Below are 138,824 nucleotides of genomic sequence, written 5' to 3'. Positions count from 1 at the left end.
CGGCGATATGGTGCATATTTTGTCCAGAAGTCCTCCATTTCTTTCCGAAATGTAAGCGGCGATAAAATGGGGGGAGGGTTGTAAAACGGGAATGTAATGAATTAAACCTCGTGAGTTACAGGAATCCAACTCAAATAGCAAGAACAGAGGAAGGACGATCCGATCACTCATAATAGATAGCCCACTGCATGTTCTCAATGTATATTTCTGATAAAATAATACGACTTTTATATTGTTATTATTGTTGCAGAAATAAGTGGATAACGATGAAAACAATGTTGGCCCATATCAACACCTAATTTTATTAATGGTGATTGTCGGGTTATTCATTATTCAAGCATTTGTAGGCATATCTGTTCAGGATAATAGTTAGTAAAAAACAATGGGGTAAGTGCCTGCTGTATGTTTTCTAATTATTCAGCAATCAGAATTTGTGCTTTCTCTAGAATGCAGCACCCTGACCTGAAAATGTTAAATAAAATTATTTAATCGGATAAAAGTACACTGTACTATTGTCAAAATTATAACGTAGAATTCAATGTATTGTGTATGAAAATTGACAGTTGGCAACTTCTGAAATTTAAGGATATTTTAGCTGGAAGAAACTACAGATGAGCCTTGGACCTAGTCACATGGGAAATAAGGTGGTAAGAGGTGACCTGTGTAACCCCCTAATTTAAGCCCACCACATCCTCATTCAGATATGAGAGATGTATTAGGATGAAGTATTTTATAAGTTTAAACATTTCCACATTTCCCAGACTTAAAATTCATCATCTTGTGCTTGATATCATTGTAGTATTTAATTTAAAACATACATTATTTAGCTCCTAAGCAGTCAGTGCCACATCTTAAAACTGTCAGCTCTATAAGACATTTGTTCAGCTGTAGTGTTTTAGTGTGGAGTTTGAATTTAGGTACCTTACTTGTGGTAAGAGCAGGAGTGTCAAGCATGGATTATTCAAACCCACCATCCACAGATCCATGTTCCATTGTTCCAAACGTTATGCCTCACTGTTGTCCCTGTTTGCCCCATGCTTAAATCAGTGCAAATACCTAAAAAAAACATGCAACATAATTGAGCATTTTTTTTTTTTTTGCATTTACAAAGATCAAGTGAGATAATTCCCTCATGTTGTTATGCACATCTCTGTGTGTAACCAGTCCCAAATATGACCACCAGGAGAATCAGAGTCCAGAGAGTGTTTAACCTTCTCCTTCTTCACAATCTTTACTTTAGTGCCATCTGTGCGTGTTGACAAAGATAAGCCAAACCTCTTTAGTTATGCACAGAGTACAGTGATAAGGAAGTTGTCTCACAACTGCACCGACGCCCCAGTGTGTCCTTGGGTTCCTGGGAAAGCTTTCTCAACAGGCTAAGGTGTGCTGTTTTGGGCTGTATGATAAGTCCCCCAAGTGTTTTTGATTAATGGTCCCTGGAACAGAATTTCCCTTTGTTAAGTATGATTTGTGAAAAAGTTAGTCAGCCCCTAAAAGTAGTCACCATTATACCAAATGTGATGCAGCGAATACCAAAGTGATTGGCAAATAGTAGTAGGACCGCAGTCGGTACTCTGATGTTAGGTTGAGCGTCTTTGATGAGAATCACGGTTTTGAAGTGATGTAGGCCTACTGTATATGATAGGCATTTACCTGCTATACTGTAATTGTGTAAGACCAAGTGATCAAATGAGATGCATTGAAGCATAATGCTACACTGTTAAACCATATAGATAATTGACAAATAACGCTAAGTTATGGTGCACATCAACAAAGTAGATCTGTATGCACCCATAGTTGTTTTACTGGCAATGGGTAAAGTCTTTAAGAGAGGTCATTTTAAGTAAAAGAGGATAACAGCCATAGCATTCATTGCATACATGAGCAGCTGCTATGAAATATACAGTGTGTGTATAGATACTGTGATATTGAGTGAAAAGGCATTAGTATTGAATGAGTCAGAGAGGAACTAACCCATTTGCTAAATGCTGGTATCGCCTCACATTATGGTATTTTCCCAGAGACAGAAGTTCAAAGATTGATTTACAGCCAGCTTCACAACTTTGAATGTTTATTTGAACCTATTATTAGCTTTTAGTCACTCTTACTTGACAAATATATTTAAAGATATATTAAAGATATATTTATAATTATGTTTCAAGTAAAGAGGTTCAGTCCGAATATGAAAGGCCACCTGCTCCACCAATGTCTGATCTCAGAATGAAAAAAGTTAATGTTTAGAATACATGTATTTGCAACATCTAAATGCTAATCTAAAATATTTCTTATATTTTCAAGCAGTCAGAAAATAGTATGCATTCCATCCTGACTGTTATCATTTTCTCTACACAACATTTTCCACATACAACAATTAAATAGGGGTATTCTTTGCAGTGACAGGTAATAATCACTTGGGGGCAGATTTGCTCCTTACCTCCACTGTAGTGCCAATGGTGCATTGGTGAGGTAGACTGGCCAAAGAAGGCTATTGACCCTTTTTTCCAGTTATGTCATGCAGAGTGACTCATTTCCGGCTTTATCATGAAAGTCCATCCACTCAGAAGCACAAGAAGTGTTGTGACAACGATGCAATTGCATGACACACACAGGCATCATTATTTAATGTTACAGGAGTGAAAAAGTTGCTCTGAGGTCATCCTTTTGTGTTTTGACTTGATGTTAAAAATACAGGCTTTAAAATGTTTGGTAGGTTTCCTTTTCATAGTAAACATACTATAGAAAAAGCACATAATCACTGTTCTCTTCTGCCAGTTTTATGTATTCATTTTTCCAATGTAATTAATTATAAAGTGTGAAGTACAGTAAGGCATTTTTAGCATCTCTTTGGGAGTAATCCAACAAGTGCAAAAACGGGAATGTAATTATTTTTGTTAATTCATCTATTTTAGGTCTTTTAACAGTTGAATGAATTCAGGTATCAACATTATGGTTGTTTTATTAATTACAATTGAGCTGGGCAACACTGAGCAAAGACAGGTTAGCTTTCACAACTGTGCTTCAATGAGGGGGATAAGCAGCACATCCAGGGGGCTGCTGTGCAGTGACAGCTGCTGAAAAGCGGGAGTTTATTGGCCCAGTCCATAAGTGAGTGGCAGCAGGGCCAATGGGAGGTCCCGCAGGCGCTGACCTGTTGTGTCAGTCCCTCCCTCTCATAGCCCTCGTGACACCACTTGTCCCACTGCTGACCTTTCACTTTCTGACATCAGCAGTTGTATTTTGTCACAGCATGTGCTTTCTGTATAGTGGCATACAATTCCCATGAATGGTCTTTGTGGGTTAATGCAAAACCTCTGTGTGTCCTGAGCTTTCGAGTGAGCAAGACTTGACAAAAGATGATGGGAGCTTAGGCCCATAGGTACTGCTCTTCCAGAGCTGGGGCTGTCAAATCACCTTCCCTCAGAGCACTATAAATTGCAAAGCTTCATGTAGACACAAATTTGTCACTGTAACAAAGTAGATAAGAGACAACATTCAAAATCTGGAACTCTATGTCACAAAGTGAGGAGAAAACAAGCAGATTAATAGTGAGTTTTTGAGTATATATGTATTTTTTCTCTGGCAAAAGTTCTGTAAAGAGAGACGGGCCATAGTGGTGAAATTGAGTGAAACACCTGTTAACCGATGGGAAAAAACACCTAGATTCCACAGGAGAACATACTTGATTTAGTTGATTATTGATTAATAGGCTGATTAATAATTTGTATCCCTTTGAGACCAAGACAGAGGGGGCCTCTACTTCCTGACCAGTGGGAGTGCAGTACTGGTGGATTAAATGTTAATGAAACTTATTTCCTGTGGAGGCACTCCCCTTGATATTAAGCTTACTCCTGGTCTCCTGGCACCTCACCCTCCATCAGGGGACACATTCCTTCTCATAAGCGAGGGTCCTGAACCTATCATTCAGTGGAGAATGGCAGTGACCCTTCAAAGTTATCATCTTTCCTATCATAGCTCATTTGAACATGGAGAGCCAAACAAAAGCGAACTAATACATAAACTACTGTACTGATGCTTTTTTTTTTTTTTTTTTTGCAAAAAGCCCAGTGACACTGTGATAATTTGATGAAGACATGGAAACATTCTGAACATTGGATTAATTCAGTTGTCTTCCTTTAGCAGTGATATTGGGCTCAGCTCAAATCTTTTCTGTTTTGAATTCAATGTGTTGTATCCAAATCTAAAAAAATATATTATGCAATCATATTATACCTGACTAATCACATAGCGTACAATTTATAAGAAACTATTGACATTAAATTCAACACCTGTTTTTTAATAAAATGTAAAAATTAGCAATGCTGTTTTTTCATAACTTTTTAACAATCAACAAGATTAACATCCTGTAGCAATGTGACACCCTTCAGTTTCTGTGAACACTCTTATCAGTTTAAAAATGCAAATGATCCTAATGAATAATTCCTTGTGTGCTGTAAAAACGGCTTGTCTACTAGCACTTGTCTTTGAAACCCAAAGCCTCAAGCATTCAGAACACCCAGACTCCTAGTATTTAGCATTCTGTATATCCATCTCCATGTTTTAATGGTCATTTGAAAAGCAGTGCAACAAACAAAATTTTAGGTACTCCTATGAAGTAAATAAGTATGTCCAATTACAGGGCACAAGAGCAGAGTTAGTGCTCCTATCTCTGAAATGGGTCTGCAGAGTTTACTAGAAGGTGAAGCACCACTACTGTGCCCTTGAGAGGGCAGTCTTGCCATGATTATCTCAGCAAAAGAAATACTGCAAATGCCATGTGAATACATGCCTGACATTTTTCGAGACTAAGAAGTAATATCCAGTATTTGGTCATTGCCCTGGGAAATTTTTTTTTGACTTCATACTTTTAAAAAGTGATATGGAACCAGAACTGCATTTCCTTCTGTGAAATGTATGTTTTGGTAACAACTTTCCCCAAAGTTAAAAATTATATTCAGCAAATGAGTAAATATTGCAATGACTTCCTCACAACTGTAAACCCACTGCAGAGATAGATAGCAGAAGTCTTAGCAAATCATAAAGTACAATACCTGAAGGGTGTTGATGTGTAATGAAATATGACTTTTAATGTTGAGTGTCACAGATATAGATTAAGTTATATTACTTTATAGATGGATGCGACACCCATATGCCTAGAGCATTGTTAGGGATAGTAAATTGTTTTTTTCCCCAGATTTTATGGGTTGCTTTTAGCCTTCTGCAGACATGGGCTCCAGAACTTAAAGTTACTGTGGATAAAAGGTACAAATGAATAATGAATGACCTTTCTGTCATGTAAAATGCTAACAGAGTTCCTTGTCTGGCATCCAGTTAATTAGTATGAACATGTTTGTGTACTGATCTGGTCTGATGTCTGTATCAAATCTGTCGAGCACTACTGGTGTTACAAAGTTCTTGGCAGTGTTGAATGATGTGGCATATCTTCAGAACACAAAAAAGACAATCGGGAGTAGAAATTCACACTGCACACAAGACCAGTTTCTCTTTTATTTTTTAAAATAGTTCCAAGGAGTAAATCCCAAACAGGCGGTGAATGATCACAACTATCTGCGCTGTATTTGCCAACCACAGAAACTTTTAGTACAAAGCACCACTCATTATTGCTATGTAAAACTGCCAAGATTAAAATAGTCACAGTAATAAGAATGATAATAAAAAAGTCTGAAACATACACGAGTCCCAACAAGCTCTACACAAAAAGTAAAACAAAATCAATACAGCCGTAGATTATTAGTCTAAATGCCTGTCACATTTTAAAATAATGACCGCAGATTCTGAATGCGTCAGCAAAGCTGGAAAAAAACGTCATTGTATCATGTAATTTATATGACTTCTGAGTCTCGCGTACAAGGGGTAGAGCTGTATCAAAGTTAAGGGGTTACAGGCCAAGATTGGAGTTAGGACTCCAAGGGCTAGATTTAATTGAACGAAAATATGCTTTGTTCTCAGCTTCAAGTAACACATTTAAACAAGTGTTAGTTTTTTTGGCTCCTTTCAGTGATCGCTTAAATTAATGAAAAATGTGCAAGACACACACACGCATATGAAAACATAACACTTGCTTAAAGTCATTACTCAAAGTTAAGGACAAAATGCACTGTGGTTTGACAATCTGGGCTACGCATGACATCAGCGTTAGGCCAAATGCATCTGATCCTCCTGGTGTTAAATCCGCTGTGATCACCACCCAAGACTGCCCTGCCCCGTATTTTTGGCCATCTTTGAATATGCTACCCACATCTTGTGCTGTGTTCCAGGTGGCGAAAAGAAAAACAAGCCTGCAAATGATGAGGCCAGGTAAAGAAGAGAAGCTACTGCTGAAGGAAGAAGGCTTGATAGAAGTAGAAGTATGAACAGTGTATACTGGTTAATCCCACTACCACAGGTCTAAAAAAATTAGCATTTACAAAATACTTGATAAAAAATATCCTTCTTTCCCATTGTACAAGAGGTGCATAAAATCAACTAAAAGTTCATGTAAGATGCTTCACTCATTCTTTCTCCTCAGCTGCTGGCTCAGCTGTCTCAGTTTCCTGTAGGAGAGAGGAGAGAGGGTCGGGGATAAGTAAGTAAAATGCTCTGACCACAGGGCCTTCCCACCACTGCTAACCCTATTGTGGTCCACTGTCTTCAGTAAAGGAAATATTGTTTGTAGGCCTTACTATGTATGGCTTATTACCTGTTTCCATTGCTTGTGCTTCAAGATGTAAGAAACAGAAGACAATTTTGGAACTACACTAGTTAGCACTTTTTGTCCGATTACTCATCACCCCTTGTACCACACCTAGAGACAAACTGACTTTACATGTCAGGCCCTGAATGAAGATCACAAGAAAATAGTTTTTGAAAACCAACAAAAATATGGACGGTCATACAGGTGAATTCTTAGTTAACACCTAGGAATACCTAAATAGATATGGACACAACTATATATTAGCAGTTATGTTTCAGGCTGCCTTCTCCACCAGTCTCCCCTCTTGAAATTGTGTATGTCTGTGTGCCAGACACACAGACACAGTCAACAGTGGAGTCATGTCTGCGTTGGTGGCTTTGTCAGCAGGGATAAAGTCTTAAATGGGTAACTATTTTTATCAATATTTTCTTTACGCTTTTCCTCCTTGACAAGTTTTTTGGAATCCTCAATTGTACATTAGGCTCATCTCACTGCAACATCCCTGCATTGATGCTGGGGAGCAGCAAATGCAATCCTCCATTACACACACGCCAGGAATGACTTTTTTACTCTTCAAGTCCCAAAGTGCAAATTTTGAATGGAGGATAGATAACCCCCCCCCCAACACCATCTGAACACCTTGAAGAGCTGGAGGGTGCAAAGAGTGGTGCAATTAGGGTATTCTAGCTGACAAACCCCTCCCTACCCTGGTGGTATGAGGCCTAGTGTTTACCACTGCAGTGGACTCCCAGTCACTGCCGGCAAATCGCACAGAGGCGAAGCCGGGCTTGGGCTGTAGGGCTAAGCCTATGCATGGAGTTAGCACCTTAGCACCACTCAGTGAGACAATGGCAGCTATCCCTCTGTAGCCCTTTTTCCCTCGTTTCTCATAGCCGAGAACACCGCTGCAACATTTTCCTTTATTTGTGTCCCCCTCCTCTCTCTTGGGCAAATTTCTGAATTATGAAAACTTGATCAAATTAAATAGCCCATTCAACCAATAGGGACTCTAGTTTGGTCCTGAAATCCTGAAATGACTCTGCTTCAACCATGGCAACACTGATATTCTAAATATCATTCAATCACCCTCTCCTTAGGACAACCCAAGGAAAAAAGGCTGGAGTGCCTTGATGTACCTGAAGCCTCGTGCAATAATCAATGTAAACATGAAAAGCTAACATTTTAAAATGAAGTAATGTTCTTTTTGAGAGCCTGACAGTTCAGACTCCACTACAGGGATGATCAATGATCATGTGTGGCCATGGAAACTGTAGAGGTCTTGTAAAAATGATGCAAAGCAGGGCATTATATTTCCCAGCCCTAGCATGTGTATTTTCTATAAATTTGACCCTTTCAAGCCACAGCAGACACAGCACACAGGCAAACTCAACCCCCCTCCCACCCCCACCCCACCGCCCTCACACACCCTCACCTCTGGGAACGTAACGTAACAGACCTTACCTGCTTCTCCTCTTCCAACAAACCACGAGAACACAATTTAACAAAGCACCAACCACCAGAAACTCTCTCTGCATCTAAGCACTGCACACGGAGACACACGCGCATACCCTTTACTCTGACTGTCACAGTCTGCCCTTTTACTGACAGCAAGCTGGGGGCAGTACTTCTAGAGGCAGACACACTAACAGATGAACGAGAAACGCAGATCTGTGGCGCCGGGGGGGTGAAAGAGAGAGAGCGTTAAACACATGCAGGGCAAACAGGTGAAAGCAGCACAGTCCCCTGTGTGGAGAGGATGTTCAATCCATTAGTATGAGAATTAACACAAGTAGGTGGGAGCGAGAGCTGATGAGGGGTGGCTAGCCATACCTCGTCGATCTTGGTTTCTCCGTTCTCAGCTGGCACGTCCTCTGGTTTCTCCTCCTTCTTCCCTTTTCCTCCTTTCTTGCCCTTCACAGCCTTGTCGTCTGCTGGCTTCTGCAAAGCAAGGGGCCCACAGACAGTAAGATCATATCCTCCACTGAGGAATGTACAGAGTCACACCTGTCAGAGCCCATGCTGTGGCAGCACTTCATTTCCTGAGTTATTAATCTCACCACAGTTTGGCAGCAAGCAAAGACTGAGCAGGATCTGGGAGACCCCCCACAGAAAAAAAAACTACAAAATATGGGGAAAAGACACATCTGTGTGTTTGCTAAACATATCTGTAAATGCATGCAGATGCAATGGAATGCACTCATCACTTCTGTGAGAAGGTACAAAAAACTGTGAATAGATGCATTAAGTATGGAGACTGACAGAATGTGACAGAGCACAGGATTAAGGTTTTGGTAAATGAGGAATTAGGGGAGATTTCCTTGCTACAAAATAGCATCTTATGTATGATCTAAGCAGTTCTGGAATGCGAACAGCTCTCCATCTGCTCACTTTTCACAGTAAGTATTATGGTATACGCTGTAAGCACTGGTTACACTTGGTCTACAACAGCAGTCCTGAAATCCATTCCTCGAGCACCACAATCCAGCAGTTCTACAACTCCCTTTAATCTACTATTTCTCTTAAAACTTGGGGAGGGAACCTAAATTCATTCAATTTGGATGATGTCAGTGGAATCAGATGCCAAACTGTATTGAAAGCTTGCAGACACTGGCCTTCAAGTGCCAAGACTGAAGAGCAGATAGTTTGCAACAACCTCATTCTGGAACCATTCAACTACCACTCCCTGATATTTGTTATGTTGAATTACCTGTTGCTCAAAAGGTGGTTCTTGACCAAACAATTAACAAGGGCAAATTAATGTAGAGACTACCTCTTAGCTTGTACTTTAAAATCCTGTGAATGTGAGCTGTGCGGACAACAAAGATTTATCTACGCCTCACAGTTTATGCAAATATCAGACAGGTTTTTGAATACTGGCCCGGCCTAGGTGGACAACAGTCACTTTACCTTTGAGGCTGCCTTCTTGGGCTTAGGCTCAGGTTTGGGCGGAGCTGGTTTCTGCAAGTCAAACCGAAAGTGTTACCAGAGAAATGCGGTCACATTGCTGGTGCTGAGAGTGCACAAAATGGAACCTGTACCTACAGTATGCTGGGCACAGGATGTGGGTACCATTTTCCTGTGTCATCTGAAAATTAGAGCCTACTTTCTACTGTACATGCTTTCTATGGCATTTCATCATGAACCCACATGCAGTGCATAATCTATAGCTAGATAAACCTTATTTTGTTTCAAATGTTCAGGGGGTCAGTTACATGACATTTAAAGCACATTTTAGCTTTTTATCTTTTACATTTTTTTTACTTTTGTGATAACATTTGAGTTTTACATTAAAAATGCATACTGCCTCTCTACAGCCATGAAAACTGCATGATAACCAAGGCGAATTTGTAAAATCAATAAATGCAGTAACATTTTACAACCTTTGGCATTACCTTACCAACTTAAAAATCATGAATCTTTCTAAATCTTCTGCAGACAACAAAAAAACAAGCTTCCAAACTTACAGCTGACAACCTCTGGGATCTTCTTGTTGGCTGAAATAGACAGAGATGTCAATTAGCACTCAGAAGAGCCAGGACATAAACAACATATGCAGTGTGATTGCCAAGCACTTAACAAGTATGTGTGCATTGAGATCTGCTTAATTTTCCCCTCTTTGAAAACAGTCCTTGATTTCTGATCCCGTGTTGCTCTGCTGCATAATTTAGCAGGAATATAGCAAAGGTCTACCAGCATTTGATGCTATACGATTAGGCATTGGCTACCTGAAAGAGGGAGCTGTTTTATCATCAGTGATCAATGGAGAAAAGAGCAGACAAGTGGCACCAGAGGGGATTTTAGATAACAGCGCACTGGCTTTGGACACAGCCCACCAGTCTTGGGTAATACTTCAGCGATGTCTGTAAGAGTATGAATCACCCAGGGCTGGAAAGCTCTGGACACTTTGACATCTCAGAGGGGACAAACCCTGAAGGTGAGGCCCTGCCGTATGACTGTGAAGTGCAGAACTTAAGACCTCCCGGAGACTAGATGGCTGCTGCTATACCACACTGAACCAGGAGGTGAAGGAGACACACTGGACCAGCCGTCTCACAAAGAACGGAGCCCTGCGACGGCTTGCCATGGACTGGAAATCTCGTGAGAAAAGGAGGACAATGCTGCTTCTGGCATTAGAGCCAGCAAACAGCAGGGCATACCAGCAGAGGCCCATCCACAGGCCCACTGCATTCATGGCTGCCTCAGCAGACACGCAGGCCTCAGGGCTCTGGACACTGCCAGCTGCAATGCGCATTTCAGAACTGTGAAAGGGTATCATTTGACACTTTTTTTTTTAAATAGTTTACACTGAGATTATACATTTTTATCTGTGTATATCTGTAGATCTCACCTTCTCTCCCCCTCCCTCTATATTATGTATATGTACACACACACACACATATCTATAAATAAACAACCCATTGCAGACAGCCAGGCTTATATACTGTGAATGGCAATGCCTACAAGTCAAATGTGTTATAATAACAAAACCAACATGTCATCTGAAATACCACTCTGTTTTGCACAGGAAACAAAGGTGTCAGACTACTGTGCAATCTCTACTTGTCATACTTAACTGAGGCTACTGAGCACTGCCCAATCTTCAAAGCATTTAGAACATTTTTGATTCATATTTTAATCTGTTAAAATTCTTCCAATGGGAAAAATGAGCGAAAAAGCCATGTCTACCTATGTAGACAAAGAAGCTGAAGCAGGAGTGATGATAATTAAAACTCCCGAGCTGATGAGATTCTCAGTGGAACACCATATCTGGAGCAGAGAATCACTGCATGTATTAGTTCTGTGGTAATGAATGCAAAACCTCTCCTTTTTGAACACATTATACTTCAGTTCTAACTTAGGGCACTTGAATGAATTCTATCTCAGATCTCCAATTTTATTATTGTGATCTGAGTCCACTATTTCAGTTCTGAAACATTTGAGGATTTGTGGATTTCATGATTAACTGCTGTCTTAACTTTTAACACACTGTACACAGGTCCAGAATATTCCTCCTCTGAGAAAACTGGTATGATCCAATTAGATAAAAACACGACCTCAGAGGAAACGAAGCCTGCTACATTTCCTGTTCATAAGCTATCATACATAGTTCTCATGAATGCAAGTGTTCACTGATGACTGACTTGCTCCTGGTGAATTTACGTTTAAGTAAATTTGCTCAGAGGTCATTTGTAACACCTGTACATGTTTTATTATTACACTGGTATTTCCACTGAAAATACAGACACTGCCATTTAACACCTGGGAGGGTATTTCTGATTTGCTTAATTGTTAGACTTTCAGAAAGGGCAGTCAGGTCAGATGCATTGTCCTTAAGTACTAGATCAGACCCAGAACAAGTGTATTGGGTCATATTTCACAGCCAACACAGAGTGCAGAGTCCTGTAAACTCACCTCCTGCTTTGTGACTTTCGTAGAGTCATCAGCACCCTCTGGAGACTGCAAAGAAAGCAGATGTTTTATTAAAATGTAATGGCCACCTTACAATAATTTTAAACAAATTACTTGCATACAAATAATTTGTCAATGTTCCAGATCTCTAATCTAATCTCATCTAACTGCATTGTGCCTTATTCCTGATGGTGTAACAAGTGTTACATATTTACGTTTATTACAAAATATTTCAAGCTGAGCGGCTACTGAAATTAACGGAACACGTTGCGTAACGAAGAAACGCAAAATAAATTCTTACTTGACTTTGTTCCTCCAGGTTTAGAGTAAATGATTGAATTATCTATATCCAAGCCTTAATTACTATCTAATTAATTTTCCTCACAAGGGAGACTTCACAAATCTAAGATTCATTTACCATCATTTATAAGCAAGACTACCAAGTCTGGGCCTAGTGAGTCAGCTGTGCCAGCAAGCAGACTGCTAGCATTGCAGAAAGGGAGACTAACAAGGTCCATGGCAAAGGAGGAAATGCTGAAAATAGAACATTTGCAACGCTCCAAAAATATGTATAATTTGCTCTGAGAAGAATAGCACCAAAGTGATATTCAGCAGTCTATTCTCTGGCATTACAGGGTCAGAAATTAGAGGTCAGATCAGATTCCTCTGGAACCAGTTGGAAATCTTCAACTGATGTAGAACCCACATTACAGCAGTACAAATACTATTTGTCAATCTCACCAAACAATGGCGGACCATTCAAAAATACCTCGTATGTACAAGAGATGTTGATTAATTACACTATCAACCAATAACCATGTTACAAGAATTATGTCTCTCTGTGTACAATAGTCTGTCAACGTCACAGTAACTCCAAGGTGAGACTGCTTTGTACGTGCAAGCCACAGACCTTGATGTTCAGTACTGTCAGATAGCAGTGATGTCAGCTGACTCTGACAGTGACCCAGGCATAGTAATGTACCTGTACTGCAAAAAAAGAAACATATGCAATCTACCTAATAATAGACTAATTCACACTTCAATTTGGCACAGAAGGAAGCAAAACAGAAAAGCTGTTTACCCACTACACAGCAGGTGTTTTGAGTCCATTACACAAACCTTTGAACCAATTCCTCAGGCATCCACTGTGGCATACACTGGAAATAGATGGGCTAGACAGAGCGACACCCTTCAATAAAAATAGTGTCAATACTTTTTTGTTGCTTACACAATGTTTACTGGACAGCGCATGACTGTTGTGTTATTTTCCTATCTGTCAAAACAACTGGAGTATTAGTCATAGTCAAATCATATTGATTAATTAATCCACTCTTAGGTCAGTACACTGTATGTGTGGTTAACTATGTCCCATGTAAATAATATCCACATGCAGTGCTATCTATCTATCTCATTATTCAAATGCTGCCATTTTTAAATACTGATAATATAAATTTACCACACATCCTGTCAGTTATAGAAATATGATAGCCTACATTGTTATGAAAATGTACTTAGTTCTCAAAGAGAGAATGCTCTATAGCAGCACTGTCAGTCAATTAGTTATTTAATTGTTTGCCATTAATTGATTAATGTACAAATCAATCCGCATCGCTTTTAATACTATAGCAAATTGTTCATAGAAGTTCAGTATTCTTGATGTAATAACACTCTGTGGCATACCAGATGTTTTGTTGGCCAAATATCTCACATACTTTCCTAGGAACAAAACAATTTCATTTTATGCTCCCTAACAAATGTTGAACATGTTTAAAAAGAGAACAACTTCACCTATACACTGCTTTGATAAATACTGAGATCTACAAATACTTATAAATATCTAAATACTGAGAGTTTAATTTTGTAAGTCTATCATATGAGACTATTTTCTGTCTATAAAATACATTCAACTCTTCCAGGTCATCAGAAATTATTCTGTGCACACATGCATAAAAATAACTTACATCACCTTAACAGCACCTTGATAAATACAGTATCACTTTAAAATATGCTAACATACTAGATATGTATAGTATAAAGAAATGGAAGTTCTGAATCTCCTTCAGTTCATACCTTTTATTAAGATATTATTACATTTTATTTTGAATTGGTGTGGGCTAATATGATTCATGACACATTCTCACTGACCCAAAATTTTAATTTCTCTCTTCTCTGTACCTCTGTAGTTTGTCTTTGTGACAAAGATAGGGAGCTTGACATTTATTTACAGATATTAATGCAATCCCCATTTAAAAATGCTTAATTTCGTTCAAGCTTCTGACTGTACCTGCAACTGCTCCTATAACAATGACCTTTGGCCTACGGTGATATCTTTCCTGAATTTCCCCAAGGGGAAGAATAAAGTATCTATCTATTACGAACACTCTTGTCTAGAAATATAATGGCATAGGCGCATCAGTCAGTACTAGCTACTCCTCCAACGTAGACATGATTCAATGAAAAAAGTGTATTTTGTAAAGCTGTTATTGCTCCTTTAAGAATAAATACGTATATAAAATGAATCTGAGCTTGGGTGGTATTATATAACAACTACAACAAAACACTTTATACATTTACCATATGCTACTACCATTCACTCAAAGGCACGTTCACGTGTTATGAGTAAAACTATAAGCATTTTTGGCTCTCCTCTCTTTACGGGAGGCTTTACAGATAGATCTTAACACTCATTTTAACTATTGATAAATATTTACACAATATAATCACTGTTTAGGCATACGTGTAGGCTATTTTAAAATCCGCTCTGACTCAACAGCATATGCCAGTTTCGATACAGAAGTTGACCCGTGTTAGTGTCCACAGTTGTGTCGAGTTTTTGGTTTCGCAAACGTTTCCAAACTTGCAGGTGAAAAGGGCACATCGAGAGCGACCACGGGCGAACACAGAAACAACGGAGACAATGCAGTATTTTTTTCAATCAACGTGCTTTTTGGAGTGAAATGTGAGGGATTTACATCGTGAACATGGCATCATGGCATGCTGAATGGCGCATTCGAAATTTTCTCAGCAACTCAACGCAACTCGCTTGTGAAGGTCGTTAAAAATGTTAGGAAGATAACATCTGCACACGCAGCCCCAACTAACAGGCTAGGGTACACAGAGAATTGTTACTTTCTTTCATTGCAGTTTTATCATTTTCAACGGGTAGGCCCAATTCACCAAAAAAAGAATGGAATTAAAGGTGGAATTAAATACTCGCAGTGCTTCTAGTCTATTAATATGTAAATGACTACACTCATATGCAAATAAATAAAAGGGGCCACCTCACTCTGAGAAAAGAGATATGGTTTGCTTCATCATGGAAATCTTACGCTCACCCCTCCCCCTTCCACTCCCCGTGCTTTCAACGTAATTTTAGTCCTTGCAACGGTAGAGAAAAATGGTTTGTACTGGCCTACAAAGCGTATACCAAACGACACCAGCTCTGATCACGATAACACATTACACCCACTGATCAAAATTATCCACATTGATGTTACAAAGCACTGTAAAAACGCGGCGAGTTCTATATTGTTCAGATTGCGTAGCTACATCGCTCTGTTCGCTGTAGCAATTGTCTATAAACCCTGCCCCCTCCCGTCGCCCTGCAGCCATGGGCTTGTACTGTGGTGATTGACACGCTGGTTGGTTACATACGGGTCTGAAACATGAGGGAAGGAGGAGGAAGAGGGTGTCGGTTTAAATATGGCTTTTTAAAAAAAAGACCGAGAGCCTCCACCGAGCAAGGAAAAAAGTGTAAATTCTCAAAAGCAGAAATAATGGCACTATAACGAGACTTGTCAGCGACCGCGCAACCCGCACGCTGACGCAATTTAACGGCTCGGAGTGGTGAATGCCGAACGCCGGTGTGCATCACTGCTGCTACATGACATTCACCAGCGCAACTGCGCACGGAGCGGTGACAATTCGGTAGGAAAAGACACTGGCTAATAAAACAACCATTTGTGCTACCAACAGTCATGGAGGGTAAGGCAAGTAGCTACGACGAAGAAAATATATCGAGAAAGCCGGAATGCAGCCGGAAAGCTATTTATCTAGTGCATGTAACAGCGTCAAGCCATCACCTTACAAAAATACAAACAACGCGTGAACATTTTCAAACTTTATTGTCGTCTCACCCACTAGACATTTTGACATACTGTTACTGGGAAGCTAAATAGTACCGCTATTTCCCCCCAAAAGCAAAAGTACATTTATATATGAATATAAATTATATGAAATCGTATCTTACCTTCCTTTTCGGCATTTTTTTTTCAGATTTCCCCCTCGTATATGTGTATACAAGAGTACAGTTTAAACTGGGTGTCCAAGACGCGAGTTTGTAACTAACACGAAATACAGGATCAATATCTAAACACCTTCAATAATAACATGTTAATAATATGCAGACCTCAACCTCTACCTCTCCAATGACCATTGGGCAGTTCAGTGAAAAATTGCTCCATGTAGTACAAAGCGATTGGTTTACCTTTCAATATGTAAATGACATGGACACATACATTGGGTTAAGTTTTAGAAACAGACTTCAGAAGATTTATATGATTGGCTACGCGCTTTCTGTACGCAAATCACGGCGCACGCAATTGGTTCAAAAAAATTCTCTGCGAGGAAAAATAAAGATTGAAAAGCTGCGAGCCAATCCTTATTTGACTGCGCTCACATAGCTGTGTGGGTAATGTAGTGCCTTATCGTTGTACGTGACAACGAAGTTCTCATAAAGGGTGTGTTACTGACAGCTGGGTAATTTAAAATAACACATAGAAAGTCATAACCTTATCTCCAAGATGCTTAGCTTGCAAACGTACACAAGCATACCCTTCATGTTATTAAAACAATACCATTTAGATAGCTGTTAGTTGACTCATAAAGTATGTTATTGTAACAGCACTAAATACAAAATACTGTTTTTCACTTAATTGAAAGCACATGAACCTTATAAATCAGGTGTCTATAAGCATTTTTCTGTTCTGCTGTCCACTATGTTCTGTTTCATGTTCATTTCTTGCAAAATTCTTATTTATAAAGGTAGTCAAGGGAGCATTAGAGCCATGATTCTTCATTTAGTATCACTGTGGAGAAACTATGTGATGTTTGTCCTCTTGTTCCAAACTTTATAACACAATAAGACAGATTTTGTCTTCATGCTCATTGGCGACTTGCAGACAATTGAGACAATAGTGAACTGCAGGTTGTAGTAGCAGGAAAAATAACATCTATCATCATTTTAGGCAAATCATCCTTCCAAGGAACATTTGATTTCAAGTAATAATAATAATAATAATAATATTATTTTGCTAATGAAGACAAAACAAAGACACTGATAATTCATCTAATCAAAAATCAAATATTGAGTATTGTTCAAAGCACATGGCATTGATTTTGAAATATGTCATTTTTACAATTATTCAACAATCAAAGTTGCTGATGACAGGTATGTTTTAAAATTCTCTACTTTTCTAGGCAAGTACATACAATGACATCAAATGATTACCACTTCATGAACAGGTTTCCCAATGTTTCTTTTTTTCCCCCTTTTTCAGATAAATTTAACAGCTTTTCAAATGCAGAAAGTGGTAGTGCATCATGCCAGACCGCAGTGCCTTTTGGCATCACAATAGCAATCACATGGTCACAGAGCAATGGAGTGGACACACAATAATTGGATGACTGGACACCAACACCTCAGTGATTCAGGAACCTGCAACAAACATGTAACATGAATAATCCATAGCTTCCTGATTGTCACATGAATTCACCACATCAGCAAAAAGGCTTTATTTGTTTTCTTCCTACAAAAGCAGTGTATTTCTAGAGCCATTTGTTTTTGGAACCTCGGTGAGTAGGTTGTAGTTCTTTCTTTTCATGAATTGGACAATAGTTGAGAGGGCAATGAAAAGTTGGACCACCAGCATTGTTACAGAATATACACGTCAAAAATCATACGTTCATTGAGATAAACAATGGCAAAATTTCTTTTTAACAAGATATGTGCTGAGAGTCAAATTCACATGAACTGCACAATGGTTCAAGCATATTCTTCAGTCACACTTGTTGACTGTCAATTGATTCTGTCTAACTTAATTGTCACTGGAATTGTTACATCCTTTGTTCAGTCGAACAATCACATCATTAAATGTACTTTAGAAAATTTCTGTTTTAAACCCACATTGTATCACTAAACCGTCATAAACACTATCAAACTGATATAACCTGCAGTTGTTCATTTTTGTCCAGGTGTCCATTTTATTATTGTAAAAATGTACCCAGGTTAAAACACAGGCAAGATATTGGTGGCAAAATATGATGTTTTCATCAGTCAGTTTTCCAAGTGTTAAACCTTATTGTGGACTTTTTACCCTTTTGGCCCAAGGGTTTAATTCAAATACCCTGTCATGTCTTCTTTTTTATTATTTCAACATTTACTCAGAATATTTCCTTAACCCTAAATACCTTCAAATTCTTTGAGGTACGCCTGAAATTATCTGTACCTCTGACTGAAAACTTGTGCTCTAACACATCAAAAGTCACTTTCTCACTGAATACAGTATGAGATGAATCATGAAAGGGATGAATCCTGAGCAATCTAGCTGAGATTCTGTCTATTTTCTGTTTCACACTGTTCTTAATCAAAGGTGAATGCTGCAGCTCACTCATCACTCTTATGGGTAATACGCATGCATAAATATGCGGCAACCTGGAAGGCAATAGTGTTAAACCTGCCAATAATTGAAGTGTTTTCATCAGTCTTTGGAATTGCTCCCTGGCTCTGATCTTAATACCGTGAGCAGACTTGTTCCGACATCCTTCTAAAAACGCCCTTTCAAAAGTATCTAGCTGGATAATGGCACTTTCAAAATTGATAAAAAATGACAGAATAAAGTGAAATTTAGTATCAGTTCACAACACTTGATGTGCAGATTCACAACTTGTTCTTTTTCCAATGAATGGGTTATTATGTACCATTCAATCTTGAACTTGTTCACTATTTAACTACCTTCAGTAGTTGATTACTATTTATTTATGTACCATTTTTTCTGTAATATTACTGCATTGTAATATTACCTGCTACCATGTTTGCCTTATAAACAGTGATTTGTCTCATAGGTAATTTGCCATGTAAGCTAACAAGATATTAGTCACTTTCAGCTGTTGGGAAGTATGACGTTTGAAGAAACTTGAAAATTGTATGAATTCAGAAAAACAAAATAAATATTGTAAGATAAATTAAGGTCTCCATACTTCCACATTTTTGCTTTTGATAATTTGATTCTGCTTTGGTAAGTTACTAGTTACAAGCAAGGTACAATTTGTCATGAAAGGACAGCTCAATAGGAGAGTTTGTGGAATATGAAATTATGGTACTTTCATGCTTGACATTATTTAGAACATTCCTCTGCAAACAGAAAGTAATAAAAATATAAGGCAGCCAGCAAAGGAAATCATCAATGGCATGTCCCATCATGCCTTTTGAGAGAACAGTGGGAGATAGAAGAGAGGACTTATTCCCGCCATCTCAAGGCACTGGCAGGGAGTGGCAAGAGCTACATGCTAATTACTCCGTATTCACACGTACACCTGTATGCCGGTTCCCACCAAATTTTTCCACATGAAGCTTGTCGGTATGAACAGGGTATAAAAAGGCCTGTGCGAGTTCACCAGCTATAACCACCTCTCAGTCATGCCTCCAGGGAGCCAGGAAGGAAAATACAAAGATGACCATGTTTTCATTTCCGTTCTCCATTCAGTCAAGTCCAACCACATTCAACCTGCAGAATTACTGCAGAAGTCTACAACTTAAACTGTTGGCGAGATTAAGAGAAAGAGAGACATTGGCCACCCACTACACATATGGGGGATAAATGGCTGGACTTAACTTATAGCCACAAATAAATGTTCTATAAATAAGTGCGTGACTGCACTGTTTGAAATGAGGCTTAGCTAAACTTAAGTTTCTGCCCAGCCTGGATCTCTGGCTCAAACTAAAGTGCTTATGTCACTGTGAAGCCATGATGTAGCAGTGAGCAGTGAAGCATGTAGCAGTCTCTGATATGAGCATTGAGGCTGGGCACAATATATCACACACTACACCAACATCAAATCCTGCATCAATTTGGCACCAGACAGCTCTGAAGCAAATATAACCCAAATCCACAAGTAATCATAAGTCATTTATTCAAATTATCTTTATATATTTTTTCAACATAGATATAAAACACAGTAACATCAACACATACAAAAGAAACTTCTGTCATTTCAACTAAATAAAACAAGTTGGTAGTTCAATATATGCGGTGGGGAGAGAAAGCTGAAAGCTTAGACGTAGACGTAGCACGTAGACATCCTTCAGAGTGATTTGTCAGAAAAAAAAATGTAATCCAAACATTGTTTAAAGGAGTCAAACCTGGGGAGGATACATCAGGAATGATAAAAGACCCCTGATAAAAACACAGTGATCATTGATCCATTTGACAAGTATCAATGTGGCACTGTACTGTTTGAGCATAAGTTTATGAAGCACTTGATTATTTTTCAGATTGTATACAAGGATCACCTGGGTAAAAATGTAACATTTACACTAACACTCAGCTCTAATTAACAAAGCTGTAGGTAGACCACTGTATTGTGTGGGTAGTGCAGAATCAAATAATAAATTTTGTGATGTTTGGCAGAGAATGACAATATTACTGATATCCATTTCCAACCTTATAGTTTCTATTGAACAGCATTTGGCAACAGGAAATCTCACATAGACAACTTGTCTTTCTCCGAGTTATAGTTTTGAGTTTCGACAGTATGTTTTTAAACAAATTACATGAAGAGATGTAACTCCTATATGAATTGTCAAAGAGGACGACAAGGCTTTGGTATTTGCTGAAGGAATGAAAATTTAAAGAATGTGCAATAACAACATAATATGTTAAGGTCTCAAAAAATGATTTTGAGCCTTTATTAGATGTCGGATTAATTTTGACAATTCTTTCAGATATTTGAATTTTAAATTACTTGATATTTTGACACATTTTAACTCACCTAAATATTAAAATACCATTTAGTTTTTTTCACTGATTGTTAAAGAGACAGTAATACAAAACACAAACTAGTGTACGTCTGTGACCACCATCAAATAAAATAAATACAATAAATGTATCACAAGGTCCCTTCTAAAAAGCAGTGCACACTAAAACCTAGCTCCCCTTAAAAGGCATCTTGTGTAGTTTGATGAAAAAGTAAGCCAAGGTAAAGTTTGTGATCAGATGTTCCAACCACCTGTATATTGGCTTTACAAGGACCAATGATTTGGTATATACTTTGTATCTCTTGCTATAAACTTTCTTTAGGGTTGATTTTTTGTTAATAAATTTTCAAATTAATTTCATGATCCAATTAGCTGTCCATGCTAAATTATGAATTTAATCACAAGGTACAGATACTCTACTGAGTAGCCCGCACTGTCATTTAATAAATGACAATATCAATGCTTTCTTTTAATTGTATGACTGCAGTGTTATGCTGAAGTTTGGTAAAAGGCATTTTTGCTGGCTCAATTTTAGTGACAGACAAATGAGTACACATAGACTAGCATTTAACTGTAGTGCCTCGCATTGAAAGAACTCTGAAGTGCTTTCCATAATATCTTCTTCACATGTACAAAAATACAAAGTAGTTTTATGCAGCTAAAAATGAACAGCCATATACAAATTATTCAACTGATTGGAAAAATGAACCATCTCCCAGACCTTTTACATCAATATTCAGTACAATCACAAACATTTCTTTCACAATTTTTAAAACAATTTCTATTCATTATCCAAAACCTGTAAATCTTAAAAAGTCCTGAATTTCAGTTACTTTATATAATATAAAAAGGTCTTTCTGTTCCCCAAATATAAACATTTACTGTGTACTGAATAAAATGACTGATTCATGAATATGCTGAGATGCTGTAGTACCATATTGTGCAACAAACCCTTCATAGGAATTATTAGGCTCAGATATTCCTCTCAATACCCACCTGAGTAAACATTTCATAAATACCCGTCGCATGTGTTTCTAGGCTGTACTGAGTACAGTCACATTTATCTACCTAACATAAGAACCTCCCTGGGGTACTTCTGACATCTGGTTAAGTTAGAGACACACACACACACACACACACACACACACACACACACACACACACACACACTCTCACTCTCACTCTCTCTCTCTCCCACTCATATGCCCAAAGTGAAGGAAGGAAGGTTGCGCAGAAATTGCAAATTGTGAGATCAACTTTTACGATGGCTGCCTAATTTAAATTTTATTCAGGCTAAGTGCTATTAGGAGCACATAAATAGAACCTCATTCATCACTTTTTCTGCATGCAAGGATGGTGAAATTATTTAATTCCTATTGACATGTATATACTTAGTGATTGTTCAGAGATAAGATACATTATGACAGAATATACTTAAAAGCAGAATGCTATTTAAAGGGTGACCTCCTCAATGTCTTCGTCAAAGGAACTAATGGCCCTAACTGTGGGCCTGTTTTCAGCCACCTGCAGAGGACTCTTGTCAGAGCTGGTGGCCTTACTGCCATTAGATGAGAAAAAGCTCTCTTTCTTCTTGCTGGATTCCCAGGGGAAGGGGCTGCCGTTCTGCTGGGAGGGTTTGCGGGTGGGTGGAGGGCTCAGGACCTCCATTTTGCTGGAGGTATCAGCTTTGATGCTGGCTCCAAAGAGCTGCTGCATCAGGTTGGACTTCTTCTCCTTTCTGACACCCACATCCAGGTTGTCCTTGCGTTTCTCCTCAGCCCCATCGACCCTCTGGTTTGCTGCCCCCCCCCTTCTTGATGGCCTGCCGAAGGAGGGTGCATAGCTCCCAAACGAGAGGTCTTCATTGGAGGTCTGTGGCTTGAGGCCTCTCCATCCTGAACCGAGCTTTTTCAGGGAATCTCCACTGCCCTGTGAGGGCAGACCTTTATGGAGGTTTTCCACAGGCTCAGGGAAGTCGAAGGTGGATGAGTGCTGGTTCTTTGTCTCGGAGAGCCATTGGGGAGACTTGGCCGCTCTGGACTCAACATTATCTGAGAGGAGCTCTGTATTCTGGGCCTGCTGGTCGATCTCCCGCATCTTGGCTAGAAGCTGCTCCTTCCTCTGCCTCTCCTCCTCCATCTTCTCTAGATTTAGTTCTTCATCGACTTCCTTTTTCTCCTCCGCTGGTTCCTGGTGCACCCGGAATGGACTCAGGCCCCGCCTCTTCCTGTTTTCTTCCTCCTTCTGGACCACTGTTCGACCATGCCCTTTCCTGTCCTCCTCCCTCTTCCCATCTGTTATAGACAAATAGTGCACATCAGTTTTGTTTAGGTTTTCCAGTTTTGATTTCATTTAGCCTTTAATACAGAAAACAGACCTGTACATACTTAGACACAACAACAACAACAAGCCAACATGACAAAGACATGACAGTGAATGTATCTTATGAAGCTCTGTTGTGAAACAGGGTCAGCAGTCAGCTATTACGAAATCAAGGGGCCAAGCTGGTACTCAATGTCCTGCACAGACAGCTGTGAATGAGCTGTCTCAGAAGTGGAGCTGGTGGAAACACACTCTTATCTTTAGGCCACTGTTGTACCAGACTACACTGCTGAATGCCACCTGACACCTAGGCAAATTATTCACTGACACAACCTTGTCAGTGTACTGGCCCCTCTTCCTAAAGGCAGCATGTGGTGTGTGTGTATATAAGCACATCAATTATTCCCATTGTTGCCAGCAGTAACAAAACCTAAGGGGGAAGAGTAAGTTAACTGTTGGGAATGCCCATGATAATGCTAAGCACACACAACAACAAAAGCACAGCACAAAACAATGTGGGTGAGAGGCTTCAGTAAAGGCTTCAGTAAAGCTGGAAGGCTCAAAGAATGACATTATGAGTTAGGGTAAACAGACAGGTAGCAAAGTGAACCATAAGCCACTACCAATACAATGAATGCAATGGGCCACAGGGGTAATCCTGAGACACAGGACCATTCAGAAATGAAAAAGATAGCAGTGCGAGATAAGCAGCTGCCATGCAGTTTCTGTTAGGAAGTTAATAAGCATATTAGATAATGGAAGTTTAAAGAGGCACCTTAATAGAAATTCCAAACAGCCAGGCAGGTGCTACATATTGGTGGTGGTGGAGTTCCCTCCTTTTACTGTAATACACTTTCAGATCCATAAAACGCACTATGTAAATGCAATCCATTGCCATTATGATTATCACACTGATCCTCTGGTTTGCTTGTGTAATATTACATATGAGGACAGAATGCTTTCTTTGTTAACATTTTTCATCATATTTCTACATAGTCATCTCCCTTTAACTATATAGCTAATAACTTCACATGGCATTTCACTGCACAGTAACCTCTCAATACTTAATCTCTTTCTCACAAAATAAAGATATCATAATGAGAAACTACATTATTATGATGATTACTGTTATTATATCCAATCTTTGCTGAAATGGTCAGGTTACACTGCCTTCATAGCAGTCAGTAACCTTCAAAGTTGCCAGAACAAAGAACCAGAATGATGAGTTACAACACTCAACAAAAACCTTCACCAAACTACTTACCCTCAACCTAACAATAATAATTTCTTATTCCTAACAATAAGCAATCTCTATTTTTAAAAACAAAAAATAGGACCAAAACCTCACATTACAATGCCTGAATATTCATCTAGAGAAAGATTCACTGCAAAATTGTGCGATGGTGAGAACAATTTCAATTAAATATAGGAGAATCTCTCTTCTGTCATGTGGATGGTTCCTTTTCCCTCTTCTAAAAGATTCCACTCTTTGGTCATAAACACCCTGTTTAAGTAACTAACTACCCTGGATTCAGCTCAAATCTAGGCGACCTCTGAATCACCTCAGTGGAGGCCAGGGCATGATGGAGAATAAAGAGTGTGAAAGTGGTTGGGGACGCTTATGGCTTTGCATATAGCAAACTCACATACAAGCTGCACAGGTTTCGGATATGCCGTGAAGAAGAGGGTCCTCTTGACCAGAGGGGGAGAAGAAGAGAGAAATGAAGAGGAGAGAAAAACAGGGCCGAGACATCACCTTGCGGTCTCGCGGCCTTCTTGTCACGTGTGCGTGGTTCCTGCCGCTTCTCCTCGCTTTCGCTCCTCTCCCTCTCCACCTCGTGCCAATCGTCCTCTGCAGCCTTCGGCGTCCTCTCCCTCTCCTGCAGCTCCTGTCCGACAGAGAGAAGCAAGCTGGTCACCTGACAGCCTCCGCCCTCCCGGGTATCACAGCGTCACCTCCCGCAGTCCCTCAGCGCTGCTGCGAGGTCGCATGGTTACAGGGCTAGTCGTGCGTGCGTGTTCGGATACGAGCGCGCAAGCCCTAACCTTGGTGCTCGTGTGCTGTGGGGTCCCGACAGGTATTGAAGAAGAGGGGCTTCTCCTCCCACCCTGAAATATCTGTGAGGTTAATGGACAGGAAACGCAGTGCTCAGCTCTGACCTTGGCCGATACCAGGTACTGTTTCAAGACAGCGGAAACGCTGCCCGGTGCAGGTAAATTACAGCCACTTCATATCATTTGTTTATCATTTGATCAGGACAAATGAGTAACACAACTTCCGCTCATCACATGCTTAGAAAAGAGACAGAGGCTTCGGGTGACATTCTGTGTCAGTGCCACATGGACACACAGTCAATTTTGCCAGGTGCTTTCAAAGTCTGTAGTACATCTCATAAAGTCACTTACCTTCAGTGAAAGATAGTCATCCTCTCTGGCGTACTCAGGCCCATCAGTTACGGCTGGAGGGGGTGTTGGAAATTCCACAGATGGCGTAGTGTCCTCAGTCTGCACTCCTTTACTAGAGGTACTGGAGGGACTCTCATAGGACAGTCCTTCAAAATTAATTACAAACAGGGTGGGGAAAAAACATTAAGCAAAAATATAGACTGTTAGTGAGTAAAACATGAGGGACTATAGACAGCAAGTAAAAATTTCCTCAATGGGGTCCCTTTATATAATGGCTATCAAACATCTAAACAGACAAAAAACATCTAAATCACGTATGCTGACAGTGCCAATAACCTTGGTTCTCCACTAAAACTCTATCAGTGCATATGTGTTTATATCAAAAATGCCTCTGTTGTTGAAAGTACCTTTAAAATGTCGCTTCCTTGACTTACCTTTTGTAAACGTGTTAAACACTGAATTACTGAACAGGCTGAACAGCATATGAAGGGAGTGGAACAAGAAATACTGACCTCCCCTACTCTTCAGTAACAGAGCACAGCTTTACTGGACTGCCTGTGGGACCATTTGATCACAGAGTGTCGGCCTCACCTTTTTTCTTCGTGCTGTTGTCTGTCTCTTTTTTAGGTGGAGCTCTCCCCATTCGGTTAGCATAGATGTTCTTTGTGTCAAGTTCCCTCTCCTTTTCCTGACGCATGACAAAAAAGACAACAATAATGCCTCTCCTGTAAAACCCAGTGTTTGGCAATCCTTGACACAGTTTATTAGACATTCAACACTAGTAGTACCTTGTTCCACACCTTGCTCATGCACCTTAACAACAACCAATAGTCACTTTGTCAATACTCTAAATTAATCTAATTGCAATGTGGAATGAATTCAAGTTCTCTGGAAAAAAAGAAACTCAATAGGTTTTTTTAAAATTAAACTCGGCTGTATTAAGAACACTTCAAATGGATGGCCCTGACATGGCTAACTGATCAATGATTGGTAATGCCAACAACTCACTTTGAAATCAATAGGTTTAATATTTTATATAACTACCCCAGGGGCCCTATAAAATTTTAAGTTCTGACAGAGCTCCCAAAGCAGAGCTTGTCAGTAACAATGAACTCACGATGGCTATGACTGTCACATTGTGTTCTCGTATTGAAAACGTGTGCTGCTTGATTTTGGGGCAGTTGTGTGTACTGGTCTGTAAGACCACTGATGGGTCCCTACCCAGGTAGGGTGTAACCCGGCCAGTGACCCACACAAAAGGGAAATGGTCACGTGTTGACAGTGTGGAGCAGTGTAAGAGACCCCATTGAGCATAACAGAATATGACTGTTTTATGCTTTTAAACCCAGGGGTGGAAGCCACGTCAGATTTCACGAAGGACAATGCTGATATATGTGCGGAAAGGGTGTGGGCGCGGTACCTTGAGTTTTTGGGTCACACGCTCCAGCTCCTCTCTGAGGTTTTTGACTTCTTCCTGCACCTCGTGCGTCTTCTTCCTCTCTGCGGCCAGCTGCCTTTGGAAGCTGCTGCTGCTCAGCTCCATGTTCCGCTCCAGGTCCTGCACATAGAGGACAGACACGCCCACGTCACACCTGAGGGAAAAACAGCACCTGCGACTCCGCCCGCTCAGTGCCCCAGCTTCCACACCTCTAACAAACACTAACCCACTTTTCATTCACACGGACCCGCAACTTTTCTTTCTTTCCCAACTGACAGTTCATTACAGATACTCAATAACAGAGCTCCTTTCCTCTATGGATATTAAACAAAACAGATCTGTTTTTATCTTTGATGCATTAGATATGACATGGCTACATAGCTCATAAGATAACCAGGCTCCATAACTCAGTTGATGCTACCCTTGCATCGACTAAATGGTTAAATTGCATTACACATTAATCCTACATGAGAAGCCCAAGCTAGTCTTAGACGTTGGTATAGGTATTGATTTAGGTCCCTGAGACACTGTTCGCAGCCTCTAAAAACTGGAATCCTGTCACCAGATTTATAAGCATTAAGAGCACGAAAATCAATGTGTCCTTCGTGGGCAGATCAAAGTGAAATACGTAGTCCAGCAATAAAGAATAACTGAAATAAAATTATTATGCACCATCACTTTGACTTAACATCACGCTCAGCACAATTTCAGGTTCAGACATGGTAAGCTATATTTCATTAAATTTATAATGAATACACAGGAAAAGCAAATGACTGTCAAAAGAATACCGATAAAGGCATTATGAGAAGACAAAGTAGGTCACCACAAATAACATGGGTTCAGCGTTCAGCCTCACTGAAAACAAAAAAAAATCTGTTTTCATGCCCCGAATAAGTCATCCAATTACCCAAAGGTTTCGGTGCAATACAGTAAAAAAAAATGAAGAAGAGGAAGCCAGGCGGCTGTTTATCAAAGGGCTTTGTGCAGTCACTGCACTCATGGCAACCTGGAGCCGTATCCAGGAAATGAAAGGCAGCATGTCATCATGCACTTGTTCTCTGGTGGAGGAGCATCCCCCAGACGCGCATGAGTCTGGCATCCGTTGCCTTAACTCCAGGGCAACTGTTAGCACGTCGCCTAGGAGATCTGCACCCCTGGGGTGCTCAAGTAGTGACTGTGAAGCTGAACCACATACAGCCCTGTGTACATGGATTGTACTGTAAAAATGTTTACTCTTTGAAAGTGACTAGACTTACATAAAATGGTGATCAATATTTTAACAATACAGTCACTTCATAATATTATCGAACTGAAAGGCATCTACTGACAGAGAAGGCTTTTACTTCATTCACAAGTATGTACTATACAAAGGGGACCAAGAAGAGAAAGAATCTTCAGAAAACCATTTTCCTCTCAGTAAATAAGGCTTATATTATATGAAAACAGGTGGAGTCCAAATAGCCCATTTCATCAACAAGGTCATCCTATCAAGAAGCCGTTAACTCTAAAATGCAGGTGTGTATGAAGACTGGAGCCACGGCACACCTGCTAAGGCCTGCAGTGCTCTACTCCCTGGTGTTTATTTTCTGTAGCTGTGCAGCTGAATACGGGCTGGTTAGTAACGCCGTGACTAATGCTGCTTACATCATTACATAGAATGGAATATCCAGGAACCTCCCGTTGAACTTCCCACATTCCCTGCTATCAGACTTAAGAGCATTCTTTCCAGACATACATAAGCTCCTCCCCTTCTGGGAAGCAGACCGCCCTCAGCTCCTGTTGGTTACCAGAAGTCAGCCGATCCTGAAGAGTGTTCAGCGCTTTGGCTGAAGTAAATACTATACAATACCATGGGAGGATTTTTGCCAATTTGCCTTTTTTTTTTTTCAATTAGACACATTTGGAATGTTCTTGAACAGCGGCCACCCCAGGGCTGTTTCCCCGTGTTTAAGCCGCTGACAGACACACAGGCGAGCGTACCTTGACCCTGCGCTCGCTGTCCTGCAGGCGCCCCTGGGCCTGCGCCGCCTTGCGGGCCAGCTCCTCCCTCTCGCCCAGCTGCCGGTCTTCGGCCAGCCTGCGCAGCTTCTGCAGCGCCGCCTTGCTGCGGTGCAGCTCCTCCTCGGCGTCCTTCAGCCGCCGGTCGGTGGCGCGCTCGCGCTCCTGGGCCCGCCGCAGCCGCTCCCGCAGCACGTGCACCTCGTTGTTGTGGCGGGAGATGAGCTGGGCGATCTCGTTCTCCGTGTCCTCGAACTTGTTGAGCGCCCTCTCCTGGCGGTGCTGGAGCTGCCGCAGCACCTTGTTCTCCTTCTGCAGCTGGTCCAGGCGCAGCTGCAGCTCCGTCAGCTCGTTGCGCTGCTCGTTGATCTTCAGCAGCCGCGCCGACAGCACGCGCTTGGTCACCAGGTCCAGGTCCTTGGGGGAGGAGTCTTTGTTGAGGCTCTGGGAGTGCACGCCCCACCGCTGCTGTCCTCCCGCCCGCGGTGGCTTGGATCCCCCTCTCTGCAAGGCTATGGAGCGAGGGAGGGAGGGATGGAGGGAAGGACAGACGGACACAGAAGGGAGACAGGCCGGGGTGAGAGAGTTACAGAGACAGGGAGAAACAGAGAGAGAAAGTGACAGATGGTGAGGGAACAGAGAGAGAGAAATTTTGTTCAATTTTTTTACAGTTCAAGGTGCTGTACCTTGCTAAACACCTTTGACTGTTGACTGTTGACAGTTACGACCTTACTTTGCGGAAATAATGCAGAGTAAAAACATCAACGGGCCAAGTGTTTTAATGAACTAGCCAGAGATGGAAATTTCCATTTTTTCTAAAGCAAAAGATAATCAATCACTTGAGGTTTAAGCTGAGCAGTCCTCTCTATCACTATTGTAGTGAGCACTGCCAATTTGGTACTTACAATGCTAAACCGAATGACTTTTTGGATTTCATCAGCTCCTTTTTTTGGAAAGCATGTACTGACAAATGTAGAGCTTTTCAATATCATTCTGGCTACTCTGTGCAATGAATTAATTAAAATGTCACAGAAATTTCTGCCCGTATGTTATCTGGGCCATTCATTGTGGTTTGTGTTGCTTGCAAAAGCATGTTTCATTACATGTGGTACACACCTCTTCATCTCCAGGACCAAAGGTGTTTTTTACACAATTATGTCACAATGGATTACCTATGTAATTTTAACAACCCCATTTTCATGTGCATCATAATTATAATCTGTCTCTTATGGCACTAAATCAAGGTCCATTTAGTGAGCTCTGGAGAGAAAAACATGGCAATGGTGTAGTGTGAAATAGAGAACATATTCAGACATAAGCAATTCAATTTCACCTTAACATATGTGCACTACCACATCTCCAAAAATGTATAATGTCTTCACTACAAGCACTCACTACTCTTATGGTGTCACACTAAGGGGTTTATGTGCTTATTTGTGTCTGATTTATAGCATGCCTTCCTAGGCCTTTGTGCTGTGGCATTAAATCAATAAATAAATGAGAAATCAGTGACAAAGAGAAATCATAAAAGACATACAGAAGTACCGACATGACAGACATATTGAGGTAGTGGTGTTTATGTACTGGAGTCCCATAAAAAACTTCCCTTGGGTTCTGTACGAACATGTACTTGGGGCTAAGGATATTCAAGTTATAAACTCAAGTTCCTAGAGTCATTTGTGGTAGACTGTGAGGAACATAAAACTATGTACCTCCCATTCCTTTCGCTTTATATATCGTTTTCTATGAAATAGCTTAACGGAGAATATCTAATTCTGGTAGCAGGCGATATAATGGTTGATTCGCATGGAATGGCACATGAATAACATCACATTTGGTGATAGAAAAACGTAATCACAGGCAACATGTAGGCAAACGGGGATCAAATGAAGTGGTTTGCCTCAGTAATTACAGGGGATTATTGGTGTGCTGTCACTTATGGATGCAGCAAACAGCAGGCTTGTAGCAGCGCCTGAAAAAAATCAGGACACGAGACCAAATACATCAGCGTGATGCACTTTCATGGAAATGCATGCATTCCATTATCATTACACAGATTTATATTAGGGAAAATGTAGGTCATAAATCTAAAAATAGCCGTGTCTGTCCATTAAAAGGATGCAGCAATTATCTCCACTTTGAAAGAAATATACAGTCTCCATTACTTAGGAAAGGGCTGCCAGCAGATTCACTGGTGCTCTTTGACTTGATTCAATAAAACTCTGATGAAATGATAATCTTTCTAAAACAATAGAGTTCTATGGAGCTATCTAAGAGGACTCTTCAATCCAAGATTTGATACTTAAAATGTTACATCTGTTTTCAAGCAATACAGTCATATCCGTTTCACAGTTATCTCCATGAAAATCAGTGGACCACGTGGCACTGCTGTTGCATTAAACCAACCTTGCTGTGTCCACAGGGGGACATTCAGAGTTTTTTTGGACGCTGGGGGACAGACTGGCATGTGTTGCATGGGACAGCTACAAGCTGCCAGCTTTGGGCAATAATGCCATGCCAGGCCTTGCTCCTGCAGCCTGAGCGGGAGGACGCAAAGGACAAATGGCTCTGGAAAACTCTGCCCTTGCGCATCGTGCGGCCTGGCTCTTACACATGCAGGACCGCGTCCAATTTGTTGCCAGGGAAAAAGGAGCCATTAATTACATCTTGGCAGGGCGGAGCGCACACGCTTTCCCGGTTATTGTATTTAGCAGTGACACTATTCAGTGTCACTCGTTAGTGTGCTTTTCCCGTGGTGGCCTGCCCTCTTCCAGTTCAAGCAGCGACAAAATTCATGAATCCAGGACAGAAAGCCAGGGCCAGAGAACTGAGCCAGAGGACGCCCCTGGAGAGATCCAGGGTTCCTTCCAAGCTGTGTAATCATGAAAAAAATTGTCTGTCAGCTGTGCACAGAATTTCAGTTGTGTTAAGAAATGCAGCGGCCCTTAGCTGCTGTACAAATGACCTCTTAACCCTGGCTGTATGAAACGCTAGATGCTATGCAGTGAGGCAGCAACACGGCGCAGCGCGGTTTGTTTGGCGGAATCTGACACCTGCGCACCTGGCCCTTATAAAGACAAACACGGATCTACGTGTCCAAACTGCTGAGATAAAACAATGGGCCTGACAGGTGAGTGGTGGCCGGCAGAGAAACAATTCATTTTCATTTCTTCCTATTTCAACATACTGACAGAGGTAGAATTTTGCTAGGATTCTGCATCTTGGTCAGTAAATGTGTTGAAATAGGAAGAGTTTCCAAGAAATGAATCCTGTATCTCATCACAATATGTTTAAGAAAAATAAAAAAACAAGCACTTAAACACAGAGGACATTGAATAGAAATGGGGTAACTAGTAACATAACTAGTTCACTGACTACTGCCTTTCCTCAAGACTAATATTACAGTGAAGGTACCAATGACATTACAACCATTATTGGCCATAATCGCACCTGTTATTTAATTTTAATAACATATAATTAACTGCAGTGCCTCCCCAGTCAACATCTCTTACACCTGATTATGTAGTTACAGGAAACCCAACCAATCCCCAGAAATACATGTGAACACTATAGCCCTTTACTCACAATGGATTTCACCTTTGGATGGTTATACTACTAGTCTGTAGGCCTACGTGTTGGTTCACCCACAAATGGCAACTTTTCTAAGGGCCAGGTTAAGACATTACCACACATCCAACTGACGTAGCTATGAGAAATGAATGTTTTCAGTTGTTAGTTTCAATAATCTCAGTCTAGACTATCAGTATCCCAACTCTAGATCTATGTAGACATGTCTCAAGCAAGCATGTTAAAACAAAAACAATTAATATTTCAGTCATGCTTGGTACAAATCATGTTTAACACTGCCATCTACAGGAAGATAAATGACGTACCGCATGCAAAAGTATACTCAGGGTTTCCACTCAAATCAGATTAAATATTATTCACTACTTGTAAAATAAGCATAAAGGAAGGTATTCCCATATACTTTCATATATGAATATCTTCAAGAATTATCTGTATTGCTATATTAGTCCATTTTCTATGAAATCTGTATAATTACTTTTTGTGAAAAATTATTTGCGAAATACTTTTTGTTAACACGGACACACGTTAGTTGGTGTAGTTTGCAGGGAATACCAGTCACCAGGTAGTAGGGGGCTTAAGTTACAGGGCAATGAGCAATCCAATTTGTCAGTAATATCAGCAGCAGACATGGATGAACTTCACTGCACTGTAAACTACCATAATGACTTAAGAGAGGAAGATGGATGGATATTGGTCACTGTAAAAGATCCAGTTGCTTTCCCATGACTTTTCAGTGCTGACCCTGTATACAGTATAGTGCCATGGTAAAATGGGTAGGTTCCCCATCTGAAAAACATCAAAAACTAAAAAGCTGCCATTGGTATAAGCCTACTCAAACAACCGAAGGCTATTATTTGAGTTAAACAAATGTCTGTCTGAGACAGAAAAATATGTCATGTTATCACACTGACTCACTCTCACAGCTCTCTCAGGTCAGAATGTACTCCAGTGGAAACATTTTTGGAAAGAAATTGATGTGGGTAAGGTTACAGACCCTCTCGTGGAGGTTTAAACAATTAAGAGGTGCATTCCTCAAGCTACGGAAAGTACCTTTTCTGTGCAGCGGCCTGCTGGAGATCTGGTTGACCCTGCCCACTTTCCGTGGGCTAGGCGATGGGGAGCGCGAGCAGGGAGATAGAGAGCGAGAGCGGTCAGATGGTGACAGGTTCTCATACTCGTCTGAGTAGTAGTTGTCACTGTTCTTCTCATAGTCCGAGATGCGGTCGTGGTCGGGGTCCCGTGTTCTGGTCCTAGCCCGCTCACTGGTGACACTCTCATTGTAACTCCTGTCCTTGTTCTTGTTCTTGTTCTTGCCTGGCTGGCTTTTGAGGGAAGCATCTGAGTTCTTGCCGATGCTTCTGTGGGACAGCTGGCTCTTTTCAGTCTCTCTGTTATCCTCATAGGAGTGGGGTGTGTTTGGGGAATCCATGGCACCACTGCAGACACGACCTTATGAGGAAGTCTGTTAATGGGAAGCCACGAAATTAAACATGTCACTGCATTTTCAAGGGCTGTCACAGGATATAAAATCTACCATAACACCAAACAGCAGACAAGATAGCAGAAATGTCCATAAACTACTAGCACTATTCTGTGTTGGTCACACAAATAGAACAACTCAAACATTAGTAAAACAGAAACATTTCCTAATTTACAGACATATGAATTCGCCTCCCGAATAAAGCATCCTTCAGAAACAGTCAATAAGATTATAAATCTCCATATAAATTGCAGGCACATTTACAAATCGAAATGAAAAAAACTAGGTCGACTGTAATTTACATAAGAATCAATAAATAACTTGGCCCAAATAAGGTCCCCTCACTTCAAAGCAGAGATATAATAACTAAAATTGCTCTGTATGAATGTCTGGGAAGGTCAGATGATATGGTTGGCAGCTTAAAACATTTTAATAGCTGGATCCATGTGCTTTATTTGTGTGTGTTATTTAAATGTTCACTTCCTCTCAACTCAGATTTTAAACATTTTCAAATTAATGATCCTAGAAGTATTCTTGGCATGAATTAATATGAGCTAATGTGGATTTCATCTAAATTTAGAGAATAACTATCATCCTATATTTAGCATGACTGTTTAAGCCCACTTTGGGAAATTAAATGAAATGATTGGCACCAAATTTATCTTCCGTTATGACTGTATGATGAGTATTGTATGATGTACTGTATGACTGTATGATCGGTATCTGTCAAATGTATATCTACATTCATTAAAAAGCACTAAAAAATGTCATTACCAGTGTAAAAGCACCCCCACACACCTTAAAGATCTACTGATGCATTTTCCCTTATTTCTTTTAAGAACAGCTTGTACATGATATAACAGTGTTTAACAATACCTGTAGGTCAACCAATTGATATTGGTCATAGAGCCCGAAGATCCGATCACTATTGCATACCCACCCTCATTTGGTCTGTGTTAAGGGTGTATTGAATAAGAAATACAATACAGCAGGCAAAACACTGACACGGGCACCATCTTAATAACATACTGCAGATGTCATTCTGTCAGAACTTGTTTGACATTGCTTTATTGAATGCCTGCAAGTCCTTCCTAAACAGGACAATCTTTTGGAGTTTCTCAGTAATTTTCATTATAATGTTAGTAGCCAGTCAAATCTTTATGAAATTGCATTATATTGGAAACTGGCCCTGTGGTCCTATTTAGTTAACTGTGAGCACTGCTTTGTTTCCCTGTGTCAAGAGAAGAATGAAAATCTGATGAATTTTAATTGACTAAGCAGAATGCATCAAAAAATTTCTCTCATTGCAAGGCCTTAGAGAACAGGCCTGGGTGCTACATCACTCACTCCAAGGGATTACAATAGACATCCTTCTGTTCCTGACAGGTTTTGGACAGCAGTGCATAACGGTTAGACCTGATCAAATATAGGTCCACAGCTGTTCAACCCAGTAAAAATAACTCGTATGACGATTATATAAAATGCAGTCTGCTGCTTAACATGACTAACTGATCATACTAAAAGGCATAAAGTATCCAACGGGCGACCAAAATTAGCTTGATCTTTGTTTATACTGTCATTCGTGTGTGGCATTAGCGTTATTTATAAACCGATGTCTATTGTCATTAGCTATATTCCTCGACATAGCTACAGCTGCCTTGTTAAATAACGCTGCCCAGTTATCCGAATGTCTTGCTACATCTAACATTAAAACAACAGAGAAAACGCAAGCTACTTTTCTGCATTATTTGCAAGGCAACTAGATAGCTGCAGTAGGTACTGTAACGTTACTGTAAATCCGTTCGTGCCAGCCATGGCTAGCTGGCCAGTTAGCGAAGCTAGATGCCGTACGAGCTAGACAGCAAATTGGCTAGTCTATACTGAACTTCACAATGTTTCGAATCGTGTCAAACAATAATATTGCATCTTAACCAACCTTTAAAGCTACTTGGACGTTTCCATGTATCCGACTTCACGATATGCTCTGAAGTAGGGAAAATGGCTTCTGCAACAACCCAGCTAATGTTAGCTAACTAGCTTGACTTTTCTCTCCACGGATTAACGTTAGGTTCGCTGAAAGGTTCGCGATTATCCTGGTTTCTTCCTGCTGTTGGTGGTCTTCGGCTTCATGTGGAAACAAACAAGCTGTTTATCTTACGTTAACAAAAGTAGTCTCTCCACGGCTAAAATACAAAGTGAAAAGGGGACATTTAGCGGTTCATATTCCCCCAATCCACGCCTAGTCTTTTGCCACTGTCGATCGACGCCCTGCCATGGCAACCTCAAGTGCTCCCTGTTAACCACTTGTTGCTCGCCACCGTGAACGCGCATTTCAAGGTGTGAGCGCGTTCCGATCCGGCGGTGGGTCATATAGTGGTCTTATGTTCCAACAAAACAATGTTGCTTTGAAACTATATCTATCGTGTTCGTGTTTCAATATGAAATTTGACGCTACATTAGGTTATGGTAGCTGACGTTAGCAAAATATATTTAGACAGATCTAGTAACAAGCTCGCTAACTAGCTAGGTAACTAGGCTACTAACGTATTCAAACTAACATGTAGCTAGCTATCAAACTTGCTAAACATGTATACCGTTACTCTAAATGGGGTAAGTGCCGAAGGACATTCAGCAAACGACGTAAGGAGACTGGTTAACAAGGTGTTACACACTATACGGTTATCTTTCTAGCGGTGTTAGCTAACAGCTGTCCTCCGTATAATCTAACTTAATTAACTTGCAATCGTCACCTAGTTGGCGAATTGCTGTAAAGCTAAGCATCAACGTCATAGCTAGCTGTCATCTAATGAAAGGCTTAATTAACTGAGCGTTTCCGAGCCAGTAATATTTGAAAAGTTCTTAGATGATACCACTATCCTGTGTTCCAAAACTCTGTGATAAAACCTTAAGGGATAAAAAACGTGTGCTAAGATGTATCCAGAAGTACATTGTTAAGCAAGAGTGGTCAGAAGATGGCAGGCATTGTGATTTGGGATTCAGATACAGTAGTTTTGAGGATGTTCAGTAAAACAAAGCTGGATATACATCTGTTAAATGATTTTATAGTTTTAGGAACCAGTCGCCGAACGTCTAGGTTAAAGAGTAGACAGACAGAGCAATGGGGGAGGGTGGTGCTTTCTAACTGTGATGAGACCGTCTTACATCATACGCACATTTGCTACATAACAACTTTAACTGCCCCCGCTTACTTTAAACAGTATCGATTCCTCATGACCCACAACAATGGTTGTTGTATGACCGGAACAAAAACAAAATGCAAGACGAATAAAATCCAATCAGGTGTCCAAAGATCGAAACGCCTCTGCGTCAGGCCGAAGTGCGAGAGCCCATCGCAAAACACTACATTTCCCAGGATTCCTCTCTTCATTCATTGGTCTTTACGAGATCATCGGTGTTACGCCCTGTAGTGCCTGCTGGGGGAGTGAAGACCGCGGGTGGGGAGAGAGCATTATTATAATGATATAAATACGGAGGTCGCGCGTTTACTTAATTTTAATACACCGAGGAGGAAGGAACACTGTGACATTTTCGTTAGAATAAACAAACCCATCGGAACAAGGAACGATTTAAGAAACTCCTTAATCGGACCGCTGCCACTAGGATTAATAGAATGGTAATTAGAGTTTACATCGCCTCTTCCTCTGGTTCTGTTGTGGTAAGTAGAAGGAGATTATGCGTTATTTTGCTCATATCGTAGTGAGTTGCGTCAGTTGAAGGGAACGATGACCATGATATTCACTTGGCAAGCAATAACACCGAAAACAGACGAAGGTATTATTGATGTGGACGGAAGTGCAGTGTTTATATAACTTTGCTGTATAGCTGGGGTTTCTCATTAACGAAGTGTGGCTTCCATGGAGCACATACATGCACCACATATTTTAGAAGTGTTGTCAACTTAGTCGGAATGACAACTTCTGATCTACGATAAACATCCTATAATTTCATGACGACGTGCCTCGGATTACGATCAAGTGAATTTTAATTTTCATTTAATTCCTCAAATTGACCTCTTTGTGCATTACATATATATATATATATATATATATATATATGTGTGTGTGTGTGTGTGTGTGTATGTATATATATATATATATATATATATATATATATATATATATATATATATATATATATATATATATATATATATATATATATATGCTTGTCTGTATTTGCATGCGCCTGTTTCCGCCATCTAATTATCCACTTTTGTCATGTTGATATGCTGATGTATTAAGCTTGCACAGGATTTTGTCACAGAAGGTCTGCCAGTCTTATGATTTACATATTTATTTATTTTACATAAAGAAAACACGACAGCGGGTGAGTTATAAAGGAGCTATTGCTAGCAGAGTCTTGATTAAGAAAATGCATACAATGCAATACATTTATTTACAAGGCTAACATTTCAAGACATTGCTACTTTATAGTTTTATTTTTCCTTGATTACAGCTTTGATCATTAGAAATGTATGCGTCATATAAGCAGTTGCAAAAATACTCTTTCTGCGCTAATATATTATTTCAGATATGCATGTTTATTTGTTTGCAGTAGTGTGACTTTGTGGCTGTGCTAACGAACTGGCACTTTAGTTTTGTAATGTGGACTATGGCACCATTATCAGTAAATTTCCAAGGTTGAGTAACATGCTTGTTTAAAATATCTCTCTGCCATGCATTTCAGAGATAAAAAGCGTAGCTGGGTTTTTGCCAGAAATAAGTTTTATTTGACGGAGTTGCAGAGACCAAAATGGGCATTAGCTGTTTTGTAAGTGGCATTCATTGTACACGCACATGACCCCATTTCAGAATGTAAGTAAAATCATGAATTATGTAAAAGCAGGCTGTTCAGTATACTTCACCACACCTTGTTAAGTTTTTATTGCAGGATTCCATTTGAATCAAATACTTTGTAGATTTATATTTTTAGAAAAGGACTTGATGTGATCAAGATCATTACATTTGAAACGACCAGCTCAGTAAAACGTATTCAAACACAATTACTTATCGAGGAAGGCCAGCAGTAAATATTGTATTTTAGTGTGTGTTTGAATAAATGTTCACTTTTTTAGACATAAACAGTGAATTTTTACATGAAAGTGACGTTTCCCTTACTGCTTGTGTTTTCTTATGTGTTTCCAGTGAGAAAATGAATTGAATTTTGAAAACGTAGCATATGTGATAACATCTAGACCATAATTCTGAGGATTGTGCTTTCCAAGATAAAACAGATATGCTTTGGGTAATAGCAGAAATGAGTAAGGCACTGATTTCCCATACCTGAGGAATCTGCCAAAATTCTGTACATGGAAGAGTTATTTTTAAATGCACGCACACACACACACACACACACACACACACACACACACACACACACTCGTACACCGCTGAATATACTGCAGAACAACCTTGTCAACCCAATAAATTCATTCATTCTGAATGACACTGACTAAAAAATGAAACAATGAAATAAAACGGGAGAGCTCTGTGCTGACAGGCATCCCTCATAATTAATCTCAAGTGAACAGATGTGCGGTGAGCCAGTCATGCGTTTGTGCTTAGTTCTGCTGTGAGAAGAGGTAGAAATGCATATTGGATGAAAAATGAGGACAGTGAGACAGAAATAATCAATCGGGAGAGATTTCTGGGAAGAACAAATCATTCAAATGGACTTTATATGCAGTATGAGATGATAATTATTAACTTTAACAAAGAATATCAGAAAAATAATTATATTGTCTGTACCCAATTGCCTGAAATCAAAACTCTCAACTGTTAAAAACACCTAGTTCTGTAACACATAAACACACATATGCACGTATGCCCATGAGATTAATGTTGGACATTTGGAGCATGAACTGTAAGTTTAAAACATGGTTGTCATATAAATGACACAAATTAGTTAATGTTCTCTTGGTGGCCAAACATATTTTTGTATTTGATAAGAAGTGGTATTATTATCAGTTATTTGCTCATCAGAAAACCTTTTCTGGGGAAACTTAAATTGCTCATATGTGTATCATATTATCAATATTCACTGATCCATGTTAATTACAAGGTGCAACAATTGGGCCCTACTTGCAAAAACACTGCTTCTCACTGGCCAATCCAGTGTTATTTGATATTTTCACTTGCACTTAACCATATTTGCTTATTTGAGGCTAGCATGAGAGGCTCTTGTCCACTGGCGTAAATATCGACAGTGCAGCCGGGCCCAGAAGCTGTCAGGGGCCCATGTATGAAGGCGATTTTTTGGTGCTTTACTATCATAGGTGAGCCCTCTGGCACACTGACTGTTTCACACAGTCTTCAAAGTAACCATGTGTTTGGGGCGGAGTGGGGGCAAGAAAAAATATTTGCACTGGGGCCAATCACAATTATGTTATGCTACAGCTCCTGTCCCTGCCCATGTAGCTCTGATTTGACCTGGTCCTGACTATGTGGGAAACAGTGGGATTAGCAGTCTTATTCTTACCTCAGATAAATCCTCTAGCATCATGTTGCCAGTTAATTGTGAAAGAATAATACAGAGGAGGTTTGTACATGTGCACATAGACTGCTTTTTTGTGATGGACATTGAATTAAGTTTGTTGAAGCGTTTTCTTTTGTGGCTTCTATTTGACGAGTCACATTTGTAACACTTGAACCACTCTCATGGTAAAAAGGAAGAGATCATTTATTATGCGAGTGCCCTATTCAGATTATCATAGTAAGTGTTTCCCCTCATCAAAAATTTATATAATGGGTAACTTGTTAAATATTTATCTTAACTATCTCTCTTTTTTGTTCTAACGAATTAACATTGTTACCAACTTCTATTACTGGCAGTATTAGAAAGAGTAATCGTTGGTAAAAGTTATCCCTGAAGGCCATAAATTGTTTGCAAATAATACATCTGTATCAATTACATTAAATAAATTAACTGGGATCACCTTATTTCCTCTATAGCAGGCCTAATCCCTAAGTGTTTGCTTTAGTTATTGGTCACTGTACCATACTGTATTATACTACAGCAAGTATGTGTTTTGAAGAAGACGCTACAATTATTGTACGCATCCACTAATTTTATAATTGTAGATGTTGGCACAGCTGACAAGTTTAGTATATACTGCTGGCAGCAAGTCATACATGATCTATGAGGAAAATGGTTGTGCATCTTGCAGAAAATTTAAACACTTTGAAAATAACCCAATTAGTTGCTATACTGTACTATTACTGACTAAAGTCAGTCAGATGGCTGATTTGTTATTGAACATCCATTGGTGACAAGAGGAAAATATATCCATAGATGTTTCACTGCAAAACGTAAGCACCAGGTCTTGGATACAAATAATTTTCAAACAAATCTTACCAAAAATTACTTGGTAGTGTGTAGTTTGAAACAATATAGAATTGTAAGCAGCAGCATACAATGAGGTCAGTGATGAAGGAACTAACACAATAAGAGGTGCACAGAGCCAAGCAGAGCAAAGCATGACATCCCATTTGTTTGAACATATTGCCTCACATCTGAAGGAAATAAAGGGATACTGTTTCAGTGTCAGTTATGTATCAGAACATAAATTGCTTGTATGGTTGTCTGTCTATGAGAAAGTGACATGATGAGAGTGATGGTGTATTCTTTTTTTAATTCATTATTTCTGTTCAAGGAGAGAACAGTGGAACCATTGTGCATTAGCCCTAAACAAACCCTCTTCAAGAGCATATTAGTTCATTGATGGGTCTGTGTCCGTTAATTTATGCAAGGCCATTGTGATGTTCTATAGTGCCATTGCGGTGTTGTACACATAAAGACCATGGGTGTTAGGCTCAATGAAACCAGCGACTGTAGCTGTGAGACATCGCAGGGGAGCAAGTTCACCTCAAAAATCGTCAGTCAGTGATTCCATTTCTATGTGAGTGAGCAAAGTGCTGGAAATGAATGTTGGTAAACAATACCAGTGGTAAGTGGCTGCTCTCACACTAGGAGCAGTGAGGCTCTTTTCACTGTTATCCACAGTGAAATGGCACTATCCATTTCTTAAATGTTTGATAATGCTACTTTTCTGTAGCACTACCTGCCTTTCAGCGCAGGCTGTACTGGCCCTGGCTCATCGTAAAAAGTCAAGTTCATATTAATGACTGTGTACTGGCACAGCTAAAGTGCACTGCAGACAGACCCTACAGTACGCAGGAAGTGCACATTGGCAGCACTTAAGACTGCTGAAAAGCTCAGGGGGGGAGGGGCATATTTTTACAATACCAGGGGATTATGGGATTTTTTCTTACCAGAATTTTACACAGGACATCAGTCTCAGAAATGATGTGTCCATATTTTTACTCGCTGTATGAATAAAGAGAAATAATATACTGGAATAGTGATAGTCATCAAAACGCTAAGAAATCAAGTGGAAATACCCACCTTTGGTTGCTTTCAAAAAATATTTTATTTTGTGTCCATATCTGGGTATGTTGGTGACAAATTTTAAAACAATGATTACAGGTGACAGAAGACAGGAAATTTGAGTACTGGTTAAATGTAAATGCAATGTTTCATAAGACCTGGCTCTAATCGAATCAATAAGGATCATAATTTCAGTAAGGAGCATACATTTTTCTGTAATCATGGGATTTTTAAAGCAGGCCAGCAACAGCTTTGATCACGTTTCTGCCTTGGCACATCCTGGTGCAAAACCTACATGACAATGTATTCTGTTTAGACATTTTGGATGTTTCCAATTCATAATATTTATTCCAGAAAGATCACAGGGCATGGCTTGGAGTCGGAAGCAGAATAAATTTCTTTTATTCTGAGCACAGTAGACCAATATATGAATCTTATGGAAGTATACAGGAACTGTTTTCCTCTAGATTTGATTTTCACTGAGTGAGGATGTGTTCATTTTGAGATTATGTACTGTGTGTTCTGAAGAGACTAGATCCTGATATCGACATTTCAGTTGTATACAGTGCAGTGATGTGTTGAAAATGTTTTGGATGTTTTATCCATTTTAAAGCTTGTCTTACACATTTGCAGGAGGGTGCTCTCCACATTTAAAAAAACAATGAAGCAATATCTTTCTCTATGGCATTGTTACCTGGAAAGAGAATAACAGCAGTGAATGATCAATGTAATTTTCCCTGTCTGTGAATATGATTGCAATTAAATTCTCCCAGGCAGTGGGGTAGGATCCAGTTTAAATCATCTTTAATGGCGGAGAGGGAATGGTGTCACTTTACCATTTAATGAGCTGGAAGGGCCTGTTGTCAATAGTGGAGTGGATAATGTGTTTGACCCCACCGTCAAAGTGGCCTTCAGACTGTCTGCACAGCTAAACCACAGAGTGGCCGTTACATGTATGAGATTAACCTGTGTCTACCTCCTGTCTCAGACGCTTGCTGAAGTTGCTGTTGTGTTTTGTTTGGGCTGAAACCTGTCTGCTCTGGACTTTAATGACCATGAAATAATAGAACATTGTCAGACTATCTGTAGGCCCACAAAATAGAGCTTCTGAGTAGTCTTAGCTGTTGCTGTCAGTGTCTCCCTGAACAGCCTGTTCCAACCGTGTGGCATGATTCATACTGCGGAGCAGAGAGTAGGACTTCACACATGGCCAGAGGGTTAGAGGTTTTAATACCAGGTACTACACTTAAATAATTCCTAAAGCAACACAAAGAATGCAGGTCTGGTTTGGGAGGATTCCAAGCAATTTAAGTAAGTACAAGAGCCAAGCAAACCACTGTCCTCTGGATGGAGCACAGTAAACGATTGTGATGATGTCATCTATGGTAAATTGAAGATTTTGCCCGAGGGACGGCTTTAGTTTCTTGCTCACATCAGATGGTGGCTCTCACTCTGGAACCTTTTCAAAGTAAAAGTCAGACTTACTTAATCCAGGGGACTCAAGGTTGTGTCAAAGAAAGTCTGACTGCACCTCCTGTGGGCTCATGTTACGAAATTGTGCTGAGTTTGTGAGTCTCGTGACTTTGCTGGTCTATGGATTTCTGCTGATGAATTTACTGGCACTCCCAAACTGATATAGAGTAAATAGCTTTATCAAGGGTAAAATGACTGGACTGACAAGCCTCTTGGTCCAAATATGAATTCGTGTTTTCTAAGCCCACAGGTAAATCCTTTCGATGTTGTAATTTGCTTCTGACCAACAATATAAGTCTATGAAATTGCTGTGCAACTGTTGAAAATGAAGTAAATTTAAGTCCTAAATTACAAAAATAACTTACCTTGGTTGTTGGCAAAAAGAAGAAATTTTGAAATGTAAGCCATTGGTAACAGAGAGTAGTATTTATTTCTCCATCATATTTTTCAGAAGATTCACTCAGTCACCTCTTTGCTACAGGTCAGGGAATAATTTTCAGTTGTATCTCAGAGAGAGATGCCTGAGATTGAGATGTTTGGTATGGAAATATATTTCAGATGGCAATTTATTTGTGTGAGGAGGTGTTGCCAATCCTTGCTTGCTCAGCTGATCAGAGCCAAAGTGGCAGAATGAATGTCACAGTTGTATATTTCGTCGGATGCTGTGAAGTCAGAGGAATGGAAGCAGCAGTTTGCTTAGAGCAGGTGGTCTTTTCACCAAATCTGTCATACAGCGTACAGAGCAGAGAGGGGTAAAGGCAAAGGAAGGGTCAAAGGCACCGCACATTTGAAAACCCCTTGATGTCATGTAAAATGGGTTGAATCCTTGTCAATCTCCAAAGATTATATTACATTACTTTGTATTAATTTACCAGACATTCTTATTCAGAGTGACTTCCAGCACAAAAGAACAAAAGTGTATCAATTCAAACTGAATGAGCAACAGCGTCACACCAGGCTAATAACACTCCCAAACCAGTGAGTGTGAGCATAACACTATTCAAGCCCTAACCACAAGTTAACTTGTGCAACCTGACTAGATGAAGGAAGCCAAGTGCACTACCATACATCAGTCACTAAGATTATTGTAACAAGTTAAATCCTCCAGCAGCATTGTTAGTGCACTTAACACACTTGATCCAAATGCTTTCTGTCACACCCTAATCCTGCCTGTAAGACGGTGTTTTGCAGGATGAAATGACTGCCGTGGCCCTGGGTCTCTGAGACTGTTTGGCATTCTATGGATTTTAGGGAACATATTCCTCTGAACAAGGTGGCAGGCGGTCCTTTATTTGTCCGAAATCTATTACTACATTGTGGAATTGCTGCATCATAGGAATAAGTCTAATATCTTAAATATATCTGTTTCAAGTATGATAGAGAGAAGCTGGGGTCTATGTCAGTATTGTCTGTGTGAGGGTGGTTATGTGTATTGGTTGAAACGCGGTGCAGTGCGACAGTTTTCTCTGTATGGATCTGTGCAGTTGTGTGTCATCATTCAGGCGTCTCATCAATGCTGTTTTAGTCCCGGCCTGTCAGTGTCACTTGAAGATGGCTGGTTCCACTCTGTCAGCATCAATCAATAATACAGAGCTCCCTCAGCTCTAGGCAGGAAATGTTTTCAAGTGCACGTCTAGACACATTTGTTTCCATTTTTGCGTGGATGTAAAATTATCATGTTATATTGTCCAGATGCCAGAGCGGGTCTTAAAGGATATTCTGTGAAATCTAGTAGACAGTCTGTAAGTTATTAAGAACGTGGTATTAACAATGTTGGATATTTCAAGTGCAGTAAAGCCTCTTCTAGATCTATAATACTGTGGACAGAGTGGTTTTTTTTCGTGTCTATCACCCTTTCACCAGACCCATAGTGTTGTGTAAGACAGTGGTTGTGTGAAAAGGGTGAACTCTTAGCATGTGAATGGAGTCTGTCACCCAAAGGTTGCAAGTCTGATTCCCAAGTAGAGCACTACTCTTGTACCCTTGAACAGGGTGCTTGACCCAAATTGCTTCAGTAAATACACAGCTATGTGAATGGGTTCTTCATTGTGCTCCTGATGATATGTTTCCTGTTCTGTTTAAATGTGTAGCAGCACATCACAGAAGTTAATGCTTAAAGGTGGAAAATTCGTGGATGACTTCAGTTCAACAAACACCTGAGCTCTGCTCCTGTACAGCGCTTTCAGAAGAGCGTTAGTGTGCATGGCTTGTCTTTTTCCATCCCTCCTCAATCCAGATCAAAAAGAGGCAGCAAGCAATTGTAGGATTTCTGGAGGCCAACCGGATTGTGTTTGAAGAGGTGGACATCACTATGCTGGAGGACCAAAGGCTGTGGATGTACCGGAACATTCCTGAGGGCAAGCGGCCAGAGAAGGGGAATCCCCTCCCCCCTCAGATATTTAATGGAGAGCAGTACTGTGGGGTAAGTCCGCACAGACACTCATGAAAAGGTGACCATGTTTAATGTCTTATTACTCATTAACAAGTAATATATTTTACAACGTATCGTGATGATGGTATGGCTATGTTTATGTACTTCAGATTCACCGCATCTCCCTCTCTAGGTTTGTCCATTATTTATTGATGAAATATAATGTTCATCTCTGTGGTATTTATATTATCCTTTGAATTTTGTTTGGTTTTGCATGGTTTTTGCAATTTTTAAAATACCTTTAAAGTGGTGTGGGATAGGGTGGCTCACCTAAATTGTTAAATTATGTTATTATTGATAATTATTATTGCTATTGATGCTGGGGGTTATGTAAGTACATAGATAAAAATATTTGTAGATTACATGGAAATTCTCATTAGTCATTCATTAGATGAAAATGTAGTGGAGGAATTCTGCTCTCTCTCTACAGTGTATCCTCTCACTGGCTGATGACTGACATGTCTTCTGCTCTGGGATCAGATATATGTCAGGACTGAGTTGGCATAGGCCTTAAGCTGAGCCCTTCTGTCTGCCAGTGTAAGGTCCTGGATCAGCTCATTGATTGGTCTCTGATACACTCAATACTTTTCATAAGGGGAAAGGGTTGGTTCTGAGAGTTTTCCAGTTGTTATCCAGTTTCCAGTTGTTATATGTTATCCATATATTCCAGTTGTTTTCCGTTTCTGTTTTTTTATAAAGTTAATACGTTTAACCCACATATCTTACTTTAAAGTGCAGCACAAGTGAGATCAAAAGGATTTTAAATTAACACATATATAATGGTCATGTCAGTTGGACACACTCCTAAAATCAGCATGACAAATTGCACTTCAGAGGGCTGTATATAATTAGAGTATAGTATTTGATATTCTCTGAGAGCCTGACTGATCAGATACAGTGTAGCATATCTTGCAGTACTGTTTTTCATCAGCGTTACACAGATTCTGTGTAAATGTACTATTCTTTAAGTGATATGGATCCTCACTGAGTGCTTGTCTGTGATTCTACTACGTCCCGCATTCTATGAATGTAAAGATCTGAGTGGCGTTGATCAAGAAAAAAAATGCAAAAAAATCCCACAGTAGGTCGATAACATACAGTGGTGTACTAAGTTCCATACATGCACCTCTTTTGTGTGTATTTCTAATCCATTTGTGTCTGAACATTGGAAATGAATGATCACAGAATGTGGTGCAAAGTACTGTTGAGGTGGCAGGTGAATGAGCTTGTGGGTGCTGAGTGGGCTTGTTGTGTTTTAATCCTAATCTCCTCAGTACTGCGACAAAGCATGTGGGAGGCTATGCTGCACATTCTCTCCACAGCCAAGAAGGGGGGTGGGGGTGGAACCTCAAGCCAGTCAGGGTGCATTCTGGGACATGATATCAAGATCACAGAACAATAACACTTAGGCCAAACATTTTAACATTCCATTTTGTTTGTGTGCTTGTGTAGGTATCTGATTAGTTGCAGCCAGCTCTGTGCTGGTCAAGCACAAACAGTTCTGAAGCACTGGATGGTTTGAGATCATGCTTTCTTTACAAGGGTGATAAAGCAGATGTTAGTCAGATGACTTCTTGATGGTGATATTGTGTTTTTGACTACAGTACTGTATGATCTTAATGTTCTGACTAGTGTCTGGCATTTCTGTGAAAGTACCAGCTGACGTTGTGCCACTTGTGTTTCAGGATTATGAGGATTTCTTTCAGGCGAAGGAAAACAACACTGTGTTTTCATTCCTAGGACTAAGCGCCCAGCCTTCAGTCAAGGTATAGATTTCTGAACAAAATTCAGATGTGCTTATTAAAAATGAAATCTGTACACAATCTCATTGAAGCTCTCTCCCTTACTCTCTCTCTGCCACTCTCTCGCACTTACTCTGGTTCAAATTTTTCAGATTAAAAGTAAATGTGTGTGTGTGTGTGTGGGGGGGGGGGGGGGGTGTCAATGCCCCTGTAGAAACTAATGACTTAATGCATATTTTACAAAATTCATAGATGAAAAACAGGATTTGTTGAGGCAAACATGTTTTCTTTGCAAAGCACTGGGAAATAATTTGAAAGCCAAAAAAAATTTGCCTTCAAAGGCTGCCTATACTGAATTATTCAATGCTGTCTCAATTAGTTTAGCTCTTATTTTTGCAGCAGCTCCCCTTCTTTGAGCATACTGTCTGCAAACCTAAATTTAACTTCACAAACTTTGACTTTTTACTTCCATGATGCCTTTTTAATGATTGAAGCACTGCACCATACTTCAAATTAAATTACTCAGCATGGGTCATTCACTCTCATTTTAAGCATTACTATTAAACACGAGGTTTGCTTGTTCATTTATGGCTGAACTGACTTTGTTTTTGAAATTTGATTATTTTGGAGGAAAGCTCCTACCAGTTTAATATTTATGAACAGTACAGTGACTGCTGTTTCGGGTCGTTTTTCTTGTGTATCTCCAATGACAGCTACAAATGATGTACTTGTGCAAATGAGTAACAGCGTGGTGTGGTGATTAGGGACCGGAACCAATGACTAGAAGGTTTCAGGTTTCAATCCTAGTTGGGAAAGGAGCTGAATCTGAACTATTTGGGCAAAAACACAGCTGTATAAATGGATTATATGTAAAGGGTAAATGCTTGTTAAAAAAAGCCAAGTGTTGGAGTCTGGCCCACACACTATTCTGCTAGCATGGAGAGGAGCCATATGTCACTGCTGACTGCACTTTTCAGGCCATGAATGTTTGACAGTGACTGTATCCTGCCTGTCCTTGTTTCCACAGCAATCGGAATCATAGGTGTGTCAAATTCTGAGGTCTTGCACACTCCCCGAAGCACTCGGCATTCCCGCATTACATCACTTCCTCTTCCTGACACGTCACAGAGCCACTGCTGCTTTGCCAAATGTCACTGCATCACTCCCCACCGTTGGAGGCCAAAGGAATGCAGAAGTTTGCCGGCAGCGATGGACTTTTTATAGACAACTTTTGATACTTACATATGTAGCAGGACCACGCTTTCGGCCGATAGTTTGAACCCTTCGATGCTCTTGAACCATGCCTGTTGTAAGATCTTGGGTTGATGAAGGTTGTGCCCGTTTGGAATGGCTGCAGTTTACAATGAGCTGCATTTTGGTAATGTGGGGCTAGTAGCCTACAGGGGGGTAAAGCAGAGATAACCTGCAGAACATTTCCTCACTGTTCCCATGTTATCTGTTTAAACAGATTATCCAAATAAATACACCACGTTAAATTGTGTCCATGCAGTGGTGTAAAATACCTGTTATAATTTTTTTTAGTCACATTAATTTTCACCTTCCTGTTTTGTCTATTTAGTGTCTTGCTTTGATGTTATTCATGTCAACCTCAGGCCAAAACAACCGTCATTGCTGTGGAACAGGGAATTTATGAGAAATCTTCCAGTATTACCCTCCTCTTCTTGCAGTGGATCACTGTGCTGTCAGCTCCCAGATGCCTTCTGAGCAGAGTTTAATGAAAAGGGAATATCTTCAATATCTTATTTCCTATTTTCAGTTATGAGTATGTGCTGTTTGTTTACCCAACTGCAATTCTGGAGCTCAGTCCCTTATGGAAAGGTAAAAATGTCAGCTGTCTGTAGCAAGATGTTTCACAATGCAGTCATCTCTTTTTTTAAATGCAATCCTAAGAAACCTCAACCCTAGCAGGGATAGAAGGGCAATGTTTGATCAGATATAGGTTAAAGTTGATGCAGTGGCCTACAGGATGGTTCTTTCAAGGGGAGATTAATATGTAGCTCTTCCTAAAATCTAACAGGTGAAATGAAACAGAAATATTCTAAATATACATATAAAAGAATACAGTTTTCTTAATAAATAAAGTACTCTGCATACTGTATACAAGTTAAATAACACTGGATAAAGGATGACCCCTAAAAGGTTTCTCATATACTTTATGTGTTAGTTCAAAGGAGTTCTCCAAAGGAGGTATGGTTGCCAAACCATGGTTTTATAAGGTGTTTTTATTCAGCATATACTGTACAATGTGTTGTTGATTGAGGGATTACAAGTTGCTTCATATATTTTCTTCGAAAAGGAGAATCACATGCTGTCTGACAGTGATGTGTATACACATGACAAAGTACGCCATGAATGCCATCAAAACATTAGATTAATTCAACTGACAGACTTCCTTTGTGCTTCCATTTATATTGTCTGTCCCTCTTATTAAACTGTTATGGATGGATGGATGGATAATCTTTTAATGTTCACACATGACAAACGCAGTCCCTCTCCTGCTTACCATTTTAAAACAAGAGGTCACAGTCAGTACATGCACATGGTTGCCTAGTAATTCCACTCACTACACAGAAGATTGACTTCGCTCTTCTCAAGCTCATTTTTTTGTTGAAATTTATCATTGAAAAAGACAATATAAAGCTTTTTACAAAAATATGTGTGGCCTACAAATTGAACTTTCATAAATGCATTTGAGGCAGTTTATCATTTCTGTTTGGATATGCATTTGTTTTTAAGTGTAAATCTGATGTATTCCTTATTCCTCATAATTCTGACCATGTTTTTTCAACCTTTTTATCGTCTGCTGTGACTTCATGCTGTCCTTTTACAAAGGAACACAGCTGTTGCGCATCAAGCTCCTTGCTCATGTCACTGCTGCACAGAGCAAATTTCACATGTGGATGCGTATACCATAGCTTCCTCGGCACTGCACTTGATGACTATCACTAGCCATTGGTACATTTCGGCAACACGTGGTAATGTAGAGTTGAGAAAACAAATCATAGTGTGAGTCAAACATTTGTGTTGATTTTGGATATTTACACATGTACAATATGTAGGTCAGAGTGTTGATGAGTGTACTGTAGATGGGAGAGGACCAAAAAGCCCAATGGCATGCATATGGGTTATGGGTTATGGGCGTTATGGGTGAAAGAGGGGTGAAAAAGTGGGGACCTGTCCTTCGAACCTCAGTGCGCTTTCCCCTTAGCTGTAAGTTATTTTAGCAAGTGTCATTTTGCTTTCAAGCTGTATACAATATCCTGAAAATGGCAATTACTGAAATTAGTAATAAAAATGTAATAAGTAAGCAAACAATATACAAACATGTCTAAATTCCTTAAAAGTTAAAGACAAAGGGGCGTTGCATTTAGACTGAATAGAGCCTCTATGTACAACACAACACAACACAACACAACACAACACAGTATCAGTGTGGGATAGAGTCTTTCACCCAATATAGGTTCTGATACCAGCCATGATGTACAGTGAGACCGACAGCTTGTATTGGTGTATAGACTGTGCTTTGATTGGTTTTGGGATGTTGCAGTAAATGGAGACAATATTACTTACATTTTCGAGTTTGCCATCATCAGTCTTGTGTAGACTATGGCTGTTGAAGCTATGAGTGCCACTGCATGAGAACCATACCGCTCTTAAGGTGGTTAATACAGACGTAATGAACCATGTAGCTGTAAATGGCAGCAGTTATTGCATATCATAACAAGTGATTCGACCAGCAAATCTCTTACTCACAGGCTTTAAAAATGTCAACACTGAACCATCCAATAAAGAAATAAAATCTGTCTCTTCCACAAAACCAAAGACCACAGTTAGCCTGCACAGTGTATTGTCTGTTGTGCTAAGATGCAGTCCTCACTTTCAGATGTCACAGAAATCTGCAAATGCAGGAAGGTCAGTAACACTGAATTATTTTTAAAAGAACTGTCTGATAATTTAATGAAAAATTGTTTACATTTCAGTTCTTTGTGTGTTGAAATGTTCATTTCCATAGATGTAGTAGTAATTAAACAACATATAATCAGTATACATTATTTACTTGTACTAAAATGAATAGGAGATGAATACCAGTATGTCTGTGTTCAAAAAAGAAGTTTATGAAAAAAATTATGGTGGAGGAAAGTGGTGTGCCTTAAACATTACTGTGTTGTTAATGTTGGTGATACAATATTAAAGTAGCTTTGAGCATTCCCAGCATAGTGTTGCATGAGTGATCAGATGACCTCTGTGTGTATGGGAAGGGGCAAGAAATGTAGCGATCATCATGTTAAACATTTGTTTATTACAATTACCTATTTTAGTCACTGTGATGCCCACAGTAGCACTTGAAGTGGAAGGACCATTCAGTTTGAGATGTTGTTAGTGTTTACTTGTTCAGAATGTCTGTGTCTGAAATGCACATATACCTACTAAATAAATGATCTGAAAACTATCCTGCATGGAAAAATACTTTTATTGCTTTGTCGTCTGAATGTATTTTTAGTCTGAATTGTGAAATCTAGGATTGGCTTCTTGTTTGCTGAACCGCAAATCCTCATGAAATTTTAAATCCGTGATCCTCGAAAGCCGCTGGCTAAAGCACATACTCATTGAAATGCTCATTTTGCTCTGATTAAATAGTAACATTCATGAAATAAAAAAGTCAATACCTTCATAGGCTCACCTTTATTAAACAGAAACATTGAGTGTGGCTCTTATTTGAATGGAGTTGTATTTTAACCTGTGTGCTGAAATAGAATAAAGTCACCTTAATTTTGTTTTGAAAGTTAAGACCATACCACTAAGCAGGGGGACTGAAAACAATTCTTTGATTTACTCACAAGCTGCAAATAATAAAGAAAGGGTGAATCAGATGGCTTACTTTTACTGGCACTCAAGCTACAAAGGGTTGTAAAAATGGAAATACTCAACAATTACACCTTGAATAATTAATGAAAAAATAACATTAAGTATTATTGGAAATTCATACAATAAACTGGAAACTTCACATTATATGGTTGAGTAGGTATGAAAATTGACACAGGACCACTTATACGTTTTTTTCTGTTTTTCCATGTACAGGACCACTAGACCAGCCCCAAGAAGTGCTGGGTACCTGTGTGTGGCTTATTTAAGTGATTACTGTTGGGCTTCGCCTGGCCTTGAGGGGCAACATTTAGGAATTGATTGATCTCCCACTGAAAAATGCAAATGTTTGCACTGATGCGTCTTAGGAGAGTGTTTGGTTGGTCGTGTGTTGGGAAAGTATTTGTTTGGATGTGTCTATCTGGACACATTTGCAAAGCATTTATCCCGAGCATTCACGGTATAAATAAGCCTTGTAAGAGCCATTCACATGGTGTGTGCTTTGGAGTAATTCTTTCCCCCCCAAAAAAAACACACATCAGTTTCATGCTACAAATAGGCACTCCAAATAGGTTTAACACTAATTATATGGTATTACAGTACAGCCAGGGGTTCCCTTTAAATACATAGGTCATTAAGTTGGCAACCATTGGCCCATGTTTCACAAGGAAGATCTTTGTCAGCATATCATTAGCTCACAAATGTATTTCATTGTATTACTAAAGGCACTGTTCTTTGAAGATGTTTTCATATATAGTAAAAAAAATCTCTGTACTTTATATATAAGCAGCTTTTTAAACTACATGCTGATTGGTCACACTAATTAAATGGTGGTTAGACTAGATAAATGCTAAACTGTTTTATTGTGAACTCTAGAGTTGAATGAATGTTGTTTGATTGTAGAAAATTAAACTGTTTCAGTAAGGCACTAATGAAAATACGATTTCCTGTAAAACCACAACTCAGTCCTGCCATCTTGTGTTTAATAAACAGTACTGTTTTCTTTGAATGCATATTTTTGGCCATGTTAAAACACTGCAGAACATGGCATGATAGCCCTTATTACAACCCAAAGCATGTCTTTTATTACTTATCATTACCTTTTCATATATTCAGTGTATGACAACATGTAAATATTTCAGATTGCTCAATATTTATTCTTTGTGCATGCAATAAGCATCATGTTAAATAAGGAAGTTCTGTAATTGTTTATTTAGGAAACAGTTGTATCTTGAAGTTATTAAGGCAGTGTAACTCAGGTTTAAGGTCATTTTAAGATGTTAAATCTATTTTATGATCATATTCATTGTATTTTTTCTTAAAAATCATTTAAGCATGACTTGAATGAAATCAGCTTACTTCAAACAAGAAATATAAATCCTCACTTTATTTAGGTGTGCCAAATAAAAACTTATTTTGAATAAATGAATAAACATTATCATTCAGTTGCACATAAGATGCTGTCAAGCAAGTTCAGAAGCTGTACAACAGCTATGAAGAAACTGTACTACAGCTTAAAAAATTCTTCAGCCTTCCCTAGCTCCACTGCTTCAAAGAACTTGTCATAGTCCTAAAAGGAAATAAAATAGCATTTACTTTTGAGTTTCATTTACATTCTGATTAGCAGCAGAATTTATACAATTAGTACAATAAGACTGATTTTTCTGAAATACAGGTTTCTGTTATTTCAGCCCCTCATGTAACATTACACAAAAGAACAATTAAAATGTTCTGTTCATCCATGTACTTGATAACATTTCATACCCAAGTACATTATCTCAGACACAGAGGCCCAAGAGACAAACTCTGTATAACTTCTTAAGGAAAGGTCACTTTCTTTCACTCTCTAAAGCCTTATGAGTTTTGCATTAGGTGAAAGTTTAATGCTGCCCAAATACAATACTCAGAAACTCCTCCACAAAGAAACAACAGCTGAGGCAACAATAATTAAATCTACTCTTTGGGGAAAAAGGGATTATTTAACTCAGTGACACCTGAGGCAGCAGTTACAGGCCTGACATGATTAATGTTTGCAAAGCGGCTGCTGGGAGTGTCGTACAGGGCGTGTTGCCCCTTGTGGAAAAATTCCAGCACTAACTGAGCAAGAACAACTCGTCTTCATTGTTTTGCCTTTGCAAAAAAAAAAAAAAACAAAAAAACATTTGTTTACTTAATGTTTTCTTGTCATTCTAAAGAGTTACAGCTGTGCAATCCATCAGGAGAGAGTAATCGGACTGCTGCAGCACCAGACCCTTTCTCTCACATGTGGCTGTGCAGAGTTTGCAGGTGAAGCAGTGAGGGTAAGCATACTTACGCCACAGTAAACGTCTCCATTGAAGACCTGAGGTGGCATGGCACTGGGATTTCCCGACTTCTTCCTCATCTCCTCCTTCACTTCACTGCCCTGAGTGATGTCGACAGCTTTGTACTGAATCTTGTTAGCATCCAGGTACTGGAAGATCTCAGTCTGGTGCTGTTTAAGCTGAGAATGAGAGATTGTATACCAGTTGGGAAGCCGCAACAGAAGACAAATTAAAAACTCCTGTTTAAAAGGAAATACACATTTGCTTGAAAGCACAAAATCTCATCAGGGAGAGCATACACCTGATCTGACAGCAAATTTACTTATGACACAATGATAGATACCTCTCTGGAGGCACTGGTACTGCTGAAGTAGACAGTGACAGCCATCTCTGCACAACTCTGACACCTGAAAGTGGAAAAATCTGAGGAGATGGTTGTGGAGTTGGAGAGCAGGTTTAGACACAGCTCACCTGCTGACCACACCTCTTTGTGAGCTAGCCACTCCCCTTATGGCTGGGTGCTGCCACCACTGGCAGCCTGGTTGATGGTGATCTGGCATTCCTCTGCTGAATCTTGTAGGTCTCCCTGGTTGCCACACCCCCTCCAGAAACAAGTTCCGGCTTGTGTGTAAGCAAGGTCTGAAGTGCATAGAAGTCGGTATGTTGGCCCTTGTTACCCCATATTATCCTTGAAGATCCCCCTCACAAGTTCTTGTGCATTAATTAAATAATTTGAATTACATTTACATTTATTCATTTTGCAGCCGGATTATGTGAATGAATTAAAACATTCACAATTTTTTTTTTTTTACGCAGAAGGAAAAAACTTTTACACCAGCAAATAATATTTGCGTTCCAGTAATTGCCTTGGTGTTAAAAAGTGACAGACAGTAGAAATGATTCAGAACAAAACAATCCAGAGTTGCTTCTTATGCCAATTCTTAACTATTGCATATGAATTTAATTTTGCAAAACAAAACAAAACAAACACATGCATTGTACCATTTTCATTTCAAAAAGAATGCATGGCCAACAATCTCTCAATCTCAAACAGAGACTGATTATATTCTCCCCATGCTATTGCACCCTTTCTAGTATCTATCTAGACGTAAAATCAGTAAAATGAATACCTAGACTGCTAAAAAAGAACAGCCTATTCCAACATCCTGGGATGGAGTTTGAAACAATATGGGTAAATAAAGGAGGAGCCAGACAATCATGTTGTGACCGCACACGGCGGTGCTGGGTGGGGTAGACTACTACTCATGCAGTAGATATGATCCTCTCAGTCACACCAGGAAAGAATATTCATCTTATGCACAGACACAGTTATCAGTATTGTTAATGGACTCCTTTGAGAAAAAAACACTTCCACTTTGTGATCTTTCTGTTGCTGTCAGTGACACAAAAAGGGGATCATTTGTTGAAAAATTTTGTTAGCTTCCATTTTTTTCACTTAATAAAACTACTGGCAGAATTTAAAAAGTGTCACACTACAATACATCTAGCTTGGGCTAGACCTTTCAAGAGACTGGAGAAAAGCTACAAACATCCCTTACAGTAATACAGTATCCTTTTTCATCTCCCAATTCACAGGTATGAAATATACAATTTCTTGGATCTAGTAAATAGGAGGTCATTAAATATTTGCTATGTCCTAAATTAATACAGGTTTAAACCGAACAAACATATTTTAATGAGACCCACACAATTAGTGGAATGGTTCGCTTTCATTTTAGAACAGACAAAAATTGTATGTGTCTCCCTCTTGCGGTTATTAATAGCTATTACGACTACGACTCTGGTCGCACACTTAGTGTGCTATGTTCCATTTTTCAGTTCATAATAATCATAATAATCGTTATGAGTATGTCTTACAGTGTTGACTATGAAAAACATTTATAGCAAAACTGATACCAAGTTGAAAATTTTAATCAAAATATTATACAGGCAAGTATTTGGACAGCCGTTGCAGCTTCTCTCGGGGGCCTTTTGGCCTTAAAACTATGATGTCGACGATGTGACGTTCTCTTTAACCGCTGTGAGAAGGAGGATTGGGTACGTTCATGTCAGGTTCCTGACAATCCGAAGTAAATCTGCATCATCCACATTTATAACATCCCAAAAGTGACAAATTCAATGTGCACTTCAATAAAACTCTTTGTCCATTTTCATATTGCAGAATTTTAAGTCCAGCATCCATCCATAATCTACAATGGCCGAGGAAGGGTAAGCGTGACAACCGTAAAGCATTGGCTAGCATAGCTAGCTAAGTGTCGTATTTAGTTAAGTAGGTAGTGGGCCAGCTAGCTTTTTCACTCGTAATATGCACATTTCTGGAAATAATCAGCTGAAGTGTTTTATTACACAGTGGAGTGTTGCATGACTGTTAATCTAGGCTAACATGCTAAATAGTACACTCTTTCAGAGGGACTAATTTAGCTACACACGCCACTTCCTGGCTAGCTAGGCAACTGCTTAGTTTCTTGAGCGCTTTTGTATTGTGCATGTAAAGGACCTTTGTAGCAAATGTCACAGTAAAAAGTATGAATTTATTGGGAAGGCTACGGCATTACAATGATGATTATATTCTTTAGTCGGATACCCCTTCACTCTTAATTATGAGTGAGATCCATACTCTGACATGCCGGCGGCCACTCGCATCTGGCCTCCCGATGCAAGTACCTACCCTCTGTTGTTGATATTCTCTTGTCTTTGGTGTTTAAAGCATTGCTGCCGGAGGTGTGATGGATGTCAACACCGCTCTCCCGGAGGTGCTCAAGACCGCACTTATCCACGATGGCTTGGCACGCGGTATCCGCGAAGCTGCTAAGGCGTTGGACAAGTATGTAGCTGTTAATCATTTATGGCAAAGGCATTATTGGGGGTGGTTAGGGTTGTGTCTTAATTACTTTATTTTTTCGGTATGGTACAGAATTGAGATCCAAACACTTCTGTATCTGACATACTACTCTTGGCAGTTGTCAAGTGCATCTATTCCTGTATCTGTGATGATATTTTGGCTCCCTCTACTGAACGCAGTGAGGAGAACCGCCATCGTTACCCAAATATGTCTGAGATGCAGGGATTTTCAACCGGCTTACCTGCCGTGCCTACTGTCTATCAAAACGAGAATCTGACTAAGTGCAAAGAGCCATATTTTCAAACTGGCTGCATTATTCATGAATATGAACCAGTCGAAGCTGAATTCAGGTTTTGGATGATGGTATACGTATGAGAACTGTTCATTCACATCGGTAGGTCTTAAGAAGAGCAGCAGGTATTCATATTAACATACTTTAATGAGCTAGTGAAACTGAGCTCTTGTACCTCATGTATTATGCATTGTAAAAAGCTGGTTTATATGCTGTAAGATTTCTGTTAATAGGAATGCTTTTGCTTTGTAGACGCCAGGCCCACCTCTGCGTCCTTGCGGCTAACTGTGACGAGCCCATGTACGTGAAGCTTGTGGAAGCCCTCTGTGCCGAGCACCAGATCAACCTCATCAAGGTATAGTCTGCGTCGTGCTGGCGTTGGGTGACCTTGGGGCAGGAGCATATTTACTTGAACAGAATTTGTCCATGAATTATTCTGCTGCAGGCACTTAGTACTGCATTCATTCCTGTGATGGAGAAACAAACTGATTCTACTGTTACAGTACACTTGTGCTTTTGAATCTGAATAGGTGGTAGTGTCTTTTAAAAGCATGACTGGCTAACACTGTATCTGTGATGATAACTTGGCTCCCTCTACTGAAAGTTGGTGAGGAGAACCGCCATCGTTACCCAATTCCAACTGAGATACAGCCGCCACTGTGCGGAGTGACCTCATGCCGCAAAGCGTTGTGCTGACCATACAGCCTGCTTCCCTATCCCCCCAGGTCGATGACAACAAGAAGCTTGGCGAGTGGGTCGGTCTGTGCAAGATCGACAGAGAGGGCAAGCCCCGCAAGGTGGTCGGGTGCAGCTGTGTCGTCATCAAGGTGAGACTTGGTTGTTGTCCGGGCGGTTCCCCCGCTGGGGCCAGTCAGTGTTGTGCCAGGCGAATGCAGGTGCTGTGCTGGGTGCCATGCAGCTGTTGTACATTTCCTGGCTATAGTGAATGCCAGGGTACGAGCCTCAAAAATGTTCTGTGGTCTTTGAGGTCCCTAGAATGGCAACAAACCTTGCGGGCTTTCTGGAGTCAGTAGTAGTTCAGTGCATGTGGTATATTTATAGTTTCTCTAACTTTTCCTAATAAAGGAGCTGCCATTTCTAGTTGTGTGCCTCAGAAGATGCATTTTAAAGGAGTTTTAAGTTTTTAAAATTGCCCTTGGAAATTGTAAATGAGTTGAAGGAACACTTGATGGCTAAAGCTGGATGTGATTTAACCAAATATTCCATCAATCCACAGGATTATGGCAAGGAGTCTCAAGCCAAGGATGTCATCGAGGAGTACTTCAAGGCTAAGAAATGAGGCGTGAATAAAAACTTTTGAAATGAAGTTGACATGGGTGGTGGTCTGTGATCTCTTCAGTCTTGATGGTTATCTGCATTGCATGTGGTTTGGACAGTGGGGATATGGTTCTGTTCCCAGAGGAAGCTCCTGTATATTAAATATTGAGGGTAGGTTGACACTCAGTGCTGCTACTCTAGGTATGGCAAAAACTGAATCCTGGGTAACCTGCATTTCATATAAGTGAATTTTCAAAACTTTCATTATTGTTGGGTTCAAGTTAAGGTGGCTGTCCTGGCCCTGTCTCACTTCATGTTTTATAATGCAAGAGAACTGACATGATTACCTGTGAAATTACATCTGCTTAACAGGAGATAAGGATTTGTGCTTTCCTTTATCTTCTGACATTTGGTAAAGTCTCAAAGGGTTGAAGCTCCAATGGACTGTGTAGCGTGAGGCAGACATCTGCCCGGCTTGGAAGGAAGCCCTTGACTTTTACAGGAAACTAGGTTTTAAAGTGAGATTATCAGATACATACACACTTCCAAAACTGATGGAAAAAGATGGGTTTGTTTTTTTACAAGGTGACTTCATATCAGTACCCCAGGTGGTGCTTGGCCAATGTGCCTGTGACTTCAAGGAATTGAGGGCAGGAGAAATTCAGTCTTGGCAGTAATCTTTATATTATAAATGGTTTTGAAACTTGTAAGTTAGTGTGGAGCCAAATATTAAATGCAGTTTGACTTGAGAGTAGATACACCTTTAATTGGGGATCAAGATTTAAAAACTGGGCTTAGGCATGACGTACAAGACAATAGTGAAATTAGTCTAAGTTGTTTGATGGAAATTAATGCAATCTAGTAAGTCCTCTATTGGGTGTTGTCTGTAGAGGTGCTTTTTTCTCCTAAAAGGAGGACAAAATGCAACATCTACCCTGGGTCATGTATAAGAGGATAAAGGGAAAAATGGACTTCTATTTAGATATTTTAATCTGCAATCAAGCAAACGCTGTAACACCTGGGAAAATGGCTATACTTTTGTCAATTACTATAGTGTACACTGATCTAGGCTGTGTTCAACGTGTTGAAGTGTTCATTTCAGTTTGGCACCTTCTGCTGGTTCTATCCACAGAGATACTAACTAGTCAACTAGATGAAATGACAGAGTGCCAGTGTCCACCTTGCTCCCCATGTGTGAATTTTAACACAATGTGACATTTTGTCTTGACAATGATGAGATGGCAGTAACATTGTCACTATAAATCAGGAGCAGCAGAACCAGGGTACACATTTGGACATTTTTCAATAGAAGGATGTAAGAAAAGTACATCACAGATTTGAATGACAACAAGGACATAATAGCATGTAATGACCTTTATTGCCTAACACTAGTTATGGGTCCAATCAGATTGGCCTAATATCTCACAAGTGGGAAATTGGTTTATAGACCAAAGGTGAATTAATTGGATTGTAATAGCTTTTAATTATAGTGTTTCCACCACATATCCATAGCTCATTCACCACATACGTTTCTACTAACTGTTTCCAGGGAGTTTAAAATGCCTTTGCTTTTGAATATGCATATGAATTCATCAGTAAAGTCTCCACTGCAAAAAGGGCTACTGAAAGCTAGCAAGAAGGAGACTAAATTGACTTTTCAGATGCTGTAGGCCCAATTTGTGAAAAGCATCCGTGAAATCTCCGGATGTGACCCAAAAAGCATGTAAACACCACCAAGGAATAAATAGGAAAGCTAGACTATAAATAAGTTTTTACAAAAAAAGTAGTTGTAGAGGCATGGTAGAGTGGCTTTGATTGGTATGAAAAGTGTTTTGTGAACTGAAATGCCTTAAGTGTGTCTACTAATTTAAGCTATAAAAGGGCTTTAGTTTCTGATTCCCTCATCCAGACAACCAATGGAGAAGAGAATGAACACGAACTGCTTTATTTTTGACTTTCTTCAGCTGATGGCCCTGCTGTATCAGGTACTGTAATTTGGATGCTTAGGAAATTTGGTCATGTCAAAAAAAACTTATCACAAAGGGATTTTTTTTTTTTATCTACATACGTTTTTAAAAACAAAATTACAATGTAACACACAAAACACTTTTTTAAGGCACAACAAATCATTATGCACATTCTCCTTGCCAAAACTTACAAAAAAAAGGACAAAATTAAGTTTTCATTCTCAAACACACATCCACTTCCACATTAAACTAGTAACTGTAAAATAATTTACACAAATGATAGTTCTAGACTTGATTGTCATATCGAGAGTGGAGATCTATTGCTAGTTTTGCTGGGGGATTGGGGGTAGGTAAGTAGGTACAGTGAAGGCTTTGTTGAAAATGTCGAGGGTAGCTTCCATCTTGTAGAGATCCTGGGGTTTGAAGCCCAATCTGTGTGTCCCCACGAAGAAGCAAAGGAAACTTCATTTTCATGTACTCAATGATCAGTGTCCTTCACACCTGTCTGCTTCAGAAAATCGCACATATCAACATAAGACCTTGTCAAGATCTAGTAGAGCAGGACCTCATCTGGCAGTCCAAACTCCTGCTTTGTAGTAGAGTCCGTGTCTTCTTAAGACAGTTCATTGTTAAAAGCCAGAGGTTCAAAATCAGACAAAAAAAAAAACAAATTGCAGTGTACTGTTGTTTTAAATAGATATATAAAAAGGGACTTTCAGCTTATGATACAATTACAAGTACTCTAGTTCCAGTGCTTGGTGCAACGCCAGTAGGTCGGAGTGACTTGATATCCTCCAGAAGGGCATGTTGTGCTATGTTGGAGACAAACAGTGGTTAGAGTTCTGTGCAGATATTTTACATGTGGCAAAGCAACCATTTCCAACAGACCCTTGTAAAATTAAATTGCAAAGACCCCACACCACTCAGGACATGCAAGCTAGGTCTTTTGGCTGTCTGCATGTTTGCAAAAGCACCTCAAACAACGGCATGCAAACCTATGCACTAAATTCACCACCACCCTGTAGACATAACAAAAAGGCCCACACCCACAATTAGAACTAGAGCTATCTAAGCAGTCTAAGGAGAATCATCTTTCAAATGACAGGTACTTTTTAACCAGGTAACACATTGTGTTTCATATTGTGTTCGCGCATGCTTTAGTTATATAATATTCTAAAAAAGACTCTAAAAAGATTCTAAAAAAACTCCCTGCTGCATATACTGTAGTCATAATATCCCTACAGCACACACATTGGAAGCACATCACTGTGTAGAAATTCTTACAACAATGATCAAAAAGCACAGTTTGCAACTCTGCAAAGTCAGTTTCGTAATATGTCAAAGACCCAAATGAACACAGGGTGACATAAACACATCTGTCAAGGATGGTGTTACATAAAGGCATTCATATGAATGATCTTATCAGGAAGTGAGGAGAAAAAAGACGGACCAGTGGTTGTAGTAGTTTAAAAAAAGCCTTTCAGTATGCATACATCACCGTGTGTTCCCAATTTCCCATGACAGTGTCAATGACAGATCAAGGAAGAAAGAATCTCAGCAATATTGATGTATCTTTCATGGCAATCATTAAAAGGGACGAGAGAAGGCACACATGACCAGAGCACTAAGCGAGTCTTGCAATAAAGACACTACGGACCAGATTTTAGCAAGGCTCTTTAGTACATTTTGAAGTGGTACCACCTGCAATGATCTTTTTACATGATTTTGGTCCATATATTGCTGTGCAACTTAAAAATAAGGATTATATTGTATCTTGTTTTTCTCACAGAATTTATAAATCTTGTCTTAAGTTGGCATATTCCTCCCCTACGCTGAGTAACGTGGAGAGATTCAAATTGAATTTACTCATTTAATGATATAATTGTTTTGTGACTGGTATCAACTTAATTTTCTGTCAAACTCAATACATTCATAAAGGATCCTAAATCGAATAAAAGCTGATGGACAGACAGTAAAAAATCGATGAGATATATGCAAATTTTCTGTCCAAATCAATTCAGTACAGAACTTCAGCTTTTCAGAATTGGAACAGTACTGCAATAGTGAACATCTTGAGAAAATTACTTAAAACAGGAGTGTAGAGTTTACTTTCTGCAAAATACATATCTGATTCATTATTTGAAAATGCTACCTCAGTCACTACAGGTAATGCAGTATCATGCTTTGTCAGTGGCAGTGTGTTGATATCAGCATATATAGCTGAAGCATACAAAATCCAAGGAGATTCGAAAACTGGGCACAACGAAAAGAAAGCTTTTTTTGAAGAAGCCCGTGGCAAATCTGGCCGTGTGGTCTGTATTGATCGAAACCTATTCGTGAGCAAATAGGAAACTACTGCAAAGAAAGGCAAGCTTGCCGGTCTAAGATGGCACACCAACATTCACCAAAGTCATTACCTTTTTCGCTGCCTGCTCCTCTTCTACACCATCCCCAATTACAACATACACTACTTTTCTGCCAAACCTTTGCATTATGCGTTCAAAGCAACTCTCTTTTCCTGGAAGATAAACAAGGAAGAGTTCAGCTGAGACTTTACCTGGCTGGCAGCATGCTCCTCATCTCGCCCATCGCCAATGACAACATATGTAATGTTAGTGCCGAACCTGGACACTATACGCTCAAAACAGCTTTCTTTTCCTGAAAAAACAACGCACTCTTTAACCTTTCCATTCGCACAGGCTCAGAAATAGGATGAGACAAGTTTTCAGAGACGGGATGGAAAACAGGCAACACAGATAATGAGGTGTACATGATTTTGTTCCATAAACACAAAGGAAAACGTGGATATAGTCTGACATGAATAAGCCAGGGGGGAGCGGGGGACCCACTGAATTGTGCTTGGTCAAAACTAAAATGTCAACATGTCCCTCTGCATTTTCTTGTTAGTACTACAATCCTAATGGATAGGAAGCATGGTTTAATAGATTCTGTCAACAGGAACAGATTGTTACAACTTTGGTTCATGAAGGCATTTAGAGAGCATGTATTTGAATCATATGTCCTTAATCAAATTGTGCAGTTTTCCTTTCGGCCATTTTGTGTCTCTTGGCCAACGTTTCAGATGCAATTTTTCTTGCTGCTCTGAAATGGGCCTGGACTACGTCAAAAATTCATGAGGAAAATAAATTGAGAAGAGAATGAGATGATTTAGTTTGAATCTCTGAGGCATTTGGGTGGTTTGATGTACATTTAACTTGCATGTCTGATCTGCCATGTTAAAGCTGCAGAGGATTTTGTCTTAAACAGATTTAGTATCAAATGGGGTCAGATTGAGAGCAAATGACACTTTCCTGAACTTCTTGAGAGAAAAAAAGTGTGCTGTCATCCAAACTGACTGAACAGCAATAATGTGTTTATGATCGATGTGCATGCATTTTGGAGATGCTTGGCTGTGTCCAGCTGCAAATAGTGAATCAAATCAAAACAGCACCTTGAGGTAAAAAGACTATCATGACACAATAAAAACAGGCCCAATGTACATTTTTTGACGACCTGCTCAATGGAGTTTCTGAATTAACTCAAAATGAGTCCTGGCATTGAAATAATCGGGACAAAAAGGGCAACCATGCAACTATTAGTGACCAGTTGAGACTCTCTATTTTACATCTCTATTTAAATGGAGAAAGTTATGAGGCCATATCAGACCTACAGTAACCAAAACATCACTGAACAGACTTAACACAGATTAAAAAAAAACATACAAACAAAACAGAAAACAAAACCAAATTTAAAAGTACAGATATATAATAAGACCATCAAACTTTATCAATGTTTTCTTTAAATGTGGGAGGTATACTGTATCATCATACTGTTTACTTTATCATCATACTAAAACATCTTTGTGGACAGAATCAAATTTTCTGTGCATAATAATATACTTGCTAAAGTCCTAAAATGGTTTAAGAACTGTTTCATAAAAATGGTCAGCTTGTAGAGGAAAAATATATATAAAAAATATATATATATAAAAAAATATCAGAATTGGGTTTGCTGTCAAAAAGCAGTATGGTAGATGAATAAAGCATAATATTTTTTCAAACAGGACATGTATTTTCAAATTTCACTTTAATATCCTTCCCTTTTGCCCCAAAATATTATTTAATTTCCCATCTGAAAATTGTGAGTAATATCTAGTAATATGTTCATACAGTAATAACAATAAATCAGTAAAAAAAAATCAGACATCTATTGTTGATTGATCCAATTATAGTTATCATAGTTCATCACAACACTTCAGGAAAATTAGAAAAAATTAAGCCTGGATTTCTTACCTATTTTGGTGGCGCTGTAGATGTTCTCAATGGGAAAGGCAGCTCCTAGACTATATAATAGTACTTTTGCGAGTGCTGGTATAAGCTGTGTCGTTGTTACCAAAACATTGACACAGTTACTTCTAAAAAAAAGCAAAAGGTGAAACAAACAAATTACCTTTATGAGCATTTTCATGTGATATGTAGAATTTATATCTGAAACATTCATATTGAATCAAACGTGCAAAAAAACCCAATTCTGTTCACTGCCCATACAGCAGATATTATACCACATCTAAGGGAGATAACGTAATCGTACTCATATAGACTAAAGTGACACGTTTCCTATTGCTGGGAAGAGCAGGGTGAGGAATGTGAGTCTCTCTGGAGGAATATTGACGGGATACCTCGAGCTGATGATGGACAGTGATTTAAGTGCATTGGTGAGCCAGGAGTCCGTGAGGGCCTCCACCTCGGCCCGGAGCTGCAGCCATGCGTCCCTTTTAGCAGGTCCCAGCAGCCCTTCGAACCACAATGACAGCGCGATTACAATGGAGCCGTCAATCGGGGGTTTTCCAAAGCAGGTCAGAGCTCCAGCACAACATTCCAGAACGTTCCTCAGGTTATCTACACCCCAGAGCGAATTTGGGCTACAAAACCAGAGAGGTATTTGGATCTGATAATGGATCTGGTCTTGACGCAAGCTAACTTCTCATAGGAAAGGTTTTCAAATCCTGGGCTAATTATTGTCATCGCAAAGAAATCTAATGTCCATACTGCTCTAACAGTCCTGGTCTCATGACCAATATTACAATACAAGCCAAAGTGATTCAAACCAATGGTTGGATATAATAACATGTTTCTGTCACTACTAAAAAAGATGTTACATCAGCTGAAAACGGAAACACCCCTGTAAAGTACGGTATGATTTTTTTTCATCTGCAATAACCCGACGGCCTTTTGCAGACAGCTCTTTCAGAATGATGAATGATTCAAGGCAGCCCTGAACCACCACATCCTTGTGTTTACTGCTAAAGAAACATGGCCCACTAAGCTTAACATTCTGTATTATGGAACAAAAACCAAGCCCTGGGTATGGGTCTGACTGGATATTGTATATCGAATGTGTCAAGCTACATAACTATTTGGGACTTGCTTGATATAGTACTTCAAACCAAACAGTAATCAATAAAAGTTAAGTGATATTTTTATAGATAGCTTGAAAGAGCTATTCTTACTTTTATCCTCAGTACCTGTGTACCTGAAGTATGCTGTGAATATGTTACATTTGTGGTATGATATTCATAATTATGGTGTGCTATTTATTACTCTGTGTATTTTTTCTCTCAGTAGAGTCGATATGAATTCTAGGTGGGGAAATTTGATTTCTAAAACACCAAGCTGGCTTTGTACGGCATTTGTCCATAAAGCAAGTGTGTGAGGGCCAACAGTCACTGACTTCCAGTTCAACATTCTTTTTGTAGTTACATCTGTAGGCAATGGGATCAAATAAACATTTCAGAAAAACAATACTGACTACTTTATAGGTCAGAAATACCATAACGCAATGCTGCTTTCATAATTAACCCCTTACAACAACTGGAGACACATAATTACCAAGATGGCAGCGCTGATACGTCAGATGTCTTTGTTTACAGGGCTGACGTGAGACACACTCTAATACCAACATTACACGAGCTAAGCTGTGTTGCTTTTCGGACCTTGGTCATTGCTTCAATAAACACACGGAAGCTTACCCCCGACATTGTTTTTGTATGTGCTATACAACTCTTTTACTCTTCGGTAGCGAAATGCCAACTTCCGCATCCAGTCCACCCCACCTCTGACGCCTGTGGCTAGGCAGAGGCTTGCGCTTGTTGCAGCTGCATGGAAGCCATCAGTTGCAAAACTGTAAGTACTGTCAATAATAATAATAATGATATGTTTTATTTTTATGCTGTTAGACTTATTTTTTGTCTATATCCCTTATAATATTAAATAAGATACAATAAATTCAGGTAAAAAAACAGTAAAGTCATGCATTAAAAGTTACTTCATTTTGATATGATATTACTGTTAACATTACAGGTTTTCAATCTTTGACAGTGTATTAATGCTAGCTTTGACATGACACACACAAAACTTTTGAGAAAGGATTCAGTTAAAATACAATCAATAACCAATGTAAAATTGTTCCTTAATTACTTTTATGATACATTTCAGCAGTTTTTCAACACAGGCAGTCTTTTATTACAATGCAAACATTTGAAAGGCACAGCCCAGGTAATGCACTCTTACCTTAAGTCTTGGCCATTGTCATCTGATGAGACATCATCAATGTGAACCTGGTCACATTCCTGTAAATAAATAGACAAATAGACACTGTATAAACCAAGATGTCCCTGTAGACTACGAGAGTTCTGTTCCTGCTTTTGAACTGAAAGTTCCATAACACAAATTCCTTGGGGTCAACGATTTAAACCGCAACAGGAATAACTGCACAGTGATAAACGGCCTCTGGTCTTCCTATTTGTAAACCTCTTGAGCCTACTGAAACGCTAGTGGCCTGCTGGCGTGACAGACATGACCCTGAGGTGAACAAACCTCAGCAGGCTGATGCTGGGCTTGCACCTCACTGCGTTAGTCAAAGCTCTGCCAGACAGTGGCAGCAGAGTCACACTGAAGCCTGTATCCCTCACTGCCTCCGCCAGCCTGATGCTGCTGCTCCGGCAAGCCGCGTCTCTGCCTGAACAAATCTGCACTACTGGAAAATGAGTTTTTAACCACCTCGGTAAATGGAGCCTGTCCCACCCGCTCCCCGGACTCGACCACTCGCAGTGTAAACAAAAAGCCGGGGGCGGAATGAATTTAATTCCTGACGGTTTGCTTCCCATCAGAAGAGCGAAGCACTTGAGTTGCTAAAACAACAATGTGTTATTAGCTGCTCTGTCACTCAGCACTTAGGTGCAGTGTGCACACAGCGCTCTCAGCTCTAGGCTGCTCGAGGTGATGAAGTATAAGCCTAACCCCCCCCCCCCAGCTATTCCAGCATATTGATGCTTGTCTCTCAAGTGCAGTTTTTAATATATTATTACAGAGATTTTTTTTTAACTGTACAAAATATGTGCAACAACAGTTCCTACAACAACTCATATGTAGGTACAAGTCATGATATGGCTCACGGAGAAATACTCATTACCAAGCAGCTGATAAGATAACATGAGTAAGTGAAAACATAACATGAAAGTGAGTAACAGAAGGGTTTTTTCTTGTAGTAACAAAGGAATTGCTGAATTTCGGCTCCATCCTTAAGTGAGCAGCTCCTTGCTAGCAAGTTACAGTGCAGAGATGTGAACGGGGGCTGGACTGTGCTCACCTCCAAGTCGTTGAAGAATAAATGTGTGTCTGCCAGATTGAAAATCATCTCCTCCATGCGTAAACCCAGGGTCACCGCCACTGGAGGATCCTGGAAGAAGCGTTCACTGGGTTACTACATCAAGCGAGTGTAAAAACAGACCCTCAAACTAAACCGCTGCACTCCTAAGAAGTGCTGGAGAAGAGTCCTTTTCTATGCACTCTTACAGAACTAAAAGACAAACACTTGAATTGAATGGAAATAACTGTGTCTGTTTTTAGTGTAATAATCTCACCCTCTCTGGTTGATCTGAGGAGTGGGTGAGGGTAGGAATCAGTCAGAAAGTGAAGATACAAACAACCTGCAGTTGCAGCTCATGGCTTTGAAACAGATTTGTCAATTCCTTTTTTTTACTTACTTAGATAAATTGCTGAGCCCTGAGTGGTGGGAATCCTTTTTTAATGGAAGTACGCCCATTACTCGAACATGAGTATTTACATCCCATATGAGTGCCAATAAAAGGCACTGGTATGTTCCAATAATCTAAGCAGATGATGACAGACGGGCCACACATGTCCTGTCCCATCAACAATCCCTTATTTAAAGGGTTCAGCATTACAGAAAATTCAGCATGCCAACTGGTGCTCAGCTGCATAAACCATCATCTGCAATAGGTCAGCACAGGTCAAATGCCACTCCTCGTGATTCCCCGCAGCAGTCAGAGACCCAGAATAGAAAAAGCCGCACCATACCGCCTCTCCGCTGTTAGGAGATTTCAGACCCGCTGCGGAGTGAGCAGGCGAATGCTTACATATCATTCACATCAAGCCCTGGATCTGTGAATGATTTGGTTGTGTGTTTTCAATCACTCCTTTTTGGTGTGCCCTCTAACCATAGCGCTACGGTGTTGTGACCCTGGGAGAAGAGTCCATAATCCACAGATCAGCTGTCCCTGATGCTGTTTCCATAAGTCCGTAGTTATAATTATTTACATATTAATAGGAAAATGAACGCTGCTAAGTTACACTGTTGCACGTACAGTTAAATACACATCTGAGATATGTTCTGTGAGAACTCGACCTACTTCTCCCTCTTCCTCCTTGTGGAGATTTTCAAATACTCTGCATGTATTAAGGCGAAAAAGATGGAACTAGTCTGATGAAACAAGGGATCAAATTGTAAAAACTGTTAACATCTTAAAGAAAAGGAAAAAAAATACTGTAAACATTTCACACTTTTTATAACATACTGGCTGACTGATGAAGTGAATGAAATCTTCAAGTGCAGGAAAATGTGGAGAGGCCAAGATTAAAATAATTTAGAGGTGCATACCAAAGAAATCTATTAGAACTTGATGGTTGTGGTCACCATGGTGATGGCATAAATAGACTAGGGGGATCTCACCCAGGCTGTGAATAGAAACAGCTGTCATCATATTTCTTAAGGGCAGAACGAGGGAAACAAGTTATGGTGTGAAAAAAAGTCGGGAGCCGGGAATTAGTCCTAACTCTTGCTATATTCTGGGTTTATAACTCTTAACATTTATGCTGCCTTCTCTTTAGCTAAAGAAAGAAAGCAAAAGTATTAAAGTATTTTAATTCATTTACAGTATTTGATTACAAATGCACAATTATACACTTTAACCAAATAAAGAACAAGCTGAAAGGTTGCTAGGCTGAAACTATCAATGAAATACTACCAAAAAAAAAAACTTCCAAAACTGCAAGACCACCTTAGCCACCTTAGCTTACATTTTACAAGGACCACAAAAAATATTTGATATTCAAATTTCAAATTTAAAATGCAAGAAAATGATGAGCAGACACATTCTCTTTGTATGCTGTCAAAAAAAAATGCAAGCAAGCAGCAGGCTCCTTGGAGCAGGTAGTTGAAGAGAATTATTTAGACGAGGAATTGGCCTGTATTATGCCTTGGCTCCCAAGCTACATTTCTGACAGCTGTTTATGTCAGGCTCTTGGTTTGCAGCCCTCTCTGGCCAAGCGACAGGACTCCTCATTGTGCACTAATAGCCCATCCACTCTCTCTCCACAAACCGTGACTCTCCATTTCCACTGCGGCTTAAGTGAGGGACCTAAGTGGCCATCCACTTCTGCAGCCATAACGGAAAATACCAGTAGCCTAATGTGTAATTCATTCATTTACTTCTTTCATGATAAAGAAAGTACTTCATCTGTACACTATCGTTACATTTCGTGCACGCAATAAAAACCGCTGATTATTTACAAGATTCTGTGCAATAAGGGCACAAAGAACCATCTGTTGGAGCTGAACAGAAAACAGCAACCACTTCCCAGGGCCAACATAGACAAAATAATCCCAAGAAGGAGTTTTTAAGAAGTTCAATAAACTGCACAAAGCCAAGAGCCCACGGCCCACTTTTGTGGCAGCGGGAATGAGAATGACACAGACGGAGTCAGAGAAGAATAAACACTGTGAGTGTTGAGGGCAAGCAGGTGAGAGCTGTCCAGTTTCTCAGCAGTGTGCGTCTGAACCACATCTGGAGCAGTGACCACCCTTCACGAGCTGAGGCTAGGGGATGTAGCTCATTTTCCTCTAGCGCACCGTCATTAAGCCATGAAAGGGCTTCCATGTCCTTCAACCATGGGAAAAGGTCAAGGGCCATGATGAACTCACGAAAAAAACCAGCCCATACATCTGACCCAACAAATTTAGTGTCTAGTTTAAAGGGCAATTCAAATTTAAGACACAACACTGTACAGTACTTGCTAATCTGCTAATGTCCTTGTTTGCCATTAGTCGTGCAGGTAAGTGTCATAAATCCTCAAAAGAGCAATAAAACTTTGTATCTCTCCTGATATTGAGCTTGATATGTTAACGTACCCTGAACAAGAGAACTGGTAAATTGCAGTGAATTATAATGGACTGCATTTTAATGAATTAAAAAAAATAAGCTTAAGCATAACTTAGCACCGTGAAAAAAAATCTAAGATAAGTAATGAGACTACTTTAGATAATATTCAAAGCATAAAAGTCTTTATCTATAAATTCAAAACTGCACCTTTTGACTCCTTAGCCTCAAAAAAAATGAAACCAGATGTGGACAAGCAGCGCTCTCATACGGGAGGGGACTTCAGACCAAATGATTCCAATTCTACCTTCTCTCTCACAATCTTGTCGGTCTTTTAGTTTTTGACAATAACAGTAATTAGACCATGGCTGGCTGGAACAATAAACTTTATGAGGGCAGGGTAGAAACTCCACATGTGAAAAAGCTTAATCCCACTGGCAGAGATGAGATGACTTCCTTGAAAATTAAACTAAGGAGATTATACAGTCTAGTTGAATAGTTCTGTCAACCACATGGACAAAGAAAATAGATTTTTATCAGTGCTACTGTGTCATATTTTTAAGGCTATGTACCACATTCATTCTTTTGATTTACATAATTATGAGGCTCACAGTGACACTAAATTAATAAAATGACAGCAATGAGAACAGGCTAAAGGCCTACTGTGAAGTCATCACCTGCTCAAATACAGTGCAAATCCCTGGGTGTACAAATTACAAATAGGATGCTAAAGATGTGTTTCGACAACTTTTTTTTTTTTAAGAAACTCTGAAAACCATTTGTCTAGTCTAAAATGCTGCTGTATATACAGACAGAAGGCACTGGTTATGCTGATGGACACTGTAGATCCTCTGCAAATCCTCTGACATTCTCTTAAGCAGTCAGTGGCTGTTTTTCATGCTACAAGAAACAGCGTATTGCAGTGGAGTTGGTGCTCATTGGAGGATCAGACAGTACTCCACTGACATCATCAAAGCAACTCGCAGGTGCCTGGGAAAATTACGGGGCATCTCAGAGCATTCAGTTGAGGAAACCCTGGCTGACCTACCCAATCCTTGCTGGAACAAAGCAGATTTGTTTGCCAGCTGTCCTGGTCACTGTCAGCAAGTGACACAGCCGGTTTCAAACCTTTCAGTGGCTCAGTTAGCCTTGCTAACTGAGCCACTTGTGACTTTGCAGTTTTTTAAGGATGGCCAGATACTGTGTTTGTATGTACAGACTGATTTTAGAGTGAAATAATTTATTCTTAAAGCAGAAATCACGGTCAATCCCAAAAATGTAATTCATATAACTAAGGTCCAATAAAAACAAACACTGGCATGAGGGAAAATAATCATGCACTCAATCAATAAAAATTGCATTTTCTCCTTGGAGGGTTCAAAGAGGTCCGAAAGACCAATGTTTCCACTTAAAACAGAAGGAGGAAAATGTGATATTTTACTCTCATGTTGATTAGACTGTGCATTTTACATTGCAATTACAATATGTGCAGCAGATTTGAAATCCTAATCTAAAGTAACCATGTTTGCTGCACCCAACATAGCCTGTTTCACACATTTACCATCTTGTTTTTTTAGGCATTCAGCATCATTCAAGGGAAGTGACATCCAAGCTACAGTTAGTTTTAACACAGAGGGTTGCTAGAGGAAGCAGGTACCTTCTGAGAATCATGGCATGAAATGTGGCTGCTAAGAGCCTTGCCTTTTGCCAAAAACATGTCATGACTTTCTGAAGAAATTGCCACAACCTTAGAAAATTTTGTATTGAACATCGTAAGAGGATTTCTGTTGGTGCTAGCCACATAAATGAAACAAAACTTACTCACCTTGCCATACTTCTGTGCATATGATCCAGTCAGAAGTGAATGAAACACGATGATAGTTTCATCTAAATCCCAGACAAACACTCGCTGCAATCAAAAGAAGCAGCTATGGGTCAATGCATTCATTGTCCTGACTGATTGCTTGTTGCACTCCTCAGACTTTAGACAAACACAATTCAAACACACATTATACCTCACTGGCTACTGTAAATGCAGGTTTCATAGAATGGAAATTATTCATTGCGTAAAGAATGGAAACTATCCATTGTGTAAAAACTGAATTCTGATTACTGTTAAAACATGACCCAAACCTTTATGGAAGTTTGCCTTTTGACAATAATCTGAATTATGCTGTACTGAAATGTACAGGCCAACATAAGACTGAAGTAAGTTGACAGGATAAAGCTTACAGCCAGTTATATCACTCTGTACAATACACACACAAAAACATTCATTGGACTTGACATGACATTGCCTATTAGCTGACGGAAAAAGAACACATTTTTATTACCCTGTTCAAGATGAACAGAAGAAAAACAGTAAAACCACAGAGATGCAGCTCAAGTCAAGCTCCCACTGATTAACATCTCCTATTCAGCACCCAAATCAAAACTCCCTTTGACACGTACGTCTGTGAAGATCTATTAGTACAACCTGTCTTCATTTATCTCTGTGCGAAGCCGATTATTATTCTTTTTTTTCAAAAGGGGAGCCAGATCGGGGCATACCTCCAGATCACTGTCAGGTGGTGGTGATGGATTGTTCTTTCTCCCCCTGCCCCGCGCTTTGGAGCCCGAGCTCCTGCAGGTCCTGTCGTCTAAGTCTTTGATAGGGGTGGAAGGGCTCTGTACTGTGTCAAAGTCCCCTGAAATGGATGGATGAGACTTTAATGCACAAAACAACAGTAAAAAAAAACACAATTCACCAAATAACTGTGGAATCAATAAAACTCTGAAGAATGCATTTGCAAAGAGTATAGCTAGACAGATTAGACTACACGCTTTTTTTTGGATTATTAAACAGTATGGAGCAGGATGTCCATTTAAATGAAAGCAAAACACACACACACACACAAAGAGAGAGATATAGCTTCTGAATGCCTCCAAACTGCTAGCAGAACCGTGCTAAGACAGGTAACTAGAAGCAGACGGCAGCCCTTCACCACACATATTGTTATGTCTCAATCAGGAAAAATGGCTGAGCTTTGGAGTGGAAAAAGAAGGACAGTGTCTGTGATTGGAAAAGAATGATAAGCTTCCTTAATCAGAGTTCTGAAAGCCTGCCAAGGAAAACCGGAAAAAAACCCCAAAGACCATTACATCCAGGAATGTTCCAGTTCCTGCTTTCTACTTTGATACTAGATCCGAAATACCACCAATCACAGCTCCAAACTCTAACATAAATAAAGGATATTGAGGAGAGCAGTGAATAGGGGGTGTCGTGTTCCCTAGTAGTAGGCTTTGTGGATTCTGATTGGTTTTCATTCATTAAAAATAAAATAAATAAAACTGTAATTTGCTTTAGCCTTTTAGCTGTGAAAACGCATGGAACATCTACTTGTTCAGCAGATTAATTTAATTTTGACTGTAGAAAATAACTATAGATACATTTTTAAACAAATGAAAATGAATGAAGATAAATTATTAAAACATAAAAATAGCTTGATAATAAATAATGAATTCCATTTGTTATGGATCACAAAGTTTAAAAAGTAGAAATAATTTTATCTTTGGACAAGAATCAAAAGGTTCTGAAAATGAATTTCCCTCCACAATAAAGCCAAAAGTTTAGTAGTAGCAAATAAATAAAATACCTGACTGCACACCCAATACATATTCAATGCTTATACAGAGATTTCATACATCAAACATCTATGTGTTCCTGCAATAAAACTTTGTCCATAGCATCTCAAACAAAATGTAGCATTTCATTTCATGGTCAAATTGTTTTCAATTTGTTTTGGGATTTTTTGTGTCATATTTTTCATCAGATTTTATTTCCCATTGCTTCAAGTCACATTCAATCAGTGCTGCTTCTGACTTGTTGTGTTGGACCTCTCTGGTTTTTGGCTGACTCCGATAACAAATTCACAATTTGCTTTACCCTGAAAGATGAAATAAATCCAGAGTCTGTTTTGCTGGCATACAGTGCAGTACTCAGTTCACTATTGGCTGCTTCTTTTATTTGACAAATAGTTTATCTTCGCAGCAAAAAAGAGGCTTGACTATAGAGACAAACAAATCAAAATGTTGTAGCTACATTTCAGAAAAGATATTTTGGAAATGCCAGAAGGCATACATGGGTCAACAGTGTAATAATATTTTTAATGAATTAAAAATAAGCTGATTAATAACTTCAGGGAGGTCGCTAACACTACTGAAAGTTTTAAATAATATTCCTTGCCAGCATAATAAGGCATATACATATAAACAATATAGTCAATTAAACCCCAATGTCAGCTTTCAGCATTTTGAGATGTTTGAAGACAATTCTGCAGCATGCAATTAGTCAAATACTGTGGAACCTCCATAAATTCATTAGATTTCTTCTCAGTCTGTTTGCCTGAGTACATGCTAACATTAGGGTAAAATATTTAATTTTTGTTGATAAAAGTCAATTGCACTTAAACTTCTCTTTCAGTCAGAGGTATAACATGAGCAGAGAGAGGTGCAGTATGGGAAGTCAAAATGAATAACCGACAGTGCAATGAGGAAAAGCACAATTCCATGAACAGAATATGCCAAACCCACTGATACAAATAAGCACAAATCATACAAATCATACCCAAGCTTAATGAACATATTCCACATTGTGGATGGTCTGAGTTGATTTTTATCATCTGAATCAACAAGCCTGGAACATCCTAGCTGCTGTGACTTCTTTCTGTGGATTCTGTATTAACACTGCAGCACAGATTCTAACCCCATCAGTACTTTGTCATTACTTTGAGCACCAACTTATGCCCAATTTGAACAAAAGTCATTTTCTGTTCATTTTAGTGACCAAATTTGTGATTATAAAAATATCAAATGGAAAGGGTTAAAGAACAACTGTTTAAATTTGTCACTCAGAATCAAACACAAAGTGCCACAACAGTAAGACAGAATGTTCCCTGATGTGTCTAACTACTTGCATCTGTCCCCTCTCCCAGGTGGGATGGGCTTGTGTCGGTTGGGCGGGCGATGAGCGGCAGGACTCACCTGGGTGAAGTTCGGCAGCCTGTCCTGTCAGGGCAGGAACAGTGTCCTGAAGCTGATAGGTGGAGGAGGCAGAGCTCGTCCCATCCACAGTGTTATTGGAGGTCATGTACGCACCGTAGGTAGAGGCTGAATAGTACTGGGCGTATTGGTTTTGGCTAAATGCTGTGTAGGAAGGATAATCCTGAAAACAGCAGAGAGCATTCTTTTCAGTCAAACAGGCTAGGCCGGGCCAGACGTCGTCCCTCACAAAACCCTTATTGTGCAACTGCCTTGCATTAAGCATGTTATTCTCTTTCCATAAAGAGGTCCTGGACCCATTCTGTTAACTCTGTTCAGGGGAATAAAGGTCTTCTGGAGCACATCAAGCTATTGTGGCCTTTGAAGAGGAGTTTTTACTATTCCCTTTTTTCATATCATTCATCCACAATTAACATTTCTTAGTTGGCTTTTATTGAAGGTACCAAAATGGTTCTTTTTTACGAACATCCACTAAAGCTGTCTCTGGGGCCATCTCTAAGGAGGATGAATTAGAACAATAAAAGGTCTCCCTCATGTCTACATATTTTTTTATTTCTGGCCACTTTACTTCACCTTACAAAGATAAATTACACTGCTGGTTTAAAAGCCCCATTCATCATGCACCGACGCAAAATTCATCGTTACCTTTTTTCCCTCGGAAATACAATTAATCAGAGGAGACTGTAGGGCTATTCACGACAAAACCGTCTTTTCTAAAAAGACATATTGCCTTCTACTCCTTCGGATTTCACCCATGGTTCATAACATCCCAGTAAGACGTTGGTCTATGACAGTATGAAATTTTCTCTGCTTGGAATATCAATGTTATTGACTTGGGTCTTGGCTTAATCGCAAAAGCAATGGAAAATCATCCAGATAATGAGGTCTCCAGGCCTACGCAGGCTTCAGTGTTACTCAGGCCAGTTAAACAGTGGGCGGATAGGTGACAGACTTGGGAAAAACAATGTTTCCCAACTCAAACCCCACTGGCAGCTGCAAAATGACTGAGCGAATTAGATCAGGATTGTTTTGTGCTGAGAAACTAAAACGGAGATATAACTGATAAAGTATAAGCTTATCCCTACAGTCACTGCCTAAGACTGAGAGCAATTCTTGGGTTTCAACATTTAATCCTTAGGAAATAATACATATATACTTAGAAAGCATTTTGTTTATATTAACGGACCACATCAATTAGTAATAACTACATTATTTACCACTAAAATAACATGAATGGAAAGTTTGAAACAATCACGTATTGCGATACCTGTTGTGTGCTGCTGAAGTTTGCAGAGTTCGACACAGAATTGTTGCTGGCATAAATGCCTGATGATGGAGTGAAACTGGAACCTGTAGCATAAGAAGAAAAAAATTTCCCGACTTGGTAACAAGACGCTCAAACTCTGAAGCTCAGAAAGAGATTATTTATAAGAAGCGCACCAATCAAACGGTGTATTAATGTATCTTATGGGATGCATATAAATGCTGTTTCATGCACTGATACATTGCTCGGCAGCACATTTGTTTCTGTGTACTTGCACTACACTGTGGGCCAACATTTTCTCACTTTTTATTTATTTTTTTGCTTCGATCACAACCTACATACTGTGCATCACCTCCTTCCCCCGGTGAGTGATGGTGATTTACATCAGAACCCTGTCTACCCGCACATCATCAGAGACACTGTATCAACATTTCGGAGGGGAGGAGGCGGGGCCTCTGGAAGGGAAGTGCTTTGATCCGGTGGGTGATATGAATGGGTTGAGTGTTACTGACCTGGCATTTGATAGGGGGAGTAGGGCGTTTGGCCGGGCTGGGGGGTGCTGAAACCAGGGCTGTAGCTCAGACCTGTCTGTAAGGGAGACTGCGTCTGGGACAGCCCCCCTTCCGTTTTGATGCCTGGTAACATTACACCCAGATCTGAAGGAGAAACCAATGTCTCACCAGTGACATCATCGTAAAGCAGCCATTCCAGTGGATACTCATTTCAACTCAAGCCTAACTGACTGTAGCAAAATGACAATGCTTTTAAATGTTTTTCCCCTTTATTCAAAATGGGACAAAATCAGTTTATGCAATCACATTACCAAAGTAATCCAGTACGCTTTCCAGTCTGAGACAAGAACAAAAACATCAAAATATCACTTGCAGCAAATTATTCTAAACATTAACTCTTGCACAAAATGATGAGTCGAGAATCTGACCGTCAGTCATACAAAGGTTAACTGTATGTGTATTACTGTGGTCAGTTTGTGTGGGATGCCTTCTTTTAATGTGGCAGCGACGTACCGTAAGTGGAGAGGCCGTAGGGCTGGCCCGTGTTGGAGTACGCAGTGTACACTGTGGACTGCTGCATTCCAGTGAACTGAGTCTGCCCCGCATAGGCTGTCATTGACTGGGCTGCCGGCGTTGACAAAATGTGTGGGTATGGCCTGAGGGGGGCGAGAATCACGCCGTTACACCACACATACAAACCGGGCAGGGGGAGCGCCTGCCAAGCCCTGCTCTGGCCCTATCAAAGACCCAATCAAAGAATGTGCTGTGCCTTACAAAAAAGGAATCATCTGATGCTGAAATACATCTGTTTCCGTTTATCGTGACTTAAAAAAGCGGTGAGCCATTCGATGTACTTCTGCGTTCAGCTAAGCCCTGCGAGTAAAACGCTCAAAAGTAAAATCGCTGAAGTCATTCTGCTCTCCTATCAGTGCTGACATCTCAGAGATGTCTTAAAACACCGTTTGAAAAATTCAACACAAAAAGTTAAACTTGCATTTCATTGCAAATTATCCTTATCCACAACTGATATCCACTACCAAAATAACCAATACCTTATTTTAGCACACAAATTAACGTACAGATAATAGTTCATTATATCAGACTTGTAGGAGATCGAAATGAATGACTGTATGCACAAGGTACATTTTACTGATGTGCACACCCATAAAGCAAGTATTGTCACTTATGCCCTAACTTACACTAGTTGAAGGAGCTGTCAGACTTACTTGGACGGGTATATCGGAGGAGAATACTGGTGTGCTGACCTAGGACTGTAACCACTGCTTGTTATTACTGTGAAGAGAAAGAGAGAGAGCGAGAGAGAGAAAAATAAACATTTTCAAACAAAAGCGTAATCCATAGCTTCATGCAGGAGACAAAGATGTCACGCCTGCCAGTTCACATTTTCTACTCTATCCTTTCCCAGCTTGAATTGTGGTAAACTAAAAAATACAACTCTAGCTCTAATCACTGGATGCCTGATTTTTTAGAGCTGCATAACTTCTTAAGGTGACATTTATGTATTAAAGCCCTCCATAAAGACAGTATCTCTTGGATGTAATACTGCATGTTTTGCCTTCAACTTGGGAGCAGCAGATCAGGAAGACGTTGAGCTCCAATACAGAAAGTACATGATTTTTTTTTTCTCACAATGTCACTGGTCCATGTTTGTCAAATTGCTGTAATTCAAAACACACATTGGGCTCTGTTTTTAACAGCCTCAGTCCTTGGTGCAACAATTCCAGAAGGCTGAATGTTTTGGTTCTCCTTCAGGCGTCTGCCCTGACAAGGACAGATGCGTTGCATACACAAATGCTCCTTACTGGAGTGTGAGACCGATCCTATTCGAGCAGATCCAAACTGGGCAAAGACACAGCACGTCTTTATTAACCCATCTGCTATTCATTGCCCGTTTGAAAGATTAAAGAACTACATCATGTAGCACAGGAATTGCTCTCTCATAATCAATCATACTTCCACTTCAAAGCCAGCTCTACCTCAGTTTTTCATTATCCAATTTAAAGCCAACTTTTTCTTTTTTTCTCCTAGGAGATTCTACAAGAGATATATCACTGGAAGAATAAAACAATTAGGGATAATTCAACATTTCAGGTTGGTTGTTGATGTTGGTGAGCACACGTGGATATTCCAACGGTCAAGTCACGCTCCCCCATGGGCAACATGTGTTTGGCCCACAATGCCTTGCAGCCTGTCGTGTATTTTTGATGCTGGAAGATGGATTAGCTTATTGGAGCGGAGCAGCTGTCTTTCATGACCGATGAAAAGAGGCTTTGACACAATGTAACACATATAAACCATGATATAGCAGTGGGAGTTACACGACAAATAAGGACACCTGTTTTCATTCTATTTTTATTATGATTTTTTTTTTCTTTTGCGAAACAGGTTTTGGTGGATAGCATGGATATGTGTTCTGACAGACAGGTAGTGAGGAAGTGAAGGCCAAAATGTACTGAAAAGGGCCCAGATAATGATTCGAAAGTGGATCATCATCAAGAATTCCTATGCAAATGCAGACTTTCAGTCATACATTAACACATTCATTCATTTAATAATTTACCAATTATGTCTAATTTTCACTATGACACATCACATAATCTCAAACCCAGTGCTATATGCAGTGTATTTAACAATGCTGGCTCAAAACGTTGTGCTAATTAGGAATGCAAAAAAGATTTTCACAATATTATGCAAGATAAACCATGTAAACACAGTCTGTGTATTCCAAAACAAATTTAACTGGTAAAAATAATGAGTAAATTATCCTCCATGAGAATGAGCCATGATTAGTGGCTGAAATGGCTGACAGAAAGACTCAGGGAACATCTTCCACAACCCAGACAATTTCACCCCAAAACAAAATAAAAAACCAACAATCATTCCCAGAATGTCATCTGTGATAAAGGCAATCCCAAATGCTTTCCAGCATAAAAAAGTCAAGGGATATCTTCTCTTAAGAAAATAAATCGTGACTGGCAGGACATTCATCTGTTGTTAATACTTTCCTGTAGCCTTCGGATTATTGTGCATCCCCTGATACTGCGCATTTAAGTTGGAAAATCTGTCAACATCTATATTGGTTTTGTCTGAGCAACATGAGCTGCAGAAACACCAGGTGATCTGCAGTCTTCCCCTTCCTCTCCACAAACCTTTTTTTCATTAGGACTTATTATGTTCTGTGCACACTATGAAGGAGTCATACATCCACTCTCCCTTTTGAAGCGTCTCGCAGGCGAGGAGCCAAAGTCAAGAGGAGCTTATGTGCTAAAAGCTCCTATTGCTTACTTTGGTCAAAAGGCCTTCAGTCATATGCCAGGACTTAAGCATTACAAAGACAGATTCTGTACTCGTGCAATTAAGAAAAAAAAAAAAAAGAATTCTCTAGCAGATTCCTAAGACATGTGAATATGAATGCAAACTGAGAGACATTATATTATATAAATGTTAATTTCAATTATTTTTTTATGCTCTGCAATGTTCCACATGTGTAGCGTGATTGGAAATGTTTGCAATCCTCCTTGCTTTACATGAAATTTCAATTATTTGTTCACTCAAGGCATACCTTCAGACACTATATCATATTTATCACTGCAGTCATCTGCTGTACTACTGGGACACTTTATGTGTGCATCTGGACCACAGATACAACAGTATCTGCCTCTACACTGAAACAAAGCCCTCCCACCCACCTGCACTAATCACATTCCCAGGAGTACAGTAACTCCAGTGGTATTCCAGTGATATTACCTCCATTTGAAAGGTCATTAGAAAGCATGGACTGCAGTGTGGAAAATACTTCTAGGAGCTGGTTTTAAACCAGGGATTGCACCAATAAATACCCAACTTCATAAAGGGAAAAATGTATTAAGTCTCATGATTTTTGGCAGGTTTTTCTTGGGTACCTTCTTAGCGACCTAATTTTAGCAACAGCAGGAAACAGTGTGGGGTGATAGTAACAAGCTTCTAACTCAAAGATTGCCAGTTCAATTCCCTCATGGGACACTGCTGCAGTGTGGGGTGGTAGTAAAATTAGAGCTGCTAACTTAATGATTGCTAGTCCAATTTCCCTGTGGGACACTGCTCCTGTAGTCTTGGGTGATGTACTTAACCTGAATTGCCTCAGTAAATATCTCACCATATAAACGGATAACATGTAAAAATCTTATGTAAGTTGTAAGATGCTATGCAAGTTGCTTTGCATAAGAGTGTCTGCTAAGCAAATGTAATGTAGCATAGTGATTACTGTCCTCAAAATAGTGTAAATTAATTAAGTTATACAAAGAAATAGCATGTGCTTCAAGTTGTTATGTAAATTATGTACCAACTGTGAAGTGGGAGCACTGAAGCAGGCCTTGCACTACTCAGCACTCTCACATGCAACACATAACATGGAAGAAACATGACAAAAACACTGACAAACGATCAGATGGATATCTCTGTCCAGTGGGATGTCACACAGCATGATTAGGAGCTCAGCTCCGGGGCTTAAGCGCACAGCGGGGACCTGCATTGCTCTGAAATCCGCCCCATGCGCTGTGGTGCATCGTGGCTAAATAGAGAATCCTTCCTCTGCTCACTGACATTTGAAGTTCAAACGCTGCCTGATCAAGGGCAGGTCCCGGGCACTCGCGTTAGAGAAACAGGCCTCCCCAGCTTTCAGCGGTGGCTCTGCCTCACTCTGTCACCGGACGTCACGCGTGTCTGCGCTGGCGCGTCGGCACGGCAGCGCCGCACTGCCTTACCTGAGCCAGCGTAGGTATCCAGGGCTCCGTCTCCGGTGGTGGTTGCAGTTTCGCTGCTGTTCATTGGCTCCGTCTTGACTGCAAGAGGAGAGTCTTTAGTGAGGAACACACAGACATACAGAGCAAGACAGGCAGACATTTCCAGGCATGTTTTCCTCTGATCAAAGCGCTGGAATTGTTCCACCGGAAGGCTCGTTCAAAGCAATGACACATTTCTGGAAATCACAAAAGAAAGCAGGAAGGGTTGCAGAAACAAGAAATATATCAGAGATGACCAGGCTGATAATATTATCTGCATAATAATGCAGGCTCCACAATTTTCCATATGTGGGCCAACTCTGAGGCCACTGCAAATACTGTGACTACTCAGTACTAATATTTAAGTGTAATAGTTCATAATTAAATGGGCTCTTAAGCACCAGCAGTGTGGTGTAGCTTCAGTCAATATTCAGCTGCATAAAAGGACAGAATTGCAACCTACTGCACCCTGGATAAGAGTATCAGCTAAATGACAATAATATAAACAAAGTACCACATTCTTGTTTGGCAAGGAATCAGCTTTTCTTTTGTGAATTCCAGATTATTATCACTTGCAATTCATTCAGTCAATCGTTCATTCATTCAGAAACTGTACATCATTCTTTAACAAGCCATGTCGGCAGAAATTACAACATTTTTCAGTTTTTTCTCTCCACAGACCTTTCAAGCAAGCCAATAGAGCAAGTCTTATCAAACAAACGCTACTGCTGCAGAGAAAAACTACTGGTCCTGTTTTTGTTGTGAGATCAACCTTTAAATGGATAATGTTATACCAAATAATCATAAAGGAATTGTATGCTGGCAATGTTCTGTTCACTGACATGCTGTAAATTGCAGTGAATGATCTGTGGAGGGCACCATATAAAACAGTATGGTCTTTATTTGATCCATGTTGTACTCTTACTTTGAAAGCCATTCTGTGTAAGAGTTTTCAAAATTGCATAATGTAAATTAAAAAGGTTAAATGCCAGTATATTGGTTTACCCTTGGGCAAAGAACCAGAATTGCCTCAGTAAATACCCAGCTGTGTAAATCGACAACATGTAAAATTTGTTTCTCCAGGTTTCTCCAGATAACAGTAACTGTTCAGCAAATACAATGCAATGTAATGAATTTATCATCTCAACTGGGGGAGTGAGGAACACACTGATGACTTACGCATGTGACATTACTGTAACTGATCTTTAATTCATTGATTATGTTCCTATTCGTTATTCCCACATCAGTGCCGTGGCCTTTCTTTCCAGCCAGATCTTGTTACACACGCACATATAGACACACACGAAAACAAATAAAAAAAAAAACAAAAAAACACAGCAGTCTGGAGTCACACCTGCACACACATGCACTATACCATAGTCCTTCATACTTGATGCAGAGGATGGCGTGCTGCAACCCAGCAACCAATCTGCTGTGTTAAGAATAGTCATGTTCTCGCCTGAGGAGGGGAAGGATATTCAGTGATATTCAGGTTATTCAGTGCGCACAGCCATCTGCTATTTGCCCTGGTTCACCAGTCAAATATTACATTAAGAACTAGGCTAAGTGTTGCACAGACATTCGTTAAGGGCTGGTGTTTCAGTTCAGTTTCAGTGTTGTACCATCAAAAGCAGACTTAATTCAAGAGGTTCTGTAGCTAATGAATGAGCTCTGTAACAGGAAGGCTGCAGTTTGGTTGCCTCCTGCGGTACTGTCATTGAACTCTTGAGCAAGGCACTTCACCTAAATTTCTTTAGTAAAATATCCTGTACATATGGACAATATTTATAAAATGTATACAAAGGAAATGGCCATGGGGATGGCCATCTGCCAAGCAAATAGAAACAATAATAATAATAAAAAAATAATAATGGTCATTTTGCCCCACCAGAATGGAAACTTAAAATACAAAGCAATCCTTGATACGTGGGAAGATACTTCCTTAAATGAAAAGTTCAGAATTGCAAGAAGCATTGTGGAATTCATATAACATTGCATTAAACACCAAATTAATATAATAAACAGAAATGGAAGGTCTAAGTAGGGTAGAGATAGGTTTACTATCATTGACATGGAACTCAGATGTACTGTGTAAAGAAGTGGCAAGCATGCATAATCAACAGACATGGATAATATGTGCAGGAACAGTAAATGGTAAATGGTAATGGTATGGTAAATTGTAAATGGTCAAAATATTAAAGGAGAAGTGTTCAAATTATGTGCATAACTGGCCATGTTAAGTGCTAGAAATCACACAAACCCACGTGCCTCGGTGATCCCTTTGGCCTTAGATCAATACTTAAAAATTAATACAGTTCTCGAGGCCAATAAAGATAACATTTTTGTCAAGTTCCATCATAATTCATGTTTACTTGTCCAAATTACCAAAACCAAAACCACTTTTTAATGGAAGAAATCATAATGCCCCCCTTGCCAGCTTCATTAGCAAGGCATAAAAATTGCCTATACAGTAGGATTGCTGAGCAAGAAAAATTACAGCCCTCCCTTACAGCCTTTGACAGCACATATTGATTTCATTGAGTGAAGCAGATTCTTGAACATCTATTTAATATTGTGGGATCAGTGCACTGACCAATGTAGTATCACACACTGTACAGCTGCATGTGTTACTCAGATGCAAAGCTGTAATAAGCCAGCTCTAGCTGGTATTAGGGCACGCCCTCTTTAAAGTGTTCTACATGCTGTATCGGCATTCATAAGATCTGCGAACTCTTAAAGCAGTCTCCTGTCTTCCTGGTGCCGTCTGTCAGGCGGCCATAAATAAACTGAACTGGTGCTGGTCCAGGCAGATAAGCCAAAGGTAGACCTGACCCACTTTCACATTACGTAATAAACTCATAAATAAATACATTTTATAAATAAACCCAGCAAACTGGGCGATACAGATAAACAGCAAGAACACAACTGGGAGGCCAACAGTCCCAGACGCATGAACCAGGCCAAAGCTAACTAGGCGAGAGCTTTTTATTCAGAATGATTTCCTGTTCAGGTACTTCTGTGTAACCAGCAACATTCAGGGCAGAGGTGTCATATTCCCAGTATCCACGCTTTGCTTGCACAGCAAAATGCTTGCTCACTATGACTGCAGCTCCATTGACTTTGACCAGGAGAGCAAAAGGTGGGGCCAGAGTAGGACTCCTGGCAGGTATAAAAGTCTTTTCAATTATGAACAACTAGTAAAATCAGAGGGGCATTTTATTTGCTTTTTGTTCAGATGACTTCTTTAAATATTTTCCAAATATGTACATAATATGGATACTTTCTGAAATGTAAGAAATAAAAAAGTATACCTATGTACCACCACATGTGTATCTGTACTGTTAGTGTAGGCATAACTGATATGGATTAATTTAAAGCTGTCATAAGGACACAATTGAGCCAGATTAGTAATATGTGATTGTAGTCATCGAAAAACTATGTAAAAAAAACCTGAAGATTGTACTGGATTAAAAAGAAAAATGGAGAAAACACAAAATATGATGAATTAGTCGTCAAAGACTGGAAAAAAGGAACACTGACTTGCCAATGAGTTTAATGACGTTTGTGAAAAGAATGTGGAATATGTAGTTGTTTTGGCACTTCCGTAGTCAACTTCTATGCAGCACTGTTAAAATCATTATGTCTTTTTTAATCTTCAATGATTTAATACATTCTACAGTTGTTATGATTTGTATTTTGTTTTAAATGGTTACTATGTAAAAAAATACAGATATATAACCTCTTTTTTCCATGACTGATCTGTGAAAATATCAATGACCTAATAGTAAACATGGTAGTAAAAATTATCCATCCGATTGATAGAAAATAAATAAAATCAAATATGTTTGTATATTTTAAATATAAAAAGCTTGCATTGTGACTAAATTAAATAAGATTGAGGTGCAGCCACATGGACTTTGAGATAACATCATTTGATTCACTTTCCATGTGTATTTAATCTAAGTGGAAACAGCTTAGTTTGAATAATTTTTTGTCAAGAAAGAAGAAAAGAAAGATCTCGCTGGTGTTGACATAAGAAAGAAAATGATGCTTTAATATTGTTTTTTTGATGGAAATAGTTTCCAGTTAGATCTGGGCATCGAGTCAAAATCTGACGAAGCCAGCCAAGTAGTTTTGAGAGAATTGCCACGCTATATGCACTGTTTACATACATTTGCAGAGGTTTATTTAAGTGCAGGTTTTAAAAATAATATAGTGAGACTACAAAGGGTTTGAACTTCTTCAAAGGCTTGAGGGTTTTGGTGTGTGTGTGTGTGGGGGGGGGGCTGCTGAAAGACAAGTCTGATGGTGCTATCTAAGAGTGATGCTTCTCGTGCTCGTGTAAGATCTCAATTCCCATGATGCTCCACTGCCTCTCTGATGAAAAGCTGGGGGAAATTATTTCTAATGGGTCACATGGGCGAGCAGCTGAAGAGTATGCAACGGAAAACCATCTCATCACAGCTGATGAAGCAGCAGCAGGATCAGCAGAGACAGCTCTCTTACCTCCGGTTCCATTGGATGTAATTGAAGTACCACTGAGATTGGACTTGTCCAGTTTGGAGCCAGAGGTGTCACTACTGCCGACTCGATTATGAGGACTAGCTAAGTCCTGCATTTCCATAGACCTGAAAACAAAATAATAAATAACGTTAAACCACTGGTCACCTGTCAAGAGTGATTTTTCTAAGTCCCAGAATATTATTTTAAGACTTATTATTTTACCGCAAAGCAAAAACTGCTAACTTAGCATCTGTAGTTTCCAACCTCAAGATGTGTTCCTTGACACTTGCACTCTACATCTCTTTATTGCAAAAAAAACTTTGTTCCAAGAAAAACTTAATTTCAGCCAGCATGTTAAGATTCTAGAGTTTGTTCCACACGCAATACAAAAATGCAACAGAATAAGCATGTAGGGCTTACAGACTGCTGAGATATTTGTATTTTCTAATAAAATGTGCAATGCTAGGTCAGCATTTTTGATACCTACACAATGTCATAAGCTTGGAAACCACAGTCATGGAAAATAAAATAATAGTGCACAAAAAGATAGAAATCCTTAATTCATAACTCAAAGTGAAGGGGATGCATTGCTGTTAGACTGAAGTAAGGTCTTAATGTCCTGACCTCAATGTTAAGAGTTCTTGGCTACAACAAAACTCTTCATCTTATGATTCAAGGCTCCTTGATCCTGTATTCAGACACAGTACTGGCTCACATAATTCAGGCAACAGATTTGCAGTAGACATGTAAACCAAAAAACCCTGATTATCACACAGCCTAGGAAGAGCCACTTGCCATAATCTAACATGAGGGGACTTGAAGGAACTGTTATCCAGTGTGATGAACCACACAGTCCTGTGTTTTTTATGCCTTGAAATTAAATATGCTAGGGTGTTATATTTAATGCAGAAAGGTGTAGAATGACACCTATACACACTGTTTACTGATCCTCCCCGGATGTATACCGCATGTACTGTTCTAACATCGCCCAATAAATTGCTTCTCACCAACTGCTGTTCCTAGAGCATCTGTAAGGTTTTCTGGTGCCACCTACACACACTTACACTATGCTTGTCAATTAATGAGAGAGAACACGCCGAATTTGTGTTGCTGCTCACTACATTTACTATGGAGAAGGGAATCCAATTACCTGTGCCATTGCTACTCCTCTTTTGGAGAGACCACAGCAAAAAAGTTTATTTCATTTTTCTTTCACTGTGCTTCACGTCATTGCATTCCTCACTTTACCCAGTATGTGTATATGATTGTTGTGTTTATTTTAGTCAGGATGTATATGTCTACAACCTCTTCATTTGAGCTCCAGACAGACTATCAAGCTATCATACTGTTGGCCAAAATACTGTCTGCCTGGGTCAACTGAGCATGGAAACCCCTCAGGGTCACCTCAGGGATAACCGACCTACAGCTAAAGTGGATCAGTGGCAATGTAAGTCTAAATCTACTTTTCATTCACAGCTTATCAAAATTTAGAACACAGAATTTTCCTTATGGCCACATTAATAATAAAATTTTATGATAAAATATTGTAATATGATAAAATATAAAAGTAAAGCATATAACATCTGCAGTCCATTAATAAATTAAATTTGTTTTTTTACAATTGACAAAAATAAATATATTGACATGACAATGTAGATACATCAAAGGCATTCAATTACAAATTACAACGATAAACATACATTGTTTCATTTTCATGTCACCCCTTTTCCCAAGAATAAAATGCCATGGAAGGATTAAAAATCCCTTACAACCTCTTCAGACTCAGTCCTTAATCATTTTAGATTTAGAAATTCATTATTTAAAGGTAATTCAATTTACCACAAAGCTTTGTGCCACAGTCATAACAATAACTTTGTTTCTCTTTAGGAAACAACCAACCCCCCAAAAAGTCTGTGTTAGTAACACAGTAATTCATATTGCCTTAATGTACAATTAGCCCTTTTTCTACTCATTTCTGTAGGTAGAAAAAATAGCAGAATGGCAGTATTTTACTCTAAACCAGTAGCCTAAGCATATGTAAGAGACTTAAGACTTCACAGCGCTAATGAGGTGATGTAGCACTTTGTGCGGGTATTCTGACAGGAGTCTGGAGTCTGGAAAACAAAATTCTTTGTTAGGCTGCATTGTGACATTTCCCAAAACAAAAGGAGACTGGCTGAGGAGAGGCCTCACTAGCAATCTTCTCTGCTGTGCTTGAAAGCCTTAAGATGATGGGGTACAAGGGTAGTTTGGGGGGGGGGGGGTTGGTTGGGGGGAGCTGCAGATCAAAGGGCAGGCCCTTCCCAAGTTAAAACAAAAGATACCGGATCACAGTTGTGTGACTACGCTGCCGTAGATGTGAAGCCAATCTGTTGATGGTGAAGGAGGAAGCGATAACATCTTCACAGATGACTTCAACTCACTTTCAGGTTGGACTGACAAATATAAATGGGGTATTTAGAAGTGAGAGCTTCGAGCGGGCTTAAAGATAACACAGCTGCCTTAAATGTTTCTGAACTGGAGCTGTGTTTTGTAACTGTATGCCAGTGAGAATAACGAGGCACTGAAAAAAAAAAACAATAGTAAGGACTGTGCTTTAAAAGTAGCACATACGCAATCTATTTCATAGAATTTAAAATATTCTATACATACAAAAAGGCAATAAATACATAAATAGGTAATTAAAAATGAGCAATAAAAGCATGGGAGGATACACAACCCGATAGATCTTAATACTTAAGAATATCTCAGACGCTAACCAGCATACTGTATGCATGATCAGTTGACCTTTTGCTGGAAAATTGATACGACTTTTGCAGATGAAGACAATGTCTACTTCTACTCATTTATTTTTCTCCAAGGAAGCAGTGTCTCTTTTTCTCCTCAACAGCAGGAAATGAAACATGTTCATCTCTAAGGCCCCATCCACAATTTATTGCAATTTCCCTCCTGTTTTCCTGTGCAATATTTTATTACAACGTTTTCACATATTCGGCCATTGTTTTACATGGTGGAATGCGATTTCAGTATGGCAAAGTGTTTTTAAAAAATAATGTAGTCCAGTGTTCAAATTATAGTTTTTGTGTTACCAATTTATTGTGTGCATACACAAAATAAGCAAATTCTTCCGATGCAAGTAAGTCAGTACCTTTCACAGTATAGAGAAGGCTTGATATGGAACATGTGTGTGCCCTTTGACCCAGGCATTGTTACTGGGGGAGCGCATTGGGACAGGACCAAGATAGCTCATCATTCACAGATCAGAACTACAGGAGAACTCCTGGAACACTGGGAGTGGTGAACCCCTCCTGTCACAACACGCACCATCTTATTTTCCTGGAAGATGATATTGAGGCTCTGGCAGGTTTATGTGCTCTGCATGCTGAATAAACTCATTGTTTTTCGGGGAGTGCTTGACCCATGGGCTGCTTCCCCTGTGGGGGTGTGGGGGGGTGGGGGGGTCTGGTTGAGCTGCTGGGGTCTCTCAGGCCAGATCCAGCCGGGCCTGCCTCTCCGGCCAGTGACCGCGAGATGAGGTTTCACTGAGGTGCCTGAGCCTGATGAGGCAATCGACACATTCCCAGGACCTCTCTCCAACCGGTCCAAACCAGATAGGAGCCCCGCAAAGACAGGATATGAAAGATCTCACATGCAAGTCAGTCACACTCTGATCCTCTCTCTCGCTCTGGCTGAGAGCTCAGGAGTGGAGACCTGGGGTCGGTCGGTCGGGGGGGGGGACACCAAATCAACACAACATTTATCTATTTGCTCATTTTCCTTTTTTTAGTTTATGCAGTTCACTTTGATCAGAGTGTGTTGTAGAGCTTCACATTCAGTGAGACGTGGGAGTTTTTAAATGAAGGGCTGCAATGAGCAGTAAACCGGTACCCTTCACATGTACCCTGTCCATGCTCTTTCCCTTTGCAGAAACCAGGCCAGCGTGAGTCTGAAGAATTTGCTGATACTGAATGTCACTTCAGGAATTCTCCTGACAAAGTATCCACACCCCTTCTAATAACTTCCCTGCTGCTCTACACCCATTCCAACTGCATCGATCCTAATACACTTAAATCCAAGAGCAACAGGCTCCAACCTACTGAATAAACAAAGAATATCAAACTGCAGAATTCACCCTTTACAGTGGATATTCTTGCTTAATAATAAGCGTGCCTGCTACAGTATCACTTTTACACGCAGCGCCAGTGCTGAGCCCCCATCTCCACATTATGTATGGTTAAAAACCGACGCAGGAAGACACAACCAGAACATTGCATTAGCACGCTGCCGAAGAGTACATCTCAATAATCCCCCTCCACGCACTTACTCAATCCAGAGCCACTACTCACAAAATGGACACTATCCCTGTAGGTTTCTACCCTGAAATCAGATCACATTAATGCATAATTCTGTTTTTTATGTTCAAGCTTCATTTTGAAGGCCGTTACCTGGAGTTGGAAGGCTCTGAAACATGTGAATCGCTGTGCGTCTGCTTCACCTGCAACAAAGAGAGAAGCCATTAGCACACAAGTTCACAATTCACAATTCACAATTTGTTCTAGTTACCTCACATCTGTGTTCTCTGCTGCTTTTTTTCCCCACATGAAAAGCAGAAAAGAATGAGACCTGTTGTGTAAAGGGCTGCAGCCCTCTACACAGATTGCTCTATTACTGCACCACTGAACAGCAGGAAAAATACCTGCTGGTAGCAGTGTGGTGCAGTGGTAAGGAGCAGGGCTCATAACCCACAGGTATTTAATTCCTGGGCAGGCTACTGATGTGAGTCTGAATTGCCTCAGTAATGGTCTAGCTTCTATAAATGGACAATAATTAAAAATTATGAGCCATGTAACCTGCTCAAGATAAAAGTGTCTGCTCAGCAAATGTAATGTAATTATACTTCAGCAGCCATTAGTGTGGTAAACGTCCTAGGACGTATCAGACTGGGAACATGCTGTTTCAAAAAACTGTTTCATCTCAGCGCTGAGACCAATAATAAGACCAAAATGGAGACATTAGACATAAAATGTTAACAGACAAAGATGATATACACTATAAAGATGCACTGTCTGAAACACCATAAAAAATATCCAACATCACATGCATATAACTGGTCATGCAATGCAGTTGGTGTATAAGATTTTAACAATGATATCATATTTGCTCAGACTTAACATAAGGCTTGATTGCATCCCTCTATACAGCTGCTAGGCTTCAGTTTAAAAAATGAGCCCAGCCTTACATTTTAGCATAAATGACAGAAACACAGTCTGTTTCAATACGAGCTGAAATACGCTGGAATGATGTTAGAAAAATAGGATCCCCTGGAGGCCATCTTTAGTTGAGGGACTGCTGCTGCCAGCTTCCATTAACACTTGATTGACAACATTTTTTGCAGTCATCCCTTTCATGAACTGCTTATTGGAAAACTGGCCATTTTTGCAAGGAATTTTTCTGTTGTTGAGTGTCACAGCTCACCAAAGAGGTATAGCTCTAACTCACATATGTTGCTCGTTGGCAACTGTCATTTAAGCACCAATGAAGAGTGCTTTTAGATTGTTGAATGTATGACCCTTTGATCATCTAACTGCAATTGCATTTGAGAGGAAATTAATCAAAGGAGGAAAGAGTGATATTCCACAAAATGTCATACTTTATTACACAGCTAACTTTCTTGTCCTTTGACCATGGTCCAGACCTGTGGTCACATACAGTGCAGGAGGTGTGTGTGTGCGTGTGTGAGTATGGAAACCATCAGCTATGTGGTTCATGTCTCCACAAACTGATGTTTGACTCCTCAAGTCACTGTGACAGTCAGTGCGCTGGGTTCATTCTTATTATTTTGATATGCAGTATTTCAAAGCCTTCACTGCGGTTTTAAATTGGAAAAAAAACAGAACAGAAATGATAATCAAAACAGATTTTTTTTCTCTCCCAGCTGCATTTAAACGGATCCAGCTCTAGTGAAATGAACTGTTATAAAAATAAGACTCTCCAGCTTGTAAAGCAGTTCTCATGGTTTAAAAGCTATTTCATTTTCCTGTAAAAAGAAAGAGTTGGATATAAAGGAGATAGATGATAATACAATGAATGATTCTGTAAGTAGCACAATATCTAATATTCTGTAAATCAGACTGAACAATGCAGTCTGCCACAAAAACAAATAAATGGTTAAATGAATATACTATCTCCCTGGATTTCATCAAAACTGACAAGTTGGCCTTAGTGGAAATGCTATTCGGTAACAGTAAAAAACCCTCTACAAATTAGACATATTAATCTTAATTAGGACAAAGTGACTTTTTCCCAAAAGAAGGTTTGGTGGTTTTAACTGAATCCATGCCATCTCTTCCTGACTGTTTAAGTTCTCATCTACAGAATCAACTCCTACTTGTCTAATACAAATAATCAACTTACACTCTCAACACTCTCATATTCACTTATTAAAAAATTATTACAGTGATTAAAAAAATCTTACATGGCATGGTCACTGGCATTATTGCACACTCACTGATATGTCTATATAATTTGGGTCTGTTGTTTATGTGAAGGTGAGGGGTTAAAAAATAATTTAAACTCTCAGTAATCTCTCTCTCTCACTCTCAACACCTTCTTAGTCCAACTGCATCAGAGTTCAGACTGCAGTGGCAAGTCATGTGAACAGTCCTCTAATTCTGGCAAGAAAGCCCCACTACGATGTATCTTGTCTTTGCCCGGTGAAAACAGTTACTGTGAGGAAATCCAAGCAAATGATACCATGTCTAAATGTCAATAAGCTATCAAAATAAATGGAAACATAGGGTACCATATCAACATAGTCTCAAATGACACTGAGTGGCTACACAGTGAAAATTTCTGTTATGGTTTGCTGTAGATGGGACATCTGAAATAACTGTATGTCCACCCTGTATTGGTCTCTATACCAGTTTTAAGGACATACCTGTGAAATGTTGAAATGTGCTCTCCAACATTTAAGCGCAGGTTTTCACAGACTAAAAACACACAGAGGGATACCCCGCAAAAGCCACATTACATCACGTTAACATTAACTAGAAAAAAACAAAAAACAAGAAACTTAAAGTGGTCTCCTCCCACTCCCATCAGGCCCTCCCTGACCGCAGGGACACGCTCAAGTCGTGAGGGAGGCTGCTGCAGCTGGGCTACAAACTCAAATCATCTGCTGAGAGGTGCCTCGTTCTGAAGGATATGCACACAGACACAGACACACACACACACACACACACAGACACACATACACTGACTGACACAAACACATGCGCGCATGCCCACACATACACGCACAAATAGACTCACGTACGCACACACATGCACACAAAACATACTCCCGCCAGAGATGGCACAGAAGGCAGTGTGAGTGTGTGTTTCCTCAGTGGTATTGCTATTGGTGCCAATGTTCTGTTCAGCTTTTTTTACATTTGAACATATAGCTGCTGCTTTATAATTCAAAGCACATTTCTGATTTCTGCAGTCAAACCTTGAGAGAACTTTAAAGCACCCCATTGGTAACTTCCTATATTTTTATAGGCTAGCAGAAGGTTTCACTGCCAAAAAGAGTTCATAGAGCATATTACTGGAGTGGTTCCAGTAAGGTATCAATGTATGTAATATTTTTTCATGCCTGGTAAAGCCAAAAAACCACAGACAGTCAGTGACTTCAGCAGTAGCTATATCGTGTCTTCCCTTTCTGAGGAGGAGATTTGTGTTTCCATTACATATACCTCCTCTGAAACTACAGAAGACTGGAAATCCAGAACTGATTACATGGTATAGTGCAGGATGCAAATAGTCCATAACTGTAGCCAATATGAAAATGCAAATATAACAGCAAAAAATGGATGTTTTGATATGATATGATATAGTTTTGACTTTCTGCAAATACTTAAGTAATGACATGATCAATGTTATCTGTGGCTATACTTGCTAGATGTTTTCACTATCTACAATTCATTAATTACTTCTCTCATGAACTACTTTGAACTTTGCTGTTCAAAGAAAATAAACACAATGAAGTGCTGACAAAATCAATATTGCTGTGGAATTTCAGATGATTTCACTTCTGAGGCCTGATCTTGGGCAATTACCAATTTCCCTTCCTCCAACACAAAAACCAATGCAGAAAAATGCCACTAGTGTCACTTATTTACTCTCTGTTTTACGCCTGTTAGCATTAAATTGTGCAAGGATCACTTCTTTGCTTTGGTTTTATTTGCATTGCTGTGTCTTGACATTTAAAATGTGGCATTGTTGGTGCAGATAAAATAGTTGAGAATGCTGGTGACTCATAGAGCAGAATAACTACAAATTGCATTCAACATCACGCAGGACAAGTTTAATTTAAGTTGAAAAACTGAGAAAAGAACAGGAATTCTGAAACACCACTGATAGTATTTACGCTCTTTGTGTGATGCATATTGTTTAAAAATGTAATGAACAGGAAACTGTTTATTAGAACAAATTACTCAGTTAACTATCTACTTCAACAGTGCTACAAAACACAAATTATGTCACCTGCATTGTTTTAAACTTGCTGCGACCAAACTGTATTGGCTAACACTAATGCCACCAATATATTGTTTTGCATGCAACACTTAATGTTACTCCAACAAACTTTATTTTAACTATGTATATATCTTCTCTACTTAAATCGGAAAACGCCAAATTAAAGTCACACACGAAAAATTTCCCATTGACTAACTTAGAATGTTCAGAATCTTAACATTACATCACATACAGCTGATGTCACAATCGACCTTACTTGTAATGCTTGTAACTACTAACTACTACCATGTAAGGGTTTTTCAAGCCAACCTAAAGTTTGTCCTCAAACTTTCCTTTCTGGTTCAGCTATATCATTTACCTTGCAAACTAAAATAAGACACATCAAAAGAATTACTTGTTTTCAGGAAGCCAAACATCTGTGCTTTACCCTCTACGCTGGTATAATGATACCAACAGAGAATGTATCAATATTGTTTTTCCTGCTAAATTAGTAGCTCTTACAATATTACAATACATACAGCTTGGTCATCATGGAAGAAGAAAGGACATTAGACCTGGGGCATAAATGACCACGTCAGGGAATACGTTACCTCCCAGAACTGTAATTTTACTCTACCCACCTGTCAACACTATCCTGTCCAGCAATCTGATTCGCAGTGTCCTGATGCAGACCTAAAGGTTGAGAGCCATCACTCCACAAAAAAGTTCATTCAAATAACAGACGGTCTCGCTTTATTCTGGCTAGCTTACTGCAGAGATACTGTATATTTATACTTGCGTACTTGCAAATTTGTTGTCAGTTGGCCTACTTCTGTAACACAAAGGGAGCATGACTGTGTCACATTTTTGTATACTAAAACGCAGAGCTTAAAAAAGGGAAAAAAGTTACATAAATGGACAATCACTACTGATAGACTGCAGAGCTTACATAATTACAGCTAAGCAGCAATTAAATGGGGGCCAAACATAACCACATGGGGTACCCCTAAAAACACCACATTCCAATTACACATTCTACATAGTTGCTATTAAGGGCTCCAGCCCCAATGGTGTATAGGGACACTGTGTTTTTTGGGAATATGGTTGGAATGCTTGTAGATTGTGAAAGGACCCTTTACAATAAAATGTACAAAAAAAAAACTAAAATGTGATTGTGATTTAACTGGAACATGAAGTCTAATTAGGGGGGGAAATCTAAAAGTATACAGGCATCAGATTGATTTTGTATATAAGGTTAGAATGTGAGTAGAGCATGCTTACAATAATGATTTGAATATTCATGAAATGTGATTCAAATGGTGAGACATTACCATTACAATCATACTGTTGATGTAACAAAAAATCAATGAAAAATGGTGGAAGAGTGGTGGATGTACAGCAAGCACACATAATAAAGCATCTATTTCAAGCTGTACGTCTGTGTATTGAGGAAAAACTGCTATCCCTACCTGAATTAGTGTATGATCTTAAAAACTTCATGATTTTTGACAAGATAACAGATAGAACAGATTTATGACAAACGTCTGTCTTCAGGTAAAACTAGTAAAAGTAGTTTTTTGTATTCTTACATGTGTACATGTAAAACTTCTTGTATTTAATTATGGGTTTGAAGTGCACATTGTAATAAACATGACGATTAGGATACTGTATTAAAAAAGACAATGTACACAGTAACCATCAGCAGAATATCAATTCAAACACGAACAGTGTTCAAGCTCACTTGTTTTGGTGAGTGTCATGTAATGTCCAGCCAATCATGGCCACTGTTCACTACACTGTTCTTGAATGTCACTTTCCAGTGATTGGCCAGCAGGTGGTCACACCCTCATCTCTATTTGGAGCAGTACAGCCACGTGGTGCTGCATTATGTCAGCATAGGGGGCTCTTTTGCAGTGAAAACAGCACTGTTACTTTTCTCATTTCCTCAATCTGAGTTACAGCTACCCCAGATGGGGTGTTTGCACTAATACCATGTTGATCACCTTTTTAGCTGGCTAAACATTACAATTTTTTTTTCAAAAACACAGAATAATGCTGAAAAAATGTAATATGGGAAAAGAAGAAAAGCATTGATAATACATTTTTAATATTCATGTAAACTTTCACAAACCCAAATTAACAGTAACTAGGACCAAAGTTATATTCATGGACTGGACAAAACGTCAAGTGACAGGGCAAAAAACAATATGCCACAAACTTTTTCAAATTTCTAGCGTAAATAAAGTCATACAATTTTTCTTTTTTATCATTATCTTTCTTCTTCTAATCTGACAATTTGATTCATTTGATTACCAATTACATAGTGGATACAATTTATTATATTAAAGTTGCATGGTATAATATCTATCTCTTTTCTTACCAATGTTTACAAAATTACACGTTACTTGTCTTATAACACGATGTTATTATATGCAAATAAGAGATGATAAAAAGCAACAGAAATGCTCAGATTAGACTGTGCAAATAAGAAACACGTTGGCTGAAAGTAGCCAACTTGTCTCAGCAGGGGTAAAAATATACCTCCCTACCTCCCACCCACACTCAACACCAGCAACTGATCTGGGGCCTCCAGTCCAAAAGTCACTTGGCCAATTTTTTTGTTGTATTACGTTATCAGTTTCAAAGTGACTCAATTTACTGCTCCTAAAGGATTACTAAAACATAATTAGACATATTCCAGCAAAACACACAACATATAAATCTGGTAGTAAAATTAGCCATCGTTGAGCCAATCTGAAATAATATTTGGGTAGCAGTTAAATGTAATGAACCGTTATGTCATTTGCGAACTTAAGTGGGTGATGTTTCTCAAAAGCCTGAGACAAAAATTTCTTTCAACAAAGAAACATTAAAATGCATCATTCAAAAACTGTCTTTAAATTAAGTACACTATGTACTGTAAATTTGGCCATGCTGTTCTCGTTGGGCAGACTAAAAAAATTCTGCGGGACAGAAACACCAAAACCAGTTGCCATGACTAGATGCTTAATCACAGCTATAGACAAAACTCAAGAGGACTACACCCCAACCCCACTCCCCTATCCTCCCCCACTGCCTGGTGGAATTGCAGAGGTCACTACGGTGGTCTGTGGATGATTTCACCACAAGACTGTTAACAAGGCGCAGCCTGGGTAAAACCACTGGCTTGCTGAGGTCTGCATGAACCTTTACAGCATTTAACCATAGTGGCTGTTAGTGAACTGACACATCCAAGACTCATGTGGGCACTGATGTGCCCTGTTTCAAAACATTGTTTCTGTTTTTAGACACTGTGGAGCATTTGGTTTTATTCTATGGTGATCTGTTCTTCACTTCTCACGCATCATCATAAATGTCAGCAATCACTGAGGATGGTAGGTAAGAACTGGAAAACTTTGTATTTACTTAAATCACTCAAAATTAAGGATAAAGTCCCATAGCAGTCCAATTAAATGCCTGTCACCATACAACAACAGCCTATTTACTAATAGGCTATATACATTTCTTGGTCCATACGTTTCAAAGTCCCGAAGCATGTGGCCGACTTGCAACTGACTTGCAACTCATTGGCAGGGACCCTGAAGCCCAGGAGTGACAGCAGGTACTTATTAAAATTCCTCACTCTGTTTTTGAGGAACTAATTATAACAGTAAATCTTCAACAAGACTGAAAATTTCACACAGCTGGCATCTAATAGCTGCGTAAACAAACCCACTTGGTGTTGAATAAGTGTGCAGCTTTTTGGGTTCACCTTTGATTAAACTGCTGCATTCCAGGGTGGTACAGAGCTCTTTGTTTATTTGGGAAAAAAGCAACATTCCTACCCACCGGGGATTAACAGACAGCAACAGACACCATAAGTACAGTGGCATACTATGTTCTCATTCAAAAACAACAGCTAAACAACTAAACATGAGGTGTATCCAAAATGAAATTAAAGTGGGATCACTTCAAGTCGACTGCATGCACAATTAACCAATTAATCAATTACACGTAAGACTATCTGTGCAGCAATGGGATTTGTGATTAAATATGCACCATGTTGTTGTTGGTGTGGATGCGCTGGACAGACTAATCTGTAAATTGTCTCCAGAAGGATTAGCGCCGAAGTTATTAGTCACTCCTTCAGAAAGGCAAGTACATCACCAAAACAAACAGTTGCCACCACAAGGGTTCCGCTACAATTTAGCAGAAAAGACCCACAAGAAAATAAAGTAAATCCATGCAAACTGTCCATTAACCCCAGTGTTACCAACATGAATTTATTGCTATCAATACCTATAACATTAAAGCACCAAAACTGATGCTAATTATTTTCCATTCCATATCCAGATTTTAAAGCAGCAACAAAGCCTTCAAAACGAGCCATTTTTTGAGACCTTTGTTAAGAGGTGGAGTCATTTTTCCATCTTTGCGCAGTTGTGCTTTTGATTACTATCACCCTGCTGGGACCACATCAGAAGCAGTACTTAACTGTTAAAGTGTCAGGGAATGGGTCACATGATGCAACCCCCTCCGGCTCCTATTACAAACGGCACTTTTATGTAGGTGTTTCACGCTTTTCTGAATTTTTACAAGCTTGTCACTTATATCACCAGCAGCGTGGACTTTTTTTTTTTTTTGCAAAGCCTACTCTTGTCCATTTCAACAAGATACAGCCTCTGAGAAAATAGCCAGACCCATGCTTTGATCCTTTTTAACTCTTGCCTTGCCTCCTTACAGCCCCCCCCCCCCCCCCGCCCCCCTCTCTCTCTCTTTCGTGCACTTGCACTCGCTCTGTGCTCGAACGGCCAAGCACACAAGTCCCTAAAGAAAATCGAGGAAATTCCCACAACTTCTGGTGCTGTCTGGAAAGAGTGGCGTCCCTGGAAGGCTACGTGTCTGAAAACGCTGTCTGGACAGGTTAAGAGGGAAATAAAACTGGGCAGGCAAATCTCATTAAAACATATTAGAAACGTATTAAATTCAAATACATTTTGTTCAGCACTTCCTGTGCATTTCCCTGACTTGCCACAACATTGTAATGACTGCTCAAACAGCCATGATGTAAACATAAAATTTTCAACTTAACTATAAATAAAGATTGCTTTATTTTACAATGTTTGCAAGGTTTGCATGCATCACTTAGTCAAAAATGAAATTGTGAAGTTTTGGGACACATTCACGTAGTTTTTCCTAAATAAGTACCTGTTAGTGTCTCCAATACCCACACTGTGTACACTTGTATCAGGGCGTTATTAACTGTCTAACGTTTTGAAGTCTTTTTGGGCTCTGTTCAATTTGATTAAGGTACTGATTTTACTTTATATAATGATGTGGGAGATAACAGTGTAAGGTGTAAAGTTTGTTTTCCACAAGAGACACATTACCTGGTTAATATTTGATTACACTTGATTAAACAAGAACGGTCAAAATTGACATTTGAATATATTTGCAGAATATATGTGCAGAATGATGTATATATGGGTATATGCAGAATATGTTAATTCATCTACATTTCCTAGCCGTAAGTATACAAGTAAGGGGTACTAAAGATAGTGGCCAGGGGGCGGTGTCCTCCAAGAGGGGCCTGCTTTGTTGACCCCCCACTGCAAAACAGCTGAAGCCATCTCCGCGACCTCCTTCCCATTTCTGTCCACGCACATCCATCACCCCTCAACCCCAAGACCAGCATCCGCTCCCGCAGTGAAATAGCCAGGAGGTTAAGAGGTCCACTCCATTAGCACTGACCTGGCCACGCCAGTGGTCAGTTCTGTGGTTGGTGTCTTTTTCACTTACTCTTCAGCTGTTAGTGCTACTACTAGTGGTCTCTAGTGCCTGCTCCACAACACACTTTACCTAAAGCTCTTTAGCACATTGTTCCACCATTAGCATTTAAAAAATCCAAACTAACAGACGAATTAACTTCTAAATGTCTCTTTCTTTGTTTAAATAAAAGTTAGGAGTTCCTGCACTAAGATACTTGAAATGACACTGGCATTTTCAGAAGCATTTCTTTGAACAGCATATACAATGGAAGAAACAGTGATTTGACTTAAGTGCTTAACCCATTAAAAATGCATTGTCAAAAGTCAATTTTAATTTTACAGCCAGACATTACTGTTAAGAACCGCATAACATTAAGTGATTTTAAATGTTATGTGCAATATTGTACCATAAGTATTTCAGTATTTTTTCAAGGAACACATGTATTTTAAATCGCAGATACCACTGTAAATGTCAAAGACAGGTAGTGAGCAGAGGCATACACCAAAACACATTCTGAAATGATCTACTTGCAATTACAATACTGAACATACGAATGGTGGTTAACAGTCCAATCCAAATATTCTACTGTTTAACATTAAGAATAACTTATCAAAATCACTTATGGAATGAAAAAATACATATTTTTCCACCATGTGTGTCACAATCATCCAAGAGGTACATTACCCAGGAGGGAAAAACAAGGAGGGGATGCATCTGAGTGTGATTTAATTGTTCCCTTTTCTCTCCTGGTGTAGCGTTTATATGCACCAGCTGTGCTTGGCCAAAACAAAATGACATGCCTTCGACAGCATTAGCATTGGACCTGGTCTCAGTATAAGTGCATATGACTTATCAAATCTAACTCACATATATAGTCATTCTGGTTTCCCCTTGTTCCATGCACAGATGTGGTGCCTATCCAGCAGACATGGCTCTATTGCTTCTCCATAGCGATGTGTGCAGCTAGGGTTACTCTTTAACAAACTTAGTGTCGGAGGATGCACCAACAAGCCCGTAAGTACCGCACTTTCACTGAACGTCTCCTCTCACAGTCCGAGCTTGAACGAAACCTCAGTGCATATGGATTCGTTTTGAACATTCCACCAATCTTCATCTCAGATCATCCATTTGATGCAATCTGAGTTCGGCTGAAATTCAAAATAAAACCACGAGGCTTTATTAAAGTAGGCATATGAGGGAACTCTTGAAGCTGATGTGCGGTGATGAGATAAGAGATCCATTGTTGCAACAACTGTTTCAACAAGCAGCATTATTTGAAAATTGTGTGATATGGATCTCTCCTAATTTTCTTGTAAAAAAACAAAACAAAACATAAAAAAACAAAAAATATCTTATTGGACTGAATTAATTTTTAGAATATGAAATAACGGTCTACCACTCCGCTCTCCATCTGATTTCTTTCGACAGTGACCATAACATTGCTATCTCCTTTTTACACCACCTTCTTTTTACGATGAAAATAAAACAACTATTGCACTGCACTATTGCAGAAGGACAAAAATGCCAGTGTAGTTCAGATAATAACCAAACCCATCTGCAGTTTGACATCTGACACCGCACATGGCACGGACAAATGCAACGCGGTCGCATTAGAGGTGATGATTTTTCAAACCCGCCTGCCTGGAGATCCCCAAAGCAACACAGACCCTGGCCCTGAAATGACCACACAGCACTGGGCAGAATGCTGACAAACATCCTGCTTTTCTCTTTTTAAAATCAGACTGAATCCAAACGGGTGCAGGGTTAACAACGGCGCACCTCAACAGCATTGCTTTCCAACAGGTTACCTAAACTTGAACTAATTTTAGAGCATAAAAAATAAGCAAAGTTGCACGCCTCCCCGCCAACTTACCGTAAAATACTTGTCATGCGTAGCTGGGAATGTTCCTTTGTAAATAAACAATAGCATTCATGTTGAAACCTATTGACAGCAATATTTGGGAATGTGTAGAGGCAGATTATAATATATCTCTTTTTAATTAAATCAAAGCAATATATGGCTTTTACAACAGTCAAAATGCACAATTTTGATCTCAGATGGAAATTCTTTCAATTAAATATGCATATATTTTCTGCATTTGAAGATGCTAATCAAGTCAGCGTGAAAAAAGTCCACAAACCCCAACCAACAGCACTAAATATTTAAAGCAGAAACAAATTATCAATATATTAGTATTTTGGTGATCATTGTAACACCATAAACCTTCAGGTTCTGGTTCAAATGATTAGACCACATAAAAGGTAATCAAATGAACAGAAAGGACATTCAGCGGTGCTGCATTCAGCAGTATAAGTGATTTTCCATAATTCTTAAAACTTCAGTTTTTCACTGTTCGGGCCACTGAGAGTAAGATCATAGATCTAGTTAAATTCTAACTGCTAGACTATCAAAATTCAAAAATGCAAAGAAACAGAAACATTTCTAAGAAATATAATTGAATGAAAAATATTTATGAAGCTACTACTAATAGTCGTAAGCTATTTTTCAAACAATTAGGCCTACAATAATAATTATGTCATTAACTATAATGATATTCCACTAATGATAACAGTAACGAAATTTATATTTACATTACGCCGCTTTAGTATAGACATTAAGTTACAACGAAGTTAAGGTACCTCCATGCTGATCAATTATACACATAAGGAAAGCAAATTAGAGACAAAAATATTTTCTAATAAATACTTTTTACTAAATAAATTAATAGAAATTTCACTGGATGCAACACCGATTGCTAACACATCCACACTATAATTGTTCTTTTCAACCAATTATTTTTTTAATTAAGCAAATATCACGATTTACTAAACACAATTATAGTGGTTTGATTTGTCAAAAACTTTACAATTAGAGCAATTAAGTAGCAACTTCGTGAATTGTGCAAACCGTTTGGACATCAAGTCAAACACTGTGCTCCTGCCGAACTACACCTATAAAAATACTCATTCCGAATCATGGAGAACACAGAACTCCTGTCTTTCAACTGCATACAGAATCTCACTAAATAAAAATGATCGAGACAAACAGTTTTAATAAACCACAGTAAAACCGGCCTTACCTTCACTGTCCTGCCATTTCGGATGAACCAAGTTAGTATCCTTTGCGCGTCTGAAAGTCTTTACGATCTTTTGGTAACGCACACAGTGAAATGAAGTTATCGAGTGCTCCCACTCACTGTCCAGTGTTAGAAGGGTTTCACTCGTTTCGTTTTTGTCTTTCTTTCTCACTCTCTACCAGTGTTGCCCCTTGTTAAAAAGTCAGGTACAACGGAAACCTGTTTTGTCCCTCCGTTAAGTTCTGTGACAGAGTCCAGCGGCAAAAGCGGCACACGCGGCGGTAGCTATAGCAGAAGCCGCTCCAAATCACCAAAGTTTATTTAAATAAACCAGCGGAGGAGAATAGTAAACAAGTTCCACTCGGACCAATGGCTTTCCACACCCCTCTGTTTATAGCAAGATGACTTGCATTCAGGGGTCACCCCGTCAACAGCTCACGTCTTTCAGTGGATATCTAATGTGTGGCATGTATCCTCGGGCTCTTTTAGCTGCAGCCTCCTCTTTCTCCTCCTCCCCTTCCCAGCCAGCCTGCTGTCACTGGCTGACGCATGTGCAGGTCCGCTAAGGATTGAGAATTCACCACGGCGCCCCGAAAGAGCCACTCAAAGCCCTGTGCAATAAGATCATCATCTTCTTTGCTGGCCACTTTTCTGTCTTCGCTCAAAGCTCAACTGTTGATTACCGCTTGGTAGCACAGAACACAGCGGCGCTGGCAGGAGCGCATATCCAAACCGTGGTCTTTTTTTTTTACGTACAAATGAGTTAAAGTTAGCCTGTATGCTGAATCAGTTTTGCCTAATCCTTACAAAAAATGGATGTATTTCGATACCATCTGCAGGAGAAAGACAATACGGGATGTAGGCTTTTCCGAGCACGGCTTTAAACTAAAAATCATTTTCCATCAGCGATCTTAAAATTAATGCATCTACTTCTTATAACAATACCAAATTCCCGAGAAAATAAAAACATAAAACGAACAAAAATACAGGCGTCCCATTTTATAAAACAAGTCATAGACTGTAAAAACACCAGATGACCACTTCCAATAAGAGACGTAATTTGGCTGTAAAAATTACGGTTGTTTTCTCAACATAATACCAATAATGAAATAGACACATTTGAGAAGGATATTTGATATTATATATGGCCATTACCCATGATCCCCTAAGTTCCTTCCGGACGCGAAATATAATTTAAGTTAAAGTCAGTAAGTCAAATAAGCGCAAGATGAAAAACAAACGGATTAATTGTAGGCTATTTTTAACCACAAAACAGTATTATTTAATTCCTGCTTTTATGGTCTTGTTACAACTATTTTATATAGTTCATTCTTTCTTGTAATAAATAGTTCATAAACAAACAAATGAAGCACTGCATAAAATTTAAAATAAAATTTTAAAAATGTGGGGAATATGTCAACATCACACAATCGTGTTTATATACCCTAGCCCAGGACTAACACTAATCTTAGATTTTAATTGAAAACATACTATACATGTGTTAATCAGCTGTGCCGTTGTATGGTTGTAATATAACAGAAATTAACTGCTATTGTGGATTTGAAGAGGGCAAGACATGTTTAGCTTCAGTCACTGCATAATGTCACACAGAATGGAAAAGGAACATTTGTGAGTGATCAGACGTACTTCAATTATAAAAACAACACACAGCTGGAGAAATGTTCTGTCTCAGCTCACACGCCTGATAGTAAAAACGATGTGCATCTTGCAGAGGTTAAATACCTGCCCCTATTGCTCATTCTTTCACTGCGGAGGTTTTTGGGCATATTCCTGTGTACACAAAATCAGGTATGTTTATAGGAACTGAGAACTGAGAGTGCCACAAGGTGTGGAGGCCTCCTTTGTAAACTAGATTTTAGTACTCTTGTGGTCAGTCCAAGTGTCGAAATGCATTTCACACGTGAACTAACTCTCAGCACGAAAAGCCAAGAATTAAGACTAAAACAATATTATTTTTCAAGTCTGATTTTATGCTGTACAACTCTTGAAAAGTGCTAAAGAAAACTTTACCCATCATTAACTTCTATAAAGTAAAAATCTGATCCAACGTAGAAGGGAAAAAGCGCCCACCATGTAAATCGTCAGAGATGAACTACTTGCAGTTACAGCATACAAAATGAAACGATCCGCTGCTTTCTCCAATCAGCAATAAAAGATCATCACGGAATCTCCACTGATGTATATCTCAGCCACTGTGCAACAATAGGCCATTTCAGCTGTGAAAAAGGCAGACGGCAGGTTGTGGTTTTAAACCAAAAAGCAACTGAAGATGGCACTCTTTCCCTATAGGATGTATAAGGTGTTAATCAGACAAACTTTGAGTGAAAGTTACACCTGCAGCAAAATAGCCGGCACCAGTTTTTGTCACCACTGCACCATTTAAATGACGAATTGTGTCCTGTCTTTATTAAAGCTAATAAAATATGATTGATGATCTGGGTGAGAAAGCCTTGTCACTGTAGATTAGGACATTTACGGCATCACTTGACAACTCAAGCACTTTATTATTAGAAAGGATCTCGGAGGCTGCAAGGGTCATTAATAAACATCCACTCCAAAATATTTTCTCAGCAATGGAGAAGGCACCAGGGAGGTGTTCAAAAACACGCTGGACATAAAAAAACAACATGCCCACCCGATAAATTGAGTCAACTGACTTCAGAAAGCTGTGTGTTTAAATTCATCACCATACTTACAAGACTTCTTGAAGGCCACCAAAAATAACCTTTTTATCATCTACTTTCTAGTCATGCAATGTTGGTCATTCAACTTTTCACATTCAGAAAAAAAAGTCTGGACCAGACAACAGGTGTGCAGATTTTGATCAAATACCAAACACAATGTGTAGCTTAATTATTTTTTCATAAATATTTTTGCAACAGATTTCCCTATATTAACCAACACTCCTAGAATTCCTAAAAAAAAAAACATGTGCTCCCTTCTATTTAGTCAAGCTGAACAAAACCTTCCTCCATATTTTCTCGCAATGAGAAAAAGTAAATGTGACAGCGCGACCCTGGGTGAACTGTTACCTACATGCTGGGCGAAAGGGTTAACAAAGAGCAAATTATAACAGAAAAGGTGCGTCAGTATGTGAGTCACTTCCAAAGCCACAGATCTCCACTGCAGCACCTGACACAGGACCCAGCCCTGAAACACTACCCTTCTAATCTCTCAGAGTACCGGCGCAGGGTCTGTGGGGAGAGGAGCGATCCATATTACTGGGTTAAATGGAGTCAAGAAAGACCACTATGAGCTGGCGGCCATCTTACATGTGTTTCACAGTCAAGGCAAGATCCTAAACCAAACTGCTATGCAAGTTGCAGAATGGTGACCATCAAATAAGGGTGAGGCTGAAACCTGGACTCTTGAAAATGCGTTGCCCTGTTACTCCTTTACCCCTCAATATCTCTAAGAACGGGACCCTCTGAAGGTTTTGAATATGAGGACAAATGCAGTGGTTAACCTGATCGCCGACCTAACAGCAAACAGCTCCATGCTTTTGGAGATCATTACAGTTCAAACAAAAAACTTTTCAGCTCTGCTGAAATGGAAGACTACCTGGAACAAAACTGTGATTGATGTCACAATAAACTTATCAATAAATATTATATTATTATATGAAAATACTTGGTTTATCAAAGACAGTAATACCATCTTGCGTTCCTATTCTGAGAGAGCCTTCGTAGGCTGCAAACACTAATTTATTTTGGAAGGCTCTTTGGCACCAGACACGCTGGGTTATACATACGTAACATCAGTGACTCCAAGTGAAAATAAGCGTCTGCCACCAAGTAGCAGACCTTGGCAGGACACAGCTATTAAGAGAATGAGGGCAGCGAAGTGGATAGACATATAAAGGTAGTGCCAACTATCAGTACTTCCCTGTCCCCTGCTGCCTGGACAAATAACTTTCCCTTGGTGTATGCAAGTGCAGACTTTCCCATCCAATAATTTACTTTTACCTCCAAATGAACTAGAGACAGTAAAAATACTGTCATCTCCTTAAAGAAAAACCATGGACATACAAAAAATTGCCAGAAAGCATTTCATGCATATAAGTCATTGTTGTTTTTCAAATACCAGCACCTTGATTCAATAAACATTTGTCCTTAACTTTTGCTATTAAATAAATGCAAAGGTTGCTTTTATTAAATAAATAGTTTTTCAATTTTATTTTGGTGATTGCTGAACTTGTACTTCTGTTCGTAAAGACAGAAAGTAAGTTGAAGTGGACTGTGAGACACTGAATCCAGGGCTATGTTGAGTTTTTGAATACACCTGTATTTCCAGGCAAAGTATGTGGACAACACACTCTTACTGCATGTGTTAGAATGGGTAACATTGGCTAAAGTGACACAAGTGAAAAAGAGCCAAAGTGAACTCATAGAGTAAGGGCTTTTAGTTTACCCTTAAATTATACAATCTGATTCTTCAAACTATAAGTCTTTGTACTGTGACAAGTCTCTTTGTATAATTGTCTACTCCAAGAAAATCAATTACTTACAAAGACTACAAAAGTACAGATTTATTCAGGCATACATCAGCTAGTGTATCTTCTCTGTCAGACTGCATTAGCTGTGTCTGTTATCACCTTCTCTGCATGGCTATCTTGCCTGTCAAATTAACTTACTAAGATAAAGCAAGCTGATTTATCCTATTACAGCCACTGATATTAGTAAAAAAAATACAACTTTGACTTACTTGCATCTGAAAATGTTGAAATGAATATGCAGTGAATTCACACTATTTCTAACATAATTTCATACAGTATTATTCTCAAACAAAACTGTGAATTTAAGGAGGTCTGTTACTCATGAAGATGATGAAAATATTGAAAAAAAAATTGCTTTAACATTCAGGTGTGCATTGGAATGATAACTTGTATTATTATTATTATTATTATTATTTTTAACAAGGACTTTCTCCATGGAAATCACCTGGAGGGGCACCACCGGAAGTATGGCAGGACTGAATCTAGAACAACAAACTATTATGGGTTGAAAAGCATGAGCTGCCGTACCTCCGGGTTTCTTATTGAATTTCTCTAAGGTAAACAGCATCACGGGCCAGGACCTGAAGCAGAGGCCAGGGGCCTAATGCAACACAGGCAAAAGCATTAATGGAATTCACTTCAATGAAGCCAAAGTCATTTTCCCAGTTTTTAGATGTGTGTTATTTTACTTGGAGTAATTCCACCTAATATGAACTCTCTTTATGTCTTTGTGTTCCAGCAGTGAAAACGATGAAATGGCACTAAAGGAAAATGCTGTTTAGACTGCAAGTGATGTGTTTAGTTTTGTTACGGTACTCTCTAAACAGTCCATTGATTGCGTTTAATATTAGAGGACACCTCATCTGAGGGAAACCAACCAATAATGATGAGTTTTGCAGATGAAATACTATTCTTACTTGAAGTCCAGCTTCTACAAGAATTTGTATATCAAAAAGCTCACAGCAAGATATATGATAAATGAGTGAAATTGACTCTACTGGATATGTATATATATATACAGTAGCTACTCCATACACAATAAGGTTGGGAGTTTTAGTGCAAAACATTAACATTGAATTTTTTCACTTTAGCGTACTTATTAAAAGACAGTAATACAAATCAATTGATCAAATAAAAGGCCAACAAGAAAATAACAATTAACTAAGAACACTCATCAGAAGTGTTTCATGTACCTGCACAGCCATTCGAATGCATACATTTTATTTCAGTAGTTCATTTCATGCACTTAAAGAATGGAACCCAATAGCCAGCATAAAATCAGGCGTTGGCGCTATCAGCAGTTTTTGTGCGTAAAAGCATTACTCATTAGTCATTTGTAGGGCTAAGGTTATTTCAGCTTAAATGTGCCTTTGCTCAACACAAAGATTTCACCCCTGGTCTGAAAAACAGCCTCCCAGGTTACCGAGAAACTCAGTGGCAGTAATATTCCTGTGCCATCATTTACTCCTATTTACCATTCCACTCCCTGCCTTCAGCGTTATTTGTCTGAGTTGTTATCACCGTAGTAACTCAATATGCTTCCTTTCATGTAAAATACATTGTTACACCCCTCCCCCCTCCTCCCCCCTCCATTCGAACATGCCTATGGTGGTGTAAAACTATCCTGGGTGTTATTCTCTCTGAAATTTTCCCTTTTTTCAGTAGTAGGAAGCCAAAGGCAGAAAATGGTGCCAGTCAGATCAACTAAGACACCAGGCCAATGAAAGATAGACCACTTACCCTACATACTTCACAGTTTTAAGGCAGTCTCATGACTTGAACAATTGGCTACATTGATAAAATAAGATACATACGTGAAACTAATATCTGGTTAGTTTTTTGTGTTTCATCTCAAATAACACTGTTTTTGGGCAGTTGTTTTTAAAGGTTAAGCAGCCTTACAGAGGAAGAGACGGGAAAAAAGTAGAGCTAAAAATAAACTCTAAAACTATTAAGCCCCCCCCATCCCCCAACACACACACACACACACACTCATACATAATCAGGTCTTAGAAGGCCAACAGTTGACAATGATTCTTCGACAAACTGATACAAAAATTTATATCATATACATGAAAACATAATAAAATTTTCTGTAAAATCAATGTAAAAATCAAGCGCTGCAAAAAATGAACAAAATAATCAAAACAATAACATATTAAAAACCCATTCATGACTCACAGTCAGCGAGTAATGATTAATATATGCAAAAGTTTAACAGAGATAAATGGCCAAAGTATAAATAACTACTACCTTTTTGTATAGGCATCATCAACAGGACACCACATGCCTTGTATATTCAATCTATCCAGCAGGCTGGTTTCTATTGATAGTCCCAGTCAGTACTGTTACTTAATGTTTCGAGCATGCTGGGTAACTTTATATTGTAACAACAGATTACACATCAATCCTCTTCTATATTGTGATTGTGGAAACAGGACAAAGAAACTTTTATAGCTGGTTGGACTTTCTTTTAATATTCTGCAAATGCCTGGTTGACCGTTTGTTATTAAGGGTATACTTTATTTCGCTTTACTAATTCGGGCAAATTAAAACTCACTGATGGATATGAATGCAAAGCTTTCTGTCTGGGTTGGCCGCGAACCTTACTCCGGGACATATGCTGTTAATTGTAAACCATTTGGCCTCTCCTGCCCTTGGTTGATCTAATCTGATCACAGCTATATTAGCACTGTCAGGAGAGTAACCTATACCTGCCTTCAGCTGACAAGAATTCCAACAAAGGCCCTGCAATAACAGTAATCTATACTTGAAGCAACTTAGCTGTAGTAAAGGTTAAAAAAAGTGACATTTCAGGAAGGATTCATGTCTGAATTATTATCAAGCCGTTACATTAAAAAACAATGAGTCAGAATGCAAAACAAGTGATATCGACAGTTTTTACTTTCAACTGTAACTCGCCACCTCCAAAACTCCCATTTTCTTTCTGCTTGGTTTCCATGACAACTTGGCATCTGTGGGCAAAGTAACATATTCCATTGAGGGACTCTGCTAACAAGAAAGCGCCTCTCTCTTTCTCTCTTGCTCTCTCTCCCTCTCTCTCTCTCTCTCTCTGATGGATGGAAACTTGACACGGGCCCTGCCCCACATCCGAATGCAATAATGAATAGCAGCACCTTCAGCATTAAGAGTTTATTTTTCTTTCATTTCAAATAATTCTGAAGTAAAATCAATGGGGGCGACATGGATTATATCTTCAATAACCCAAGGAAACTTTATATAAAAAAGCACTCTAGCACTGAAGTAGGTCCTTCCTTCAAATGGAACAGACAAAGCCCTCATTACTAATTCATGGGGCCTTGTGCCTGTGTCAGCGCCTGATTAATAATTAAAATTAATCTCATTACTGAAGATATTCATTTCAGGATAATTTAATTAAATGATGAATTGGCTCCCAGATGTCAGTGTGCATGTTAAATAATGCTGATGATGACATCGGATTTTGGGGGGCTTCAGTTCAGACTGTGGGGTGTGCATTATTTAACACCTTCTACTTTACTAATAACGAGAAAGGCTGGCTGCAAAAAAGGCACTTTCCACATACTTGGGTAACCACTGAACAGTTTTCATTTTCAGTTAATTGAAAAAATATATATCTATATAAATCAAAATATGAACATTGGATAGGTTGTTTGTTACTGAGAAACTAGATGCTACAACATACTTTATGTTGTGTGAATCAAATTTTGAGTAAAAGCATGCGTTCACAGTGCCAACATCACAGGAGTCTAGGAAAATGAGTTTCTTCTTCAGTATAAAGGATTTTATCTTGGTGGTGACACGATCATTAAAGGAGTTGACTGTGTTGAGAAAAGGATACATGTCTGATAAGAAACTCATATTTCATGTAATAACTGGGAAAGTCGTCACTCTTTACTCTTTTATTTTACAGGAAATTAAACAGTAATTTTTTATAGTACAAGAATGGCAATGATGCGAAAAACGTGAGTACTATTGAAACTAAAAATGAGTGAATTTTAATTAGTGACCTTGTTACATATTTAATATAAGTCAAGACGATTAACTTCATAAACTGATTTATTAATAATTCAAATATTTCTCTTTCATGTCGCTTTTTCACTATTTAGATTAAAACCTGTACTTCACATTTGACTGTTTCTGAAATGTTATATTCGTTCAACATATCAAGATGATGCTGTACATGGACAGGATCGACCTTGCCTCTAAAAGGCAGCGTTCTCAGTCCTGAACACACCTACACTCAGTATCAGATGGCTTCCCTCACAAAGAGACTGACTCATCACTCCTTTTCATTAGGTCAGAAGCAAGTCTGTGATATCGAAATCAAAAGGACTCGTCTAACCCTCACATCCTACCCAATGACTAATATTTTCTTCATGCACGCATTGGTGTGTGCTAGTCACGGGCAGTTCACCTTTTTTGCCTGAAGAATGGAAGGATAAAGTCTGATAAAAATCAATATGAAATCTTTCCATGTAGCACACAGCAGAACAAACGGCATAAATACTTCGGCATAAATACTTCTTTATTTCACATAAATCACATAAAAATATTTTTGCTTTTCAGCAGTCACTTCTTATTCATGTGAGGTGGTGGTTAGTACAATATAGCAAGTGACTAATTTCTTCTTAATTCTGGATAAATAGTATTTCAGCTGCTATGTGTAGTGACCAGTGCTGACACACCACACCTGTGCTTCAGTACATGCAATTCAGTCTTGGCATACATGAGTTTTCACAAATCTGAAAGCCCAATGACCACACAAAATGTAAGAAAAGTTATATTATATACTGATAGATTCGATTAAAACAGGCATGCCATGTAACGAGTACTCCAATCAAAGGCACAAACCTCCCAGACTTAAATGGCACCATGTTACATTAACATGACTCCTGTATTCAATACAAAACAATCTTCCCCAAATTGATGTTATATAGCACAGCATTAATCTAAGGTTTTTTTATGGCTGAATAGCTATTTTTCTTAACTTGATGGATTTAATTGAGTCATATAGTATGTCAAAGGAGAGGAGTTCCTTGTTTCTCTGTAAGGGACACTTAAAAGAGATACACATTCTTGAATTGACATCCTCTGAAGAGATCTGAAGAGATCTCATAGTAAGGTATTGGATCAGAAAATATTTGAACTTTTTTAAACAGACTATCTTCAAACTAGCTTTTATGTCACTACAGTTAACATTATCACTCTTTGTAATGTGTTTGCCCTCTGTGTTTGCCTTGACACCTAAGGTCATGTAATGTGGCAGGCCCTATGCATAGCGTTATTTTCTCTTTTTAGTGCCCTATGAGAAGCAAGTGGATATCAAACAGTCTAGATTTTTGCTGATTCCTGTCCTGAGTAGGGTTTCAGGACCAGGGACCGCAAAGAGCCAGTGGAAAAATAATCATTTAATAATGTACTTCACCAAAAAAGCGAACAAGTAACAACAATAAGAACAGACATTTTCAGTAAGCTGTTAGTGTTTCCTGTAGAATATCATGTCATGTGGCATTCTTCTCTTCTCAAGATACAGCACATCTGATCATTATCAGAAGATTCGTTACTTCATACAAGAGTTATGGAAGTGTAAAAACATGAATATCAAGCTAAAGTTTATCATGGAAGTAAAAAGCAGCGAGAGGAATCTTTTAAACTGTGGCATGAGCATGAGGGTTTATTGAATTCTTCCTCAAACTGCTAACAAAAGAAGAACAATTTCAACAAGCAACAAGTGAAAAGAGAGAACTGGGTGGTTTGATAGAAACAGTCGACACTTTTATGTATCCTGGAGTTCTGTTAAGTGCTTTATCACCTGCGTCAGTGACCATTGGGCACTGTGTAGGTTAGACCGCTGCCGAGTCCAGAGGTGGAGGCACGCTGTATGATTCCCACATTTCAAAACTCATGAGGTATGTCACTTGGGTCAATTCTGCGATTCACTTGCTACTGAGTCTCGAATCATAACGTGCATTCTAGCGCACGGAAGCACGGAAGTTAAATTGCACTGACTGACTGACTGACTGACTGAGTGAGACAGACATTGAGAGTAGTGCTACTTCTAGAGTTACAGCTTTAATGGTTTTACACTGCAAAGTTCAATTAACTCCCCTCTTTAAATGGGAACCTAACAAAAGTAAAAAAAAAAAAATACAGCAGGACTGAAACAGTGCGTTTGAAGCTTTAACTCATAAACAACTGAATTGAATTCTGTCAGACAATTCGGTCAATTTTAGAGCGACATGAAAAATCAAAATTGGCTTTGCATTACAGTACCATTAAATTAATATAAAATGAAGGCCTAACATCAGACAAATGTTATGTTTATGTGGTCTGTTTGTATGTTATGCTTAAACCAGCAGACTTCTATTTAGACAATTTATGTTTCTGGGAAACGGTTATGTTTCATATGAAAATGTGTGGATTACGGCTAGCCAGCAGTCACCTGGGACTCTGGCCTTAAGGTTCTTCCATCAGAACATTACCCAACGCCCATCAGCTCCTTAGGGTTTTTCAGGTTCTGCCTTCATTGACACCGGGACAATTGTCCTGCCCCTGTCACTGACACCCACTATGCCTCTTTGGCTTGCCTGTCAATCACAAACAGTCTGCAAGACCTGCCATTACCAACAATCACATTAGCAAACGACTGTCTTCTCTTGCCAAGTGAGCAATGGGTGGCTGTGGAAAAATACAGGGAACTGTTTCAGGAAACCAAGCAAGCAAAAACTGAAACTCCATAAAAGAGCTGGACAGGGGTCCCCTTCTAACACATTGGAGGATAATAACCTGACTACAACAATGATAATAACAAAAGCAGTGAATCTGGCTCAGTGAAACTGTACTGGGAACTGAATACAGATCCATAAAGGGCATTGTCACTGCTGGTCCTTCACAATGTAATTAAAAGTCATTTCTGTAGAATGTCTTAAAACTTACAAATGCAGTCTCTACAAGAATTACTGTACCCAGCAGAGAAGGTATATTAAACATGCAGAAATGCAAGACTCATGGCTGGTAAAATACTCAATAGCTCCTCTGTCTCACGTTTACATGTATGGTTAAGTATATACTCATACTTCCCAACGTAACTGTATTTTTGGATATTTCTATTCAATTCTATTCTCTTGCTCATCTATGTCAGATGCAAGGGTGGAAAAACAGTCATCCTTAATTCATTCAGCTCTAAGTGGGTAAGGGAACATTCATGATCTATGTGACTGACTAAAGCAAATTAGTTTTGGTAGCAGCTGAACAAAGCAACTCCACGAACAGACATGGCTCCTTCTGCAGTCAGCAGCAGTAATGATGCTTTACCACTGGGGAGTGAAGAGGCCAGCAAAATTTTCATAGCACCATCAATGAGTTACTGCTCAGTTCTTGTTTAAGAATTTGAAAATATGTTCATTTTGTCATAGCCTTATCTTGTTATGTGCTTATAACCTAGCAAGCTAGCACTGCTAGCTACAATTCTGCCATGGCGACTTACCATTTTATACTTAAATGATCAAATATATCCACAATTACAATATATTTGTAAGACCTTGCCCACACTAGGGCTTCCTATTCATCATGTTTACATATAGGATGTGTAAAAGCAGGAGTTTGCCAGGGATCTCAACGCTGAAATGCATAAGAGCAAATGTATACCTACACGAGTGCAATGGTCAGTAGATCTTACAATTTGACAATGAAGTCAACTAAAAAAAACACACGGCAAAACAGGTCAAGATCAGAAACAGAAGCAACAAATGAGAAGTACTAGTATTCTATGATTATAAACACATTTCATTTTTTTGGCAGGACAGATAATATCATGGTAGAGTCATAATACAAAGAATACTTGGCTCTCACATTATGAATCCTACTGGACGGCCCAGAGCATATTGCAAAAGCAGAGTGAAAAAGTTAGAGTACTCCTTGCTGCCATTTCCTGTCTGTGTACCTACAACTTATGCTTTTAAAAAGTGATTTAACAGTTGTTTCTTTTTACTGTAGTTCCCTTCCCGGTGTTCCCTTGGCAGAGACTAGTTATAGCTGTAGTTCAGCAGCCACAATGTCACTCTTATCACAGCGCAGACTTGAGACGTTTGGTTTCCATTACCGCTTTAAGTATGCACTGTTTGGCTCCTATGTCAATAACCTGTAATCAGCAACAGCCCAAAGAACACATTTTATGCTGTTGAAGGACATGCTATAGAGTAAAAAAAAAAAGCTGATTCAGGACTATAGGACAGCCACCACATCCATCATGAAAACCACCTTCAACCCAACCAATGTCTATTTCCCCTCCTGAATTGTGTTCCATCCAGCTCAAATTCCCTGAGGAACCTGCACTATTCCTTTCATCGTTCAGGTGAGGGGCCCCAACCAGGGAGCAGAGAGTTGCGGCTGCGGTTTCCTGAGTTTCTCGGCACCCTGTTATTCTTGAGGGGAAGGCCAGGAGCTTAGCAGAGGGAAGAGCGGCATAACCAATCACTGAACAGCAGCCAGGAACTCTGCAGTCAGACTGAGACCACATGGATAGGTGCCACTGGCCGACTGGTCTTCCTCATTCCACCACTCAGGTCCTCAACTTGACCTGTGTGACCCTGGTATTGTCTGCTCCTACTGGTGCTCATACTTGCAACATGGAAAAAGAATCACCGAAAGCCCCCCAGGGTCATGTCAGTAATGACTTCAATATAAAGGCTGCAATTATACTGCTTCCTTGCCTGGTTTGCAGGGGCGAGTCACAGTGGGCTTTATTCAACATATCTCCTGACTCCTAACATGGTTGACAGATGCAGCTTGTTCATCAAGCTCACTGCTGCAGAGAGTGAGAAGAGAAAAACAGAGAGATGGTGTCTGAGTCCTTTACTTCACTCTACCAAGGAGGGTCTTTCTAGAGGGAAGAAGCAAGCGACCCATCAAAATAAGAGATAAACTAAAGACCAGGAAACCTGCAAGCCAAATGTCAACAATCTATGCATGAACTGTGACTGGATGATGTACAACAATCCCAGCAATCCCATTTTGGGCAATCCACTATCATCACAACTAAGGTTAGTTTGAATAAGATGCCTTGCAATAAACTGCCCAACATTCACCCTTGTCTTTTACTGAGCAGTACTGCTGAGCTCGTTGGACATAGAGACATTAGCGCTTACCTACGAATGAATTTTATGACTGTTCCAGACCACTCGTACCACATACACAAGTACACAAGCACACATTTGAGCAAGACAACATTTTTTTGCCATTCTGATAAAAGTGTGCAATTATAAAATTTACATGTGAACATACACTTATATATGAACAAATAAACAACACAAAATGTAAATGAATAAACCCAATAAATACAGTCACTAATCTAATCAGTATGCTTATACTGTAATTAACTTGCTTCACAATATGGCCATGGAACATGGCATTCATACACCACCAGACGAACAGCGATGAGAAGACCCCTATTCCTGAATTGCTGTTATCTTCTGGGCTATGATTCAGACGTGCACAGAATTAAGTAAGTGTCTATCAATCAAAGTATGAATTACATGTAACTATGCTTCTTACGTCTGCCATAGACCTGTACAGTCTATTCCCACATACGTTCTATGTGCTGGATAGAAATTTCGTTGTTAGACGATGATGTGCAATGATAAAGGACTTCAGGCACAAAATGATGCTTGACCCCTTGCGTAACAGCCTAACTTGCGCATGGACTCAGTACCGGCAGTGATGACCCAGGCCTATGTGATGGCTCACTAGCCCTGAAATTACAGGTATGGCTCATTCTGTTACACTTAGCATGTATCCAAAATGGTGCACAGGTGATGGCAGGACAACTGGGTATTTTTTATTAGCCTCATTGCCCTTAGTATCCCCCAAGCCTTTGCACATGTTCTTCAGCAATGTACAAAGCATGCTGACTAAAAGGTATTTACAATGGGACATGAAACAAATGCCTAAAATTACTGGTTACACTGTAATTAATTCCAGTAACTGGTTGCAGCCAACTGAAACAGGGCATGACCCAGGAACATAAAAGCATCAAGAAGATGCTTCAACAGTGGATCTGAGATTATAGGAGGCTAACCCACTGCTTAGGCAAAGTGGTATGGTGCTATCAGTGTTCTGATCAAGACTATTTTATACCTGAACACTGTGTACAACAGATCTGTCCCTGCGGAAGGGCTTCATATGATTTATCTGAAACTAAATAAAGGAATTTCCACCTGTGTGAATGACACTGAAAATGGTAAAATGAGCACCCACTCTGCTCATGTTGATTCCTCTGTCTCAGGCAATGGTGAATGCACACATAAGTAAACTGGCAACTACTGTTGAAAATACCAGTGTTGCGTAGGCTAAGTGCGTGTTCTTTGGAATCACTGCTTTTTGGAGAATTTTTACGAGATTAGGAGGCTGTGCAGTTGGCATATTAACGTATGAGACAACCTCTCACTGTTGTGAATAATGTGCAAACGATTTTCACTATAGTAGGACGTAGGTAAAATATATGGTAAATTAGGTCAGGGCTGTAACATTGTCTATATAAGTTTGAGCTCATGCAGAATACCTTAAATAAAAAAAGAAAAAAAGATGTTGATTCAAGTAAGGATTCGAGTAGGATATGCCTTCTCTAATTCAGCAGACCAGTAGTGGACTGAACACAATCAAAACAGAATGCAAAAAGTGTCATCTCTACCTTGTGAGCATAAGTCTGTACTTATGCAAGGTATGCATAGCATTTATATTGCACGGAAGGTTTTGAAAATGTTTATGTTACAAAACAGTATTGACTCCATAATCAACCCTCGCCCGTTCACATTTAGCTGCAGACTGAGGTGCAACCTAAAACCTTCCTGCCTGACTCCGTCTGTGGTCCACACTGGGCCTTCTGCCACAAACACTGTACTGCACTGGGTCTCAGCCCGCGCCAAAGGAAACGCTAAAAGACTTTTTTTTCTTTTGTTTTTGCCGTACATTAAAACCCTGCACGGTTCCCCTGGGTCAGTGAACACCCCCCCCCCCCCCCTTTCTTTTCCACCTTCCCTGGATTAGTCAACACGCTGTAGACTTCAAACGGCGGCCCATCAAGGACCTACAGCCAGGGGTACCCGAGAGGGGCCTGTTGTGCTTGGCAGTTTCCATTCGCTTCTTTAAGACCCAAACTTTTAGAATTAAAAAAATGTAATTCCATTTGACAGGAGAATGATAGAGCACACGTCTGGTAAAAGGTGTAGTGCATGCAGTTTTGCATGGATAGAGAGTTCCAAGAAATTAGGACATGCACCCACAGACGACAGTGGAGAAACATCTCCCTGCTAACCGTACCCTGGATTTGACACGGCCTCCTCCGCAGGCAAAAACAACAAAACATCTCAGATTATAGTTTACCTCAAAGGCTGCTCTGGATTCTACATGAATCCCTGCAGGTAATCTCATTTTACAGCTAGGAAAGCCTGACTACATCAGGGATCACGGCAGCAAACCTGGCCGACGAAGAATAGGTGATAGGGCATATCGGGTATCGATGGATAACCACACTTGCTTCATTCTGTGGTGTGTTGCAGGCATGGGGGACACACCTTTTCTTTGTGGAATATGTGATTTGTCAAGAGTGGGATAATTATGTTTTTTATTACTTATGCTGTTCATTTTAAGATGGTTCAAGGGAGCTGCACTGCAAAGATATACTGCCACAATGTTTGAAAAATGTTTGTGAAAATAGCCCATTAAGATAAAAACACATTTTTTTACCAAAAAGAAATCTCACTGAAAATGAAAGACACATAAATCAAAATGATTGGTTCTGTGCCCAAAAATGACTGGCTCCCTTTTCATGTACTTCTTACAAGAGTAGAGATAAGGACAAATATTTCCAAGCTGTTCACAGTTTTCAGCTTTTAAATTTGTGAATGACAGATGTATTCAAATGCCAAATATCATATCTTACCAGACACTTCAAACAATTTTCCATTTGATATACTATTTTGAATGTTTTGATGAATACCCTAATATTTTGTTTAAATCGTAACCTCAGATTCTAACTGCATGGTAGTTTTTCCATTATTCCGTAAGTGTAATGAAGCAAGTGTTAATTTTTCTAATCCTTCTGGCGCTGTTCTGAGTGTTGGTGCAATATGGCTCAAAGACAAGAAAAGCACATCAGGTGTAACATAAATATAGAGTGAAAGTATGAGTATGACTGCCTGAACTAAGGCACTTTGTTTTGTTTGTGTTCACCCTATGTCAGCTGTATCCCGCTGAGTGTTCTGGTATTGTGCAAGACTTGAAATTCAAAACAAAATTGCTACGGCACTGATTCATTCTGCCCTTCTGCTTGATCCGTTAAAACACCTTTAAGATATCAGAATGAAATGAGAAAACAGAGTAAAACGCTAAGAGTAATCTTTTAAAAATGCCACTTATTGTTATGTTGATAGCCAACGCCAACACAGAAAATACTCTCAATTCATGCTTTTAGGCTTCTGCAGATGAACAGATGCAAATGTATCTATAGCGAATCAATTGGGAAAGCATAACATAAAATATGTCCACAGCACTTTTGCACTCCAGCCATCTAAACATACTGTACAGCCCGGCCAAAGACACCTATGCTATTAGATCCAGGAAGCATTAAAAACAACATGTTTTCAAGACCTTGCCCTACTTAAAACCATTGTTACTTTCTAGGTTGGCACGACGGAGAGTGACAAATCTATGCCATTAAAACAAGGCACTAGGATGAAATTACACCTGTTCCTCACAAATGTCTTTGAAATTTGAAACTAGTCAGCTAGCCGCCAAATTATTTTTCAAGACAATAAAGGCTGAACTTTAAGCAAACAATAATGGTTCTACAATGCTGAGGTGTTGGTAAACTTACTAGTATTCTTGACACTTTCTGTAGCTGTTTCCTGGTTGTTCACAAATTATCAGAAAAGTCATAATCTTGAGCTTTTACTTCACTTGTGTAATAAAACTTTTATGGAAAATAACTTCATCTGTGCTTAACTAATTTATTCACAATTTTAAACACTTCATTTTACTCTCTACCTCCTTTTATATAATTTTCATGGCCCATATAGTGTTTTTTCCAGAAAGTCAATAACCTGCCCACAACCGAAATTATGTTTAACTGGCTACCAGTGTATATAATGTTGTAGTAATTAACTAAATGATGTTCCTCGTACACACACGGAAAAAAAATGTGCAGAACACTTAGCATTGGGGTTACCTTTAAAATGCCTATTTACCAATGGAAAAATACTGTAGCAAAATCATGTTTTTAACAATGGACTCAGGTGATTCAACAAAACTAGGGGTGTTTTCCACTGACAGAGAACCACATACATTTACAACGTTTTTTTTTTTTTAAATTGCATGGAAATTATTGGCAGCTCAGGACCGTTTCCTGTATCAGCCCCATTCAGTCCTACAGTTGCCATATGGCTACTGTGTAGAGCTTTCCATGGCACATCTGTTTCGTATTATGGTCACTGCTCCATCGGTTTTGCCCACCAAACACTTTGAAGCCTGGGTGGCCTTCAGGCCAAAACAAAGAATACTGGACAGATTTTGAGCCAATATTTGTTTACTTTTCTTATGTATTTGAATATATATTTTTAAAAAAAAAAACTGTAGGATGTAGCATTGTCTCATAAAACCCATCAAAACTTAAGTGACTACTGTGGGGTAACCATGACGAAAGATGTACATGGTGAAACAGGTTCAGCATCTTTATAAACAAAAAGAAAACTTTGCAGTTAAATTCAAATACATTTTAGTGGAGGATTATGTCACTGAGATTGCTATGTCACATGTCTCATTTCTTTAGAAAGTAATGCAAAATAAATACAAAACGAACACACATTTTCAATCCAGGTTTGAAAATACACGTTTTAACACAAATGCTGTTACATATAATTCGACTAACCTACCTTCTCTATTCTACAAAACTTTATTATTGTAAGTGAACATTGCTGCACCTTATTTTGACATACGTACCTTATCAACAAGCTATGAATAAATACATACCATTTCAATGACTTACCACACAAAGAGAAGCAAAATTAATGGCAAATTTTAGTTACAGGTCTCATATTGATTAAGGTCACTGCATCGTTGCTTGACAGAATGCTGTATGTGAAAATGCATGGTGTATACTCACTGACTGTTCATTGAGATCTTGGGAGCTTTCCATGAGGCTGATCCTTCTACTGTCTTCTTTTTCAAGCCAGTCAAATACCTACAGCAACATAAACATAATTCCTATAAGCAGGGACAGATCAAGTCTGGACATTATCATTCTTGTTTGCATCTCTTTATTACAATCAGATGTACATGTACTTCGCCATGTGTACTGTACCATGTCTTCATCTAGCATACTGACAAAATACTCCAGCCGCAACTGAACAGTTATTTCCTGAGATGGCAGGAGATTCAACACATTTAATTTCAACACGACTGCAATGTGAGCAGCGTGAAAAGTTTATCAGACTACCTGAGTGTAGTCAATCTCTGGGCCCATGTGCATTCCTTCGGGATTATATGGAATGCCCAAACTTAATTAAAACCGCCTGCCCCACCAGCACCCTACATGGGCTACATTATTTCTCATGACATGAACAAGCCAAGCTGACTGCCACATTTTTAGATAACTCACTGCTTCCATCTTCAAGGGGCAACTGATTTGATGGACATACATGAAACCCTATTGATATCCTAGATATTCTATCTTTCATGCATGGTTGTGTCGCCACAAATGTATACAGTACACTATACTAGACCCCTGCAAAAGCTCACAAATACACACAGGAGGTTACACGAGGTCTATGACTTTACCATGAAAAAACATTTCATTATCAAGCAAAACAGACACACGGTAGCTTTCTGGTATGTATATGGTGTGTAAATATCTTGGTAAAAATACAAATGCAAACAGAACTGGTGAGGAAAGTTGAAAGAAGCACTAGAAAACATGGAGCAATGATAGCTGTAGAAGTAATTTTGTATTTTTAAAAACCAATTTCTATGAGTAATATCCTAAGGTTGCATTAAGCCTAAACTTTGGGCATGAGAGTCATGCACATTTGAGCCCCCAGATCTTCAATGTGGTGGATTTGCCTGGTGCCAGGAACAGTAATAGTAATAGTTCACTGTGGCCTTGGCATTTGTCAGTTAACACCACCCAAACCTTGACTTTTCCATAGAAAAGCCGCTTTATACACAGCATGGAACAAAAATGCTCACAGTTTTTAAAGAAATGCCTTTGTCTCACTGATGACAGGGGTATCAAGACCAGTAAAAACAGAGTTATTAGTCTGCATGTAAAACATAGCAACACAATAAAACTCTGTCTGGACTTTCATTATTTATACTTTACAGTTTCACAAAAATTACTTCCTCTGACAGCTTTTAAGCTAAATACATCAAACCACAAAGGTATAGTATATCCACCTTCCTGCACTATGTAAGGGTTTGTTCTTGTGCTTTGTATTTTGTGCAAAAATGTGTACAGTTTGTACATAGCAGTGCAATTGTACCACTACAATTTGCAGAGGCCACATCAATCCACCATTGGTAAGCAATCTGTCATATAGCCAACCAACAAAACACTGAAAAATCTGCCATGAATTGTCCTTACACAATAAAGAACCTGAAACAGAAGCTAGCTATATAACTACAGTACTACACCCTGCAAAATAACAATCAACACATTGTTTGTTTAAAAATGGAAAAGATTTTTTTTTTTTCTGAAAACACAAACACACACACACAGACAGTGAGATGAATGTAATATGTATTTCTGATAAGACAATATGAAAACCAGCTATATGCCAGTTAAGGTGGCATGATAACATTAGCATACTAGCTAGATAGACAGATCACCGAGCACCGATAGAAAACTATGATAATTATGTAGTGAGACACCCTATCCATTCTTGCCATTTATTAGTTAACAGAGTAGCTAGCTAGTCTAGTTACATAATATACTGTTATTAAACTGATAACATGTAGCTAGCTATCTAGCTATCAGCATTATCTGTTTTTTCTCTGGTGTTGGTATTTTACCCTTTCACCCTCCACAACAAATTTATTGTTGTGGAGTTTGAAACCCAGACACTACATGTTTCAGAACACCAATTACCTGCTACATAAGCAGTGAACTGGCAGTAATGACCCACACAGTCCTACCCAACAACTGCTTCCATATATCTGTCATACATTTTATAACAGTATAAGAATGATACCATTAGTAAACGCAAACATAATTTCTTTAAAAACATTCATCGGTGGCTGGTGGAGCTTAATGTTCAGCTTGCTTAGCTAGCATCTTCATGCAGTGTTTCCACAAATAAGTAATATTTTATTTATCTAAAGGCAACCAGTGTAACATTAATTTCCGCATAAAATCATTGAAACCCTTGGCAACAGAAATCATCCTTTTATCCAGGGTGCTGTGGTAAGAGCATCATTTTTAGCTTTAGCTATGTCACAAATATTGCTCCTACCCTTAACAGCTCTTTCAGTACATCAGCAAAAAATAAATTTTACAGATCTGGTTGGGTATCCAGATTGTACTGTGTTGTATCCATTTCCCCTTGGTATCTCTTGTATACTACTAAAACAAACAGCATACCATCATCATGGACCTGAAAAGTTGTTATTGTTCAATTTTATATTTTCTCAATAAAGTTTTTATTAACATTTGCTCAGAGGCCAAGCTGAGCTCAGCTGGCCTGAAGTGCACTCGCTTTGCTGGTGTAAACTAGTTTGATGAGATGATGATTGTGCATTGGACTGTCACAGCATGCAAAGGCACATGCTGAAATGTGGTTGACCAGACTGCAGTTATATCATGAACTGAACTGTTGATTAAGGGACTGCATTGCTGCATTCTATGTTGTTTAGTCTACCAGACCAATGAAATTCCCGCTTGTAGCAAACAGAAGTGGTACATTGGATATATACAGTTGAGGTATTCAATTTCAACCATTATACTTTTAGTGTTATGGTATTATGTGAATTTGTCGTAGCATGCAGACAAAGTCTGTTGACAAACTAACTTCGTTTTTCTGTGGTGAGTTGGGGCAGCTGTTCACGAACAGAAAAGTCTGAGAGTTGCAGAAGGTGGAAGAAACAAAAGTTTGGAAAATAGCTTCCAAGAATAGCCATAGGCGGGAGGGCAGGGTTATATTGTTGACCTGTGCTTGAGGAAAAACCTTCTGAACATGCGGGTCAGCTGCAGTGCGGCCAGCACAAAGGAGGCCCTGCCACACTAGACGTTCAGATTCACAAGTTCTCACCAGTGGGACCAATCAAACAGGGAAGGGGGTGACATGATTACCTCTCTATCTATTGTGTCACTTGAACGGCACAGATCGGTGACAGGTCTTGGTGGGAACGTTCGTGTTCAGTTCACAGGTCCAAATGTATTTTTAGCTTTAACCTCGCAGGTCTGAGGCTCTCGGCCTTCTTGGGTCAACAGTCTGCCTTTTGCTCAGTTTTATGGAAATCACTTCTTGCAGCACACAAGCGACTCTGTGTACTGTAAATACCAAAATTGCTTAGAGGTTTGTTTAAAGGTTTCGTGTGTCAATCATGCATACTTGCAGACTGCAGGAATTTATCACTCTCTTCTGGAGGGGTAGTTTAGTGAGCTGTTTTTATTTTTACAACACTTATGAGAAAAAATAAGTCATTTTGTTCTCTTAACAAACAGCTGAACAGGAAATGGGTTGTGTGTTTTTTTAGTTGAAGGGCAGGAAAAGTGTTTTGGCTTTCATCTTCAACGTGCATCATTTTAATTTTTCATAGTTTTTTGTTCAGCTCCTTCTTATCTGAAACCAAAGACAACAATGCTTCACCTTGAAAATCAGACATGGTGAATTGATTTTCTCTGGTGTTATCTGTAACCTCTACAAAGGATATTTATGGTGCCATCTCATTTTATGTAACATCTCTTGTATAAAACATTTTACCATTTAAAAGAATTCTGATATGAACACCCACCTTTAACAGATACTTACTTATGACACAAATCAGTAATTTGGGCACTCCCCTACCGCATATTAATACTACATCAATTTCAGAAATAATCTGTCTTTAACTAATTTATCTTTAAAAAAGATTACAGTATTATAACAAATGGCCTACTTTAGGAGCAGTAATTTGGAACCTCCATCAACATGACCAAGAGCCTTTTCTTGCAATTTATATTGTGATGACCTGTGCTGGCAAATCTGGGCTAAAGCTAATAGCAATATAAGATATTCATACCTGCAAGGTGATTATACGAAGTACAGTGGCAATAAAATAAGGTAATGTGAAGGAAATCCCAATTATAACATCTATCAGGAATTAATATGTAGAATTCATATTTTAAATCCTAGCAAAAGGACAGATGAGGACTCCATCTTGAGTTAACCTCATCATTACTGGGTCATGAGAAGCAAAGTGTGAACAAGAAATCTACCACCCATTACTTGTGATGTATAAAAATAAACCATTATTCTCCCTTTTTCTATCACACCCAATTTCATTGATAATACATTTTGCATATGAAAATAGTCTAAATTAACTGTAGATGAGTACCAAAAATAAAATTCCTCCATGTGAACATTCATTTATTTAGCCATACTGACATTGCAAGCTTTTAATAACATGCTAAAGCCTAGGGTTTGACTTCTAAGTACCAAAGGAGTGTCACAATGCCAAAACAAACGGTAAATCATGTTTTATTCCTGAATCAAAAATGCCATAGTCAATTATCTCAGAAACCTACATTACACAGTGATCCCTTTTGATCCCTTATAGATGTTACCTGAAAATGCTAACTTTTCATCTAACCAATTATTGTCCTGAGAATTTTCTGTAAACAAGAAAGGCAAAACTGAAAACAATGAGCTATACTGCTTATCATAATCATGTATGGGTATTTGAAGGACACTAATTCAATAACTGAAAGTTGTTTCAAAATAACATCCCAGTAACAGTAAATCAAAAGAACAATACCATATAATTGTAATGCACATTCCTGTAACAATGAAAAATAAAATTCTAATCCATATTTCTCAATCGATTTCATTTGTTTTTTTTCTGCATGACCGTGAATTTGTTTTGCACCTGTGCAGAATATATATTTAGTAAAATGCGTTCCCTCTTTAGCCCACTTGACAAGTTATTTTTTTTACAATTACTACTGGGGATTATTACATTTGCAGTCAGCATGGAAAGTACATAAATGTAAGAATGAAATATAAAATAGAACAGAATCAACAGAAAAGAAAAGCAAATTCTCTCTGATTTCATATTAATAGTTGCCTTATAAATTAAGTATAAATAAAGTACTCATTAATCACTTTTCCCCTCCGCAAAATCAATTCCTGCTACACCGATTTTATACGCGAACGGCGAGGCTGTGTCAGCTTGACATGGGTCTCCAAAACGGTCTGCCAGTATACTAGACGTTTCAAATGTTAACAAACTGTCCCCTAAAACAGCTTCACAGTGAACATTTACATGACGTTATGTATTGCAAATCACACGTGAATTTATAAACTTTATTTAAACTTCGAAGACTGTCACGTATTTCGAAGAGCTGAATTCGTATGGGCCTTAGTTGTATCTCCGATAGTAATCTCGCACACAGTACATTCTAGCAAGTTAATACTGTCGTATCCTCTCATCATAATACCGCATCGCTTTTCCCAAAACAAATGATGTGTGTTGTGTATAAATACGTGTTAAGTATAAGTCCTTAATGTGAAATCCAACCTGTATGTTTTCTGAGGTATCAGATTTTCGAAGTGTCTGTAATGACAGCAAGAGACAGGCTAATAGCCAAAAGCCCATTGAGGTAGAACGGAGGAATCTTGGGGTCAGGATGAGACTCCGATTTCCTACATATCAAATATAAACACAAACTCCACGTGGATCTGGGCGAGAACTCCCATCGAAATGGAACCAAGCGGATCGCAGAAAAAAAACCCACACAGAGAAGAGCGCGCTGCTGAAATTTGCTTAATTCTGACTTCGTGTCTGTCTTGTCTGAGACAAACGTTTCTTAAACGACTGTGACAAATAACAGACCACAGAAGTAGTAATTGCACTTCACTCGTAAAGTTAAAAAAGAATCTCATGGTGGAAAAGAGCAACGCGTCCTGTGCCAGCAGAATGAATGAATAAGGTTATGGCGTAATATCTAGCATGTGCCAAATGCATTCTTAAACAGCTGAGGTAATTTTTCACAATTTTGCGATGACTCTGTCCAGGCAGAGAGCCTGGTAAAATAATCACTTTTGGTTGCTTGTCCATACTTTATTGTTGTCATCAAAATTGATATACAGTTTCGAAATTCAAACTGCCTATATCACTGTCTACTGTCGAACACCATAATATGAGGAATATACAGCCGGAAAAAAAATATTACTGCAACAAGAAGTCATTATTCAACAAGAAGGTTCACTTAAATTAAAATTAACCCCCCAATTCACTGTTGTGTGCCAGATACTTCAGCTGCCCTTTGGATTAATTAGGAAAGAAATTCAAATCCTGTAGACAACATAATAATTTACTTTATCATTGGGTGTCCCTCGACAACCCACTGATATTGCATAAATCACTGAAATTGTTCACCTTTTAGAATAAGTAGCTTTAAAATATTACAATTTTGTAAATAGTCTACTAAGTAGGAGCAGCAAAGAAACAAAGTAGCCTACCCTGATATGATAGAGGTCTCCGTGTCTTCAAAAGTGTCCTATTCTTCTTTGCTTTCAAACATTCACTCCAATGCCATGCTCACCCAGATTCAAAATGAAATTGCGATCTGAATTAACGTCTTGTTCGCTTCTACGCGTACTGACAATATAGGCTAGTGATATATATCTCCGGTGTTCAAATAACCTACCGTTATGTAGCTAGGACACTGAGGCTACCATGACACAAGCAACATACTTTTAAAGATACATGAAAGGTAAAAGGACGACCATTAGGAATAATTCCAGGCGCGCATGGAACAAAGATACTGTCTGCTCCTTTTTTTCAAGTACAAAGTTTGTCAAAATACAGCTTTGCACGCCTCAGCTCATTATTAAACTCCAGGCGCAGCAGCCAGCTCAATCACAGGGCAGAGCGCATGCGCACCAGCTGCCATGCGGAGACCATTTGGCAAGAATTCAAAACTTTAATGGGTTACAGCGGGGAAGGGCTGAGAATTTCGAAATGAATTTCTTATTAATAGTTGAGTCTGAAGGAGCAGCAGAGATTTCATAATCTAACGTTATTTCCTTTCGTTTTCTATTTCACTCCCTTATACTTGCTCTTAGTAAACGCACACCCTTTGTAAGACGTCAACATAATTAAAAAAAAAAAAAAAAAACAAGCAAAAACATAGACTCAATGAACACAAATTAGGACAGCGCGAAATGTGTGGACCAAATTATCACTGGATAAATTTTAAGTGGAAATATTTCTCATGGCTGTAGCGTCATAGGTTTCCAACTCAAATCATCGAATATATTTTGATATGAAAATTTGTATCAATATTGTAAAACATCGTGATATCGTCACTCTCTGTTGCATATAATGCTGTGTTATATGTGGGCATTCTGTTTCGTGGGGCGTGCATGAAGCAGTGCAAAGAAATAGTTTTTTTACAATGTTGCATCGGGATGAAAAGGCTCATAAAGAGGCTTTATAAACAGAACCATTCATACTGTGTATTGTTGGTTTCCCATCGGCAAAATAAGGCCACTAAAGTCCAATGGTAAAATAAATTTTTGATTTATTTTTTGTAATACTTCCACACACTTGCCAGATTAACCCCTGATAAAAAAAATAGCCATAGGCAAATGTAAAACAAACAAAAACATAAATCAAGAAAGCATTTTGTTACAGCCAACTCACTTCCCTTACCACTTAAACTCAGTTTGAAAAACACAAGAATTCCTTGTTGCAGATCAAAGCTGCTATTTAATCTTTCGGTGCTAAAATGGATCTGTCATTATGTGGTACTATTCATGTTTTGGCACTTATGGAGTGAAAAGGTTGGAACTGTATTTGATTCAATATGTTTCTTTCATTAACACACAGACACACACACACACACACACACACACACACACATTTGATTATAACCGTGTAAGCTGTTTTTGTAATGTTCTTAAAGTTCACAACCTTTTCTTTGATCAGGGTTCCAGTATGTGATCATGTCCTGCCTCACAATTCACTACATAAAAGGACAAGAGTTTGGCATAAGTTTGTGCTGTCAGAGAAACTATTTATACTGTTGGTGAGCAGTATACATTCCAAAGAAAGACTTCCCAAACGTCTCCGTGTTGCTTTACATAAGGTCTTTGTAAATAAACACTTTCTAACGTGTTAAATACATCCATAAGGCATTGTATTGTTTTGCTATCGGCAAATAAACACTGCACATAAATATTGCAGTTACCCTGGACTAAAGAGCATAGTCATAGGGTATGACTCACTGTGATAACAATTTTAATACTGTGTAACAGTATCAACTTTGAGTCAAATATGTCATTATCAGGACAGTCAAAAGTGAGAATGAAATAAGTTCTAATTTATTTTGCAAGAAAGTGTCTAAATACAGTCTATTTTCACATGGCATGTCTCTGAACAATAAAAGTTAACTGCAAGTTAAGTTTGCCAAGAGTTGCAGGAAAGATAACTAAATTAAAACTTATTTTATATCCTGACTGGCACAGAGGTATCCCTATTACACTTGACTTAAAGGCCCTGTGCCATAGCAACCAGAAATAATAAAAGAGAGTTGCACCAAAGTACACAATTCGTGCTGCCAATATGCATGCACAAAACCGGTCTTTATGTTTTGTAACATTTTCTTTGGACTCACAATATTGTTATTTGCCTTTGCAACTGAATGCCTAGTGGAGGAAGAGAGCATGCAAGCAATGAATGCTTCTCATTTTCATGTTCCATCGCAGATCTTTGCAGTGTAGTTTGCCTGACACTTTGGCAGGTATTAATGCTTTTTTAATCCTTCCTTATTGGCCCATGCACCTGTGGGCACACAGAGGCAATGTACTGCATTTTATTTATAGCATTAAACATGCACAAAGTAGAGGAGTTACACAGGGGCCCATGGTAAGGAACCAAATGCACCAAATGCTCATTATATGCCTGCTTCATCTGCAAATTCAGTAAATGGATGATTAAAATAAAAACCCTTCAGCCAATTTTCTTTGGATTTTCTGGTTAATATGGACATGCATCCCAAAAAAATCCTCCAGCCAATCCCCCAGCATGCCCCAGCAAACCCAATTCTCAGGATTCCCTTGGATGAATATGGCAGTGGGCAGCCACAGATGCACATGCAAATTGTAACCACCCGCGGAGTGCATGTTCCCAACATGACAGGGCATTGACCCTACTTACATTTCATATTTCATCAAAAATGTGTGGACATACTGTATAGGGATTACAATTTTAAGAGCTTTTGGTTTAGAAAACTCGTAATAAAATGGTTTATTGCTCAGAAGCTTCATTGTCAATTATGGCCACAAAAACATTTCAAAAGTTCCTACAATGAATCCATGGCATGTAGCAAGAGCAGGCTGTGTTTGCATTTGGAAGCACATACTTCAAAACCAACTGCCATGTCATATAAGATAAAAAAGCATAATACCTTTAGATGCCCAGGGACATGGACTGGACTGTTGTCAGCCTTTCTATATTATTTTAAACCAAAGGCATTAAACATTCATTCTCAATAACATTTAAAAATCTGATCTTGTACTCTGATTTGTAAGAGACACATTAGCACTGATAATTATTCAATGTGTTGGTTTAGTTCAATGTGTTAGTTTCAATTTAGATGCTCAGTTTTTGCTTTATTAATGAATATAGCAGACAGCTGTCAGAGACCTCTCTTATAATTCAAGCCTTTGTTTTGATTTTTATTGAAATGTGACACTAAGCCTCCTTTGGAGTTGTCTAGGTTTGTGGATCGTCTGTGCGATAAATTAAGCTCTTTAAAAGTGTGACATCAGTCTCTGTCACTGATCTTGCACATGGTTTACAAATTGCACAGTGTTTTCTGTGTATGTATGATTTGTTTAAAGTTCTCCTGGGCTCTCTCTTTGTTTGTTCTTTGGAATGTTCTTTATTATGGGCCAAATTTCCAACTTTTTCCTTTTCAAAACACTGAAAAGCCAAATGTAGCTGAAATGTCTCCATTTTGTGGTATGGACTGCTGCCTAGTAAACTTTGGACCAGATGAGTGTTTTGAACTTGTTATCCAACAGTCAAAATACTGTATAGTTATGTTTGTGGCTTTGAGCACATACATTGAACTTCAGATGAAAGGCAAAAAAAAGCATTTCCTTTACGTGTTCATGTTTGAGCTCAAGAAAATGCATAATAATTGATTTAGTTTGTAATCCTTAAAGGTCCACTTCACTGTCTTGTGTTTTTTTTTTTTATTTAAAATCATGGCAGGAGCCTTAACAAGAGGATCTACATATTTTTTACTCCTAAACTCCTAATATCTATATATATAGCTGTTCCTTTAGGCTTCAGTACTGAGGAAAAGGTGTGCGTGCTTAGAATGACTCAACAGGTAGGGTACTGTCTCTTTCATCAAGTTACAGCTGCTTTGCAGATGATCTATACAGAAAACCTTTCAATGTACAAAAACTTAAGAGTTACATATACATAACACAATGCACATAATAGCAGAAGAAGAAAATAATAATCGTCTTTTCACAGGAAATTGTTTTGAGCCTTAAAACGCATTAAAAGACATACATGGCAGGGATCTACAATAATTTTCATTTTTGGTTGCGGATGCAGAAGACAGTGAATATCATGAACATTGTTCATTATCATATCATAACAAAACAGTGGAATATTTTTTGCATTTTATGTGATCATTTCAACCCCATTGTATATAAATGATGAAACAGCTGAGTTGTAGTGTCCACACAGAGGGCAGAGAGAAGGTATAGTAGGTGGCTGTAAGTATGCCCCCTGCGGGACTTCGCATAAATGTGGGTTGATTGAAAGGACAACAAATGTTTTTTTTTTTTCATCGATTCAATTTACATTCCAGAATTTGAAAATGTGTGTTTGATAGCAAAGGTTGACATTTTGGGTAGAGGATATGGCTAGAGTCCTGTTCATGCTCTTTATATAGCTCATGTTGAAACCCCTCTCCACAAGCAGTCCAATGATTGTTAATGCCACTTTCTGGAGGTAGAGTAGTCAAGAGCAGTTTTGTTTGGACTGATAAACTGTTTTACCACATTGCCACACAGTACTGTGTGGCACTTTGACTTGTGCTGCAGAAGAACAGACACAGATGGCTAAGCTTATTGCACCAACACAACCTGAGTCTGCAGAGAAAATCTATGCACTGCTACTCTTTTGAGCAGATGTTTAATGACATATTTGTTCCAGAACAGGATAGATTTTAAGTAACCCTTTAGGTATTTATGTGGGGCCACATTTTCTCAGCTTCATCATTGTTACTGGTGAGGATATGGCTTCCATCTGCAATTGAACTGGAATTAAAGATAACCTCCTTGGTCTTTATGACATTCTGGACCAGGGCATCAACACGTTGGGAGGACCTGGACACTTATTCTTCCTGCTTGAACAAAACCCTCGCATAGCACATTTTGGCCCCTCAAACACAAAATTGTCATTTTTCCACTGTAATATCACCCATAATGCTTTGCACTTCAAAAGAGGCAGCTAAATTGCAATTGCTCACAATGAACAGCCATTGCTAAGGGCTAAGCTTGACAAAGTTACAGCTAGCCAGATGGAACAGGCCAATGGCGAAAAGTTTTGTTGTGAGGACTGGAGGATTCTAAATGATGTAATGGGCAGAAAAGTGAAGATGGAAAAGATGAAGAGGAAGAAGCATAATAAAAATAAGAAGAAAAACAATAAGTGAAGAAAAGCTTTGGCATGTATTGTGTGACCTTTTGAAGTTGTATTCTCTAGATAGTTAGATAGTAATTATTTGTTAGCATGCAGAATTCATTGTAGTTATTTCTGTAGGAAAAACCCTGAGAAGGACTTAACTCTCTGTCCTGTATGGTAATAGCAATATGATGCTGATCAATCTGTAATTTGGCTGGCTGACTTATGCCAACCCAATGCCTTAAAGGACATGAGTCAATGGATGCTTTCCATCCACCTGTTTCCTGCAAGAAAATTATGACAAAGGTGATCGAGCCAGAAACACAGAGACAGATATTACCAGGTATTTTGAGGTAGAAATATTAATATAATATAGCAACAATACCTTTGGATTTTTGCATATCCTACTTTATCGTTACAGACTTGCTTTGCACCTAGAACTGATCAGAAACAAGCTCTGTTACTTTTTAATATTATTATATAAAATGTTAAAGAAAAATTCCCCAGATGTGTATCTTCTCACTGAAACTCTTTGCATTTCCAGTCTGCGATTCTCATTGTTGACTGCTCTGAATAACGAAGCTGAGTAAGACTTTCTAAGGCAAATGACAGCAATTATTGCAATAAAGGCTGAGCTTAAATCCATGCATGGTCCGGAAATGAGCAGAGGCATTGGGAAAAGGTTCCTGTGCTGTTGAACCCATTTACTTTGAGACCCTTTGAAAGACTGTCATAAGGTGGAAGACCAAAAAAAATAAAGCAGGGGAGAGAAGGAGGGTAATGAAATGTCCTGGATAAAAATGGACAGAGCTCATTGTTGTCCAGTCATAATGTCATCATATCTGTGAAGGATATTAATCTGACAGTAATTCTGGCAGGGCCATGTGATTTGTATCATTACGTAGAAATTGCCTGCAGACATGATACTGAGCATGTATGGCTTGTTCCTGTACATATTGCCCAGTTATTTGTGGGAGGAGCTAATGTGGTGTCACATTTTCGCCCTGCCCTGGCCAGACGCAAACTGGCATGGCACCGATCCACATCTCCTGATATTGATATCATGATAAGGAAAGTAAGTGGTGAGGAGTGAACATATGCAAAAAATTACGCATAAAAACTTGCAATCTCATTTTTATTATGTTTATACATTGAGTTAATTTTGTCATGTTTGAATGTCATATTTGAAGATCCTCAGCGTCCAATTACCATCTTAACAATAGATCAGTTCCTTAACCATTACTTATACTGAACGATTGCTGTGTGTGTGTGTGTGTGTGTGTGTGTGTGTGTGTGATGTGTGTGTGTGTATGTAAGGAATGTGTGGAGAAAAGGAAGCCATTCATTGGCTAATAAGCCACACCTGTCTAATTAGCTGTGGATAAGCAAAGGTGTGTGGCTGCTTTTGTATGTGTAGCTGTCAATGCCTTGGGGCCTTAGTTGTGCTTTAATTTTTGTAAAATTATTTCTTGTATTGTAAATGTCTCCTTTGTTGCTTTTAATGGGTGGTGTATGAGCTGTAACTATCACAAGTAGCTTCACTACCTAATCAATAGTTCAATAAAATAACTAATTCAAAGGCTTTTGGTGTAATGAATTGGCTATCAACAGCTACAGGTAATATTATTTCAGGGTTGAAAATCATAGCAAGCCAATAGAAGAAACAGAGGATGTACGTGCTAATATCATGATGACACTCTGTTTACTGTTAAACTGTACAGGGACTACTCATTTGTAAGTGTGTGCACACCGGATGATATAGGATATTTGAGTGACAGGTGACAGAGATATGACTACCACGTATTGCATTGAGTGCTTTGCATCGGTGGCAGGTTCAAAAGGTGCTCACAAAGCATTAAAACAAAACCTTTGGCAGATGATTGACAGAATCTTCAAAATAAATTAAAACTTCAAGCTGTGACAGAGCTCAAAATAGCCAGGACTGTTGTTGATCCAAAAAGCTCTCGCAGCATGGCCGCGCAAGGACTTGGCAGGGCGTTTGTGGAACTTAAAAAAAAAAAAAACACAAAAAAAAAAAAAATTGCCCTGAAGGCCCACACAAGGAATTATTAAACCATGAGTGGAAATGTCAATCTGCAGGAGTGAAAAGATTTTCCAATTGTTATTTCTTTTGCAGCTAATTAGCCAGAACTAATTTAACAGCATTTTCTCAGAATTTTATTTTGTGGAGGACAGAGCCAGGTGGATCTATTTTTTTAGACAGCTGTTGCCCGGTAAAAAAAAAAAAAAAAAAGCTTAGTATCTTGCCAGCTCAGACCTCATGATTCTTATGGGGGGGGGGGGGGGGGGGGGTGAGAAAATGCCATCTAGCTCAGCAGTATTTATAGATATGTAAGGAACTTTTGCCCGGGAGCTCTGCTGACGACGTAAAACAAGAAGACGTTTCCAGAAGTGTGTGTCAAACACAGTATAAAAATAATCATTGAAAGATGGGCCAAGTCATTTGTACCACAGAAGGCATGTGCCATTAAAGAATTTCAGAGGTGATTTATTATTATTA

General features: G+C 39.1%; 6 protein-coding genes and 3 non-coding genes across 22 annotated transcripts; 5 read left to right on the top strand and 4 right to left on the bottom strand.

Annotated features, from left to right (window-relative positions):
* Nucleotides 1-6,056: 6,056 nt before the first annotated feature.
* On the bottom strand, nt 6,057-16,521 carry hmgn3 (high mobility group nucleosomal binding domain 3). 2 transcript variants are annotated; one of them, XM_036550672.1, is made up of 6 exons: nt 16,350-16,517; nt 12,104-12,148; nt 10,156-10,185; nt 9,599-9,649; nt 8,522-8,629; nt 6,057-6,551 (listed from the first exon to the last, which is right to left on the bottom strand). In XM_036550672.1, exons 1-6 carry the CDS (start codon nt 16,362-16,364, stop codon nt 6,510-6,512), a joined length of 291 nt encoding a protein of 96 aa, XP_036406565.1. In that variant the 5' UTR covers nt 16,365-16,517; the 3' UTR covers nt 6,057-6,509. The 2 variants fall into 2 exon arrangements, with proteins under 2 accessions (XP_036406565.1, XP_036406564.1); XM_036550671.1 differs by lacking the exon at nt 6,057-6,551 and having other exon boundaries at nt 8,191-8,629; nt 16,350-16,521.
* Nucleotides 16,522-22,345: 5,824 nt separating this feature from the next.
* On the bottom strand, nt 22,346-36,654 carry lca5 (lebercilin LCA5). 3 transcript variants are annotated; one of them, XM_036549984.1, is made up of 9 exons: nt 36,303-36,654; nt 33,937-34,348; nt 29,281-29,810; nt 27,283-27,420; nt 26,454-26,550; nt 25,863-26,008; nt 25,503-25,574; nt 25,213-25,345; nt 22,346-23,428 (listed from the first exon to the last, which is right to left on the bottom strand). In XM_036549984.1, exons 2-9 carry the CDS (start codon nt 34,313-34,315, stop codon nt 22,587-22,589), a joined length of 2,337 nt encoding a protein of 778 aa, XP_036405877.1. In that variant the 5' UTR covers nt 34,316-34,348; nt 36,303-36,654; the 3' UTR covers nt 22,346-22,586. The 3 variants fall into 3 exon arrangements, with proteins under 3 accessions (XP_036405877.1, XP_036405878.1, XP_036405879.1); XM_036549985.1 differs by having other exon boundaries at nt 26,454-26,544; XM_036549986.1 differs by lacking the exon at nt 25,503-25,574.
* A 1,162-nt stretch (nt 36,655-37,816) lies between these two features.
* sh3bgrl2 (SH3 domain binding glutamate-rich protein like 2) lies at nt 37,817-52,291 on the top strand. 2 transcript variants are annotated; one of them, XM_036549771.1, is made up of 4 exons: nt 37,817-38,000; nt 46,482-46,667; nt 48,362-48,442; nt 49,446-52,291. In XM_036549771.1, the coding sequence occupies exons 1-4, from the start codon at nt 37,998-38,000 to the stop codon at nt 49,458-49,460; spliced, it is 285 nt and encodes a 94-aa protein (XP_036405664.1). In that variant the 5' UTR covers nt 37,817-37,997; the 3' UTR covers nt 49,461-52,291. The 2 variants fall into 2 exon arrangements, with proteins under 2 accessions (XP_036405664.1, XP_036405663.1); XM_036549770.1 differs by having other exon boundaries at nt 37,817-38,042.
* A 2,395-nt stretch (nt 52,292-54,686) lies between these two features.
* zgc:153284 (uncharacterized protein LOC751696 homolog) lies at nt 54,687-56,037 on the bottom strand. Its single transcript, XM_036549956.1, has 3 exons — nt 55,949-56,037; nt 55,617-55,784; nt 54,687-54,872 (listed from the first exon to the last, which is right to left on the bottom strand). The coding sequence occupies exons 1-3, from the start codon at nt 55,991-55,993 to the stop codon at nt 54,810-54,812; spliced, it is 276 nt and encodes a 91-aa protein (XP_036405849.1). The 5' UTR covers nt 55,994-56,037; the 3' UTR covers nt 54,687-54,809.
* A 1,576-nt stretch (nt 56,038-57,613) lies between these two features.
* On the top strand, nt 57,614-60,092 carry rps12 (ribosomal protein S12). The gene is made up of 6 exons (XM_036549955.1): nt 57,614-57,663; nt 57,788-57,834; nt 58,334-58,450; nt 59,013-59,115; nt 59,486-59,587; nt 59,998-60,092. The coding sequence occupies exons 2-6, from the start codon at nt 57,821-57,823 to the stop codon at nt 60,058-60,060; spliced, it is 399 nt and encodes a 132-aa protein (XP_036405848.1). The 5' UTR covers nt 57,614-57,663; nt 57,788-57,820; the 3' UTR covers nt 60,061-60,092.
* Nucleotides 58,175-58,253, top strand: LOC118792766. Its single transcript, XR_005005620.1, has one exon. It is a non-coding gene; the product is annotated as a small nucleolar RNA SNORD101 (small nucleolar RNA).
* On the top strand, nt 58,607-58,689 carry LOC118792774. The gene has a single exon (XR_005005628.1). It is a non-coding gene; the product is annotated as a small nucleolar RNA SNORD100 (small nucleolar RNA).
* LOC118792775 lies at nt 59,327-59,410 on the top strand. The gene has a single exon (XR_005005629.1). It is a non-coding gene; the product is annotated as a small nucleolar RNA SNORD100 (small nucleolar RNA).
* A 2,250-nt stretch (nt 60,093-62,342) lies between the features above and the next one.
* On the bottom strand, nt 62,343-124,571 carry eya4 (EYA transcriptional coactivator and phosphatase 4). Of its 10 annotated transcripts, none has more exons than XM_036550004.1 (19): nt 124,557-124,571; nt 93,007-93,056; nt 88,565-88,686; nt 85,413-85,517; nt 84,041-84,118; nt 80,504-80,570; nt 79,791-79,933; nt 79,278-79,421; nt 78,769-78,851; nt 77,484-77,664; nt 75,012-75,148; nt 74,287-74,370; nt 69,653-69,742; nt 68,575-68,633; nt 68,034-68,194; nt 66,684-66,798; nt 66,298-66,419; nt 64,423-64,523; nt 62,343-62,817 (listed from the first exon to the last, which is right to left on the bottom strand). In XM_036550004.1, the coding sequence occupies exons 3-19, from the start codon at nt 88,680-88,682 to the stop codon at nt 62,737-62,739; spliced, it is 1,869 nt and encodes a 622-aa protein (XP_036405897.1). In that variant the 5' UTR covers nt 88,683-88,686; nt 93,007-93,056; nt 124,557-124,571; the 3' UTR covers nt 62,343-62,736. The 10 variants fall into 10 exon arrangements, with proteins under 10 accessions (XP_036405897.1, XP_036405904.1, XP_036405903.1 ...); XM_036550011.1 differs by lacking the exon at nt 64,423-64,523 and adding an exon at nt 64,563-64,663 and having other exon boundaries at nt 85,434-85,517; XM_036550010.1 differs by having other exon boundaries at nt 85,434-85,517.
* Between the last annotated feature and the right edge of the window lie 14,253 nt (nt 124,572-138,824).

The sequence above is a fragment of the Megalops cyprinoides genome, chromosome 17 (genome assembly GCF_013368585.1).
Source record: "Megalops cyprinoides isolate fMegCyp1 chromosome 17, fMegCyp1.pri, whole genome shotgun sequence".
In the NCBI taxonomy this organism is placed as follows: domain Eukaryota; kingdom Metazoa; phylum Chordata; class Actinopteri; order Elopiformes; family Megalopidae; genus Megalops; species Megalops cyprinoides.
Note: the sequence above shows the minus strand (reverse complement) of the source record. Positions and strands in the feature narration are given on the sequence as shown.

Excerpts from the sequence above, each read along its gene's own strand:
- hmgn3 (XM_036550671.1), bottom strand. Across the intron at positions 10,186-12,103 it reads CGAAAGTCACAAAGCAGGAG|CCAACAAGAAGATCCCAGAG; the intron begins GTGAGTTTACAG and ends TGTCTATTTCAG. Across the intron at positions 8,630-9,598 it reads CCAAGAAGGCAGCCTCAAAG|AAGCCAGCAGACGACAAGGC; the intron begins GTAAAGTGACTG and ends CTTGCTTTGCAG.
- lca5 (XM_036549984.1), bottom strand. The coding sequence starts at position 34,315 with ATGGATTCCCCAAACACACCCCACTCCTATGAGGATAACAGAGAGACT. Across the intron at positions 25,575-25,862 it reads ATGACTATCTTTCACTGAAG|ATATTTCAGGGTGGGAGGAG; the intron begins GTAAGTGACTTT and ends TTAACCTCACAG. Across the intron at positions 23,429-25,212 it reads GAAGGCCGCGAGACCGCAAG|ATGGGAAGAGGGAGGAGGAC; the intron begins GTGATGTCTCGG and ends TGTCTATAACAG.
- sh3bgrl2 (XM_036549770.1), top strand. The coding sequence starts at position 37,998 with ATGGTAATTAGAGTTTACATCGCCTCTTCCTCTGGTTCTGTTGTG. Across the intron at positions 38,043-46,481 it reads CTTCCTCTGGTTCTGTTGTG|ATCAAAAAGAGGCAGCAAGC; the intron begins GTAAGTAGAAGG and ends TCCTCAATCCAG. Across the intron at positions 46,668-48,361 it reads ATGGAGAGCAGTACTGTGGG|GATTATGAGGATTTCTTTCA; the intron begins GTAAGTCCGCAC and ends CTTGTGTTTCAG.
- zgc:153284 (XM_036549956.1), bottom strand. The coding sequence starts at position 55,993 with ATGGCTGTCACTGTCTACTTCAGCAGTACCAGTGCCTCCAGAGAG. Across the intron at positions 55,785-55,948 it reads GTACCAGTGCCTCCAGAGAG|CTTAAACAGCACCAGACTGA; the intron begins GTATCTATCATT and ends TCTCATTCTCAG. Across the intron at positions 54,873-55,616 it reads ATGGAGACGTTTACTGTGGC|GACTATGACAAGTTCTTTGA; the intron begins GTAAGTATGCTT and ends ATTTCCTTTTAG.
- rps12 (XM_036549955.1), top strand. Across the intron at positions 58,451-59,012 it reads GCTGCTAAGGCGTTGGACAA|ACGCCAGGCCCACCTCTGCG; the intron begins GTATGTAGCTGT and ends TTTGCTTTGTAG. Across the intron at positions 59,588-59,997 it reads GCAGCTGTGTCGTCATCAAG|GATTATGGCAAGGAGTCTCA; the intron begins GTGAGACTTGGT and ends ATCAATCCACAG.
- eya4 (XM_036550004.1), bottom strand. The coding sequence starts at position 88,682 with ATGGAAATGCAGGACTTAGCTAGTCCTCATAATCGAGTCGGCAGTAGT. Across the intron at positions 75,149-77,483 it reads GGCTGCCGAACTTCACCCAG|GGGACTTTGACACAGTACAG; the intron begins GTGAGTCCTGCC and ends CATCCATTTCAG. Across the intron at positions 66,420-66,683 it reads CTGTCCATCATCAGCTCGAG|AAGTAACTGTGTCAATGTTT; the intron begins GTATCCCGTCAA and ends GCTTTTTTTTAG.